A 144,179-nucleotide genomic window follows, 5' to 3' on the forward strand; every position below is an offset into this window, starting at 1 on the left:
GAAACAACCCTGTATGTAGAAAACCAAAGGAAGACACAAGGAGCCATAGATATAAGCATCACCAACAGAATACAAGAGATAGAAAAGAGACTCTCAGGAGCAGAAAATTCTGTAGAAATCATCGACACAACTGTCAAAGATAATGGAAAATGGAAAATGATACTGGCCCAAAACACACAGGAAATCCAGGACACAAAGAGAAGATCAAACCTAAGGATAATAGGTATAGAAGAGAGTGAAGATTCCCAGCTCAAAGGAACAGTAAATATCTTCAACAAAATCATAGAAGAAAACTTCCCTAACCTAAAGAAAGAGATGCTCATAAACATACAAGAAGCCTACAGAACTCCAAATAGATTGGACCAGAAAAGAAACTCCTCCCGTCACATAATAGTCAAAACAACAAATGCACAAAACAAAGAAAGAATATTAAAAGCAGTAAGGGAAAGGGTCAAGTAACATATAAAGGCAGACCTATCAGAATTACACCAGATTTCTTACCAGAGACTATGAAAGTCAGAAGATCCTGGGCAGATGACATACATACCCTAAGAGAACACAAATGCCAGCCCAGGTAATTGTATCCTACAAAACTCTCAATTAACATAGATGGATAAACCAATATATTCCATGGCAAAACCAAATTTACACAATATCTTTCTACAAATCCAGCCCTACAAATGTAATAAAGGGAAAGCCCAACACAGGGAGGCAAGCTAGACCCTAGAAAAAGCAAGAACCTAATCAATTTGCAACAAAACAAAGAGAAGACAAGCACAAAAATAATCTCACATCCAACCACAAATATAACCTGAATCAACAATCACTATTCCTTAATATCTTTCAACATCAATTGACTCAATTCCCCAATAAAAAGGCACAGATTAACAAACTGGATACACAATGAGGACCCAACATTTTGCTGCCTACAGGAAACACACCTCAGAGACATAGACAGACACTACCTCAGAGTAGAAGGCTGGAAAACAGCTTTCCAGGTAAATGGTCTGGAAAAGCAAGTTGGAGTAGCCATTTTAATATCGAATAAAATCGATTTTCAACAAAAATCATCAAAAAGATAAGAATGGACACTACACATTCATCAAAGGAAAAATCCACCAAGATGAACGCTCAAACCTAAATATCTATGCTCCCAATACAAGGGCACCTACATACATAAAAGAAACCTTACTAAAGCTCAAAGCACACATTGCAACTCACACAATAGTAGTAGGAGATTTCAACACCCCAGTCTCATCAATGGACATATCATGGGAACAGAAATCAAACAAAGACAGACAAACTAAGAGAAGTCATGAACCAAATGGTTTTAAGAGATATTTATAGAACATTCTATCCTAAAACAAAAGGATATACCTTCTTCTCATCACCTCATGGTACTTTCTCCAAAATTCACCATATAATCGGTCATAAAGCAGGCCGCAACAGATAAAGAAAGATAGAAATAATCCCATGAGTCCTATCAGACCACCATGGGCTAAAGCTGGTCTTCAATAACAGTAAGGAAAGAATGACCACATATACAAGGAAGTTGAACAATGCTCTTCTCAATGATAACCAGGTCAAGGAAGAAACAAAGAAAGAAACTAAAGACTTCTTAGAATTTAATGAAAATGAAGGTACAACATACTCAAACTTATGAGACACAATGAAAGTTGTACTAAGAGGAAAACTCATAGCTCTGAGTGCCTGCAGAAAGAACCAGGAGAGAGCATATATCAGCAGCCTGACAGCACACCTAAAAGCTCTAGAACAAAAAGAAGCAAACACACCCAGGAGAAGTAGAAGGCAGGAAATAATCAAACTCAGAGCTGAAATCAACCAAGTAGAAACAAAAAGGACCATACAAAGAATCAACAGAACCAAAAGCTGGTTCTTTGAGAAAATCAAAAAGATAGAGAAACCCCTAGCTAGCCTATCCAGAGGACACAGAGAGTGTGTCCAAATTAACAAAATCAGAAATGAAAAGGGAGACATACAACAGAGCCAGAGGAAATTCAAAAAATCATCAGATCCTACTACAAAAGCCTATCTTCAAGAAGACTTGAAAATCTGAAGGAAATGGACAATTTCCTAGACAGATACCAAGTACATAAGTTAAATCAGGAACAAATAAACCATTTAAATAACCCCATAACTCCTAAAGAAATAGAAGCAGTCATTAAAAGTCTTCCAATCAAAAAGGGCCCAGGTCCAGATGGGTTCATTGCAGAATTCTATCAGACCTTCATAGAAGACATCATACCAATACTATCAAAACTATTCCACGAAATCGAAACAGATGGAGAGCTACCGAATTCCTTCTATGAAGCCAGCATTATTCTTATACCTAAACCAAACAAAGACCCAACAAAGAAAGAGAACTTCACACCAATTTCCCTTATGAATATCGACGCAAAGATACTTAATAAAATTCTTGCAAACGAAATCCTAGAGCACATCAAAACAACCATCCATCAGAATCAAGTAGGCTTCATTCCAGGGATGCAGGGATGGTTTAATACATGGAAAAGAACCAACATAATCCACTACATAAACAAATTGAAAGATAAAAAACACATGATCATTTCATTAGATGCTGAGAAAGCATTTGGCAAAATTCCATACTCCTTCATGATAAAAGTCCTGGAAAGAATAGGAATTCAAGGCCCATACATAAACATAGTAAAAGCCATAGACAGCAAACCAGTAGCTAATTTTAACATAAATGGAGAGAAACTTGACGCAATCCCACTAAAATTAGGGACTAGACAAGGCTGCCCACTCTCTCCCTACTTATTCTCGAAGTCCAAGCCAGAGCAATCAGACAACAAAAGGATATCAAAGGGATACAGATTGAAAAGGAAGAAGTAAAAATTTCACTATTTCAGACGATATGATTGTATACTTAAGTGATCCCAAAAGTTCCACCAGAGAACTACTAAACCTGATAAACACCTTCAGCAAAGTGGCTGGGTATAAAATTAACTCAAACAAATCAGTAGCCTTCCTCTACACAAAAGAGAAACAAGCAGAGAAAGAAATTAGGGAAATGACACCCTTCATAAAAGATCCAAATAATATAAAACACCTCGGTGTGACTTTAACCAAGCAAGTGAAAGATCTGTATGATAAGAATTTCAAGCCTCTGAAGAAAGAAATTGAAGATCTCAGAAGATAGAAAGATCTCCCATGCTCATGGATTAGCAGAATTAATATAGTAAGAATGGCCATTTTACCAAAAGGGATCTGCAGATTCAATGCAATCCCCATCAAAATTCCAACCTAATTCTTCATAGAGCTAGATAGAAAAATTTGCAAATTCATCTGGAATAACAAAAAACCCAGGATACCTAAAACTATTTTCAGCAATAACAAGACTTCAGGGGAAATCACTATCCCTTAACTCAAGCAGTATTACAGAGCAACAGTGATAAAAACTGTATAGTATTGGTACAGAGACAGATAGACCAGTGGAATAGAATTGAAGACCCAGAAATGAACCCACACACCTATGGTCACTTGATTTTTGACAAAGGAACCAAAACCATCTAATGGATAAAAGATAGCATTTTCAGCAAATGGTGCTAGTTCAGCTGGAGATCAGCATGTAGAAGAATGCAGTTCGATCCATTCTTATCACCCTGTACAAAGCTTACGTCCAAGTGGATGATGGACCTCCACTTCAACCCAGATACACTGAAACTAATAGAAGAAAAAGTAGAGAAGAATCTCGAACACATGGGCACTTAGGAAAATTTCCTGAAAAAAACACCAATGGCTTAAGCTCTAAGATTAAGAATCCACTAATGGGATCTCATAAAACCACAAACCTTCTGTAAGGCAAAGGACACTGTGGTTAGGAAAAATGGCAACCGACAGATTGGAAAAAGATCTTTACCAATCCTACAAACTGATAGAGGGCTTATATCCAAAATATATAAAGAACTCACGATGTTAGACTGCAGGGAGACAAATAACTCTATTAAAAATGGGGTTCAGAGGTAAACAAAGAATTCACAGCTGAGGAATGCCGAATGGCTGAGAAACACCTAAAGAAATGTTCAACATCTTTAGTCATAAGGGAAATGGAAATCAAAACAACCCTGAGATTCCACCTCACTCCAGTGAGAATGGCTAAGATCAAAAATTCAGGTGACAGCAAATGCTGGCAAGGATGTGGAGAAAGAGGAACACTCCTCCATTGTTGGTGGGATTGCAGACTGCTGCAGCCATTCTGGAAATCAGTCTGGAGGTTCCTCAGAAAATTGGACATTGAACTACCTGAGAATCCAGCAATACCTCTCTTGGGCATATACCAAAAGATGCCCCAACGTATAAAAAAAGACACATGCTCCACTATGTTCATAGCAGCCTTATTTATAATAGCCAGACGCTGGAAAGAACCCAGATGCCCTTCAACAGAGGAATGGATACAGAAAATGTGGTAAATCTACACAATGGAATACTACTCAGCTATCAAAACCAATGACTTTATGAAGTTAATAGGCAAATGGATGGAACTGGGAAATATCATCCTGAGTGAGGTAACCCAATCAAAGAAAGACACACATGGTATGCACTCATTGATAAGTGGCTATTAGCCCAAATGCTTGAATTTCCCTAGATGCCTAGAACACATGAAACTCAAGAAGGATGACCAAAATGCAAATGCTTCACTCTTTCCTTAAAAGGGGGAACAAGAACACCCTTGGGAGGGAATAGGGAATCATAGTTCAGAATAGAGACTGAAGGAACACCCATTCACAGCCTGCCCCACATGTGTCCCCTATATATACAGCCACCAAACTTTATAAGATGGATGAAGCAAAGAAGTGCAGGCTGATAGGAACTGGATGTAGATGACTTCTGAGAGAGACAGCCAGAATATGGCAAATACATAGGCGAATGCCAACAGCAAACCATTCAACTAAGAATGCGACCTCGTTGAAGGAATCAGAGGAAGGACTGAAAGAGCTTGAAGGGGCTTGATACCCCACATGAACAACAATGCCAACCAACCAGAGCTTCCAGGGAAGCCACTACCCAAAGAGTATACATAGTTTGACCTCGGGCTCCAACTGCATAGGTAGCAATGAATAGCTTAGTAAGAGCACCAGTGGATGGAGAAGCCCTTTGTCCTGCCAAGGCTAAACCCCCAGTGAATGTGTTTGTTGGGGGGAGCGTGGTAATCGGGGAAGGATGGGGAGGGGAACACCCATATAAGAGGGGAGACGGAGGCGTTAGGGGGATATTAGCCCGGAAACTGGGAAAGGGAATAACATTTGAAATGTTAATAAGAAATACCCAAGTTAATAAAGATAGAGGGAAAAAATCAACTGAAAATGTTTCTTTAATTTGTTACCATTTTGTTCCTACAAATTCGAATTCAGATTTTCACACAACCAAACAAACAGAATCTATGAGATGTGTCAATGGGTTCTATTTGTGTTTGCTATAATTTTGTCTGATGACCATTGCTTTCATTCATATGCTTTTGTTGTAAGAAACTAATAGGTTATTCAGTATACCAAGTTTGCTCTAAATTTTCAAACAGCATATAACTTTCTCTACCTCAGTTCTATAGTTATGTCACTGAATGAAGTACATATCTATAGTGCGAACTATAAATTGTAATCAATTTTTCAAACTCTTAAAAGTTCAATAGGAAGATGTATAAACACTGTAAGACCAAAGAATACATAGAATGCAGTATTTCTTGAAAACATTATCTTGAATTAATTGGAAGCAAAGAAGAGCATTTTGTCTTTTAAATTTTTTTAGATGGAAATGTAAAAATGAAGTTCGCACCTTCTATTATTTCTTTAAATGAGAAGAAAATGTTACAACTGTACCATTCCTTTTAAATGTCACCAGTATAAACTACTTCATTTACTTAGGGTCAGTATCGAATTATAATCTCTGCTTTCATGCCTCAGAGCTCAGAAAATGCTTCACCGTGATGTCAATACAGGTTAATTGTGTGCTTATTTGGTGACACTCTTAAAGTATTTGATATTCAAAGGTTAGGAGCATTTTACTTTTCAAAATATCTCTCCTGGAAGTCCATCATATTTTTAATTAGGTTAGACTTGCTATATTTTAAAAGTATATTAACAATTTTTATTCAACTGTTTGTAAACACTTATAATAACAGTTATAATCTCTCATTTTTTTTAAGTATACCATTACTATTTGTGTTCCTATGATACTTCTAGTTATGGTGGTTTTTCTTAGTTTTAGTTTCAGAAAACTTGAAACGTGCTTGACTCTATTTCACTGGTTTCCATGACAATGATATAATTTTCCCTTCTGTCTTCTTAAATGTGATTTAAAACAGACAGACAGCATTTTGTGTAGTAGATATACTTAGTGTTATATAATTACAAATTCTGCATTCATGCATTCAATCTATAGCAGATTAAATATTTTTAGAACATTTCTGTACAGGTATAAACTATTTTCTTGGAGTCATTTCCTAAAGAACAGTATGGGCGCTATTTACACAGAAATCACATGGCATTTGCATAGGACAACCATTTAGAGATAGCTTTACTTCTGGATACAAAAGAATTAAATAGCTTCAGGCATATATTGTACCGAACAGTAGGACTGGATATTTCTGGAATCAATCCCTTCAAAATAATGAAGGACTTCTAATATTAAAACTACAAATAATAATAAGAAAGTTATTGGAAATTATAAGGCTAATTACCCAAGTTAATCTGATCAGGAAAGTCTGAACTTTAGGCTGAGGTCCAATAGACTATGTCTAATATTAATTTTATATATAAAGAAAATATCAAGAAATTTGAATATGTATAAGGGAGCTATGGACATACCTCACTGCACACAGACATGATCTTGCCTGTGAACATGGCCTATAAGCACATAAGAATACAATAGAAGATATCAAGGAGGAATTTTAAACATGGAAAACAAGTTCTTCAAATAGGAGGAGCTGATAAGAGAGAACAGAAACAAATGCTGCTTTAGGGTTGTAACAGGGATGACATTTTGGAAGGACAGCTTGCTTTGTTATTTTCCACTTACCAAGTATATTAATTAGAATTAGTATACTGTGATGAAACAGCATTTTGAAGGAAAGATTTATTTGTCTTAAATATCCTGAGGAACAGTCCATTGAGGAAAACCAAGGCAAGAACTCAAACAGGCAAGGACTCTGGAATGCAGGCCCATGGAGGATCAGTGTTCACTCGCTTGCTCCCCATTGCTTGCTCTACCTGCTTTCTTATGAAACATAGGAACAGCCCAAGGATCACAAGCCACAATGTGTTGGGAATTTTTCATCATTCACTGTGCAAGAAAATGCCACCCGGCCTTGTGTAAGCCCCATCTGATATAATTATTTTCTTGATTGAGGTTCCCTCCTCTCCAATGACTCTAGCTTCTGTCCAGTTGGTATAAAATGAGCCAGCAAATAGAGAGATTTTATTTCTGTCTCTGGCATTGGTTCTCCCTAAGGACTAACATGGCAACCATTCTCAGTAATGGACTGTAGTGCATCACATCCCCATTGGCAGTTGATGCTGAAGAAGAAGACATATTTGCAGAAATACAAAGGAAGGATCACTTTGTGGGATATTTACAGACATTTAATGCATGCTTAAGTTGCTAGATAGTCCCAAGTCTATTGAGTCAGGACTGAAACAATATAAAAATGGAAACATCACAGCTCACCTGATCTCTGCAGAGCATGTACCGCTATGCTCATCTAGCTTGGTTCTTCAGCCCATGATTACCATAGAAGGAACACAATACCCATTGAAGTGTTGAAACTCTACCTAAAACCGCCTAAATCCTCATTAGTATTCTGCAGTTTGAAACAGACATTACTATAATGTGGGTATTCTCTGAGTGCTTCCAACAAGGCCTCAAACTTAGAATTTAATGTTCCTTGGAAAATATTAAGAGGGTGGAAACAATTGGCTATAGTGTTCTGAATTGGGAATTTGTGAAGTGGGTAGGAGTATATAAGATATAAAGCTAATTGAACTCCACTGACCTCCTAAAAGAGGGAGAAATACTAGAAAACAGAAGAAACACACACACACTTGCACATACAGACACACACACATGCATGCACACACACACACACACACACACACACACACACACACACACACACATGAGCTCTCAGTCTCTCCACCCACAATGCTTTTCACCACCTCAGAGCTTTGCAAAATGAAGATCATCAGCAGACACATCCCCTCAGTCTTACGCTTCTTGCATAACAAGCAAAAAGAAACACCTTTTCAAACGTTAGTCATTTATTCTCTGCTTCTGATTTTAGCAATAGAAAGAAAACCCCACTTCCAGTGCTAATTCCTGTAAATTTATTGGCTTTGATAAAGCTCTAAAGTTATTTGAGGAAGTAAAAAATAAAATTAGGTTTAGAAATAAGAAATCATCTTTTTGGTAAATACTTGATCAAATAACTCAGCCTTAAATACCTAAAATATTGCAGATGTTAAAATCAATTAATATCTTTAGAGTCAACCATTTTCATTTCTAATAATATGCATATGTCATACTCAGTAAGTTGCCTTCTGTAATATTTTCACTTAATTTATATTCTAAACAGTTGATAATTTGGTTGCTATTATTAATAGTGAATCATGAATCTAGTGAATGTAGCACATAATTTAAACGTAACTAATGTAAACTTGATGTGATTTATCTTCCTTTCATCACTCTATCTTATTTATTATTTACAGCAGTTATACAGGTAGTTATTACTTTAAACAACATATCTTAGGTATTTTCCTAATTTTTTACACAGAGGTATTTTTAAGATTATTTGATAAAGGTTCAGTTCTGCTCCCAGTTCACTGTCTTAACTAAAAAAAAAAAAATGAGATGATTTGCTTAGAATTATCAAAGCTTGCTTGTCAACTTGCTGAATAAGCTAGCAGAAATATTACCAGAAACTATTCACGCTGCTTGTTTGTTTGCTTTATCAATGTGTTGTTCTGCATCTCAGAACAGCTTTGAACTCTTCACCTCTCCAGCCTGTACCACTATAACACTAGAATCATAAGTGGGCAATACTACAGTTCCTTGAGTTATTCAGTCATACATCATGAAAGTCTAAATTGAATAAGCCAGTAGTACTAAGCAGTTTTCTAGAATATAGGTTTTTAAAACACTTGAATAATGTATTGGGATGTATCATTTTAAATAAAACTAATTTTAAAATGTATTAAACTCTACCTCTTTGTAACAAAATAGTTTGTATTAAAATGTTTTATATCAAAATAATGCCATTGTACAAATATTTTTCATGGGTTCTTCCTCATTTTGCTATGGCAACATTAATAATGTATACATCCTATTAGCTTTTTATTTTATTAAATTAAAAGAAAAACAGTCAGATTATTTTCACAGTTCTTAGGCAATTACATTGGTTCTTTATACATATTTGCCCTATTATTTTAGGCAAGATGTTTATATTTAGGGAGGTATAAATAAGAGTAAAATATTTGAAAAGACTACATGAAAAACTACACATATACACCCCAAAACCTTAATTAGATGAGACCTACCTGAACAGGGGAACAGATAATTCTCTTACCAGAAGCCTTTAAGAAACATACAAAAATCTCATTTTAAGTTCTGGTCAGAGGATAGAGCACACCAAAACAGCACATGCTTTTGCTGTTGCTCTCAGTTGCCTACTGGAACTTTATGGTTTAACATTGCTAAAGAAGTTATACCCATTAGTCAGAGAGACACATAGAAATCTAATTGGTTCTGGAAAGAAGCACCATCCCTGATGGCTAGCTTTCACAGGGCCCTACGGCTGCTGAAGGAGAAGGAAACAACATTAATAGTAACCTTTATATGAACCTGAAAACAACAATAATGGCTTGCTTATATGTGAAGTACTGGCATAATAGTTATGGAGCAAATCAATAATTTTTTACTTGGAATCATTAAGAATATTAAATAGAAGTGAACTCACACCTAGAACTCTGAAGATCAGAAGCTCAAGGCAAGGAAGGTCATAGATCCGACATATTATTTTACTAAAGAGACAGTATCAATCTGCCTTCTAAGTATTTATCTTGTGTACCTCATCAGGGCAGTATATACGTTCAGACTCATAAATATGTATTCTTATAACCAGAGAAAATTGCAATGCATATCCCTCATAGGAAGTTTCTTCACACAATGTGTGGTACCTAATACCAGCTCACAGCTGGCCAATGTACAGAAAAGATGAATAAGGAGCCCTAGCATAATGACAAGTCTGCCTCAAATCCTTTCCCTATGAAATCTTGGGAAATAAATCAAAAGAAAATGAAGAAACATTGTAAGAGAGAGAGGCAAGGATGATTTGCTAAATAAAAACATCTTCTGAACCTGTCAGTCACTGCCATGAAATCACAGAAGCAGTGGTTGTGGGTACAATATTGCTACAAGATCAACACAGTCAACATTTCAGTGTGAAAAGCAATGAGAGTCCGGGACCCCACACACAGGTAGAGGCTGCTGTCAGTAGTTCATGGCCAATTATGGCAGAAGAGACGGTAGTCAACGGTACACTGCCTTTGCTTTCAGTAGACGACTTCCAGAACCTCTGAACATAGGAAAATTAGAGACTTAAGAAAGTAATCTGGAGGGGTTGGGGATTTGGCTCGGTGGTAGAGCGCTTGAAAGCGCAAGGCCCTGGGTTCGGTCCCCAGCTCAAAAAAAAAAAAAAAAAAAAAAAAAAGTAATCTGAGAGGGGGGGAGCTGGAAGAGTAATAATATGGGGTATGGGGGATGTATAATAGATATGATCTAAGGACATAGTCATGCAGGTAATTATCGAAGACTTCTTTTTTAAAAAGAAGTATATAATCAAGTTAATGGAACCTTAACGAATGTTCTTTCCAAAAAGTGATTCACAGAAACTTTAACATTTAAATATGTTTATCCTAATAACTCTTTCACATACTGCATAATATTTGTTACACAGAAAAGTTTTGGTTTCTTGAGAAGGCTGGCGAGAGTTTCTGAAGATGAATATATCAGATTACTCCAAAGATCAAAGATTCTAAAAACCATCACAATCTGTTTGATAGAACCTTGGAGTGATCCCATTAACATACATATTCCTCAGCAATGCCTATCTACTAAACTCAGATTAAATACTTCTGGCCAACAGAAGTATTTGTTCAGAAATTGGTTGCCCTTGGTGATTCATGCATGCCATATTCACTGAAAATATTTAAAAGTCATTGACTCCTTTGAGAAGAGTATAAATCCTCAAATATATATTAAGAAGTTTCATTTTCATCAGGCAGAAAATTCTACTGAAACATTGTATTTTCTAGATAAGTACATGTATTTTTCATAGTTGACTACCAGGAAAGGCTATTTCATCAAGTATTCTATTTTTTTTAATGTTGATAATGATATTAGAATTTAGGCAGATAAAAGCAAATTACCAGAGCACATATCTGCTTTAAGAACTATTTAATTTGGTAGCAAGGCAGAGCATAAGTAACTCCATAAGAATAATAGCATGGATACATTTAAATATAGATAATTATAAATATGTACATAGAATAAAGATGTTGGAGAACTCAAGAATTTAAACTGATTAGAATTGATTTCCATGTATTAAGCAGCTGTTTTGAGTGGCAATGTTATTGGGATTAGGAGTTAGTATTGTCTATCTGAAATCAGCAAGGGTTAAAATATTTCTTATAAAAATTATTGTTACAGATCTCTGTTTCCTGAGTTCACAGAAACAATTTTATGTTGGGAGTTATCTTGCCAGAGTCTGAACGATATCAAAAATACATGAGGAGCTTTATGCTGAGTGACACGACACATCAGGACCTATTAGTGGCTTTCAGAGTGATTTAGGATTAGGAAGGGTATTGTAAGACAAGAAGTTATACAAGTAGTCATTAGTCAAACATAGCTCTAGTGTGATGGAAATCAGACAGCAGGAAGCACTGGACATTTTAACTACATTTATAAATGGAAACCAAAATATTGATAGGGAATAAACTGGCATAAATCATTGCAGAAGAATATTTCATAACACTGTAAGTAGTTTCCTCTGAAGACATGCTGCAGGAAATTGTATTTGCCACATATTTCAATTCATTTTATCTCATAATAGAAATCATTCTCTTATACATGTTTGGCTTCCTTTTTGAAACTGCCATATTCAGTTTAAGAAGCTCAACAACTCACTTAAGAGCACCATCCTCCTAAAATGAGTTCTTCATACTTCTTGGAGACATAAAATCCTTTAGTCAAACACTAGGATTATTTAGATTAATGAAATGGGGCTAATATACTTCTAAGAATCCTGGACCTCAATAGTCAAGATATATCCAAGTTGTCCAATATGTAAATATTTATTTGAGAATTATAGTTTTAATTATAGAAAAAGGTTAGAGTGATAGTCAAATGATACAGGATTACATGACAGGTAATGTTTTATTAGATAAAACATTGCGATAAAACATGCTGTTACCACTTTCTGCCTGGGCTTGCCTTATAAATATCTAAGCCTATGGTTTTCAGCTTGCAAGTTCTCAAAAATATATGGTCACAATGTAAATGTTACATGCTCTGTTTCTTTACTCACCCACTTAGACAAACTTTTGAGACATAAATCCCAAGACATGTCTTGGTTTTGGACAAGCTTGGTTATGCCCAGCTTTCCCTTGGGCATATGAAAGGCTCTTTCAGTGCCTGTAATCTCAGTCAACACCATATCAGGAAAACATTCTTACTGTAACAACCCATAATGCTTTTAAATTTGGAAACAGATTCTTGATTAGGCAGGACATACACTAAAATTGAAATGTTATATAGAAGATTATCATGATTCTTGCAAGAAAATAACAGGCAAATTTTTGAAGTGTTCCATATTTTTATTGGTATCTATCTACAAAATTCAGTTTTATAGAAGGCACTGGAAGGGAAATTTCAATATAATAGGTTGTTAACCATACACAAGAAAACACAGGAAATAAATAATTCCAAACCAACAAACCAAAAGAGGGAAACACACACACACACACACACACACACACACACACACACACACACACACACCATTAAAATATAACATTAAGACTCAATAAACACTGCTCATTGATAAATTTCAACATTATGATTTCATTTCCCCAATTAAAAACATAAATGGGGAAGCCCTTGGTCCTCCAAGGTTGGACACCCAGTGCAGGGAAATATGGGGAGGCAGTAAGGGGGACACCCGTATGGGGGAGGAGAGGGGGTAGGATGGAGCTTATGGACAGGAAACTGGGAAGGGGAAAAACATTTGAAATGTATGTAAAGAAATATATCTAATAAAAAAATTTAAAAAAACACAAGTTTAGTTGCTGTAGAAAAAAACATAAACAGAATTAACTGGATGGATGGAGTTGAAAACAAGACATGTTTTTGCAGCAACGAAGAAAAAACACTTTAACATCAAGGATAAACATTATCTCAGGTTAACAGGAAAGAAAAAGGTATTCCAAGAAAATGGAAATAAGAACCAAGCTACTGTAGCCTATTTAAGCACTGACAAAATAGACTTCAGACTAAAATTAATCAGAAAAGTTAAGGAAGGATTCTGCATACTCACTGATAGAAAATCCACAAAGAGAATATTTCAGTTCTTTACTTCCCTGGACCAAACAGAGGCACAACCAAGTTTAAAAAAGGAAACTACATCCTGAGTCAGATATTAACTGTAACACACTAATAGTGGGAGACTTTGACTTTTTACATGCACACACACACACACACACACACACACACACACACACACACACACACACACACACACACACACACAAGATGGGTTAATTGCAAAATTCTACCAGATTTTCAATGAAGAGTTAGTGTCAATGAGTCGAAAATCATTCCACAAAAATAGAAGCTGTATTTACCTAAGTTCTCAGTTCTTCTTCTGAAGCTACAGTTACCTTGATAGATAAAGCAAAAAAAAAAAAAAAAAAAATTACAGACCAACTTTCCTGGTAAACATAGATGCAAACATTCTTGCAAACAGAATCAAAGAACACTCCAAACTGATCATTCATTATGATGAGGTAGGCTTCATCCCACAAATACAAGAGTCATTCAAAATACATAACCCAGCATGCAAACAAATAAAATGACAAAAAGGCACGGTCATCTTATTAGATGCAGAAAAGTCCCTTCTCAAAATCTAACACCCCTCTGACCAAAGTCCTAGAGAAATTAGGAATGCAATGGACATAACAAAGAGAGTTTACAGCAAACCCATAGCCAAACTCTATTTAAGTAGAGCGTCATTCCATTAAAATTAGGAATAAGACAATACTGTCCATTTCTCTATGCCTCTTCAGTATACTGCTTGGAGTCATAACTAGAATAAGATCACTGAGGGAGATCCAGGGAATGTATAAAGGAAAGGGTAGAAGTCAAAGTATCATTATTTGCAGATGATATGATAGTATACGTAAGTGACCCAAAAATTCCACCCAGGAACTGCTAAGGATGATTAAACACCTTCAGCAGTGTATCTGGACACAAAATTATCTCTCAAAAATCAGTTGTCCCCCCAAAATACTAATGGACTGAGAAAGAAAAATTAAGGAACAGCATCCTTCATAATAGTCTCAAATTATATAAAATATATTGGTGGTTCCTAACCAAACAAGTGAAAGACTTATATGATTAAAACTTTAGGACATTAAGAAATAAAATTGAAGATATCAAAAGAAGGATCGCCCGTGCTCATGAGCCTGTAGTATTAATATAGTAAAATTGTCATCCTACCAAAACCAATCTACAGATTCAATGTAATCCCTAACAAAGTTCCAACACAATTATTCTAAACCTGTAGTAAAACAATTTTCAGTTTCATTACCAACATACACACACACAAAAACACACACACACACACACACACACAAACACAAACACATAAGCACACAAGCACATACAAAATAACAGCTAAAATAATCTTGAGTAATCAAATAACTGAGGTATTTATTTCAAGTGGTACTACAAAGCAATAGTAATAAAAACAGCGTGGTACTGGTACAAAACAGATATGTTGTTCAATGGAATAGAAGTGAAAGTCAGATGGATATCACACACCTATCAAAACCTGATTCATTTGTTTTGTTTTATCTCATATTATTATTTGGATACCTGTTTGTTTTCTAAGGAAAGACAAAATGAGTACGGATCTGGATTGGAAGAAAGAGGGAAGAAATTCAGAGTAATTAAGAAAAGGGAAACATACTCAGAACAGATTGCATAAAAGTATTCTCAATAAAAGAAAAATAGAAAATGTATTATTAGAAAAATATATTGAGCAGCCCAAATTACATAGAACACACACACACACACACACACACACACACCACACCACACACACACCACACCACACACATTTCTTCATTCTGAGTACTGTTTCCTTTTGTTCATCCCAAGATTATTCTCTTTTGCTAAGTCTCTAATCATTTTGCTGTGTGACTTTCATTATCTCCAAATACAATGCACAGGAATAGCTCTTGTGTAAATGTAACTTTTATTGACATAAATAATTGTAGTATCAGAGGCTTATTGCTTAATAAGCTCATCCCTTCTACTTCCTTTTGAACCTTGGTTGGCTGATACAACTAGTTGTTCTGGCTCAAAACAAAGCAAAACAAACAAAAAATTTCTCTAAGCTGACTGAGTCAAACTTGGCTTCTGACTGAATTGCTCTGCTTGGACTCAAACTAACTGTCACAATCTGTACTAAACTTCTCACTACTTCTCATTCTCTGGTTCATTTTGTCATTACCTCTGTGTAGCATATTACCCTCTGCAACTTTTCTCTACCCAGTAAAACTGCCTCTGTTGACCTGCATTGTTCTTCACGAACTCAAGAACAGACTCTACTCCCCTGCACTGTACTCACTGCACTGACTGATCTGAACTCACCTGACTGAACTAAACTGACTCCTGAGTGCTGAGATTAATGATGTGTACCAGCACATCAGGAAACTCTTCTGTACTGGAATTTGCTCTGTTCCAGGCTGGCCTTGAACTCAGTGATCTGCTTGCCCTGTTCTCCTGAGACTAAAGGCATGTTTGTATTCCAACCAGAGTAATCATTTTACTAGATTAAAATTCCTCCACATTCTTGAGATTCAAATTTCCTTCAATGGGAGAATACTCCACCATCATAAATGCTTACTAGTTTGAATAATATTACCAGGTAATTTTGCAATTCTTAAAGAAATCTCAATTTGAGATATTCATTACATCTGTAAAAGTCTCTTCATTCTGAATAGAAAAAGAAACTAGAGGTAAGAAAACTATTAGGAAGGAATTATAATATATCAGCAGAGATACACAATTATATTAGTATGAGTAGTGAAGAGCTATCATTTGATTTTGGATTTGCAAGAACTTTTTGATGGGAAGAAGACAAGAACAATTATCAACAAATATTTGGTCTCTGACATGCTGCACAATATTCAGCCAAGACCCTCAAGAGTGAGTGAATTCTAGAAACAAATCATGTTGTGTCAATTAGTTAAATAAGAAATGAGGTCACACTATGTAGACATGGCTGCTCTCAAACTCCTCCGCACAAGCTATCCCTCCACCAGTACATAGACATTAACTGAAACATTATAAATATATAAGTTCATCTCTCTAGAAAAAATTAATTTTGGAGCTATTAAAATCTCAATAATTGTATAGAGAGTATAGTATTTGAATTACTTCTATGTTGTAAGGTGGGATTTAAATTGGGAGTTTGTTTTGAAAGGATTTTAGTTCTGTTTAGTTTTGATAAAATAAAAATAAATATACATATGAACTGTAATGATCTATGAATTGATTCAGTCTCTCCAATATTACAAACAAAGATAATAATCTTACAATGGAAAACTACTAAGATAAAACTGAAGGGGGAAAATATTTCAAACTTAATTGAATGAAGTATTTCACGGGAGAGTAGATATAAAATGCTTTCCATAAAAGGACTAAATATGTTTCTGAGAAAAATGACTATTCAGTAGGACAATATAAAGAGGATTGAATTACTAGACAAGAGTGATTTTTAGTGTGAACCAAATGGATGCACAATAGAATATGATGTCAGGGGGTTCAAATTGACCGCAGACTTTTCTGTAAATAGACCTGAGAAAATAAATGAATACAATAACTTAGTAAAGAAGTTTGATTTGTTTATGGGGTTTGTTCATAAATCAGTAATAAGATGACTACCATCATATAAAACAATGTACAAAATCCATGCCAATACCCCATTGGGGACATTTAAGTTTACAAATTCACCTTATGACAACTGAAATTGCAATCCTTATACACTAGAGAATTTAGAAAAGGTGTGAAATTGAAGGAAATGCAACTGTAACACCCTTAGAATTTGTGTCCTTTAGTAAACAATGAGTTTTATCCTATGGAATGGAGTGATGGCCTTAGGTATTTCAGTTGGTGTACAGGAAGCAAGGGAATAATACAGGATAGTATCTTGGTTTAAATGTCCGTTCTCATAGATTTTTTTCATCAGTGATATACAAAAAGAAAAGTACTATAAAGGTTTTTTTTCAGTACTAGGAAAGGAAAAATGTAGGCACCTTACCTAAGTACTAAGAAGAGGTTGTACACACTTGAAAACAGAAAAAGCAATATGAAAAAGTGAGTATCTGCTTATGTAAATGCATCAGGCTGTGGAATTATGCTGATGTCTATTTTCCAGTTAACAGTTGTCTAGTAACTTAAGTGTATGTTTCTGTTACTTTTCATGTATGTTTATTGTGGAGCAAGTTGAGGTTTGAATTTAACATGTTATAAAGTTTCACAAGAAGCAAGAGGCAAAACGACGGACATTGCGAGAATTTCTTTTCTTTTTTCTTATTCTTTTCTTTGTTTCTTTCTCTATTTTTCTTTCCTTTTTTGTTCTTTCTTTTTTATTCTTCCTTCCATCTTCCTTCCTTCCTTTCTATTTTCAGGACAGGGTTTCACTGTGTAACTCTGCTGTCCTGAAGCTCACTCCACAGACCAGGCTGGCATTGAACTAAGAGATCTGCCTGTCCTTGTCTCCTAAGTGCTAGCATTAAAGGCTATGCCACCATAACCTGGCATGTGGGTTTCTTAAGAAACAAATGCAATAAGAATACAAATGAGAACTAAGAACATTGAGAGGTTTTCTGTATTGCTAAAAGTACATTCTAGAACATGGTGACAGGAAGGAGTGACTGAAGTGAGTTTGAGATAACATAATAAAAACTAAAAAAATAATAATAATAAAAACTAATGCTCTTCGAAAGATCAGAGACCAAGAATTTCCTGAGATTATTTGAAATCCACTGAAGTCATTTAGAAACTCTTCCAGAAGTACAGGATACTAAGTACATCAGGGATGTGCTATACCTCAATTTAGGTACATTTTTAACTCAACAAGGAAGACTATCAGTTAGTGTTGTCTAAATACATGGCTTCAGAAAAGTGTAGAATTAGGTTAAAACAATAACTAATGATCTGACATGAAATGAGGGCAAAATGAGTAGGCCTCATTACCTTGAACCTTAGAAGGTTATCCCAAAACTTGAAAATAACACAATCTTTGAATGGATTAGAATGAAGCAGTAAACCAGAGTTCTAGGTTTCCGTAAAATAATAGAACTTTGGGGGAAACTTTATAAACTTTTGTTTTTAATACCCGAGGAAGTAAAAACAGTCAATGAGCTCAAGTTTCAGGAAAGAAAATAGTTTTGAGGTTATAGTGTGAGATATTTTGATATTTACGGTACTCTCGGGGAATAGACTCTAGAGATAGAACTGACCTGTGCATGAAAGCATGTCTGTTTTTAATGATTGAATTGCTGCTGAAAGAGACATGGCAGGATAATCCCAAGGCTGGAAGAGATCGGGACTATACTGTTACTGTGGCTGATTATTAAAAATTGCAGAAGAACAGTGATGCTGAAAAATTCCAAATATTCTCCAATTATAATCTTTCATATTTATTCTCCATCTATGTGTGTGACTGTCACTCATCTTTCATCCACCAAAACTATAATTTAAACGTAAAAGTGAAGGTGTCTTGAATAAGGCTGTCAGAAAGAATGAACTTGTACCTTTTTGTCAAACATTCCAAATAATTATATTAAAAACACTAAAATCCTTGAAAGTGTACTCAAAAAGCACATTTCTAAGTTTAGAAAAAAATAATTCATCTATTCTTTATGAAACAGTTTCTTCCATGTTGAAGCATTCCATACTGATTAAGACTTACAAAGTCAACAGCACACAAGTCCAGAAGTTCCTGAAATTACAAGATTCACAAGGTCCACTCCCTAAACTTAAAGAACAGTAACAACTATTAAGGAGAAGATACAGTTTAGCTCTTCCAGCTGCCTATATATTAGGAAGAAAATTCTAGGATTTCATAGTTTCAGGGTTGACTTTTCAGTGATGAAGCTTCCTTAGTCATTCCTACTCTATAACACCAACAAACTCCCTGCTTCCCCAGGCTAGTCTGTAGCAGTGTCTTGTTTCTACTCTTTAATAAATCTGATTGTCCTGGAACTGACTTTGTAGACCAAGCTGCTCTCAAACTCACAGATATGCCTCTCTAGCCCATGCCACCAGGCTAGGGAGAGATTGGATCAGGGGGTGGGGGGAGAAATGATGGGACAAGATGTATTGTATGAGAGGATAAATAAAAATTTAAAAAAGAAAAGAAATTCCAGTTCATAAGCAAAACTTCAAGTGACATAAAGAAGCTACATTTGTGAGACACAAACATCAATGAAAATGCTAACCAGATATGAATTGCCTTTAGAAAATGCTAACACTTCACTTGGGCCCTCTAGCTTGTTGACCTTTTTGAGATCTGTGGACTGACCGTATCTTGAGTATTCTGTACTTTTTTTCTTTCTTTCGTTTTTTTAGGGAGAGAGGGGCAGTGGAGGGAAAGGGGATCAGGGTGGGGGGAGAGGGGAACATGATCTTATGATCTTGTATTGGGTGGCGGTAAAGGACTGAAGCCCTAAGGGCCAGCAGAAAGAATGGAAACAGGCAACCTTGGTAAGAAAGAGGTTGGGAGGACCCTCCAGAATGTACCAGAAACATGGGAAGTGAGAGACTCTCAGGACTCAAATGAGAGACCCTAGATGAAATGCCCTACAGTGCGGAGAGGGAATTTATTGAACCCACCTCCAGCAGAAAGACAGGCCATCAGGTGAAGGACAGAGTTGTTAACCTATAGCCAAAGCTCTGACCCATAATTCTTCATGTCTGAAAGAAATGCAGGGATATAAATGGAGAAGAGCCTGAGGAAGAAGATCCACGGACAGGCCCAAAGTAGGATCCTGCTCAAGGGGAGGCCTCAAGATCTGACACAATTATTGAGGCTATGGAGTGCTCACAAAAAGGGACCTAACATGACTGTCCTCTAAAAGACCCAAAATGCAGCTGAAAGAGTCAGATGTAGATATGTACACCGAGTAATGAACAGAAGAGGCTGAAGTAGGGAAAAGCTGAAGGAAGCTAGGAGGAGGGGAACCCTGTAGGAGGACCAGCAGTCTCAATTAACCTGGACCTCTGAGATCTTAGACACCAGGCAGCATACACCAGCTGAGATGAGGCCCCCAACACATAGACAGCAGAGGACTCCCTGGTCTGGGTTCAGTCAGAGAAGAAGCATCTAACCCTCAAGAGACTGACTGGAAGTCCGAGGACATTTAGAGCTCTAGTGAGGCAGGGGACCGGGGAGGGGGGCATCCTCGTGGGAACGGGGTGTTCAGGGAGGAGGTAGGGGATGTGGAACAGTCGGAGGGTGGACCGAGAGGGGAATAAAACCTGGAGTGTAAAATAAGTTAATAATAAAAAAGAAAATGATAAGACAACACACATGGTAACTACCACCCATGGTTTATACTTGTATTTGGTTGTTTGAATAGAACCAGCACTCTGTAGAGCTACAGAGGATGAAACATTCTGCCTTACATAACACATAGGCCATCAGCAGTACACAGACTGAAAAATTGTATCAGTTTAGTGACAATAATTAAAACCTAGAAAAGTAAGGAATGTAAGCCATCTCCCTAGATTTAAAATCCATACCACTATTTAAAAAACACCTCAAGACAGAGAACATCTAAGATTGCACGCTTGAATAATAAAAATCCAGAAGAAAACGCAAGGGTATTTCTAACAGTACAAGGGAGAATGTTGCTTGTTTGGGAGAATAGAGACAGTGACTTGGAGACTGGGATTCAGAGATGGCAGGCTCGGGATTCTATTTTTGATACTGCAGAATATTTAATGGAGTTGGGAGACAGTGTGTATGTATAAGCATACAGATATTTATATATAAGCATCATAGGAGCAAAAATATAAAAATTTTAAGCACCTATCATAGACATTCATAGTCATTTTATTAAAAGTATTTTCAGTGTTTTTTGTAATAGAGTATGGTACCACTTCTGAATAAACATGCAGCCTTTAGAAGTAACTACTTCAAAGGCTTAGTGATATTTAAATGTGTGTAGTTGGAAGTTTATTTAGACATTCACATGCGTATATGGTAATATATGCACGTATAATGTATATATTTCCATGACCAATTACATAGTTGAGAAAATACAATTATGTTAGTTTGTAAGGTTAGGAAATTTTATACAGAAAGGCTTAAGAAAATATGTTATTTATAAAGGAAATGTGTGCCAGAGTATATTTCCAGGGTATATTTTTTTCTATATCTGAAATGAGAACTGTATAACTAAAGAACGTTTCCAAGAATAAGATTAGAAAATCTATGAGGTCTAGACATTTTGAGCAACCGTGGTTAAGAGAGTGGAACCACCTAACAGAGAAGACACTTGATTGACAGCCTTGAGGATGACTCAACTTGTGAAGAGAAGAATAACAATAGTGCTTCAAGCAACTTTCTATTTCTGCTTGGATTATTTGAGAAACTCAGGCAAAATTCAAGCCGCTGCTTTGACTGTGCACATCACTTCAGCAGTAGCAGAAGGCTATGCTGGGAAAATGAAGCACACTGATTTTAATAAGTGACAAGAACGCAGGGTATGTAGAAAGCTCTGGTGACGGGCACTGCTTTGCAGATGCCCTCATGACGATTCTCTATCACGAAAGCACAAAAATGTGAGATAATCAATTTTAACATTGGAGGGAAAATAGATTCCTAGTCCCCTTAATATTTCTGTGAAATATGCATGTACATAGCTACCAGAATGAGTTGGGAGCATATAGCATTAGACTGTAAATAACTCTCTTATTTCAGGAATTTTGTTATCGCTCAGATTATAACATCAAAGAACAAATGCATTCAACGTCAGAGTATTAAAATATGAAGAGAAGGGACTGTAATCCTTTAAGAGATGTTTGGATAATGTGAAAGAGGAATTTTTTGAATTAAAAAGAGTACAAGCAAGAGAGAGGGAAAGAGGCCTAATAACAAGGAGTTCTTTAATAGAATTGCGATTGGTTTTCCCAGAGCAGCAATCCTGAGGGAAGTAATGAACTGGAAAAATTCTGGGTTAAAATTGGCCTCTCCATGAACCTGAGTTTTCCGATTCATCCAGGAGAAATGCAAAGATATGGAAGTAGATTATACTCTTGACTCTAGCCCTAATATGTTTGGACCTAAATGGCAAACAAATTGTTGTTTATCTCTGGCAGTTGCTCCATTTTCTTCAGAATCCAGCTCGTAACTTCTATGGCTTCTGCTTCACACCACTTTCCTCTCCTATAACACTGACTTATTTTTTCAATTGAAAACAGATTATTTTCTCATACCATATACGCTGATTATAGTTTTTTCTTTTCTCCACTACTCCTGGTTTCTCCCCACCTACCCTTGCTTCCAGACCCACATTCTTTCTTTTTAATTAGAAAAGAGCAGACTTCTAAGAGATAGCAACCAAACATGACAAGCTAAGACATGAGATGAAGCCAGGCCGTTCATTTTGACATTGGACATGGGAACCCAAGAGGAGGAAGAGTCCCAGGAGCAGGGACAAGAGGCAGAAACCCATTCATTCTCACAGTGAGGTGTCCGATAAAAAACCAAAACCACTAACCTAATAGCTACAATATAAATGTATGGAGTGAACCTGGTGTAGTCCGTGTAGGGTCCGTGCTTGTGGATTCCATTTCTGTGAGTGGATGTGCACCCTGCTTAGTTGGTTCCGAGGGCCTTGTTCTCCTGTTCTCTTCCGTCCCCTCTGGCTCTTAACCCTCTTTCAGCCGCCTCTTCTGTGGGATTTCTTGAGCTCTGTGGGAAGGGTTTGATGGAGATCTCCCGTTCAGATTCTCTCTCCACATGAGGTCTGGCAATGGGTCCCTGCATCTGGTCCCATCTGCTGCCAGAGGAAGCCTCTCAGATGGTGACTGGATAAGGCACTGATCTATCAGTAGAACAAAATATCATCAAGAATCATTTTTTTAAAACAAACTTTCCCCTTTAAAATTATTGCATTGTCTTCATACATCTGTGTGTTTTTCTATCCACAAGAGTCACAAATGCTGATCTATTTAAATGCTGATGCTTTACATATAAGTATCATAGGAACAAAAATATAAAAATTATTGCATTTAAATATGGTTTCTTCATTGTAGATGGAATATCTTGGATGTCCCTCTATTGAGTATCACTCTCTCTCTCTATTTTTATGCCAAAGTATAAATTTTATAAGCTATCTTTAATTATCTGGTCATTTAATTTCTCCATCATACAGCACAGATATTTCAATAGATAAACACTGATTTGTCCAGAATTCCTCCAGTTGGTTTCTTTGAGTTCATCTTAAACACTTCTCTGAATGTTAGGTAATAAAACCCCAAAGTCATGCTAATGAGATAACAGGTGACAAAATATAAAGAGAAAGTTGTATATGATGCTGTTGTAACTATAGCCTTCTTAAAAGCAGTATTCTTTGATCAATATATTCTATATAGAAATCCTTCTTAGGCTATTGTGTCATAAGAAATGCTATTATAAAAGAGTAACATGCCTTTATCAACATAAGATAATAGTGTGGTATGCTATTACTGTGGTTTCTGAAGCATCTTACTGAAGACATACAGTAGCAGAAGAAAGCATGGTTTGCTCTGTTTACTTGAGTTAATATTCTCCATGTATTTTTATCATTACATTGCCCTTTTAAAAAGTGCATATTACTTGTTTTCAGGGAACAATGATTCTGAGGTTTATTATAAACAATATTTTAAAAATTTAAAGTAAAACTTTAAAGTAAAATAAAGGTGAACCATTTCATGCTCAGAAAGTATTATTTTGGGGCTCTGAATGTATCCACTTATGTATTACGTTTACTATATCTTATATGTCTATTGGACATGCACATGTGTGTACGTGGGTGTGTGTTTATGAGGGGCAGGACTAACAGACTAACTCTACTTACGAACGAACAATGTTTGTATTGCTAGTATTATATCGTTTGCTCAGGCCAGCTGGTTCAGAATTACTTTCAAACCTCATAGATCTTTAAGTGGAAGGAGCTTCCAGTTTCCTTCTATCTGTTGTGAGGTTGAGAAAACATAGCACTCATAATATATAGTGCTTTGTAAACTGAGAAGCACATTTGAATGAAGAAATTAGAACAGGAAAGAGTATATATTGCTTTTTTTGGCTTTTCCTAAACCTCTGCCATGAGTCCTTAGACCTAGACATCTCTTACTGACTAGAATGAACAGTCTCCTTTCTGTACAGCAGCGGTAGAACAGGATCCAGCACAATCCTCATCTCATCCTAGTAAAAAATGTTGCTGCAAGAGGCCATTCCTGGTTTGTTTGTTTTTCCCCCTACTGGGAAAATTCCCCATCAAAACTAAACACCACTGAGAAAAGTTATGTTTCCTACAGGTAATCGGGACACATTTTCAGTATTCTAAATTTAAATGGTGCTTAGTAGGATGAGAAAATTCCACTGATCATTCTCTGGTTATGTATATAAAACTAGCTGAACATAAAACTAAACTCTTTCTTCAAGTTGTAACAGGTTTTCATAATAAAGGAAAACTGAAAGTTTTTTTTTAATTGAAATCGGATACATTGTTTATCCAGCTTGTGTATAATTTAGTGTTTATGGAAGACATCAAAAGACATCGAAATGATGTTTCGGTGGGGTGGATTTGAGAGCTAAAAAGAATATTGCTTCTAAATAGTTATGACAAAAGCTTAAGTTGAATCCATAGTTATTTAAGCTCCTCAGAGAGGCAGAACACTCTCTCTCTCTCTCTCTCTCTCTCTCTCTCTCTCTCTCTCTCATAGCTAATTTTAACAAAGAACGAGTGCAGGGTTACTTTTAACCTTGACAGAATAACAATAGCAGAAAGAATTTGCATTAGATATATGAAAAAAATCAGCCGAGCATACAACATAGTTTTAAAGATCAAGTGTGAGTCGATAAGAAAATTTATCATCCCCGGGTCTCCGATTCACGGGAACATGTACTTGTGTGCTGATTCTATCCTGCAGACGCTCACTTAGTAGTCATGAGAATAATGGCTGTAGGAAGGAAAGTTAGGAGACACCACTGCTCAGTCCCAACATTAGCCACATCTTAAATGCTCAAAGGGAAGTTAAGGTTTCCAGCTGCGCTTGCTATTCCAGAGGTAAGAAGGCATCCTATAGAGCAAATGTGGTTTTTAGAATAGTAATAATAATTATTATTAATTATTGCTATTCTAACAAACTGTGCTGTGGGAATACTCTAAGAGGAATCAATAACAAAAGGAATCCAGCTCTAACATGGTAATATTGTGGGGAATGATGGAGCAGCATTGTAGAAGCTAATGACACACAAAAGACTGTAATAAGGCATAAACTGACAGCCTAGGGAACATGGAATCTTCCTTGTAAATTCACAACTTACTCTGAGTTAAGAACAAGACATTGTAAAGAGTCTTGTTCATTTATTTATTTGTTTGTTTTATTAATTCACTTCATATTCTACTCACTGCCCTCTCCCAGCCACCCCTTTCCACAATCTTTCCCCACCCTCCTTCCCCTTCCCCTTCTCCTCTGAGCAAGTTGGGGCTCTCTGGGTATCCTCACACCCTGGCACTAGTCTCTGCAAGGCTAGGTGCTTTCTCTCCCACTGAGGCCAGACAGCCCAGCTAGAAGATTGTACCCCATGGACAAGTAACAGCTTTTGTGATAATCCCTGTTCCAGTTGTTTGGGACTCACATGAAGACCAAGTTGCATATCTGCTACATATGTGCATGTGTATGTTCTGTGGTTGGTGGTTCAGACTCTGAGAGTCCCAAGTTAGTTGACTCTGTTGGTCTTCCTGTGGAGTTCCTATCTCCTTCAATCAGTCCTCAATCCTTCTTCCTCTTCTTCTGTAGGAGACCCCAAGCTCCATCCAGTGTTTGGCTGTGGGTCAGGTCATTGTGAGTCAGCTGCTGGGGGGAACCTCTCAGAGGATAACATGCTCCTGACTGCCAAAGTCTTTGAACTCGGCTTATTTTTTAGACTTAAAAATCACACAGAGAGAATGCCAGACACAAATATCTTCCTTGGTTAAGCATTTACAAAGCATTTAAGGAAGTGATTAAAAAAAACTGTCATGCAACACCTTTGAATAACAAGCTAAGAAAGAAGCGCTCCCCAACCTGCTTCTGTGTAGCTGGTATAAAACTGATCTAAAGCTTAGATGAAAATATTACCATATAACAAAATGTCAGCTATATTGCTGATAAATATAAAATATTATCAAAACCAATCCAGCAATACATAAAAAGGTAGTACATCATGGCCTAGTTAGTTTTATACGAGATTATAAAGTTAGCACAGCACATTGGTATAAACTGCTCTACATTTTTTAAGAAATCATGACAGTAGATGCAGAAAACATCTTTTGACAAACCTTAATACTGATTCATGAAAGAAACTAAATTAGGAATCTATAAAACCCTATAGCCCATGTTTTCTCTAGTGATATTTAATAAACAACCCTGCACCTCAACTCTGGGGACTAGGAAGGCATCCTTTCAACACTTGGTTCAAGCTTTGCACTGGCACCCCAAAAACAGGATAGCATTGACTAGCCATGCATGACAGTGTTGACCTTCACCACAAGAGTTTAACAAGCAAGAATTTCTAAGTTAACGTTATGTCACATGGATGAATCGAACTGTACAACATTCTCCCCTTCATGGAGTCCACGGCAATGACAAGTGAACCAGCTCTTAGTTCCTCCCTTGACCGCAGGATCACCAAGTATTTGCAAAGGACATTGTAGTAAAATGGGAATGAAAACAACATAAAAATGACAGGTTAGAGCTTCATAATCTCAGCTCAATTTGCAGTTTCTAAAATAGTACAAGATGAGAATTCAGAAATAATCCTTTCTATGTAAAAAAATATTAGAATACACAACAGAATTTTGATGATTCTAATGGTTTTGTTAATATAAATTATCTCAAATAAAGTAGGCGGTTATATAGAAATACATGACTGAGAATTACATCTATTTACTAGACAATAGCATAACGATTCCTACTGATGCTTTAATGGGATATAAATGGAGAGAGAGAGAGAGAGTACTTTAACAGCACTGATTCTCATTCAAAAGCAGAAAAAGAAAACATATACAAGAAACTGCCAATAAACTCCAATTGCAGTGCCTTTAAATAAAGTTTTCAGTATAATCTGAGATACAAAAGTTCTTGCTAATGAAATGTAAAAGTGAAAACTTCTTAGTATTATAGATGAGCTTTCTAATCTGATTAGGGTCATTCATTTATTGTCCCCTGAGCAATTAGCTATTGAGAGCAAACTATCCCCAGTACTGTAAGCATTTCATAGTGAAAACTAGAAATACAACAGTACACACACCATGGCTTGTTTCTAACCTCTGCCTAAATCTAAAGAAGACAACTGAAAATTAATTACACTTACACCTTATACTGACTTACAGATGTATGAACAGATGTTGCAGGGCACACAGCATAGAGTTATGTCTTCACTTGAAAAGACACTCGAAGATGTGACCTTTCTCACTAGCTCGCTTTCGTGTGAGACATGCTCAGAGAAAAATAGCAGTTTGCTATATGCACTGTGAGACAAACATTCCAGGTGTACAGAAAGACATCACTGTTTTGGGAATGATGTATAGCTCACTTGGGAAGAACACGGAGCATTGAAATTGTATGCTTTACATTCTAGAAAGCTAGTAAAAGAATAAATAGTAGGACAGACATGAAACTTGAGAGCAAAGGTGATGAAAAAGAACAAAAGGCTTTAAAGCAGTAAGTGGTTTTCACCCTTCCTATTGCTGTGTTCATTTAATACAGTTCCTCATGTTGTGATGACCCACCACCCCACCAACCATAAAATTATTTTCATTGTTACTTCAGGACCTTAATTTTGCTACTGTTATGAATGAAAATTTCTGTGTTTTGCTATGGTCTTTTTAACTCCTCTGAATCATTCGATCCTCAATGAGTTATTCCCCACTACTTGTTGAAAACTCCTACCTTAGAGCTTAGGTTAAAGTTAGAGTTACTCTCCAGTGCATACACAGAGGCGGATCTGTTTGTTTGTTTAAACCAGAGTGTTGCAGGACATGTTTTATTGTTGGGAAGCTTCATTTGTGTGTGCAAGCTTGTGTTATAGATTTGACTTGAGAGACCTTGTGTGTGGGTCCCCGGTCAAGCAGCTGAAGAGCTATTTCGAGGGAGAGAAGATGACCTGGACGGTACAGAGATATCAGTTTCATCTCAAAAGCATTCATATACAGTCATTATGCAGGAGACTGGTGACGATTCTAAAAACCTCTGAGCTGCACTTTATTTGTAGAGCTCGCAATCTGAGAAGACAATGGATCAATGTCATAAAAGTCTGCCTAACGCTTATCTCCTTGCAAGAGTCATTATAAATCGTCTGTGTGTGTGGAGGAGAGGACAGTAAAGGCTCTCATTCAAGACCTCCATGTTGCCCCTCCAGCCAGATGGTCAGCCACATTTCTCACGCTTCCCTTTTCCTGTGGATGTTTGCACTCTGATATTTCTTATCAATTTATTCTTAACTTTGAGATTTATACACATGTATACAATAATAATGTCTATTCCTCATCATCCACAGACACCAAATCAACCATGTTTTTCCAGTGCAACCCTCTTCATTCTTCTTCTTTTAACCAAGTACAATAAATACTCAGCATATACATATGAGTGTGGCCCAGCCATTATAGCATGGGAAACATAACAGTGCCTATACCTTCAATAAAAATAATTATACTTCCTCCAAAAAATCAACCATGTCCAGAGGTTTTCAGTTTAGGATAGGACCTGGAGATCATCTGCTCCATCTCTGGTGAATAGCTGACTCCTGTGTAGGAAAGACAGTTCCTGTGAGTTCTTGAGTCCAGTAGCCATGTCATATCTAGAATAGAGCATTTCACAGCATTCCTTTTTATCCTCTGGCTCCTAGTGCTTTTTGCCTCTTCTCTTGTGGCATTCTCTGAGCCTTCATAATGGGAGCTTTATTACAAATATCTTATTTGGGGTCGAGCCTACGGTCTCCCTTTCTCAGCATTTTGAATATTTATGAATCTATACATTGCAACTTCCTTCTGGAAAAGAAGCATCCCTGAAGAAAGGTTGAGGCTGACTTAGGTCTATGTATGGAAAAGCAAAAATATTTAGAAGGCAATTTGACAGAATGACTATTTAGCAATATAAAAATAACAGGTTCTACCCTAGGGCCTATGACTTCTACAGTCATTTGTCAGTACTGAAGTAACAGGCATGAAATTCCATCCTGTGGGTCAGGCCTCAAATTCAGCCAGAAGCTACTACAGGGATAGCTGTTGTAATACTGACATGATTGTTTTGGGATGGTGTTGATTTTCAAGATACTTCATTCAGAGGGTTGCTTAAAGAAATCTGTATAGCATCTACAATCTTCCAATAATATTTCTGTCTTTCTCCTTAAGATTTCTCCTTTTACTTTTCCCTATTACATCCAAATACTCATCCTTTGTTGCAAGAGTCATTAAAACTCTGTGTTTGCTTTCAGTGTTTGCCTCCAAATGACTTAATGGAATGCTAGTAGAAATACTGGAATTGCTTCATTGTATGCTGAATAACCTTTAGAGATAAAACTTCTTAACAAGGTCAGCCTTCCCTCACATCCTCTTTTGGTTAGATAAAGCAGAAAGTGACATAGTAAGGAGTTTATAATTTTTCTTAGTAAGAATTATAATATACTTCTGCAAAAACAAAAGGAATCATGTATGAATTTGAGTGGGGACCTGATACATGCTCTAATGATTTTAATAACATGGAAAAGGAAATGAAATCTAACTTCCAAATAAATTCTAGTACTAGATGGTTTAATTTGCTATTTTCTATATTCTTTTCAAACAGTACATATGAATTATATTATGAAGTCATTTATTTTTTTGAAAAAACTAATATTTGCCAAAATAATGTTTGTAAAGGGACAATCATATTTGAAAACAAGCAAACCAAACAAAATTGAACAAACAGAAAATAATCTGATTTATATTTGCATGTCTAGGACAAAATACTATATTCAAAATTTTAAATAGTCCCTCCTCTGTTCCTTTTAAATACAAGTGAATTTCTAACTTGTCTTGGACTGTGGACTACTATTTTCCAAAGGATCGCTTTTAAGACAAGAAAATCTGTTTATCTGCTTCGAGGATGTGATTCCTAGGGGTATGTACAGCCCTCAAGGTGTAGGTGTGAAGGCTGTGGGAGAAAAAGGCACATTCTCCCACCAGGGTTTGATGACAGGCTGCTGAAACCTCCTGCCAGAGAGAATTGGTCGTTTTGTGCAGGCTGGAGTCAACCCTTAGCCTCTGCATACACATCAGCTCAGTGAGGAGTGGAGAAGAGCTTGCTTATCCATGTCTTAGTGTCTCACTACTGAATGCATTCTCAACCATGGAAGATGCTATTCACGCAATCCCAATAGTTGCAGTGCTGACAATGTCTGATTCATGGAATAATCTCGTATCTTCCCAATCTCAGTGTTAGCATAATAGAGCTACTTTGAAAGCAAAATAAAATCTACATATTCTTCATGATAGAGGGGAAAAAGGAAGGTTCTAATGAAATCTTACTTTGACTAGCAGTCCTCTATCAATTTTGTGATGTAGACAAGGCCATTAGTCTTGCCTCAGAGAAGTTCAGCTTGTACAGGTACACAAGCAAGAGAACCAGGAAACAAAGGCATTTATGGCCTGAATTCAATCCCTGGGACCCATGAAGAAAAGGACAGAGTTCATTCCTAAGAACTGCCTCTGACGTTTGCATTCCCCATGGCATAAGTTATCTCAGTGCATTAGACACGAGCTCACAACAATAAAAAATTTCTCAGATTTATTTTATGTTATATGCTTGAGTGTTTTGGCTCTTTGTGTATATGCACACCACATAGGTTCCTGATACCCACAGAGGTGAGAATCGGGTGGCAGATCCTCTGAAACTGGAGTTACAGAAAGTTATGGCCTCCAAATCCCTGCTAGAACAATGGATGTTTTTATCCTCTAAGCCAACTCTCCAAACCAAAAAAACAAACAAACCCCAGTTTGCTGTCTCTTTAAGAGCATATACCTTGAAAGTGTGACAATGAACTAAAAGTAGTAATCTAATAATTATTAGTTGTGTGTACAAAGCCACCATGCACGCGTACAACCAGTCTTGCTTCCTTTTCCCATTGATGTGATAAAAATACCACGACAAAAGCAACCCAAGAGAGAAACAAACTATGAGGTTCACGGATTCGAATCACATCCCACGACTGTAGGGGAGCGCACCGTGGAGAGAATGTGAAGCAGTAAATCCACATTACACCTACAGAGACAAAGGAATTGATGCGTGCTTGCTAGCGTCCAGCTTATTCTGCGCATGTGTACAGTCCAGGATCCAGGTGAGGAAATTGTCCCTCCCACAAAGAAGAGCACAGGACCTGAGCTCTTCATGCAGTCACCATGTCAGGGAGCGCACAAGCAACTCTAACTCCACTTTCAAGGGACCTGCTACCCAGTCTGCACTCCACAGAGCATCATTTACAAGCACATTAGCCCACCACACACGTACATACATATAACACTAACCTAAAACCTACGAATAAATGTTTAAAAAATAACTATGTAGTATATGATTGCTAAGAACTTTAAAAATGAACACATGATTTTAAAGTAGGGAATCCCACTTACTTCACTTATACATGCTATAATTTTTATACTTGTATAATTTTTCAGCATCAATTAACCTTAATCGTCCAGTAGGTTTTGCTCCTAGGCTTTGAATTGGCAGTCACTTTTAACCATCAAACAGCCATGGGATGCAATCGGACATAAAATGTCTTCTTTCCTATTTGCCTGCTTTTACCCTTCTGTGATAAGAAATGCTGTGTCTTAGAAGGAATAAGGTCTACTTAAGGCAACCAACAGAAAGCCCATCCCACTCAGATGCATAAGTGATCTTTTTCTTGGCCAGGTCTATACCACTTTTTTCTGCTCTTATGTCTTTATATCAGTAAGATTGCTTGAGACATTGAAGATGTGGTTTGGTCCAATCTGAAGAAAACACCAGAAATGTGCTGAGTGCATGACAGGAGATACACACATGTCTGCTTGTGTATAGCAAATAAGTACAGTATTCTACTAACTCAATCTCTTTTTGTTCATGAAGACCAGCTAGGGAACGTTTATCCCATTCTCAGTCCATGCTAGATTCACGTTGTATTTCTTTGGTCCATAATGATATGAGGTTTCTTAACACAAAACAACAAAAATAGTTCTCATCTTACATCACAATTGTAAAGCCAACTTACAATGCTGAATATTCAAATTAAAAAGCTTTGTAGCACACGAGAGAGAAATAGCATGAAAATGAATATATGAGTGGCAGCCTTACTTTTTTTTTTGATAAAGGTTTTTCTATTAAAAACATAGAACAAGAGGTTTGAGCAATGGCCTTTGTATTGGCTGAGGAGCACAATAGCCTGTCACAGGCAAACATACAAGTAACCTTAACCTACTCCTACAAATAAATATTTTAAAAAATAGCTATGTAGTACATAGTTGCTTAGAACTTTAAAAATGAACACATGATTAAAAACCAGGAAAGCCCTCTTACTCACTCATGCATGCTATAATATGTAGACTCCCTTGGGAGAGATGGGAGATGGTAAGGCTGAGAAGTCTTTCTTGTACCCAGATGACTTGATATCTAAGCCACAGCCTTTTGCTATTGCTAACAGAGACATTAGAATCCTACAGGTCTCATAATGTAAAGAAATGGCTGCCAAGACCTGATGTGCAACTCTGTTTCAGGAAACAAAAAGTGTTGCTTATTCAGAGTCCCTAGGGATTTTATGAAGTTGCAGATTGACTCAGTAGACTTAGGATGGATACTGTTACCCTTCAGTAATAAGAGACTCCAGGGAAAAGCCAGTGAGTCTGGTTAGTGGACTCTCTCTCTCCTGTGCCCACTAATTTAACTAGTTCATTACTGCACGTGCTGCAGTAAAGGGGATATTACCAGGGTTTGCCTGGAAGGACACTGTCTCCACAGTATCCTTACTAGCATTGGCTGGGGCTGGAGTTAAGTACAAGTGAACCAATTATACTGCCAATTTTGGCACAGCATTTGTGAAACTGAAACTGTGGTAGTTAGACCTGTGTTAATATCAGGACATTAAGAGCTGTCACATAAGGTCTTTAATAAAATATACAATTATTCTTTCACAAAACAAGAATCTCTACTGTATTTTAAGTAACCAATAAGACTGCTGGTATATTGATAGATTTTAAAACTTTAGGTAGTGGCTTTTCATTTGAATAGATAATATTAATACTAAGGATATGTTAATACACATGCCTTCTAAAGTTGTGGGGTTACATTTTTCCTTTTAATTCTTTTACTGAGCAAGCTAAATAGATGTACTAATAACAGTAAAGAGAACAGTAACATTATTAGTATGATCAAAACTTTATAAATTTGGAGCGTGATTAAAACTGTTCACATCCTATAAATAAAAGATTTTAATTTTATTGTCTTCCAGGAAATCAATACATTGTGAATTATAAATTATTGTTTTAATTGATTTTAAAACTTAAAATAATTAGACCATTTAGGCTGCTTATTTAATTTTTGCAATTTAAAAGATTGGTATAATTGTTATATAAGTCTGTGTTTTTCCTATTTTCCAATTTTGATTACTGAAAGTGGATAAGGGCTCCCTCTACTGGTTAAACTATGTTGGTGATGAGAATGTGAAAAATTTAGATGAGTCAAATGAAAAAGATTGAAAATGTAATTTTTTAAAATTTGCACTGATCTGATAACAAAAGAATTGGTTATGTAATGCTAAGTTGATCCAGCGATTTATGTGAAATTAATTGCTTCCTCGGGTATATATGTTAGCAATTAACTAGAGCAATAAACTGGTAAGATAGTAAAGACTGATAATTAAAAGCATTTATTCAGTCACAATGTTGTGTATCCTTCTGTAATTATGAGTTCTTCATAAGCTAAATTGTCCATAGACTATAGCTTTTCTTTTCCTGAAATTACACTGTTGTCTACATGAGCTTTGACTCTGTAAAGCTTATACTGGTTCTTGTGTTTTATGTTTCATACATTTTCCAGATGAAAAAAAATTGCAAATCCAATTCTTCAGTTATGCTCGTTGACTTTTTAAAATTTACATCGTTGAATTATTTTTCTTTTATATTCAAGTTTCCCATATCCAGTGTCCTATTACAGCACAAACCCTGTTGAAGACGTAAAATGCACTATGGAGTTTAAAAACTACTACACTGCCTTCCTTTCCTTATTTATTCTTTGCGCCTTTACTTATACTTTTCTCTCTTGAAAGATTCAGGGGGCTGGAGAGCTGGTTCAGCTGTTTAGAGTGCGTACTGGTCTTCTGGAGGTCCTGAGTTGAATTCCCAGCAACCAAATGGTGGCTCACAACCATCTGTAATGGGATCTGATGCCCTCTTCTTATGTACTTGAAGACAGCAACAGTGCACTCACATACATGAGTAAATCTTTTAAAAAATGAAAGATTTAATTTTACAGTAAATTAGTATCCACTTTCAGTATTTGAGAAATCAACGTCTTGGTAAGTCCTAAGCTTTTTTTTTTTTTTTTCCAAGTTCTTCTACGTCAGAAAGGAAAACTTTCGATGGAGTCTTTGCTCCTCTTACCATTATTGCTCTGGAGTCTGTTTTCTGAAAGTCCAATCGGATCTCACTCGTCTACACCATCTCAACCATGTCTTAAAAGGTTAATATGACCACCGTTTGCTAACCTGATGGTCTTCACCATCTTCCATAAATGATATTTCTTACTCAAACTCAGATTGGAAATTCTGTCATCTTTGTGGGACTAGTAAGTTTCTTTTTGAGCTATATTAATATTCAATCTATTTTTTCCTATTTTCAATTCACCAACAACTAAACTCCCCAAGAGTAACAAGTAATTACAATTTAATAAGTAATACAAATTAAAGGATTCCACAAACAAGACTTTCCAGACTTTTAGATTCAGGGTTTTCCTATTTGCCTCCAGCCATTTAAAGTGATTACAGGTGAAAATGTCATTTTGAAAACCAAATGATCTGAGTAGTTCAAATGACCATATTATTTTTACTACAAAATATGTTGGAAAAAGTTATAAAACTATAAAGTTGTAAATTCAAATCTCTTTATAATAAAGATACGATGTTAGCAATACCCTTTAATACTTTAGTAGGATGTGAAAATTATATTCCAATCTACATATTATAAACTTATCGATAATTAGTCTTTCAGCTTACATAAAAGTAAAAATAAAATATCACTGTAGGTGTTTCTCAAAGCTAAAAGGAGAGCATTATGAAAATGAAGTATGAATTGGTCTGCTGAATTAGGATGTTGGGAACACGTGGCTATAAAGACAAAAATGGTAAATAATCTTCATGTTTACTAAGCCACTTCTGATGGAAGAGCTGGTTCAATACCAGAAATGCCTTTAGAGATATCTCAGAGAATGGCTTCCTGTCTCTACAGTATTTGTCAGAATTGTATATTTCCCTTCAGTATACATTAATTTAATACCAAAATGTATCTTTAGATTATACTGACAGATAACTTCCTTGATAGAATTTTACATTATAAAATTACTTGAAACCTTTAACGGTTAGTGAGTCAATTCTATATTATTTCAAAAAAGAAGGCTCCTTGCTTGCTTTGAAAAGCTTTAATACTTATTGTGTAGTAAACTAATGTAGGTATGAGATATATGAATTTGGAGCGAACTTTTACGTTCTTGGAAAAGATGTCTTTACAACTTTATGTGCTAGTGCTAACTATCATTGAAAAAAGAAGAATTTATTCACATTAATTCTCATAGTTTTTATATGACATATTTAAAATATAATTTCTTATTCTAGTTTTCTTTTCCAGGATGTTATTAGTGTGTTAATGTTAATGAATGACAATATTGAGCAGTTTTTAAGGTACAAAAATACTAGAAAATTAGTAAAATCATTAAAAATATGCACTTTTAGTTAATTCACTTTATAAACTATCTGTATATTTCCAAATATATCTAAAACATTGCATTATAAATGGACACAATTCTAAGCAATTGCTTATTGTTCACGATCAAGACATACAATGAAATAAATGTGCAAAGTTGGCTCTTGAAACAAGGCGTCAGACATTGATTATTAATTGTGTAGAACTTCAGGATTGTTAGATATTCATAGAATTGTTTTAATTAAAAATGAACACTCAGGATGATATTTTTTAGTTCCATCCATTTGACTAAGAATTTCATGAAGTCATTGTTTTAAATAGCTGAGTAGCACTCCATTGTGTAAAGGTGCCACATTTTCTGTATGTAGAAGGTCCTAGGTAGGTGCTATAATATTAGCTTCATTGAATAGATAACATCCTTAGGTAGGTGTTATTAAGCATGATTTCTTGAGCATAAATAGGTACTCTAAATTTTCTGGTACATTTTCACTCATACTCCATAGGACTGAGAAATTTCTCATTAATTACAACAAATAAGAAAAAGATGTTTTTCTCATTAACTACATTTTTATTTTTCTTTTATGGTGTTCGAGTGCTTTGCCTGTTCATATGTGTATATATGATGCTGGCAGATGTCAGAATAAAGTGTCATATCCCATGGCATTACAGATGCTTATGAGCTGTTATCTGAGTGCTGGAAACTGAAACTGGGTTCCCTGAAAAAGAAGCAAGTGTCATCAATCTAGTCATACAACAAAGTTTTATATGCAAAGAGATCAGTGACAGATAAAGTAAATAATAAAAATGTTCCAACTGACCTGAACCCTTGGGATCTCTCAGACACTGAGCCACCAACCAGGCAGCATACACCAGCTGGAATGAGGTCCCCAACACAATTACAGCAGAGGACAGCTGGGTCTGGGTTCAGTCAGAGAAGTTACACCCAACCCTCAAGAGACTGGAGGCTCCAAGGAGTGGGAAGGTCTGGTCGGATGGGAGTTGGGAGGGTGTGGACATCCTCATAGAAACGTGGGGAATAGGTATGGGATATGGAAAATAGAGGGTAGACCAGGAGTGGGATAAAATTTGGATTATAAAAACAGATTAAATGAAATTTTAAAAAAGTCAATAAGATGTGTTTTTACAAGACACAATTGAACATTGTCATTAGATAATGTAGAAATCACAAGAAATAGATAAAGCAAGGCCAAGAGAGAAGTCAATAGGCATTGCAAGGACCAATTTCATTCTGTAATCATGCTGTAAGTTAAGGTGCTCAAACCCTCTCTTATTAATTTTCTCCATGATTATTCCTTGTTGATTGTCCTGCTAATGGATAAAGTTATCTTGCAAGAAAACAGCTGACGTGACCTGCAATGACATTAGAACAAGATGTTCTTATTTTAGTCTCCAAATTCATGTTTAGTTTTAGATCAACATGTGTTTCACTATTGAGTTTAGACCTCTAAATAATAATAACCTTTTACAGTGACAAAGAGTGTATTTAAACATCAGTCCATCAGACCGAGGGAAAATGCATGCAGGCTTTTATAAAGAAGCCTGTGGGTTGTCATGTGGCGTTATGTTGTTGTTATGGTTACAACTCATAAAGATAAATATATAATTAATTAAAATACGGGAATAGAAAACTGATAAATGATCAAGAATCTGAAGGCTGAGTGGGGAAGTAGCCTTAGGGAACTAGAACCACAGTCTAATGTTTGCTGCCCCAGACTCGTACATTTAAACTTTTGCTAGAGAATTAGACATTCAAGAATTCAGATTGCCTCATCCCAAAAATGATAGACTAGAGCAACTGAGGAAACAAGTAGTTATGATTTCTTTCATTACCTGAGAACCAAATTCATTCCTGAGAGCAAAAAATGCAACTTTAAAAGTAGAGGTCTTATCAGTGAATTCCGTTAATGTTTTATATCCTATACCTGTAATTAAGGCATTCTCGCAAAGCACATGCACAAGGAAGTTGAGTTTTAAAAGATGTTCTTCTTGTTCATCTTTAGGACTCAGTCAAATAAAGAAAAAAAAGTACAGCATTTACTTAGAGACAGTTCAAACTATAGCAAGATAGATTAGAATTGTTTCTTTCTAAAAGATACATTATTTTTTGGGGGAATTGTAAAATGCCTTTATTATTTTGTTACAAGTGATTATCACATTTACAGTTGTGCCTCAAGGTACTGCATATAAAACTTAAATTTAGTATAAATATCTAGATTGTTTTAAAAATGAAACCCTCTTAGTTTAAAATTTCTGCAAAACTTCTGCTGTGTTTCCTTTACATGTAGTTGCAAAACTGACATATGTAGAAATCAAAATATCTTAAGAAACATGATAGTTTTAACTAGTGTGTTTTCCCAAGTGTTTACTTCTCATGACTGATCACTTGTGAAATTCAGAAATTATAATACATCATATGTTTTAAGTGATGAAACTTATATAACACCATGACATGAAGTTTGTATTCCACTACTGTGGATATTAATATTGGCAGTATTAAATATTAATCAAAAACTAATTGTAAAAATGAGCAATATAAATTTTTTTTACATAATAGACTAAATTCCTATTAAGAGGAATAGTGAAATTCTCAAGATTAAACAAGAAAATACACTTGTCTTATGCATTGCTTATTTTTGAATGATTGATCTTGCTCCCATTACTAATATTCTGCTTTCTGGATATCACTTGCCTTGCATGAGCAGAGCCCTGGGTGATCATCAAAGCCATAGCAGTTTTAAATTGAGGAAAATGTTTCATAGAGTGGATTTTTTTTTTCATTTTTTAGCCCATTTCCTCATGAAACCTGATTTCACTCCCTCGCTGCTCCCCAGAAATTAATTCCACGTGATTGGAAACTCATCAGTGCTTTGCATTAGCTATGGCACACATGAGAATGTTAACCACGGAAACACGTGTTACCTGTTGAAATTTAAATGTCTGGTCCTTTTTAATAGGGAAATGAACAGTGAATTTGGAGGAATCACATTTTGGAATTCTTTTTTTTTTTTTTTTTGAGGTTTCAGTATTTTATTCAAGTTTTATTTTAAGTGATATTAATTAGAGCATTTGAAGGGGAAGAGCTACTTCCACACAAAATGGAAGACTCTACAATGTACCCATTAAACTGCTAAAAATAGTGGTGTGACTACAAGAGGAGTCAGTTGAGATCCCTAGTGTTGTCAGGGTGTGACTACAAGCACCCACCCAGCTCTGAGCCGGAGAACCCAGAAGCTATTTCATACTCTGGTGCAATGGCAAAAAAAAGGAATTAAAAAAATTAGAAGAAAGAATGAAAACTGCACCACAACACAAGGAAGAATTAAGTTCTGAATGACTGGCTCCATCATGCCCACCCTCTCCACCCTAAAATGGCACAAAAGAAATAGCTAACCACACCCTAAAGACTACTTTTGGTGTAAAACAGGTAACTGATGGGCTAGGATGGGAACAGGGCATGATGGGAACAGGGCGCGACCATCTGTCTAAAAAAAAAAAAAAACCGTCCCTTTCCATGTAGATGTGTACATGCTTCCGAGCAGACAGGATCAGGACACCAGGGTTCAATGTTCAGGAAGTCACAATTTCATGTGTGGACTGGATGCAGATTTACAAAGGGTCCACACGTTCCCAGCTTCCACTTGCAGCCTGGCATCTCTAGAGGAACTCCTCCCCAACGCACGCCTACAGCTAAAAAGGACCCTTCCTGGAATGGGGTTTCGGCTGTACCTCTGAAATGGTAAACACCTTAAAGACGAGTCATCCTTAGCCTGGAGGTCTAACGTGGTATTGATCAACTCTCGCATGCCCAACCCAACATAGAACATTAAAAGGTACACTGAATTCTGAAGGTAGCTATGTTGCAAAATAGTTTAAAATTAACGATTGTACAATATTCATTTATGCTTGAAATTCCAGTCCTAAACCAAGCTTGTGGCCGCCCACATTGACGTTCTTGCCATCCAGCAGGGCTGACAGCATCTGAGTGTACCCTAAGCCAATTAGACTGGAGTTGTTCACTTTGACAGAAAAGCAGGCATCAGGGTCGACCTGATACTTGGCTGCTATTCCAAAGCGAGTGTTACTGTTTCCTGCGGTCCAGGCGAGATTGATAGCAGTCTCCAACTTCTTGTTCACCTTCTGGTAAATGGAGCCACCAAACTCCGTCCCATCATTCACATTAGTATGAAGCTGGAATTCGTCCGTCTTGTAGCCAACTGCAAAGTTGCTCTGGGTCACTCGGAACTTCGAGGTCTCAAAATTCATCTGGTAGCCAGTCAGCCAACCCTCATAGCCAAGCACCAGAGCACCCCGGATTGAGGGCCCAGCGATGTCAAAGTCCACATCACAGCCCAGGTTGATATGCTCCCTCTTGTACCCTGTCTTGATTTTAGCATTTTTTTCCCAGTAAAGATCACTCTAGTTATATAGGAAACTAAAGTGATCCATTGATCCTGAAGGTCAAGAAAACAAAACAGTGCCATGTCTATAGCGCCACCATAAGCTATGGCTGAAGGGAAATTTTTATGTTTATTAATTCAACTGAGTAGGTGATTTTATAAGACATCCACATCTAAAATATGGAAATTTTTAAAATGTTTATATTAGTCATTCTTTTCCTATTGAGGCAAAATACCTGTCAGAGTCAGCTTATAGTGGAAGAAGATAACTTGGGCTTATGGTTTAAATGGCTCGTCCTGTTTATACACTGCAGAAGATATGGGAGCCTGTACTTGTGGGCTTTCTTACGGTGTGAACCAGAGGTGAGCTAGCCCAGAGAGAAAGGGACCGTATCTCTCAACGGCCTGCTTCTAGTTGATGCATCATCCAGAGATGTCCTATCTCCTAACATTCTCCACATTCACAAAGCAGTGTGTCTAGCTGGGACCAATTTTTCAGACCTCTGTACCTGTGTGGGGCGGGGGATGTTAGGCTCCAACCACAAAGGAATTGGTCTTTGTCTATACATGGTTTTTGCCAGTTTTACATGTTTTAAGTATTGTTTTCTAACACGATCAGTTTTGCTTTATAAAATCTTCAGTAATTGTTTTTAAAACTTCATAAGGTTTGGACTGAACTGAGTTCAGAGTCCCTTAAATATTTAATGGTGAAGGAAAACTATTATCTATTTCATTTATAAGTATGGAAGAAAAGATGTATGCAATTTACAGAGAAAAAAAGAATTGGCAAAAAAAAAAATAAAGTCCAGCAACTCTAGAAAGAATAATGATATAGATTTAATTATCCTATAAATAAAAAGGATACATCTTTGGTAAGAAGTTCTTTTAAATGAGAAACCATTTGGCATTTATGAGAAATAATTTATGAGGAGAATTAGCCTTTAATGATGAATAGCATTAATATTTGCCTTGAACTGCTATTTTAGCTAACCATGTCAAAACAAATATTTTTATTAATTTATTTATGGCCTTGATTTTTGTGAGACATTTGTTAAAGCTTGAGAAAAAAAGACTTTGAAGATCACTGTTAGACTGAGCAATGGCTGGATAATGATACAGTACACACAAAATATCCACTGTGGATGAACCATTTGGAAAACCATTGTGATAAAATTTGCTTCAAAGGATACAACAACGTTTTACAGACAGCCAAATTTTTCAGACATATATATCTGTATATGTATATATACATATACATATATGTGTGTGTATGTGTGTGTGTGTGTGTGTGTGTGCGCGCACGTGCACGCGTGTGTGTGTGTAGCATTGATGTTCAACAGTTTTCTTGTACAGTAAGTGTTTGTTTCTCTGGAAACACTCTCCAACAATATTTAAAGTAATTTAATAGACTGAAAATACTTTGTTTATTTTAGCAATGGGAGCTGTTAATGCAGTGGAGTGGTAAAATATTAGGTATGTTGGACTTTCAGTACTCTCTGACCTTTTAGGAGAAATTTCAGTACCTGGAGAAGCTTCTGAAACTATTGACGGCAGCACACTGGAAAGCTTATTCCAGATGATTAAAAATCCATCCTTACACTTCTGTTGATTTAGAACATCTTCTGGTACCAAAATGCATACTAGCCACTGTTTGCTAAAACTGATATAGGTAGAACTGATTTATGAATATCAGTATAAAATGTATATGTATACTTACATATATACACATATACATATATGTAAACACCGATAATATATACATTGATTTATTAAATATTAGCATATCATATATAATTTATTTCTAATATTTTTATCTAATATCGAATGATTGCATATATTATGTATACATATATGTGTGTATGTATGTATGTATGTATGTTTGTGCATATATGTCAGGCTATGTTACTGCTGTTCCAACAATGGCTGCTTCAATGGACTGCAAAAGGCCAGATGTGTCTGCTAGTCTTCAGTATTTTCCAGAAGTGCAAACAAGTAAGCTTTAGCCACTGAAGTAATGGACTTGAACAGACAGATGAGAAGGAGGAGAGAGAGAGAGAGAGAGAGAGAGAGAGAGAGATTGAGAGAGAGAGAGAGAGAGAGAGAGATATTGATTTTCTTCAGTATCCTTTATGTAGGCTGCCATAAGAAGGTGTGACCAAGAATAAAAATAGATCTCCCCTCAAAATATCCAGATTATAAATGATGTTTCCCTGTTCAAATGATTTAATTATGAGAAAATCCTTCACAGGTGTACCCAGCTGCTTGTGCTTTATTTAGTTCCCAATGTAGTCAAGTTGGCAACCAAGAAGAGCACCACAGATAGATACTATGTTCAACCTTGCTTTTTCATATTAGAAAATAAGATCTTCAAACAAACTGCCTTTTTGAAGAGGAAGGCAGGGTCTTAAAAATACAGTATAAATAATTCTACAACAAGTTAGGTAGTAAGCAAGAGAAAGAGTTCTAGAAACCTACACATTACTTAGAATCACAGAATAAGTTTGTGAACTTAGAGGCCATTTCTTTTTTTTACTGCATATTTTATTAATTTTCAGTTTCCCCTCCACAAACCTTCCCTATTGAATCCACCTTCCCCCTGTTTCTGTGAGGGTGCTCCCCCACCCACCGACACACTCCTGTCCCCCATGCCCTGATATGTCTCTACACTGGGGCATCAAGCTTTCATAGGGCTAAGGGCCTATTCTCCCATTGATGCCCAACAAGGCCATCCTGTGCTACATATGCAACTGGAGCCATGGGTCCCTCCATGTGTACTCTTGGGTTGGTGGTTTAGTCCCTGGGAGCTCTGGGTGGGTCTGGTTGGTTGGTTTTGTTGTTCTTCCTAAGGGTTGGAAACCCCTTCAGTTCCTTCAGTGCTTTCTCTAAATCCTCAGTCCCTGTTCTCAGTTCAATGATTGGCTGCAAGCATCCGCCTCTGTATTTGTCAGGCTCTGGCAGAGCCTCTCAGGAGACATCCATATCAGGCCCTTGTCAGCAAGCACTTCTTGGCATCCACAACAATGTCTGGTTTTGGTGTCTGTATGGAATGGATCCCCAGGTGGGGCAGTCTCTGGATGGCCTTTCCTTCAGTCTCTGCTCCAAACTTTGTCTCCTTATTTCCTCCCTTGAGCACTTTGTTTCCCCTTTTAAGAAGGATTGAAGCATCCACACTTTGGTCCTGCTTCTTCTTTAGCTTCATGTGGTCTGTAGATTGTATCTTGGGTATTCCAAGCTTTTAGGATAATATCTACTTATCAATGAGTACATATCATGTGTTTTCTTTTGTGACTGGGTTACCTTACTCAGGATGATATTTTCTAGTTCCATCAGTTTGCCTACAAATATCATGAAGTCGTTGTTTTTAATAGCCAAGTAGTAAACCATTGTGCAAATGTACCACACTTTCTGTATCCATTCCTCTGTTGAAGAACATCTGGGTTCTTTCCAGCTTCTGGCTATTATAAATATAAGGCTGCTATGAACAAAATGGAGCATGTGTCCTTGTTATAAGTTGGAGCATCTTTTAAGCTGGGTCCTCAGGTAGCACTATGTCCAATTTTCTGAGGAACTGCTAGAATGATTTCCAGAGTGGTTTTACCAGTCTGCAATCCCACCAACAATGGAGGAATGTTCCTATTTCTCCACATCCTCACCAGCATCTGCTGTCACCTGAGTTTCTTATCTTAGCCATTCTGACTGGTGTGAGGTGGAATCTCAGGGTTGTTTTGATTTGCATATCCCTTATGGCTAAAGATGTTGAACATTTCTTTAGGTGTTTCTCAGCCATTCGGCATTCCTCAGTTGAGAATTCTTTGTTTAGCTCTTTATCCCATTTTAATAGTGTTATATGATTCTCTGGAGTCTAACTTCTTGAGTCCTTTGTATATATTGGATATTAGCCCTCTATTGGAAGTAGCATTGGTAAAGACCTTTTCCCAATCTGTTGGTTGCTGTTTTGTCCTTATTGACAGTGTCTTTTGCCTTACAAAAGCTTTTCAATTTTATTAGGTCCCATTTGCTGTTTTTTGGTCTTAGAGCATAAGCTGCTGGTGTTCTATTCAGGAAAGTTTCCCCTGTGCCCAAATGTTCAAGACTCTTCCCCACTTTCTCTTCTATTAGTTTCAGTGTATCTGGTTTGATGTGGAGTTCCTTGATCCACTTGGACTTGAGCTTTGTACAAGGAGAAAACAATAGTTCGATTTACATTCTTTTCACATTATTCACAATCCATTCCCATGATTAATGATGATGTTCTATGTATTATGAAGACAAAGAATTATTAGAAGAACTTATGTTGGTGTCTGGAATGTATAAACAACATGAAGTTTTATAATTATTTCTTCTGTTTCTGCTCCTTTTCTGTTCTTCACTCATCAAAAATGAGAACTGGACCGAGAAGGTTTTGTAGTAGTTGTATCCTATAACATATATTATGACAGGCTTTTTAGTTTCCTTTACTAAGGAAATACATACTCAGTATCATGATTCAGTATTATGAATACATTTCTGTCTAACAAAGGCCTAGTTTTGCAGTGTTGTAAAACCACAACGTTGATACACCATGAATGATAAGCTTCAAGCTTCCATTATTCATTTGACCATTTCAGTTATCTTAGACCTCACGCACTGCTCAAAGGTAGAATAGATTTCCCAGGCTTTGACATTATCAATAAACTGTATGTTGCTTGAAACATCCCATGGGTATATTGTAATCCTTTATGTTTTAAAATTTGTTTACTTGTTTTGACTTTTTGCCTTAAGCCAGAATGTTATCCAGAGAAATTGTAGTATATGTGGTTTTGTCATGGAACATTAATATGTCAGGAATGGGAATTTTATTTTTATGAAGACCATAGAAAAACCAGTCATATTCAAGAATGAAAATTAAGAGCCATAAAATTAATATGTGCCTTACAAGTTGTATCCTACGAGGCAACAATTTGTTGAAGCATAAAATGAACTTCACTCACTCATATATCAGTTAAAAATATCAGAATCTCGTGCATCAGAAAAGAGGGTGCTTTTGGGTTTTTTATTATTATCATTCTTTTTTGGGCATTGTTTTTTTTTCACACACAGTTGGAGGGAGGACTCATACTAAATGTGCTCCCTTTTCAGTATCACAGAAGCGATGCAGTCTTGATATCATTTAATAAAAATGCAAATGCTAAATCAAATTACATTTGCCTTTCCTCATTTGATCACGAATGTGTGACTTCCCCTAAGTGATGTAAACTCTGCTGTTTTCATTGTTGTGCACTTTACGCCATGCTCCACTCACTGCTACTCTGTCACAAGTGATTTTTATGACATGGTATCTATTTACCAGATATTAAAATCTTAGCTTCTACTGCATGTGAATTCTAAACTTCTTCTTCATAAGAAAAGTTATGAAGGCAGATTTTTACCTGCGTAGCTAGGAGTTACATGTCACCTTCCATTTATGTCACATCAAACTAGGAATGCATAGACTCATTTGTTTATGATGCAAACACATTACATTTGATTTGTTTTCATAACAGCTCTTTATTAGACAGTTTTACTGGTAATAAATAGAAGAGTTGGGATGTGATTACCACCAGAAGAAATGGGGCCAGAGATGTTCTGCCCAGCTGAGGCAGATGTTCAGATGCGTGGAAACACAGCATAGACCTACTGTGCACTAAGAATTAGCTCTTTAATAATAACTTTAAATGAGTAAAACATTTTTAAATTGCAGAAATTTTATATTCACTCTCTTCAATCCCTCCTCTCAAAGGGAATATTCCTATTTAACTACTCTGCAGAAATCTTGCTTCAGTAATTTCATTCAAGGGAAGGTTCTTGCTGCCTTCTATATCTCAAGACAAGTCCATAAGGTGAGGGGCTGCTGTGCACGTAGAAGACGTTCTTTCTGTAACTATTTTCATTAGACTCTGATATAATTTAATTTCCTTAAGTGCTTCTCACCTCTTACTTCTGACTCTCACTATTATATTAGCCCAAATATATATTCAATATATATTTGTTTCTAGACTATGTTATACATATGTACAATGAGACAATTTTTAAAATCAATTAGCATACATGTCAGTCAGTTAAATGAAATTATCTGATACAAGCAACGAGAAATAAGAAAATAATTTTTTCACTAATAAATTTAAATTTCAAGGACTTAACTATTTGGTGACCATTTGATTCCATTGTTATTTAAGTAATTAATTTATGATATTTTATATATTTACATTTCAAATGTCACCCTCTTCCCTCCTCTTCCATCCCCGTCCCCCTGCTTCTATGAGGATGCTCCCATTGCCACCCACCCATTCCTGGCATTCCCCGACACTGGGGAAACGAGCTTTCATAGGATCCACTGATGCCAGACAATGCCATCCTCTGCTACATATGCAGCTGGAGCCATGGGTCCCTCCGTGTGTACTCTTTGGTTGGTGATTTAGTTCCTGGGAACTCTGGGGGTCTGATTGGTTGATATTGTTGTTCTTCCTGTGGGGTTGCAAACTTCTTCAGCTCCTTCAGTCCTTTCTCTAACTCCTCCACTGGGATCCCTGTTCTCAGTTCAATGATTGGCTGTGAGCATCCGCCTCTGTTATTTGTCAGGCTCTGGAAATGTCTCTCAGGAGACATCCATATCAGGCTCCTGTCAGCAAGGATTTCTTGGTACCAGCAATAGTGTCTGGATTTGGTGTCTGCATATGGGATGGATCCCCAGGTAGGACAGACTCTGGATGACCTTTCCGTCAGTCCCTGCTCCACTGTTTGTTCATTATTTATGGTAAAGGTGAACACTATGACAGGAAGGGGGTACCTTAATGAACTATATAGTGAGCAGGAAACTGAGGGGAGGAAGGCACTGCCTGATATTGTTTGTTGACAATTTCATGCATTATGCAAGATGTTTTATTGTTGGTCTCATACGCAGTGTCACACATGTATACAATGAATTCTGGTCAGTATCATCCATGTTTCTCTCTCTCTCTCTCTCTCTCTCTCTCTCTCTCTCTCTCTCTCTCTCTCGTCTGCTCCCCTCCCCTCTCCTTTTGAACTCTCTCTTCTTTCTAGTTCTTGTGCTTCTTTTGTTCCTCTTTTGCAGCCCTCTGACTGTAACTTCAGTCTGTCACCAGGTCTTTCACTTTCTCTGACCATACGCACATGCACACGCAAATATAGCTTGGCCTATGTATTATTGTTTTGTTTTCCATGACTTCGAATTCCAGGATAACGGCAAAATCCCAGCCTTGTACATATAGGGAAAACATCTAAGAATATAATAAAAACCATTCTAGGAGGTGACCATATTACATGAATTAACACAGGTAAAAACCAACCAAACCCAAAACAAAACAAAAAGAAACAAACAACAACAACAACAACAAAAATCCCAATAGAATAAAATCAGACAAGTTCTACAGAGTTTGTCTCATATATGGGACCTTGCTAAAAAAAATAAAAATAAAACCATGAAGCTAGAAAGAGTAGTCATTGGGGGAATTATTGTGGCTAATATGTGCTAAAGACGATGAATGAACACACACACACACACACACACACATATTTCATGGCAATCACTATTTTGTATCACTATTTTGTATATTTTCTGTACACTAATTTTATATGCTGATTTAATGCCTGCTGACAGCATAATAACATTGTATGTACTTACTGCATCAAGATAAGCAATATATATATATATATTTACTATATATATATATATAGTAAGTGGTGAAACCAAGCATGAATATTCAGACTTTGAATTCTCCACAAAACTATCAAACACCATGTGTGTGTTTTGTGAGTCAAAGAAATTTCCCAGTGTGTTGTTTCTTGAGATCTGAAAGAATACGGTGTAGAATTCCTTCTCCAATGTTCCTTCAGGGTAATCTGCACTGAAGCCTCCTCACTCCATACCTTCTTGCATAAAATTCTCAGCCTGAGTCTAGGCGATCATTCAACATTTCTATTAGGCATGGATTACTATTAACTCTGCCGACGTTTTTTCTCCCTTAATTTAGTTCACTACAGATATAAAACTGTTTACTCCTAGGAAGGAAGATTTTGTCTTTGAATTCTATCTCTCCACTGCTCAGTTATGTGGAACAGTTGCCTTGTCTGTTTTTAGTACAGTACAAGGGAAAGGGATTCTTCTGCTAGAATTTTATACAAAAACATCACTTCTTTTACTGAACATTAACATGACCTTCTGTCTTGTACATTCTCCTCTGTATGATTATGCCAGCTTCCATTTCACATACTTTTATTAAAAATAATTTTTCTCTCTCCCCTCTCTGCTTTCTTTTTCTGATTTTTTCTTTTTCCTCCCACCCTCTCTTACTTTTTATTTTTCTCTATTTGACTCAATTTTAAAATCAATATTTACTTAATTTCCAAGTGACCCAGCATAAGCTTCACTTTTACTCTTTCAGGAAGTTAATTTAACCTGTATCTTCTTCAATGGCTCTGGTGGACCACATAGAAACTTGATCTGATAGAATAATGTCACAGTTATGTTTCCCACATTTTGTGTTACCTATGCAAAATGTTGTACAAGTACTTCAAAATCCCACTAAAAATGCCAGTGTTTCTAGAATCGCTGGAAAAATAATGTCTTTCAATGAAATGTAATATTTGATATTTTAATTTTTATTCGTAGATCTCAGACCTTACACATATTCAGTTTTCGCATATTAGGCACTAAAAGACTGACTTGCTAAGTAAGTCCAAACAAATACTGAAGTGATTCGTGTGTCAAATTTTGAGTTATTTCATAACAACGGTGGCGGTTTTATTCTGCCAGTTTGTCCATTGAGAACAGAGAGTGAATGAATGAGTTCTTTGTTCACGAAGACTTTAGTTATCATTTGAAAGCTATTAGAAAGGACTTTTCAAAAACCATAACAGAGAAGCACCATGTCCATTTCCTATCTGCGTGCAATGCAGAAGAAAACAAACCATACATGGGCTCACGTCTTACTATTCGCACTCATTGCCTTCCTTCAATCCCCAAGCAGCCTGTCCAGGTACACACAGTTGTAAATTGCTCTGTAGGGATCAGTTGTAAGATTACCAAATTAAAAAACAAAACAAAGAAAAAACAAAACCAAAACCAAAAATGTTTCAGAAAAGCAGGTTTTCTAGTGAATTTTGAATTATATTTATAAAATTAATGTTATTTTTCTATTTATGTTGATACACTAATAAAGTTTTCTTTCTTTTTTCTTTCTTTTTTTATTATTATTATTAATTTGAGTATTTCTTATATACATTTCGATTGTTATTCCCTTTCCCGGTTTCCGGGCAAACATCCCTCTCCCCCTCCCCCCTTTCCTTATGGGTGTTCCTCTCCAACCCTTCCCCATTGCTTCGGGCCCCCCAACAGTCTAGTTCACTGGGGGTTCAGTCTAGCAGGACCTAGGGGCTTCTTCCACTGGTGTTTTACTAGGATATTTATTGTTACCTATGAGGTCAGAGTCCAGGGTCAGTCCATGTATAGTCATTGGGTAGTGGCTTAGTCCCTGGAAGCTCTGGTTGGTTGGCATTGCTGTACATATGGGGTCTCGAGCTCCTTCAAGCTCTTCCAGTTCTTTCTCTGATTCCTTCAACGGGGGTCCTGTTCTCAGTTCAGTGGTTTCCTGCTGGCATACACGCCTGGCTTGTTGTATTCTGCTGTGTCTCTAGAGCACATGTATTCACATTTTGATCATCCTGCCTGAGTTTCATTTGTCTAGGTGCAGTATCTAGGTATCTATATTTACATAGCTACTTTATCAATGAGAAGCATACCATGTATGTCTTTTCTGTGATTGCTAGCTCACTTGTGATGATATTTTCCCAGTTCCACCATTTGCCTATATTTAATTTACAGTCATTATTTTTGATAGCTGAGTAATATTCATTGTGCAGATACCACATTTTCTCTGTATCCATTCCTCTGTTGAAGGGCATCTGGGTTCTTTCCAGCTTCTGGCTATTATAAATAAGGCTGCTATGAACATAGTGGAGCACGTGTCTTTTTTTATATGTTGGGGCATCTTTTTGGGTATATGCCCAAGAGAGGTATAGCTGGATCCTCAGGCAGTTCAATGTCCAATTTTTCTGAGGAACCTCCAGACTGATTTCCAGAATGGTTGTAGCAGTCTGCAACCCCACCAACAATGGAGGAGTGTTCCCTTTCTCCACATCCTCGCCAGCATTTGCTGTCACCTGAGTTTTTTTGATCTTAGCCATTCTCACTGGTGTGAGGTGAAATCTCAGGGTTGTTTTTGATTTGCATTTCCCTTATGACTAACGATGTTGAACATTTCTTTAGGTGTTTCTCAGCCATTTGGCGTTCCTCAGCTGTGAATTCTTTGTTTAGCTCTGAACCCCATTTTTTAATAGGGTTATTTGTCTCCCTGCTGTCTAACTTCTTGAGTTCTTTGTATATTTTGGATATAAGCCCTCTATCTGTTGTAGGATTGGTAAAGATCTTTTTCCCAATCTGTTGGTTGCCGCTTTTGTCCCTAACCACAGTGTCCTTTGCCTTACAGAAGCTTTGCAGTTTTTATGAGATCCCATTTGTCGATTCTTGATCTTAGAGCATAAGCCATTGGTGTTTTGTTCAGGAAATTTTTTTCCAGTGCCCATGTGTTCCAAATGCTTCCCTAGTTTTTCTTCTATTAGTTTGAGTGTATCTGGTTTGATGTGGAGGTCCTTGATCCACTTGGACTTAAGCTTTGTACAGGGTGATAAGCATGGATCGATCTGCATTCTTCTACATGTTGACCTCCAGTTGAACCAGCACCATTTGCTGAAAATGCTATCTTTTTTTCCATTGGATGGTTTTGGCTCCTTTGTCAAAAATCAAGTGACCATAGGTGTGTGGGTTCATTTCTGGGTCTTCAATTCTGTTCCATTGGTCTATCTGTCTGTCTCTGTACCAATACCATGCAGTTTTTTTATCACTATTGCTCTGTAATACTGCTTGAGTTCTGGGATAGTGATTCCCCCTGAAGTCCTTTTATTGTTGAGGATAGTTTTAGCTATCCTGGGTTTTTTGTTATTCCAGATGAATTTGCAAATTGTTCTGTCTAACTCTTTGAAGAATTGGATTGGTATTTTGATGGGGATTGCATTGAATCTGTAGATCGCTTTTGGTAGAATGGCCATTTTTACTATATTCATCCTGCCAATCCATGAGCATGGGAGATCTTTCCATCTTCTGAGGTCTTCTTCAATTTCTTTCTTCAGTGTCTTGAAGTTCTTATTGTACAGATCTTTTACTTGCTTGGTTAAAGTCACACCGAGGTACTTTATATTATTTGGGTCTATTATGAAGGGTGTCATTTCCCTAATTTCTTTCTCGGCTTGTTTTCTCTTTTGTGTAGAGGAAGGCTACTGATTTATTTGAGTTAATTTTATACCCAGCCACTTTGCTGAAGTTGTTTATCAGCTTTTGTAGTTCTCTGGTGGAACTTTTTGGGATCACTTAAATATACTATCATATCATCTGCAAATAGTGATATTTTTGACTTCTTCTTTTCCGATCTGTATCCCCTTGACCTCCTTTTTGTTGTCTGATTGCTCTGGCTAGAACTTCAAGAACTATATTGAATAAGTAGGGAGAGAGTGGGCAGCCTTGTCTAGTCCCTGATTTTAGTGGGATTGCTTCAAGTTTCTTTCCATTTAGTTTAATGTTAGCAACTGGTTTGCTGTATATGGCTTTTACTATGTTTAGGTATGGGCCTTGAATTCCTATTCTTTCCAGGACTTTTATCATGAAGGGGTGTTGAATTTTGTCAAATGCTTTCTCAGCATCTAATGAAATGATCATGTGGTTTTTGTTCTTTCAGTTTGTTTATATAATGGATCACGTTGATGGTTTTTCTCAGATATTAAACCATCCCTGCATGCCTGGGATGAAGTCTACTTGATCATGGTGGATGATTGTTTTGATGTGCTCTTGGATTCGGTTTGCCAGAATTTTTATTGAGTATTTTTGCATCGATATTCATAAGGGAAATTGGTCTGAAGTTCTCTTTCTTTGTTGGGTCTTTTGTGTGGTTTAGGTATAAGAGTAATTGTGGCTTCATAGAAGGAATTCGGTAGTGCTCCATCTGTTTCAATTTTTGTGGAATAGTTTGGATAATATTGGTATGAGGTCTTCTATGAAGGTCTGATAGAATTCTGCACTAAAACCCGTCTGGACCTGGGCTCTTTTTGGTTGGGAGACCTTTAATGACTTCTTCTATTTCCTTAGGAGTTATGGGGTTGTTTAACTGGTTTATCTGTTCCTGATTTAACTTCGGTACCTGGTATCTGTCTAGGAAATTGTCCATTTCCTGCAGATTTTCAAGTTTTGTTGAATATAGGCTTTTATAGTAAGATCTGATGATTTTTTGAATTTCCTCTGAATCTGTAGTTATGTCTCCCTTTTCATTTCTGATTTTGTTAATTTGGACACACTCTCTGTGTCCTCTCGTTAGTCTGGCTAAGGGTTTATCTATCTTGTTGATTTTCTCAAAGAACCAACTTTTGGTTCTGTTGATTCTTTCTATGGTCCTTTTTTTGTTTCTACTTGGTTGATTTCAGCTCTGAGTTTGATTATTTCCTGCCTTCTACTCCTCCTGGGTGTATTTGCTTCTTTTTTTGTTCCTGAGCTTTTAGGTGTGCTGTCAAGCTGCTGACATATGCTCTTTCCTGTTTCTTTTTGCAGGCACTCAGCGCTATGAGTTTTCCTCTTAGCACAGCTTTCATTGTGTCCCATAAGTTTGGGTATGTTGTACCTTCATTTTCATTAAATTCTAAAAAAATTTTAATTTCTTTCTTTATTTCTTCCTTGACCAGGTTATCATTGAGTAGAGCATTGTTCAATTTCCACGTATATGTGGGCATTCTTCCCTTATTGTTATTGAAGACCAGCTTTAGGCCGTGGTGGTCTGATAGCACGCATGGGATTATTTCTATCTTTCTGTACCTGTTGAGGCCCTGTTTTTGACCAATTATATGGTTAATTTGGGAGAAAGTACCATGAGGAGCTGAGAAGAAGGTATATCCTTTTGCTTTAGGATAGTATGTTCTATAAATATCCGTTAAGTCCATTTGGCTCATGACTTCTCTTAGTCTGTCTACGTCTCTGTTTAATTTCTGTTTCCATGATCTGTCCATTGATGAGAGTGGGGTGTTGAAATCTCCCTATTATTGTGTGAGGTGCAATGTGTGTTTTGAGCTTTAGTAAGGTTTCTTTTACGTATGTAGGTGCCCTTGTATTTGGGGCATAGATATTTAGGATTGAGAGTTCATCTTGGTGGATTTTTTTCCTTTGATGAATATGAAGTGTCCTTCCTTATCTTTTTTTGATGACTTTTTAGTTGAAAATAGATTTTATCTGATATTAGAATGGCTACTCCAGCTTGCTTCTTCTGACCATTTGCTTGGAAAGTTGTTTTTCCAGCCTTTCACTCTGAGGTAGTGTCTGTCTTTGTCTCTGAGGTGTGTTTCCTGTAGGCAGCAGAATGCAGGGTCCTCGCTATGTATCCAGTTTGTTAATCTATGTCTTTTTTTATTGGAGAGTTGAGGCCATTGATGTTGAGAGATATTAAGGAATAGTGATTATTGCTTCCTGTTGTATTCATATTTGGATGTGAGGTTATGTTGTGTGCTTTTCTTCTCTTTGTTTTGTTGCCAAGGCGATTAGTTTCTTGCCTCTTCTTGGGTATAGCTTGCCTCCTTATGTTGGGCTTTTCCATTTATTATCCTTTGTAGTGCTGGATTTGTAGAAAGATATTGTGTAAATTTGGTTTTGTCATGGAATATCTTGGTTTCTCCATCTATGTTGATTGAGAGTTTTGCAGGATACAGTAACCTGGGCTGGCATTTGTGTTCTCTTAGGGTCTGTATGACATCTGTCCAGGATCTTCTGGCTTTCATAGTTTCTGGCAAAAAGTCTGGTGTGATTCTGATAGGTCTGCCTTTATATGTTACTTGACCTTTTTCCCTTACTGCTTTTAATATTCTTTCTTTATTTTGTGCGTTTGGTGTTTTGACTATTATGTGACGGGAGGTGTTTCTTTTTTCTGGTCCAATCTATTTGGAGTTCTGTAGGCTTCTTTGTATGCCTATGGGTATCTCTTTTTTTAGGTTAGGGAAGTTTTCTTCTATGATTTTGTTGAAGATATTTACTGGTCCTTTGAGCTGGGAGTATTCACTCTCTTCTATACCTATTATCCTTAGGTTTGATCTTCTCATTGAGTGCTGGATTACCTGTTTTGGACCAGTAGCTTTTTCGGCTTTACATTATCTTTGACAGTTGAGTCAATGATTTCTATGGAAACTTCTGCTCCTGAGATTCTCTCTTCCATCTCTTGTATTCTGTTGGTGAAGCTTGTATCTACAGCTCCTTGTCTCTTCTTTTTGTTTTCTATATCCAGGGTTGTTTCCCTGTGTTTTTCTTGATTGCTTCTATTTCCATTTTTAATTCCTTCAACTGTTTGATTGTGTTTTTCTGGAATTCTTTCAGGGATTTTTTTGTGTCTCCTCTCTATGGGCTTCTACTTGTTTATTTATGTTTTTCCTGAATTCTTTTCAGGCATTTTTTTAGATTCTCTCTGTAGGCTTCTACTTGTTCTCTAAGGGAGTTCTTCATGTCTTTCTTGAAGTCCTCCAGCATCATGATCAAATATGATTTTGAAACTAGATCTTGCTTTTTCTGGTGTGTTTGGATATTCCATGTTTGTTTTGGTGGGAGAATTGGGCTCCGATGATGCCATGTAGTCTTGGTTTCTGTTGCTTGTGTTCCTGCGCTTGCCTCTCGCCATCAGATTATCTCTAGTGTTACTTTGTTCTGCTAATTCTGACAGTGGCTAGACTGTCCTATAAGCCTGTGTGTCAGGAGTGCTGTAGACCTGTTTTTCTGTTTTCTTTCAGCCAGTTATGGGGACAGAGTGTTCTGTCAAGGCAGGTTTTTCCTCTACAGGTCTTCAGCTGTTCCTGTGGACCTGTGGTCTTGAGTTCAACAGGCAAGTCGCCAGGCAGAAAAGTTGGTTCACTCTTGACCCAGGCTGCCTGTTCGCCAAGGGTGCTGCCCACGGGCTCTTTTCAAGGCGGCAGCAAATTCAGGAAGATTCAAGCCTGCTTCTTCCGGGAGGTTCTGCACTAGGGTTCTAGATATCTTTTGGTGTTTTCCTCTGGGATCAGTATCAGTGCAGTTCTTCTGGTTTCTCAGGCTTGTCCATTTCAGTTGGGTTTAGCTCTCCTCCACGTGGGATTTGGGTGCAGAGAACTGTTTATCCGGTTTATCCCTTCAGGTGCGGTGTCTCAGACGTTGTGGACCTGCTGTGTCTTGGCCCTTCCCACGGGTACCCAGAGGCTACTAACAGTTTCTCCTCCTGGGCCAGGGATGGGCAGGGGTGGGTGCGTTGGTGGTCTCTCCGCCTGTTGCCTCTGGAGTGCCCGCCTGACCAGGCGGGAGAACCTCCTCCAGGGGGCCTGGGAGCAGAGAGCTGCTGAGGGCAGGGATCCGCTGGCCCCGGAGTCTGGCCAAACACCTAATAAAGCTTTTCTAAGCTTAATAAAATTACAGTACACTTAATATTTTTATGAGAAGTTAGTTAGGAATCTTTTTGTAGTGGTAATTTCTTACTTTATCTTTGCAACTAACTAAAGAATACTAATTTTCAAGCACAAAGACAAAACATACTATGCATTATGGCTTGTACCTACCACATAATGTAATAACATTGAAAATATATTATGTTTAAAATGTATAACCTGAGTATAATCACCTTAACCACTTCTGTGCTTTCTCTCCTGAAATCTTGTTGTCATGGTAACCTACTTAAGATCCCACCATCGAAGACTAAGCCACTTGTGAGATCTGTAACAATCATAAGTTTAGATACATTGACTATCGTATCAATGATGACAATCAAACTATGTCAGTTAGTACTTATATGATAAGAATGTCCAAATTTTCTTTCGATCAATATATCTGACTCTCTTGTTAATCAAGTCACCTTTATGACTGTAGAGGGACACTGCATTACTTAAAATTAGTAACAAAGTAGAGATGGTTTGTGTGCACATATCAAGGTCAAGAGCACAATGCTGCTTAAAGCAGTCATACCCAGCTGTTCCAATACACTCATGCTTTCTCTCTGTGTGGAACAGGTAATATGCCTATGCGAAGTAAAATTTGATCATTTCAATTTTCTTACAAGGTACAGATCAAAGTTTAATATAAAAGGTAATACAGATAAATACATGGAACAAATATCGAATGATGCCAACATATTATGATTTTTAAGAACAATAAGTCTAGGAAAATGTACAGATTCTGAGTACTGAGTAATGCGCATATTTTGTCTGATCTTGGGGAAACATATGTGTAGATGTATTGTTTTATTCACCTGATGCAATTGTCATCTCCAAGCCTTACCGCCTCAGTTTACTAAACCAAGAGTAGTACTGGATGCTTTCAGCCTTCATACAATCTAATCTTCTAAATAAACTCACCTCTTCTTTTAGCTTCCTAGAGAAGACCACAAAGTCAAGAGATTGCACATGCTGGCATAATTGTTAGGCAAGAGGACTAGTCTTCACTGCTGGTGGGAGAGAAAACTTATACAACCACTTTGGGAATCAATTTAACAGTTTCTTGGAAATTATTCTGGGAATAGTTCTACCTTCATACCTGGCTCCAGCACTCCTGGGAATATACCCAAACGATGCTTCCCCATGTCACAAAGACACGTGCTCAGCTATGTTCGTAGCAGCTTTATTCATGATATCCAGAAACCGGAAATAACCTAGATGTCCCTCGACTGAAGAATGGATAAAGAAAATGAGGTACATGAGGGAATTCAGCTATTAAAAACGACATCGTGAATTTTTCAGGCAAATGGAGGGAATTTGAGAATATCATCCTGAGTGAGATAATCTAGTCCCAAAAGGACATGCATGGTATGTACTCACTGATAAGTGGATAGAGGATATTAACCACAAAACACAGGATGCCCATGCTACACTCCACAAACCCAAAGAAGCTAAACAAGAAGAAAGGCACAAATAAGGATGATTGAATCTCACTTAAAAGACAAAAAATACTCCTAAGAGGCAGATGGAGTGAGGGAAATGAGGAGAGGGAATTAGGAGGGGAATAGAGGCCTTCAATATCAGGTATAGGGAGGGGCAGGATGACTATGAGAATGAACGGATCTACAACTGACAGGGGAGGCACTGCTCCCTATTCTCCTGAGAGATGGGCACACCCTATTCTCTCAAATCTTTCTCTAAATCCTCACATTTTCTGCCACTCAATTAAACATCACTTTTAAAAATGAATGCTTTCTTCTGAAAACTAGGTTTGCCTTAATTGTTTGGGATTAAAAGTTCGTATAAAGAGTGTATCTGTATTCCACCCAGAGTAATTAAAGTTGTGTGCTAAGGGTTGAGCCGCACCACAACTAGAGACAGTGTTTTTCAGTAAATAACACAACCTTGGGGTTCACAATGTAATCAACTGTCCTGAAACATTTATTCTGTTATTGTTTAAAATACTTAGCTTAAACAGTGACTGATGGGATTGTTAATCCCTTTGTCCTAAGTGTTGGTATAAATATCCTCTTGGAATATCTACTATAACTTGAATATGTCCTGTCATGCAAAGATATTCATGTATTAACTGATTTATATCCAGTGCTGTCACTGGTACAGTTATTATGTAAATGTAGTCATCTCACCAATCAATTAAATAATAAATGAATTCTGGGATAAATGTGATATGAGGCAGTATGAAACATGAAGAAATGTCACTGATGTGTCTTGGTTAGTGTCTGGGAAGAGACCCTATGACCAAGGCAACATATAGAAAAAGTTGTTAACTAGGATTTATGTTATGTCTAGATCATAGGGTCCCCACAGACCACCAGGAATCCAACTCATAATCAAAAGTCTTTAATCAAGTTTGAGCTTGCTCTGAAAACCCCTCCAATGGAGGGGATGGATGTGGAAGAATCTGAGCTCCTGAACCCTTGCCTTTTTAATCACTGTTTTGGAAGGTAAGGGACTTTCCAACTTAGCAGTTACATGATTGGTTAACATTTGAAAATTGCAGTTTGGCTCATTTCTATTGGCTAGTAATAATTTTAGCTTGGTATGGAAAATAGTGATTAACTTAGCCAATATATTAAGACATCTGAAATATTAGGTGGTTTCCTTCTAAGAGACAATTGGCTTTCAGTAAGGGTAGAGTGGCTGTTGCGAGGAATGTCTCAGTTCCTGAAACAAGTTGGGGGTCTTTCCAGTCACTGAGTTCAACCTAAGGGCAAGTTAAATATAAAATGAGTCTGAACATAAAATGGAGTTTGTATCGTTAAGCTGGACCCTTCAGTTTACAGTCAGGAGGTTGGAGTCCATGGAAATTATCATGGGGAGCATGGCAACAAGCAGGTAGGCAAAGCACTAAGCAGTAGCTGGAAGCTTACGTATTGAGACAATAGGCGTGAGGCAGAGAAAGAGCTAACTGGAAATAGTGCAGGATTTTGAAGCTTCAAGCTGACCCCTAGTGGCATGCCTTCTCCAGTGAGACTACATCTCCTAATCCATCCCAAGGAGTTCTATCATCTGGGGACCAAGCAGTCCAATACATGTGCCTAAAGGGATAATGCACATTTCAGCCACTACAGAGGTCTTATGTATCTTTCCTGTGAACACTTTGTCTTAGCTCTTTCTGCTACCAGCTTATCATGAGGTGAGTAACTTTCTTCACCAAATACACTTCCATCATATTACTCTGCCTCACCATGGGTCTGTAGCACTGGATCCAACCGTGAGCTGAAACCACTGAAACTGTGAACCAAATAATTGTTTTATCCTTTGAGTAGATTTCCTCAAATGCTTTCTTAAAGCCATAACTATGCTAACAAACTCTGAGTAGTTTTATGGTAGGCTGTTATATTAGTTGCAAATCATAGTTAACTAAGTTTAGAAATGTTCTTCTGTCAGCCAAAAGTTCAAGAAATGCATGTAGGATCAATTTGGGTATTGCCTAGAACATTAGATTCGTCTTCAACTAAGTTAGAGGCTGGAGTAGTAGTAGAAGTTCAAAGGTAAGTTATGAAATAGATTTACATTTACTCAGGAAAATTATTCAATGAGACAAATCAAATGCAACTTTCAGAATTGAAACATAGTCTTTTTGATTAACCTTTGCTAGACATGGTATTTTTGATGACTAGAAAAGGGTGAATAAAGAAATAGAAATGGGATTACAGTTAGGTTTTGAGAAACCATCAGTCACTTGTGATATAATTTGTATATATATTTTTGTGAAACGACTTTTTCTCTCATTCATAAAATTTACCTTTTTTGATTGGAAAAAGTTTGGTATATTTATGATATATAATATAAATGTGTATATGTGAATATGTATGTGAATATGTATATATATATATATATATAGTCACATATTTCCAACGCTAACTAAAGCTTATTCCTGAAATAGAAGGAGCTACAGTTGTGTTTTTTCCTTATTACCTTTAGGGAAGGGTATTCTTGTCATTACAGTAAAGCACTGAAGGAGAATTACCATCAGTTAGGATACACATAGTATTGAAAATTTGTTCTACCGCTTTTTTAGTATACAATTCACTAGACAGGTTTTATAACTGCATTCACTTAACAAGGCTACTTACTTAGATGTTTTACTAGCCAGGTGCCAAGTCCCTTTTGTTAATCTCTAACTCAATTGCTTGCTGACTTAAATACAATGGCTTTCCCATATGACTAGAGACTGGACATATTTGACATCATACAGAACTGAGAAAAGAAGAACATGACGGATTGGAAAGGTGTAATTCCCTCAGTGAAGCTTGGCCTGCAGCAGTCAGTGGCCTAGATCCATCACATTCCTATTGAAAGGGAAGCGGGTCCTATAAAGATCAGAGCCACGTTTCTCCCCTGGAAAGATTTCAGAGTTTCTGAGAAACTATGAAAACACAATTCTATATAATTTATCTCTATTTAAGGAAAACATTGGAAATAAAGATATCTTCCAAATATAATTTTAGAGTGTAGTAGACATTGGAATTTGTAGATATTTTTAAAAACAAATATTTCAAAAGATAGATTATTGATCACTCTAGGTGTTGTGTTTTGGATCATTAAAAGAGTTTTCAGAAAAGAGTTAGACATAAAACTTGAAAATGAGGCCAGGTTTGCTTGGGTCTGAAATCCATCAGCTACCTGAATTATCTAAAGATGAAATGATTCAACGTCCTGATAATGGCAACTCACAAAGCTCTACTGAGTGTCCCTGTTGTATTGGATAATTGGATAAAATAAGCAAAGTGGCTTATTTTAAGAGATTCTATACCTGTATCTTCCATGTATATCATGGGAAAGAATAAAATTTCTCATTTTTCATAAATGATAAGAAAAACAGAACATTATTTTGAGTAAAACCATTTAACTACAGATGTGATAAGGTAAATTCTACAAGAAATGGTAAAGATATACTCCCTGAGTTAAAGAGTTTATGAAATAATGTTTATGTTCATTAATACTTAGCAATAAATTAAATTAATACGGAGATGCTGCTATATTTAGATATGTCAACAATGTATGCTAATAGTTTAGAAATTTTCTTAAGGAAACATTCAACATCATACAATTGCATATTTTAATCTTCCTACCATTTTATTGCTTATTAGCAGCATTCCTGGGACTGTTTTAAAAAATAATGTTCAATAATTGGATATAAAACTGACAATTATTTCTATTCTGCTTCATGTTTCATAGACACAAAGAAGTTTGTGGCCTTTCTTTAATCATAGGGTGTTGAAAAGTAGGCAGAATCAAGTACTTATTAAATCAATCAATGACTTGTATTTGAATATAAGTTCTACTGGTTTCTAGCTCAAAGTGACTTTGGAAATGTTTGCTTTTTGAGTGTCAAGTTGTTTTTCAAGGAGTCTACAAATCAGCAGAAGCATGTACTTACTCCATTGAACTGCCTAGAAATCAGTGGCTTACATATTAACACATACTTAAATAGTGTCATAAAGATGTTTCTGTTTCAGTAGTCATGTGCACCTCAGTTGGTTTGGCAAATTAAGATGACCTTATACCTCTGTTTTATATATGTAATTGAAAGTTTGTCCACTGCTTGAAGTGTGCCTTATACTTTCTCAAAAGGATGTCCCTCAAATTACTTTTGTACCAGATTAGTTACAAAATTATCGCAGGTCACAGTGAATGTTAATTTACAAATGTAATTAATGAATGATGCCTCTGATCTTAGAGCAAAATAATGTAAGTAGCTGTTTTTACCAGGATGAAATCTATTCTTTTCTTATTATTATTATGATTGGAGTCCCCTTTCATATAGTTAGTGTATAAACCTTAAAATGGGGAAAAGTAGAAATTTCAAGAAAAGAACACACACACACACACACACACACACACACACACACAAAGAGAGAGAGAGAGAGAGAGAGAGAGAGAGAGAGAGAGAGAGAGTTGTAAGTCCATAATGAAATTTAGACGAATGAGAATATTTGAGTAATTTTTGAAGACACATAATACATCACCTAGTCTGCTTTGATATCATAATGTATAGGCTCCCATTCAGGACCAAGTATGGTTTCTGAAAAGAAACAAGAACAAGGAAGAAATATTGGGGAAGTTTAGTACAGTTCAGGGAGTGATTTAACACAAAGAAGAGAAGCATCCTTTTCCTCCTATGGTGGTGGACTTAACTAGAAATTAGTATGTGAGCAGGACGGTCAGGATTTGATCAGAGGAAGCACCCAAAGGGAAAGGGCTTGCCTGACATTTATGCCTTAACTCATTTGTTTTACTAGGTACCTCGTACAATTGAGTAGAAAATAAAATAAATTTTGTGGAGCCAAGGATGAGTGATTTGGCCTAAATTAGGGCATGAAACTAAGTCCAGAGATGTGAAAGGGTAAGGCATAGAAAATCAGCCTAACCCAGACAACCGTGAAGGGGGCTGAGTGTACAAGCCAATGAAACAGTTCTATCACAGCTCAAATTAAAAGAGCCAGGGAAGTGAAAGTCAGTCAGAGAAGTAAGTATTGTACTTGAAATCCTGTAATCTTGAGCAAATGGTTGGACAGTGCATGTTTAATTTTTTTCACATTTATAAAAAGTGCTTACAGAAAATGAATAATTTCTGTACTCATGGTCTCATGACTCCACATCTGGAATTTCTTTAAAGCATAACTTTTATAATCTTGCTCTTTGCTGTCAGTGTGTGGACAAACCCTGGCTGGCAGGAAAGAGGCAAAAGCACTGCATTTCCATTTTCATGTCTCCAATCTATTGATATGGCAGAGACGCCACCAGGTTTTATCAATGTGACAAGATAGGCAAGATGTGACAAGATAGGCAAGATGAGATGGTTTGACATCTATAAAATTGTGGTACAGTTCCAGCCTCATGAGATTGATTTTTAAACTCTAGACTATAGAAAGCTCACACCACATAACACTGCTTATTTTTATTATCTTTTTTGACTCTTCTGACAAGGACTGACACTACCTAGGTCTTGGGTGAAAAACGATTCTTCTACCTAATTTCCCTTAGAAGCTGCTTAGCACAATCATAAACAAGTCCCCAATACAGAGAACATCAGAATTATGTAAATACGTTGCCTCATGACTCCAGAGCAAGCGATGAGACTCTGCATAAAGCCATACGTTCTGTCTGATGCTGTTCAGAAAAACCTTTTGTTCTTTGAATTTCTCAGATTTTCTTGGTGTATTGGGAATTCCTTGGCCTGGGGATGCGTCTCTCAATAAACATGTATTTTCACACCGTTTCCGTTCTTATTGTTCCTTTGTTTAAATTTCTAGTTTTTTATATTAGAAGCTATATTTGTTGTTAGTCTACCTATTAACCACTCTTTAACCTGATTGCCTTTTTCAAAACTGTATTTCCAAATAAAGTCCCACATTGGGCGTGAGAAGCAAGTCTTTGGGAAGAAGGTACAAGTAATCTCTCAAAAACCTGCTACACGGATGTGGAAAATGACATTAATGTGTACATACTTGTACTGCCAAATTTTGTGTGTCAACTTGAGTTATCACAGAAAAGGAGCCTCAGTTGTGGAACCGCCTTCATGAGACCCAGCTATAAGGCATCTTCTCAACTAGTGGTCAAGGTGGGAAGACCCAGCCCATGGTGAGTGGTGCTGTCCCTGGTCTGGTAGTCTTGGGTTCTATAAGAGAGCAAGCTGAGCAAGCCAGGGAAAGCAAGCCAGTAAGAAACATCCCTTCATGACCTCTGCATCAGCTCCTGCTTTCTGACCTGCTTGAGTTCCAGTCCTGACCTCCTTTGGTGATGAAACAGCAATGTGGAAGTGTAAGCTGAATAAACCCTTTCCTCCCCAACTTGCTTCTTGGTCATGATGTTTGTGCAGGAATAGAAACCCTGACTAAGACAGTACTATTTTGTATATCAGCAAGCATCTTTGAGTCAGATTCTTCTGCAAGATTTCAATATGGTGATATTGATTCTATTAAAGAACTCCTCCAGAAATTACACAGTAATGGTCATAAGTGTTAAAGTTACTGAATTCCCCTTGATTTGTCTAGAAACAACTAGTGTCATTGTCAATATGAGGTGCCATCAACCCCAGTCTGTAGAAACGTTGAAGTGAAGACATGGAAAAATAAAGGATGAATTAAATTGAGAAAGATTTTTGTCAAGGGAATATTTGCAAGATGCTGTACAGCTCCCTAGGTGGCTGCTCAGACAGTTTCCCCTTTGCTGATATCATTTTGCCACCTTTACTCGGAAAGTAAGTCTGGCCTCACTTTTCAAGTTATTATGAAGATAATTTGTGTTATATTACACAAAATGGTTCTAATATTAAAAGATTAATCCCCTTTGCCTCTAAACATATGATTAACCATAAATTATCATACTAGACCAGATCACATCTTTCAAAAGCCTATTAAAAAATAAATTAACCTTTTCTCACCGGCTTGAACTCCCTTGTTAATATGAAAATCGGGAGTAATTCAGAACTCTTAGCTTCTGTAGTCTTCGCCCTACTCCTTTGTGTTGTTTAAGTTAAGTTGTGACTGGAGAGTGAGTCACACCAGCTTAATTAATTTAGTAAAGCAGCAATTAAAAACATTGTCTTTGGGAAATTTCATCTGAAGTGTCTTGAATTTCAGAAGGTGTTTTCTTATTATCCATTCCTCCACACAGATGATTTGTGTCACATTGCGGCAAGGGGGCACTTGCTTCTTGAGTAATAAAATATATGGGTTTTGTTACAAGTTAATTTATATATTTTCAGTTTTAAAGAATGAATGCTTTATAGTTGTTCTTGTAAATACATACCACAAATCAAAAATCATTGCAAAAATTTCTTGTTTGAAAATGTGCTGGGATTCTTTAGTCATTGACTTACGCATGTTTTTCTTATAGTAGACCAATTCATACAAACAATACAAGATTATAGGAGATTCTCCTTTCATCTTTTATACCGTAATAATTTGGAGTGAAGGTTATAACATAGGGTATTTTAAAATTATCATGGTAAGAGGTATGATGGTATATGTTTATATTTCTAGTTCTTAGAAATAAAGATGGGTTCCCTTGGTCAAAGACAACCAAGACTAAATGGAGAATTCAAGGTTATCCTGGGCTGTGTAGAAATACACTGTAGATTGATATGAATAGTACGTGTTGTACGACTAATGTGATCAATAGATTTTTGTACTATACTTGTGCCTGTTGCTATTAAGATAAAACAACCATATATTTATCCCCTCATAGGATCTGTATGCCTTGTGACAGTATATTCAGTGAGTCTACAATATACAGAAGAAGGAAAGAGTGAGCAGAGAATTGGTTGCTTTAAGATATTGGTTAGCGTATGTTTCATATAATGGACCAATAGCAAATACCTTGAGATTTTTGGACCACAGAGTCCTGACAGTGGTTGCCATCACAACTGCTTACTTCTGCAGTGTGACCTGGCACATAGCCATTGACCAGCTGAAATGAGCTGACCAGCAGTACTTGGCTGGAAGCCTGTTATAAAGCACCCTCATGTATAGACCAAGTATGGTGTAGACAAAGTATGCCACTGCTTTTCAACTCAGTGTCCAACAAGCAAAACAGTAATCATGTTAATCGTTGAGCTCCTCATCCTAATGAGATCAGACTGACGAATTCAGACATTCCTTTAAACTTGACACATCTATCTATGTTCACAGAGAGAAATTAGAAATAGTTAAAGACTAGTTCTAGAGTTGGGTAGCTTATTCATCAATATTATCTTCTTTAAAATATCTCAAATAGAAAGCAGATAAGGACTTTTCTCTCTATGCGTGAGTGCTATCTATATTAAATGAGAAAATTCTAAGCATTAATGACACTGACAATTTCAAATTAGAGACCTTTAGAAGACTCCAAGCTTAGCATGGACAAGCAATGTACTTGATTTTAAGCAATACAGAAAATAACTAATTAACAGCACCCTTCTAACTGTCTAATTATTTCATCCATATACTGTGTTTTAGGAAAGAGAAAATTACAATGCCACGTAGAAAGATGAGCGTAAGAAGGGTACTTCTCAAGCTTGCCCATGGGAATTTGAGTGCTTTAGACATAAATACTGGTTGAAGACCACAGGAATATAGACATGCCTGCTGCAAAAATAATATGGCTTTCATAAAGCATTTTTACAAAGGGTCACAGCATCACTGGAGAAACTCTCTTTGTCCTAACACCTCATTACCCAGCAATGCAGAATAAATAGGCCATTCCTCTCTATTTGCTTGTCTCTAATCGTAGGTAACTATATGTTGCCTAAGGCAGTTCTTGAACAACAAACTTCGTTGCTTGAATAATTTTCCATTCTCATTACCCCTGGTTCACAATTTCTTCTTCTACTTAATGTGATATGTTGGATCTGGATTTTCACCCAAAGTTTTCCATGACAAAGGCTTTGTTCCCAGCTTCTGGGACTATTGTGACTGTGGAAGGTAGTGGCTAGGTAGAGGAAATGAGTCACTGATGATATACCCTTAATGGGCACATTGAACTGAAAACATTCTCTCCCATTCACCATCATCTGATATTGCTACCTTGGGAGGAACAACTTGATTCCCATTCTCTTTCCTCTGTGATGTTCTGCCATTTCACATGTACACAGCAAAATGATGAAACAATAAGCCTTTCTCCTGTAAGTTGCACTTTTCAGATATTTTATCACAACAATGAAAAATAAACACACTTAATTAGTTCTTAAATATAGCTAATATACTATCTTTTACATCAAACCAGAATCAATCACCTATTTCTGTTTTACTATCAAATACACAAGCAATGGAAGTGATTCCACTGCACTGTGAATTGAAATCATAAAATTTCTCCTGGTTTTTATGTGTGTATATTTACTTTTATGCACGTGTTTGTGACAGTATCTACCTGAGGGTATACCACCTGTGTGCCAGTGCCCAAGACTCACAAAGAGAATGCAGGATCTCCTAGACCTGGAGTTATGGGCTTTTATGTACCACCCAGTATGGGCATTGAGGATGCATTGGATCCAAATCTCTTATTGTCCTCTGCCAAAACCAAAAAATCAAAACAAAAAACAAAACCAAGAGCTCCGAATTGTTGATTCTTGTCTGCAGTCACATGCAAAAGGTTTATTGGCTGTTATAGACCCTTTTTACTTCTACTTGAACCCTGTCTTTAATAAAGGCCACACTCATATTTAGGTAATAAAAATTCTACATATTTTAGTGTAACTTAAAGATTTGGACATGCCCTTTGGAAAGTTTTTTCCAGGCATATTCTCACTCAAAGAATCTTTTCTACCATGGACAGGGGTTTATTGTCCCGGTAAATTTCCCATAGACAATACCAGGCCTTATAAAGTAGAACATATTCTATCCAACTATCAAGGGAACATGGACCTAAAAACAGAGGTAGCGAAAGGTCATTCAATTGATAAAAATATTGATATTACTGTCTATTCATGAACATATACATTTATTTACAAATATGTTCACTTATTAATCTGATAAAATACCTTTGAAAGAAGTATATAGTAAGTGTGTTATATTTTGATATACATAAATAAAATCATATTTACAGGCCTAGAAATTTTAATAATTTAAATTTAAAAATCAGTGGGATAGGATGCACCTAGTCTTGCAGTGACTTGATGGGCCAAGTGCAGTGATAATCAGTGACTCCTTCCTCTTCTCAAAGGCGAAGAAGAGGGAGAAATAGGAGCAGGATATATGTAAAGGGGAGGCTGGGAGGATCTGAAGAAGAAAGAAAGGAAGCAAGGAAGGAAGGAAAGAAGGAAGGGAAAGAAAAGAAAAGGAAGTATAGAGAGAACAAAATGCAAAAGTATTATAAATTTATTTTCTTCCAGCAGCACCTAACTTTGAAACATGTGTGTGATTCTGAGATTGTTTCTTAACCCATTTTGAAGCTTTTGGCTGCTAATCTTTCTGTAAGTCTGCTAGGTCGACCAAGACTCTGCCTAATCATAAATGAAGATTGCCAAAGGCAAAATGAGATTTACATGCTTGATCTTGAAGAAAAAGGGCAAGGAGACAGAGAAAAATATTGTCTGTTACAAAAAAAGAAATTATTTCCACTGGGGTGCATCCATTAAGAAAGGTATTTTTATACCCTCTATTAAAATTGTTCATCGTCAATGCTCATTGGGATCATATCACATAGAAATAGTAAAGCTTAAGGCAAAAGGTGAAAAGTTTCCATAACATTAAAAAGGCACTGAGAAATTTTCAAAGGAAATAGGGGATGTTTCTCTAATAAGAACATTAATAACTTGCAAGTGTGTTGTCACATTTAGGGCAACAATTTATACTGCATTTCCCCAAGTATCTGCATAGATGCATTAATTTAAGGAAAACATGCAGAAGAAACAAAATTGAAGAAAAATTCTTCTCGAAAATGTTTTCAGCTCAAACTCATTGACTGCTGTCAATGAAATGGCTGATCAAGGAAAGGTATTCAGTGCCAAACTTGCCCGCCTGAGTTGACTCTCTAGTACCACAAGATGGAAAAAACAGCACTCAAAAGTTTTCCTCTGACCTCTAAATACATGTGGCAGCATTCATTCACAAATACAATAAATAAATAAACAAACAATAATGTAATAATAAAGTAATAAAGTTATTTAAAAAACACCTCATTAAACTGCTCCTGACAGTGTCAAAGTTTTCGTGTTCATTCCTACAGCTGATCGTACTCAAACACAGCTTATTGAATTATTTAGTCTTTCATTTGTTGTTTTGTAATTCTTAATAGTTTATTCAATACCTATCATGTCAATTTTATATAATTAAAAACGTACTTATAAACATTTAAGACAATATCATGTTTTGTCACATTTACTATACCATAAAATGAGTTAAATAATTCTAACAATAAAAGCTGTATCAATGGCTTAACAGATCATTGCTGAGTAAGACAACTTCTACTTCTTTTATTCTTAAAACAAAATTATTTTTATCCTTTGCCATTTTTAGGTATTTTAAGCATTTCATTGATATACATATACATATATATATATACATATACATATACATACATACATACATATATATATATATATATATATAGAGAGAGAGAGAGAGAGAGAGAGAGAGAGAACTTTGGTTACAATGGCCACAAACCCAATTCTACACTGAATAAGTAGAAGCAATGTATATTGAATATACACTTGTCACAAGAGGAACATGCATGTGTGCTAAGAGTGGAACTGAAATTCAGCTCTGCCGCTTCCTTTCCATTTGCAGATAAGCCCCACAATCCTTTATGTTCCAACCTTTTCCTCTGTAAAGTTCAAAGGATTATATCATAGAACTCATAGAAGTAAACATGATCAAGAAGTCATTTAGCTTTTTAAAGTACTGGAAAGGAATAAAGCATATAAATTTCCATTGGTTAATTCCCATTTATTTAATAAGTATAGAAGTGTTTCTAAATATTATGTTAGGTTTTTGTTAGTAAAGTATTTAACTCAGTTGACTTTACAGAGAGAGGACAGGTTTGTATCAGGGCATTTGTATTTCACTCCTTGATTTTTGGAGATTAGAAGCCTCTCGAGAGAACATAGGTAACATGTTACCTAAAATAATAAAGTACATGGGGGACGATAAAGGAAAAAATGAATATTGTCCTTTACACTAGTGCCCTGTGATCTAAGCATGTCCACTCTACTAGTGTCAATTAATCTAAACATGTAAGGGTATATAAAGCCCATATATGGGTTAAGAAAAATATCATCACTAGTAAAATACTTCATTATCATAAAATCATTCTTTGTACTTCTGACAATTGGCAAAGGGGCCTTCGAACATTTTGATATATTAAACAGTTAGGATACCAATTACAAAAGTATATGACTTTGGGAAATCTTTGGAGTAGACCTGGGTCACCAATTCCTTAGTCTTAGATAAATGTTGAAAGTAGATAAGTGTGCTTATTCTCCTCTTATGTTCTGGGAAACAGCATCCAAACATAATTACCTGTGATCTCTAGAGAAATGGATGCATACATATTGAGATTTATTTTGGGGAAGTTTCTCACATGACTGTATAAACTGAAACTTAAAGACTCTGTGCTCAGCTCTCTGTAATTTAGAGACACAGGGAAGCCCATGGTCTAATCTGAAATACTAGGACAGGGAAGGCAGCAGTGCGGAATCCATTGTGATGTAAAACCTTGCAACCTAATGTACTAGGCCAGATAACCAGTGTAACAATTAGCAAATGTATAGAAAACAATGAAAATCTCTACACTTATTTATTTATTCATTGGCTCTCAGTTCTGTTACATGATATGAATGTACATCGAATTGAGACATGTCATCTAATTTCATCAGTAGTAATTCAAATGGTGATCTCTTTCAGAGATATCTTGACACACACACAAAACTCTAACATAATTTCTGCCTAGATATTTAAGCATTATTTAGCCAAGTGAAAATGACACATAAAATTCAACATAACAATAGATTAATGGAGTGCTGTCATTATCTCAAGGTCTTCTTTAGGTATTTGGAACCAGCTTACCAATTAGACCATAACTTTTGGAAATTCACCAAGGGACTTGTGAAGGAAAAAAGGAATAAAAGGATCCTTCTGTACTATCAGGGTTATGAATTTCCTCATTCTCTGTTTTGTCCTGTTTTTAAAATGCCCTCAGCGAATAAAGGAAATCAATCACTTCCAAGTGCCATAGGATTAACCCCCTTCAGACCTTCTTCACCCTTTTGGGATAAAGAAAAGCCCTGGACTTGGCGATGAGCAGTGCTTGATCCTCATGCTTATACCTTTTTCTGCTGGATACATTCTATGCCTTTTCTCTCACATAAATTACAGCAACATTTTCACTACTACTGCTATCTTTTTTTCCAAACTATTGCTCGGAAGACAAAGGACGTGGACATCTTGTGAAGAACACCCAGGAGCCGTCTATAGCCAAAGTAGCTTATAATAGTATAAAGGGTATTTTCCCCCTTCCAAAACAGTTTGTTGGATGCATGAACTTTATAAATTAAAAAGGAGAACACCTATGTTTATTCTTAAAAAAAATTTATCAAAAGTATTTTGATCTCCTTATTTTCAGTCTTCTCTTCACTCCGTCCCATACCCACTTCTAATCCACCTCCCTCATGCCCCAATATTGATTTCTGTCTTTTTTGATGGAAATTGCAGTTAATTTATGTTGTCTTTGTACACACGAGTTTGAGACTACCTACTGGAGGAGAGTTGATCTATGAGGAATGACATCCTTTAAAAGGACACAAATTGCTTCTCGCTCTCCCAGAAACTGTCAATTGTCCATAGCTCCTCAGTTATGGTTAAAGACACCTGCATCCACTTCCACTCCATCCTGGAATATTGACTGACTTGATTTTGTGTATGTCTTTACAGACAGCCACAGTTCCACTGAGTTCATAAATGCAGCTATCTTATCATTTCCCAGGACACTGGTTTGCATTGGACTCCATGGCATTTGTCCCTTACAATGTTTCATCCTCTCTTCTAGAATGACTGTACAGTCATTGATTGGTTGTGATATAGATGTCCCATTTGCGACTTACCTCTCTAATGTCCTTTGTTCCCTGCATTTGTCCAGTTATATTATCTTCTACATTAACCACCATTCATTGCACGCTAAAACAAAGTAAGCAAAAACATTCTGATGAAAAGATTAGACCCTTTAATACAGGAAAAGGATGAATTATGTGTCTTCCTTAAAGAATAATGTTGCTTTTACTCTAATTAATCATCAGGAGTAATTGGAGATGCTGCACAAACCTTTACAGACCTTGCCTCCAGAATTCAACATGAGCTATGCGAATCATGGAACTATTTTTCTAAAGCTGGGCATTGGTTACATTCTTTGCTTCCTTGGCAAGCCCTTCCTTCAAAATAATTGTCCTAGCTCTGCTATATGGACCTTACCTATTTAGCCTCTTAATTTTTTTATCATCTTACCGGAAAGTCATTAGATTCCAAATGGTATTTGAATGGGCATCAAACTAATCCAGAAAAAACTTAAAAGTCTGGTGTCTTTACAAAGTCAACCATGGAGAGAGTTAAGTAATCTTCAATACCTAGGAACTATAGCTCCTTGCCAATTGCTATCATTTGCTGAAGACAAGGTCTCTTACCCCTCACTTTTTCATTAAGAAAAAGGACCCTCATCAGCCAAAAGGAAGTGAGACAGGAACATATAGTTAGACAGATCAAATTCTGAGCCATTAAGAGACTTAACTCTTAGACCTCGCAACCATAAAATGGGTGACTATCTTGGCCCAACCCTAGGATATTCCCTTTAGCTAACAAAGAATATCATTTGGGACAGCAAAATTGGGTCATCCCTTCCTAAATTCCTCCCTTTCCCTTTTGATAGGCACAAGCCCTGAACCTGGAGATGAGAAGATCCTGAACTACATGCTTGCTTAGAGCTTCTCCCACCCTGTAAAATAGTTTCTAGGCTTTTATTCTCACTTTAGAGCTACATGTTTACCTTTACTACACTGTATCTTTACCTACTTGTAGTTCCAGAAATGAAGAACCTGGACATGTCATCACCAGAAACCCCTGAGTACCAACTCTGATAAGATAGCTATTTAAAATGTCTACTAAGTATGGATCTGACAACCTAATGGTATGTGACTTAAGTATTTGGGCATAGTACAATTTTCATAATTCTAGTCATTCACATGTTTAGGGTCAAAAGAAGGATAGAGGCAAGATCAACTCCCTAAAACAATAGCTAGTATACAAACAGGCAATATACATATAAAGTATAATAAAAAGAAAACTTTCTGTCATTTTTCACATTTATTTATGGTTCTCCCAACCCTGTAAGAGAAGACAATCTGGACATGAATATACAGGAGGAAGATGATAAGACGATACTGGGAGGAAGACAAATTCCAATTCTTTAGAATTACTGTTTTGATTTTCATCTTCTGCCGACCAGCTCTGTGAAAAATGACATATCTGCTATTGAAGCCAGATTATCAGCAGTAACTCCTAGGAATAGGCTTAACACAATAACATACATGATGTCCATAGCAGCTGGACTTGACCAGTTTCTATGTACTGTTCTCCTCATTATGAAAGATCCATGACTGTGTCCCATGCACTTTGCTCACATCTCCACCCATTACGGTATCTTTGCTCCCTTCTTGCTACTGCTTTGCTTGCTACATCCGACTTCTTACCTACGATGTCATACAGGTATATTTTTAAATCTAGATCCCACATACATTGGCAAATATGTGACATTTGTCTTACTGAATGTGGCTTATTTCATGTAATGATACTCAATTCATTTTCCTGAAAATAATAATTTTATGGCTGATATTAGGTTCTATATATTATATATAATATGCATACACATACATGCATATACACAAAAGACATATGTACACACTATGTTCATTTTACTCTTTGATCCATTGATCTATGCTGACAGTGTCTCAATGAACTATGGAAATATGACTTAAGTAGGCTGATTTAAATTTCCCCAGGCAAATAATCAAGAGTATTATAGCGAGATCACATGAAAGTCTTGTTTTTACTTCAGAACTTTGGCTGAAGAGAAGTAAACTGAAGAAGTATGCTTTAATCCCAACTCAAGGGAAATCATTTCTTAACAGTGCATTGGAAAAACATCAAGTCTACAGACATTTTACAAAACTCGAGAATGTGTGGCAATTGTAAGGAGACTTGATTGATATTTTCACAGAGGCTCAAAATAAACCACTGTCATCTTTGAGTGAATATAAACACACCTGAGTGTGTGATCCCTGGTTGCCAATATCAGAGGCTCCACACTTCAAAAATGCAGGATGAAGACTGAGAACTGAATTCAGTGACACACACCACAGTCATTAAAGAAACTGAAAAGCAGATAACACCAATAAAGCACTAGTGGTTTGAATACAGGACTGCAAAGAACTCAGATCAAAGCATGGGCATTCCACATACTCATTATTCACAGAAACTGACATAAAAAGTCACCTCAAGTACTGAATTAGTGCAATTAGTGTACAATGAACTATTTGTTCCTGGAAAAAATTAAGTTCCTTACTAATTTCTGGCTATGTCATATTGCCAAGTATATTCTGGAGACACCATACATACATACATACACATACATGCATACATACATACATACACATACATGCACACACATGCATACATACATACACATGTATACATACACACATACATACATGCATATACATTCATACATACATACATGCATACATACACATACATACACATACATACATGCATACATGCATATACATTCATACATACATACACACATACATACATATACACACATGTAGGTGGAATTTAAGATACTCTATTAGTTATTAATATAATTCAGCCAGCTCCCCTCAAAATTAAAGAAGAATGCTATGGATTTTTAAAATCAGCTCTAGCACAATTTCAGGGGGTTACCTCTAATCTATATTTCTTTTCTCTAGACCGCCTCCCAGCTGCCTTACCTTTCCGTTTGAATCCTGTTCCAGCAGTCTGTCCTGAGGGTGGAGGGGCATTTCACTAAGGCACGTGCTCCTGGCCCATCGTGCCTAATGGAGGGCTACTGTTGCTCTGTCTTCCTCCTACCTCCATGCTCCTACTCCTCATGGTCCCTACCTGCAACCTCTAGTCCAGTATTTCAAACTCCACCTTTCTCTCTACTCTCCCCAATAAGTGGCTGTAGCCATTTTTATTTAACCAAAAATTTTAAATTTAGGAGCAAGTTTAACTCAACAAAGGGATGATGAATGTGGGAATTTGCTTGTCTTAGGGCAACCGGATTTTGTGGGTACAGAATTTATCATTTGAATACATATCATTTGAATACATATCAGCACAAGACCAACTTCCAACACACACACACATGCACACATACACACATCTGCCTGTGTGATGAAGCTACATAAAAAAATAAGTTAGAGTTTGGCGAGTTTTGGTGTTAGTAGATATATATCCTTGATGTATAGGATATTTCACAACCATGGGGACATACTCCTGTGTTCAAATTCTCTCCAGACCTTACTCTTTATCTTTGTATCTGTCTGTTCATCTTAATCACTCTTTATATATTTCGCATTCAGTGGTCTAGCAAATATAAGTGTTGCCACAGAAATCTGTAAGAAACTTCATAAAACCAATCAGACCAAAGGACAGGATTGGGGGCATTTCCGGTTTATAAACTCTAGGCTCAGTTTTGCTATCAGCATCTGAACTGAGAGGCAGTCGTAGGAAACTTACCATAAGGGTGGAACTTCCTACTGGCTAGCTCTAAATACTGTGTTAGCCTTGTGTTAAATTATGGGCCACACAGGCTATGGTCACTGTAAATGGATCAGTGTTTGGAGTAGTAGTAATTCATACATCTGGTACAAGGAGTATTGTGCTGTATTATAGACTGTATATTAGACTAGAGGAAAAGCAGCTTGTTTTTTTGTTGTTTTCCTACTATATACTGAATAAAGTTAAATGCTGATGGATAGTTTTATGTGGCTCATATATAAAACTAAGTGAGTGCTTAATTATTTAGAAAGATTACATGTTAATTCACTATGAAAATTTTAATTGCCAAGTAGACCAGAAAACTGTAGAAATTAATTAGCTAACACATTTTTTTCTGATTTGGAAGCCAAATTAATACGAGATGAATTTTAAGCCAGTAAATATTCATGAAACAAAATAACGGATTCCATTTTCTTTGTTTTGTTTATGTGCTCAATCCCCCCCCAAGTATATAACAGATGTTCAGCAAGCACTTTTTCATTATTCTTAGTTTATAGTCCAATGATTAAATGCATTGAACTCTTAAGAAAGTGAGTATTATGAAGTCAATTGATTTAACAATTATTAAAAAAACCATAGTTTTTTGAGTAAACTTTGAAAGATGAGTTGAATACCAAGAGATACAAGCTTCCATTTTAAAATGAAGTTACAGATAAATGTCTTGGACATGCAATAGTTGACACGTGACCTAGTAACTTTTCATGAATTTTCTGCTGTGATGATGTAAAAATTTTATACATTTTGTTATAGAGCATAGAATTAAACATTTCAGAAGTTAAGCGAAGATGTGAAAGTCTCCTTTAGGAAATTCGAGAGATTGGATCAAGGGCTTCGTACATGCTAGAAAAATCCTGGTACTCTGTTGTATTGCCAGCTTTGAGACACCAGAAATTTCTCAGATCGATACAATGGTTCAAGAAATGGCCCTTCTTTATCCCATAGGCCATTTTACTGTTACATGTTTGTAGGTGGACTCTTAGTTTTCAATGAATATCACTGTAGTAAAAAAAGAGTGAAAAAGTTGGATTTTTTTTTTTTTTTTTTGGATTTCAGATTTTACAATGGAAAAGCAGGAGAAAGTTGACAAGAGGGATTGATATATAAAAGCCCTGAAAGACTGACTTCAAAATCTTAAACACCCACAGAAAAAAGCTCTGCAGGACCATCTGTAGTCACACAGCCTGGAAAAGCAAGAGCAGAGGCAGAAGGACGACTGGGGTTTGTTGGACAGCGGGCTAGCTATGAAACAGTTTCAGATTCTGTGAGAGACACTGCCTCAAGGAAATAAGATGGGGTGTGATAAAGGACAATTTATATGTGCATACATACAAACAACACACACACACAAACACACAAAAACACAAGAAGTAAAGTACAATATAAAAGTAAAAAGCTGTATACGGCGTATTCTCCATCATTTGGAGTTAACTTTGCAGTGTGGTAAGATCCTGAAATGATGCTCTGTGCCACAGTTTGTTTTCTTTTGCATTCTTTTTCGTTATCCTTAGAGTTTATCCTATGCAGTCACTTTCTCATCTTAATTCATCAATACCACTTTTGGAAGAATTTGCAAGAACAAATTCACAATGACAGTTTAAATTATGATTCATTTTTAGATCAAATTTTATTTTTGAATGAAATAACATATGTGCGTGAGTTGAAAATCAATGTGTTTGGAAACAGTGTGTTTAAAAGTCAGGTTTGGTTGATCCCACATATTAGAAATGTACTTGTAGTTTATATACATATACATATATATAAATTTTATATATTATATATTTGATATTATTTATATTATGTTGTATATATTTGAGAGATAGATGCTTCATATCTTTCAAATATTTATAAAGACTATATGTTCTTTTTGATATATATCAAATATGTATAACATCTTTTATAGCATATATATTATTTTGACATATATACATATATGTATAGTTTCCAAAAGAATATTTAAATATGATTTAATTTTCATTAATTCACTTTACAAAAATTCATTTATTATTGGCATGGATTACTGTGGATTTCAAACCTTTTGTTTTAGTCTAACTCTCATAGAGTTGGTAGCTTATGATTCCATAGATCTCAACCCCTTCGAAACATCTCATCTGGCTGTGAAGTTGAAATTCAACAAATTTTAGTAGCATAAATCTGGAGAAGGATTGACATGATGGGCATCATGTATGAAGAAAAAGAAATACTTTAATTTACTTTGCACCAAGAGAGATGATTTTTCAATGTTAATTTTTTTCTGATTTGAAACATATATACATAAAGAAAATTCCCATCATTTTAATCTATAAATTAATATAAAACACATGTATCCATACTGTTCTTTTCTCATGATCATAATTTCCAAATTCAAAAGGCTCTCCCTCCCACCAGTGTGTCAAAGCCATAGGGAAGGAAATTAGAGAGAACCTATCTTAACCTCATGCTCAGCTTGAAAATTTTTTCTTGAAATCACTCAACGAAATAGTCATTGTTGGGACTGAAGTCATGGCTCAGCATTAAAGAGCACCAACTACTTTTGCTGAGAACACAAGTCTGAGTTTCAGCACCCTATTAGGAGGAGGCCACCAACTACATTTTACTCCTTCTAATGGGCATCCACCCGGGGCACCTCCATTCCTGTGCACGGATGCCTAACTGATAAAAATTCAGTGTCTTCTGACAATGTCCTGAGATGCAAACTCACTAATTTGAATATACATTTTCATTTTGTCCATATTTCTTTAAAATTATATTTATTCTTTCAACAAATTCGTGTGGAGTACAGTATGAAGACAAAATAAGTAATGGTCACCATGCATTTGCTTAAATGCTTAATAACCTGTCTCCAGGAAGGACAATGCACTAACAGCCATGAATTCTCACTTAATCCCAGGGAGAGGACTGAGCTACTTGAAGTAATACTGATCACTATTGTCCCTGCCATAGATTGTAAATATATAGGCAAGGAAATAGCTGTTTAGGTGACTTTCTAGACAATACCGTTATAAATACTCATGAATCTGCAATTCATCCTTAATACTGGGGGTAGAGTGATCCAACTGTGACAAAAGTGAAATGATTTTTGCCTTTAGTAATTTAACTTAGCCATAAACCCTTGCTTTCCCCAGTTGTATGGTTAGTATATTGATTATGATTATTCGGATATAATTGTCTCAGGCAGTCAATCACACATTGTGCTTCTTCCTTCCAGTGTGACCTTCACAATATTACTGATTTACTTTTCTGGATTTCAGTTTAACTCATTATAAATACAAGAGTGAGTCAAGACCATAGACCTTTTCGATCAGATCATATAGTCTGTGAGAAAAGAAGCAGCTAGAACATACTTAAGAAGATAAATTTGAATTATGATCAAATTTTAAAAGTCTCAAAAATTAGTCCTCCCATCATATATTTTAAAATTAGTTTTTAAAATTTTAATAATCTCCGAATTCATTTAATTTGGTTGTAAACTATTTAATTTGTGATATGATTACCCGTTAGGTCAAGACTTTGTTATTTACATTATAATCCAAAACAATGAAGGTTTTGTTTAACACTTAAACTTTTCATATCAGAAAATGACTGATTTTCAAAAGTTAAGTGAAACAAAACAGTAACACTTGTTTCTATAAGGTGTGAAATCGATTCTAGGGTAATATATACATTGAACACATTTTAATGAACACATACCACTTAATTCCCAAAATAGGCATATTTTTCTAAAGTATGTGATACACGTTTAAAGATATATATAATGTCTCATTAATAAATATGTTCAACATATTCTCATAAATAATTTTATAAATATCTTCATATCTAAATTTTTACCTTTTAGTAATACAGATGTCTTTAATGTTAATCTAGGTTACTAGCATTATAATTCTTCTTTTGTTGTTGCCATAGTAACTCCTTTGTACTGCCTCTTACCTGTCATTTACCCTTCCCTTTCTAAGATTATGAGAGCGTGAGTAATTTCTGTCTGCTCTGTGTTCTATTATCATGCTGCAGCCTGGAGATCAGCATAAGGCAGGTGACGTATAAGACCTTATTCGGCTTCGAGATACAATAAAGCAAAAGATTTCGGGAATAAAAAACTGAAAATTTCATCTAAATATTGAAATAAATAAATTTACTTGACTCTAGCCATATTTTAGAAATGTGTGCTATTGTTTTCTTTCCCTTTTCCCTTTTTAAGGCTCGACTCCGTTTTGTTTTTAATTTTTCTAACTTGTACTCTAAGAAGTAGCAAGAGCTAAAAACACAACGAGGAATACATATTTTCACAAATTCTTACTGGATTTTAAGGCAGGTTTGAGAAGCAAAGATATCATGAGAGCCCTGGTGCTGGCGTGCGCTGCATTCAACAAGGTATAGGCTGCTTTCGGTTCTGGGTCTCCCACAGTGGACAGTGGTCATGCACTTCCGGGAGAATCTTACACATGCTGCCATAGACCCAAGAAGCTGGCTCACATCTATGGGAATGAGAAGCCACTACAGTCTCACTGTGTTCAGGACATAATGGAGTCCTTTAATTACCCATGTACACAACTTCCTTAGCTGCTAGGAGACCCCACTCAAGTGTTCAATGAAGGAGACCCTCTTGATTCAAAGACTCAGGATATGCGGATTTGAATATCCACCACATCCTGCCCCCCTGGTACCACTCTAGGCCTCTGTTGCCTGCAGATGGCCTGGCAAACACTCTCCTTGTTTTAAAGGAGATTAGCAGGTGTTAAAGACCACTGGCTCCTAGTCAAGGATTTTCCCTCATATAATCCAAAAGTATGAATGAACATGGAAAAGTAAAGTTACAGAGAGGAAATGAGTAGCTGTTTGAAACATTTTATGTATGTTTCATACCATCCTATCAGTATGGACTTTCGAGGTTTAAAATATTTTATGTGTCCCCTTGCGTAAAGGGGAGGCTTCCTGTAATCTGGCCATCTGACTTTACTTGCTATCCATTTCTGCCCTTGAACTGAGCTATTGTCTACTGGAATAGGCTACCATTCACATAAATATGAATTAGCAATGGATAATCAGTGTAATTATCCTTTGAGGATGTCAAAATTAAATGCCTGAGTATGATAACTGAGAAAAAAAATCAGTTACTCTAAACAGATTTCTTTGGAAGTGTGTGGGGGTGGCTAATCGCAATATATGGTATCTAAAGATGATGAGTATATATGATGAAAATTTCTATGCATACCAAAACAAGTTCAAAGTGTCTGTACCTGGAATTTCATTTCTGCTTATTTACTTGTAAAATATTAGGATAATTTTCTCAATTTTTACATACATTGATACATAATAAAAGTGTTTCTCATTAAAATAATAACTTTTGCCCTGACCTGACAGGAAGAAAAATATTTCCTGAATATGGTGAACATTCATATGAGTTAAAGTTGTAACCTAAGTAAATGGGAAGAGGAATTTGGGGAGAGGGATCCTGTCCCCACTGTGGGGTCAATAACCTCGTATAGGATTCTTTTTACCATCCTAAGGCCTAGTTTCATTTTACACCATAATTTTGTCTTCAGACCATCATAAAACTAAATGTGTCTTTTACAACTCTGAGTGCTCTTTCTGTCATAATTTTAGCCTTAATCCTAATATATTTTTAAAACAATTCTTTTTCTCTAGTGAAACTTGTGTCTTTGCTAGTTGATGCAGACTCCGTGGACATACTCATGAGAGTAAGTGCTTGTGGCAATGTTTATGAAACAAGTGTTAATGTTTCATTCTAAAATGAACAATTTAAAATAAAACCAAGCACACTTTTCCTAACTGGTTTTCCATGTTTGATTCCAAGATCATATTTAAGGAAGTTTAAGAGAATCAGTTTTGTTACTCCTTTGTCCATTACATAATCTCATCAAAGGTTGTCCTGTCAGGGTTAGTGCTTCCCAGATAATGTCACGAGAATGTCTTGAAATTTTTGTGGTTGAATTTTTTGTGTGTGTGTGGTTTCCACAAAACTTTCAAAATGCATGTGCAATAAGAATTTTGAAATCATGTGTGAGACCATAAATTATTCCTTAAAGAAAATTTTAAGTTATCTTAATAATTACATTTTAAGTGTTCAGCATGGATCATACATTTTGTGTTTGTCATCACAAGCATGTATGGATGTTTTAAGGAAATACCATGTATCATTTTTCTACTGTCAATAAACAAGGATCAATAATTTTTAATATGTTCTAGATCTCAGGTACTACACAATATGGATGATCATTTCTTTTACCTTAATGGTTATCTTAATAAACATTTCAGATTTGTTCTTATTTTCATTTTTCAAAATGAAACCAATATTCAAAGTGAAGCCAATTATACATACTTGGCTACTTAATGAGGGTCAAATGGAATTTAATAACTATAATGCTTTCCTTTTTTAAAAATGTGATTTTTACCATTACAAATCTTTTGAATCTTTTGAATCTCGATCTGATCTGGAGTCTATAGTAATATTTTCTATGTGAGTAATTAAGTCCTATCTGTTATGTGAGGTGTTAACTCACTTCAGAACGAATGTGTTGGTTCAACAAAACACAGTGTCAGTTTGTAGTGTAGGAAGGGATCTTTAGATGTTGTGTCCTGCAAGTTAACTAAGATTTTCCATGTTTTTACTGAATCTGCTGCTTTTGAAATGTTCATTTTTCCTGATATTGCATTAAAATAATATGCGTGATATAAGAAAAAATTATTTAGAATCATACTGATTTCTTTTTTTAATTTTTACTTCTCTCATAAATTACATCCTGACAAAAGTGACCTCTCCCTCCTCTCCTTCCCGCTGCTCCCCTTCTCCCCTCCCTGCCACAGATCCTCTCCTCCTCTGTTTTTAGAAAAGAGAAGGCCTCCCAGGGAAAACATTCAAACATGGCTTACCAAGCTACAAGAAGACAAGGCACACACTGACTTATAAAGTATCATGCATAGGACTGATAGAATAGCTTAATAGCTTACTTACAGCTGATAAAGGCCGTTGTCTCCGCCTAAAGATGTGAGTGTGATCTTCGGAAGGTACGTGGTATGAGGAGAAAATTGACTTCTATCTCCAATGTGGGTTAGGGAATATAAAATTAAATAAACAAATGCAATGCTTAAAAAATACAATAGTTATATGTTGTCACAAAAATACATACAATGTTAACTTCTAAATGCACTTGAAACAAAGTTGTCAACATGACTAGCCACTTTTTTTACATAGTGTGTGTTTGTAATCATATGGTGTTCAATTAGTCATCTCTGGTGGCATAGAATCTCAGGTTGCACCATTCGTTTCTTAAGTGCAATATTAACTACCTGCTGAAAACATTAACTAAGGTAATGTATTTTAAATATTTAAAATTTTTAAGGGAATAATTATTTTATTCAAAACAATATGGTTAAAATACTTGATGTTTTGACAAAAGATATTATATTCCTATGGGCAGTTCAATCACTACTTGAAAATCTGAACGTGACAGTTTTCATCTGAGGGGCATCTGGATTCTTTCCAGTTTTCAACAATTATAAATAAATCTGCTATAAACATTGGTATGCAAGTTTTGTTTTGTTTTTTTAGAGTTCTATCTTTTTTATATTTTTATTAGATATATTTCTTTATTTACATTTCCAACGTTATTCTCCTTCCCAGTTTCCTGTCCATAAGCCCCCATTCTCTCCCCTCCCCTCCCCTCCCCCATATGGGTATTCTCCCTATACAGCCCCCTTATTGCCTCCCATATTCCCCTGCACTGGGGGTCCAACCTTGACAGGACCAAGGGCTTCCCCTTCCCCTGGTGCCCCAACATGGCTATTCTCAAGCAAATGCTTTAGTATTTAGGATGAAGAGTCACTTTCCATGCATTGAAAAATATCTGTTAGCAGTTAACATTATTAGTTAAAATCATTTTACATACAGAACCTCATGTTCTAGAATTTCTGCCTGAGTTCCCTTCCTGGCTTTGTCATTCATTTGTCATTTGTTTTTGGAAAGTTATCATTGTTGAAATAGAAAATCAGAAAAATGTGACTAGAATATATTATGTAAAATATTTATTTTCATTAAAAGATAATTAGAGATTAAAACACTTACCGTTTTGATCATTATTTCTTCTGTTTCCTGGATAGGGAAAATTAGAAGGAAAGGTAATAAATGTAATTGGTATTAGTTCCCATTTCAGAGAGCTTATTTGAAATTCTATCAAAGTATTTTAGCAAAGATTGTAAAAAGTGTGGTTATGTGAATAGGCATACATAAGAAGCAAAGTAAAACCTTGATGGATACACCATATACAGGAGTTACGCATCATTATCCTGCTGCCTAAATTTCTACTCTCTAATAACTTTAAGTTGAATCTTCTAATCCTTAGCATCAAAAAGGAGCCCAAAGTATCAGACATAGGATTTTAGATGTACAGAATGGAGCAATGTATAGCATTCCAGTTCAGGGGTAAAAGAGTACCACATAAATACAGACCTTTCGAAACTTTAAATACTATATATGCCCCAGACCCACGGTAGAATGCCCAGGGCTCAGCTGCTATATGTAAATGAGGCCTGGATGAGCGATGTGGGTTAGCAGGGTCAGGTTTCTGAAAGCTATACCAGCCCGTGGTTTTGGTTGCCTTTTCTGCTTCCTTTCTAGAACACGTGTGTAAACCACGGCCACGTGTTCCACAGACCGCTGGTTCGGGTCTGCCATGCTTTCCCTGTTATAACACATTGCAGCTTTGAAGCCATGGGCTGAAATAAAGCATTCCTCCTTGAGGAACTGTCTATCGGGTGTTTTATAACAATAACAAGAAAAATAAATAGATGTTCCTGCTAAGAGAGGAAATTCGTGAAGGAAAGGTATGTATTTGAGATTCTCAAAACAAAGTAATAGAATCAAAGAGAGAGTGGTAGTTTCTAGAGAACCAGGGCTCCTATTCCAAAATTTAATGGTAATTGTAGTGGATTGAACAGTTTTGACCCCGACAGACTCATGTGTTTGAATGCTTGACCAACAGGGAATTACTCTGTTAGGTGTGCCTGTGTTGGAAGAGGTGTGCCTTGTTGGAAGAACTGTGTGTCCGTTGGGTGGGATTTGAGGCACTATGCTCAAGCTCCATCCTCCTACTGGCTGCCTGCAGAAGTCAATCTGCTCCCAGTTGCCTTTGGATCAAGATGTAGCACTCCTAGCTCCTCCAGCGTCATGTCTGCCTGCAAGCTGTCATGCTTTCCTGTCATGATGACAATAAACTGAGCCTCTGAAACTGCAAGCCAGCAGCAATTAAGTGTTTTAGCTTCTAAGAGTTGCTGTAGTCTTGGTGTCTCTTCAAAGTAATAGAACTCTGGACTAAGTCAGCAAGAAATTAATGAGAGCACCATCACCTGGAATGTTATATTTATCTCAGGATATGTAGGACCTGGGTTTCCATACACTATCTAATCTATCTATCTTCCCAACAAGTCTATTAAATCAGCATTTAATCACCCTATAGCCAAAATTTATACAACGAATGAATGGAAAATGTATGTTTCAATTGCAAACTTTAGGATTACAGAATCGTCTAGGAACACTTGTGTTAATAAAGAGTGTTGATGAGATGAGCCATTGGATGTACCTATGTTCAATATTACCTAATAATCAATGGAAAGCTTTGGAAGCTTAGTAGTATAGATTAGTTAACAAGAACAGCATTTTCCCCTAAGTCTATTTAGTGTGCAGTTATAAGAGATTACTACAGATAGAGTTGGTAGACAGCAGACATGAATCCCTTTGAAGTTCTAGGCATAAAACATCTAAAATGGATTTCGGAGTTCTATGTCAAGGCTCCAGAAGAAAAGCATTTCTTTCTAGAAACTCCAGAAAAGAATCAATTTCCTCTCAAGTTCTCTCTTCTACACTCCAATTAGAGGTTTCCTGTACTCTTTCAGTAAGCATACCCTCTCTGTTTAAAGACAGCAGTGATTGGATGATCTGTTCTCAACTACATTAGCTTTTCATTGTTTTCTTCAAAAATAGAAAATGTTGATGCCTTTGATCTTAAAAGTCCAGGGTCACCTCCCAACTTGCACAATGATTCACTTGTGGCCTTGGTTCTGTCTGCTTTTAGATTTAACATGCCCCTTTCACAGACTGCAGGATTGATATTACCTTGAAACTAATAATCTGATACAAAAACAACAAAAATGCAGCCCCGCCCCCCAGATAGCAGATATCAGGAATAGTCATCATGAACCTGAGATGCAGGGTCAAGGTTCAGCACTGGGAATCCTGCACCGGAAGCCAGTCTTTGGGTCAAGCGTTCCATGTATGATGCAAACTTGCCTGGGGAAGAATTCGTGGAATGGTAGCTAAGGGGTAGAGCATTTACCGAGCATATGTGACACTCTGGGTTTCACCATCTGCAGAGTTTGAGAAACAACTGTGCTTTTTGCCTTCTAAGTTCATCTTGATTCGACTAGATGCACAATGTAGCTTATTTAAAATCTGTGATCAGGATATGCTGCCTGTATGTTAATGCTTATATGGATAAATGTGTCCTGAAACACTTTCAATAAGTAGTAATTACTTCATAAATGTCAGTTTTCCTCACACAACTCTCTGCACAGAAATTATTAACGATCTCTTGATTGCTCATCTAAGTTTTCTCTATACTGACTTATTTCTGTATGTCATACTGAACGGGATGGCTATTGACTGTTATAATTCATCTTGTTACTACAATTAAATTATCTCGTTTTTAAGTACATATAACACATTGTTACATAAATGAGACTTCTGTTCTTGCTGAGTTCTTTTTCAAAGATGTTTACTATTATTTCATGCTCCAGTACTATTTTGCTGACTGAAGCATTTTAGTTTAGTTCCCCAATAACCTAAAACTTACCCAAGTTGGTACTTTATATGTCAGTGTGTCATTTTCATTTACTTAGAGGATTTTTTTCTGCTTGTACTTTGCCTTTCTCTTCCCTCATCTTACCATTTCTTCCTGGCTTTTGTCATTGGATTGCCACATGGTACTGCAAGCTCTTATTCTATAAGATGCATTATTCTCTGAGAATCCTGCTAACTCCTCATTTGGAATGACTGGGAAGTAAACTGCTGTATCTCGTGTTAATTTTTAACTGGGGATCCTGTACCATACGCAGGAGTCAACTGTTGCTCCTAGGAAAGCATGAGCAGGGCCAAGCCTTTCGTCTCTCATCAGCGACTCATTTCTCCTATGGATGTGACAGACTGCAAATGTCTCCATTGTGCCCCTGGCCTCGAGGCAAAGCTTTATAGGTTACTTCTCGATGAGGCAGCTCCTTGGTGGCTAAGACCTGGTGGCCAATTGACAATCTGAAGATGAATGCCATGCTTCTGGCTAGATCTCACAATGCTCATCACTCCAGGCCCATCTGGTGGGACTACTTTCTAATATCAGCTTTGTTATTTGTTTGATAGGTATGTATTTCTATTTATTTTCAATGAAAATTATACTTAAATGCTGCTTTAAAATTTTTGTGACTGATTGGCTGTTTCTACAAGTTCATAATAAGAAAATTTATAGCAAGCATAATGACTCTTGTTGCTAAACTATTTTAAACTACAGAAATTTTGGTTGAATTACTTTATGGGCTATCTCCAGTAAGTTAAATGTTTCCATTAATTAAATGGAAGCTTTATTCATAAACTACTAACAATTTTGAAGAATAGTTAATATGACTCATACAAGAAAGCAGTTTCTTATCATTATGAAATGTAATACATTAACCCTATTTTCATTTATGTGGAGGAGTATACAGTAATCTTGCCTTTAACAATAGCCTTTTCTCAGAAAATGTAAAATTTGCTTTGATGCTCTGTGATAACCAATGAAACTCAATGTAAGTTAGAAGTTAGTAACAAACATTAATGAAGTTGGTACAAAAGCTAACACCACTTAGTTGATACATACATTAAACCACTATATCACAAAGAGATTGAAAAATCACACAAAGGGAAGGAAAATCTACTATTCCTATTCTTAGTATAAAAACTTATAAGAACCAAACATCGGGGCATGTTTCTATAATCATAGCACTTAGTAGGTTGAGGCTGAAGAGTGCAGAGTTTAAGGAGAGCCTATGCTATGTGGCAGCACCTAAGCAAGCCTACACGGAGACCATGTCACAAACAAAGAGGTATAAATCTGTCCATAATCATATATCTACTCGTAGGCCTGAAATAAATGCAGTGAAATAAACTTACGCCTGAATTCATTTTGAGATTTAGAAGTATTTGCAATATTATATTTGTTATTAAGACAGTTGGAAATGTCTGCTTAATGGTTTCACAGTAAAGTTTATCTTCATTTGTTTTCATATACTGTTACCTGTGCACTAAAATTATGCTCCATGTGGAATGCATATTAAGCTGGGCTTGTTGGCAAAGGTCTGCAATTCCAGTTCCTCTGGACCCTGCAACAGGGAAACCACACGCACCAGGCTACACTTGCCAACATAGTGACACCTAGTCCCAAAATAAAAACTGCAAAAATAATTGCTGGGTATCTGGCTCAGTTCCTACAGGGCGTGAGGCCCCAGTCTCAATTACCAGTAGAAAAAGGTCAGCAAAACAGAATACAATATAACAACCTCATGTGCTCATATAATTAAACTAAGTTTCACATAGCCAAATTATCAGATTATATCACTCAAGTATATACTGATAGTTATCGGTAAAATCTATTTTTAAAATAAGCATGCTCCCTTTATTTCTTTCACAAATTTCCCACAAGTTTAGGTGAGATTAAAGGCTTCAGCAAAACACTCAGAAAGCTAATTGGAAGACTATAAAGTAAAGTAAATCCACCATTCTTATTAAGTTGGAGGTAATCAAATCTCTTCAACTAAAGAAAAGATTCAAGTTGAAGTAGAAGGATCTTTAAATGATCTCAACACCACAATGCCCTCAGGACCCAAGGACAAAGACTGGATCTAGGTAAACAGTGTGAGAAATTAGAAGACTTCTTACCACAGACAAAAACTTTCTATATTCTGTTGCTAGGAAAATGATGAAGCAGAACTCAATGGCATTGTCTTTCTCAATCTGGAGAAAAATAAGAATTATACTAGGCAGCCAAACAATGACTGGGAAAGTATATACATAAAACTGATGTGGCTGTTTGGAATTCTCAGTACAAGCCAAAACTTGTAAGTGTGAAATATGAAATATCACAAGAGTATTTTATATATTTACTTAAATAGAAACACAAATAAAAAGTGCTGTTAGTTTTAGATTAGGTAATCTAATAATTTTGAAGATTACTTTAGATCACTTTCATTTATTGCATGTATTTACTTTTAGGTTTTGGGAGGAAATGTATATTACATGTAATGAATGCATTTCCAATGAATGACCTTTTGTGTATTTCTTGAGAGTCATTTTTACAACTATATTGGAATAATTAAAAAATTATTATAAAGTTATCATAAAGATAAAAATGTTATGGTATATGTGTCATTGTTTTGCAAACTGAATTCCATAGAAGTAGTAGTCTTTAAAATTGCCTCCATGATCAGAAACTGAGGGAATGGTCAGCCAATTATGTGCCCAAATTGAGACCCATCCCATGGACGACACCAGTCCCTAACACTATTAATGATACTCTGTTATGCTTATAAATACTGTCCTCGGAGAGGCTCGACCCAGCAGCTGACTCAGACAGATACAGACACCCACAGCCAAACAGTGGGTGGAGCTTGTGGACTCTTATGGAAGAATAGGAGGAAGGATTGCAGGCCCGGAAATGGATAGGAACTCCACAGGAAGACCATCAGAGTCAACTCACCTGAACCCTTGTGGCTCTCAGACTCTGAACCAGCATCCAAAGAACATACACGGCTGGACCTAGGCCTCATTGCACATGTGCATCTTGGACTTCATGTGGGTCCAAAACAACTGGAATGGGGACTACCCCAAAAACTGTTGACTATCCCAAAATCTGTTGCCTGTAAACAGAATATGCTCATCTAGCAGGGCCTCAGTCAGGAGAGAAAGCATCTAGTCTTGCAGAGACTTGAAATGCCAAGGTGTGTGGGAGGGATTTTCAGGGAGGATCAACTCGCTCAGAGTAGGAGAGGGAGGTTGGGGGGAGGACTGTAGGAGGGAGCAATGAGTGGAATATAAAGTGAATAAATAAAAAAAATAAAATTGTAAAAATGAAAATATGAGCATCTTTTAGATACAAATGTACATTTAAATTAGGATGACTCATTTTTAATGTTTCAAAACATTAAACATTTTTCTCTCAATGTCTGTCTGTCTTTTTCTTTCTCTCTCCAACATATGCATGCACTCATACACACACAGACTAAACAGGCACACTTAATCTTGAGTTTAAAGTTCATCACCCACACAGCAGCTGCCAAGTCAGCATGGATTTTCACACTACACAGAATTACTTAATTATAGATTTTTGAAAACATTGCACATTGTAACTACTCATTAAAATCCATAATTTGTCTTTGCTACACTATAAGTAGTTTTATATGTAGTGTAAAGCCTAGTTATCTATAAAGTCCAGCATCTAAAAATCCACTGAAAAATAAAATTAAGTAACCTGTCTTCATCCTCATGTCTAGAATCTCAGGAGATGTGTGCATTTTAATGTAAAATTAAACTAAGGATATATAGGTAGCCATGCAGAGAAAGTACAGTTGATTTAAGTACATCATATCCATGTATGGAGATACCATAATGAATCCTCTTTGTATACCTTACATATGCCAATAAAGTTTAAATATATGAAATAAAAATTGCCTACATGAACATAAACTAGTATTGCTTTCTCGCAGTCAACTTGTGCATTTCTTTTTGGTATGCATTTATCTTTCAAATTAATTTAGATCTTACATGTTTCCTAAAAATGATAAAAAGCATATTAGGAAACACTTGTCTTCTAATCCATATTACTAGTTATTTGTTTTACTTTTTCCTAAGATCTATTTTCTCTTCTAACCATTTTATAGCGATAGCAGAAACAGGTCATTTCTTATGTTTGCTTTCATGTGTATATTTGTTTCTGAGATTGGTCTGTACTTTTCTACAATTCAAGTTGGAGATTCTTATTTTAATTTATTTTATTACTCATATTCATGGCCATTAAAAATAAATACTTTATATAAGTTGATGAATGAGTTTGTATCGTGAATTATAAATGAATGACAAGCCCTTACTCAAATGAGTCACATATTCTAATGAAGGAGGTGAGGAGGAATACCTTTATTGTATATGGTGTGACATATAGAATAGTGAGATCATATGAAGCATACATTTCACTCAAACTGTGGTGGTACACTGGGAAGTGCACAAAGGGCAGATCTTCATCAAAAGCAAAGGAGATTGTTGAGCAGATAATTGAATATATGTCGAGTTTTGTTAAGTAACAAAGTAGAAGAGATTGACACAGGGGTAACAGTCGTCAGAAAGCATGAGATCCAGAGAAGATTCCAAGAAAGACTGTGAATGACATGAGAAAGGGGAGAGGATTGGACGCCTGAAAAGAATGAGATTCAAAATGGAGGATCAGGGAGTTGTTCAAAGTACGATATGAGAATCGTATGTACTTCTCAGTCTTCATAATGCTGTGACTCTATAATACCATTCTTCATGATGTATTGGCCACAATCATAAAATTACTTTGTTGTTATTTCATAACTGAAGTTTTGCTATTGTTGTGATTGCAATGTAATTATATGATACTCAGGATATGTTGAGAATCCTGTTAGAATCGAAAGTGACTTAAATAATGGAGTATCGTGTTTTTAACTTTAGCTGCTGTGGTTTAAATGAGAAACTTTCCCCCACAGTTCATATATTTGAACATTTGACCCTCAGTCAATGACTCTCTGGTGACGCTATAGAACCTTTAAGAACATGTGACGCCCAGTTGATGACTCTTTGGTGATATTATAGAATCTTTAAGGAAAACACTTCACCCTCCACCCTCCAGTTGATGGCAATCTGGTGATGTTATGGAATATTTAGGAAATGGACCCTTGCTGTGGAAATTGCATCCTTGTGTACTAGTGAACCTTGAAAGTTGCGAGTCTTGTCCCATTTCCATTTAGCTAGCTCTCGGCTTGTTGACAAGCCAGCATCCTGCCACAGCAGCCTGGTGTCATGTCTTTTCAAGTTTATGGACAATCCTACTCAACCTACTTGCTAACTAATCTCTTATATATGTCACTCTTGGTCATGGTGTTTTCTCAAGCAACAAATAGTAACTAACACAACCACAAAATAAAGATATGGGCTAAATGTAATAAAACAAACAGACGGATCAGCCTTGCACTAATCTAATAAAGAATGCTGGCATCATAGAAAAGGAAAGGCTCTGTTTGTGCATCTGAATTATTGGTAGTGCCATTCAAATCCAGTGAATATAAGAATAAGAATATATTTATAGCATATGTTCTATATTAAATCATGTTTTGCTTGATAGTTACAAGACTCTAAGGAGAAAATGACTTAAGCAAGACAGACACTTGTTTATCTTAGGAGTGTAATTATATTTTTTTTCTTTTTTCTTCATTGAAAGATTTTTTTTATACAACATATTCTGGTCACAGTTTGTTTTCCCTAAACTCCTCTCAGAATCCTTTCACCTCCCCACTCACCCAACTCCACACTTCTTCTTTTTTCTCTCTCTTTAGAAAAAAATAGGCAAAAGAAAGAATAAGAAAGATGAAAAGAAACGCAAGAAACACACACTTAGGACACACACAGGTACATGGACACATGTACACATGTGCACACATGCCATAAGAACAAAATTGGAAACAAAATATACTCAAAAAAGACCATTAAGACAAAAATGCCAAGCAAAGCAATACGAGACAATAAGTCTACAAAAATGTCATTGAGTTTGTTTTATATTAGCTGTAAAATTCTGCCACATGGTCCTAGTGTGTTAAATATACCCAGTGTTACTACACTGCAGAAAACTAATTTTCTTCCACAAGCAGGTGTAGATTGCAGATAGTTTCTTGGTTAGGAATGGGAACTCATGTTCCTGTTCCCATATCAGTGCTGGGATTCCATTTGGCTTGAGCCTGTGCAATTATATATCCAAGAACATTCTGCCTTCCTTCTCATTTGAATGGCTTAGCTCCCAGATGTATAACTTAACGTTCCTACATCAACATCATATCTTGCTTCAATAGTTGTATTTCAATGAGCAAGAACAATGGCAGCAAAGAAATAGAGGAAATATTGCCTTTGTTGCCTAGGAGGCTTTATCAGCACTCAGAGGAAACTGAAAGCTAAGTACAATTCTAGATTTATTTTCTAAACTAGTTAACACTAATAATAAGATCACACTTACCTATAAAAGTATATGTAACTTAGTATTGCAAAATAAAAGACAATTGGCTATATACTGCAATTCACCAGTTGAGAGGACTTGACATATAAAAATTCAGCACAACTATTTTTTTGAGTCTTCAGACTTAAAAGTCAAGAAGTCAGAAAAGAGAAACAGGATGAAGATAACATATGTTGTGATTAAAGAGACATTAAATAAAGAGATTTTGAAAGTACTAGGTAGAGAGTTTTGATAAAGCCAGAGACATATGTATTGACCAGTGTCATAAAGTTTCTCTTCACTTCCTGAGCTCTGGGTTCTATTAGACCATTCAGCTTAAATATTTTTTTTCAAAAAACCTGTCCAATGTCTTAAAGGTTTCTTTTGAAGAACTTTCACTTCTTCCAGTGTTCTTTAATTACATTTTCTTTTGTAGCATGCATATTGTAATAGTACTAAAACGATAAATTTTAAATGTATTTCGCCTTTTTTTGAAACTTCTCTTAAAAAAATAAGTAACATTTGTGTAACCTACATCTAGTTAGATCCCTCATCTCCATTTAAATTTTAATAAGGCAATTTAAATCTTGCACAACAACATTTACATTTGTCTCAGGACTATGCAGCATTATTCTCCAAGTCTTTGGACCCTAAACAACTTTTCATCTTTTTTTTTTGTGCTTCAAATAATTTTAATAGTTTCTTAGATAGAAATTGTTACATTATGTGAAAATGTTGAAATTATGAGGAAAATGTAACTCAGCTTTATGTGTTGAATAGAAAGCAAGTAATAAAAGAGGGAACTAGGTGGGTGAGGGGAGGAGGGAAAGCAGGGATGGGGATCAGGTGTGGGTAATGGGGAAGGAGAAAGTACAAACAGAAATTGGTGAAAGGGGCATCTTTGGGACAAGCAGGAGACCTGGGACAGGGGAGTTTCATGAGTGTCTATGGGGTGACCTTAGCTGAGACTCCTAGCAGCTGGGGTTATGGAGATAGAAGTGACCACTTCCTGTAACCAGTCAGGACTTCAAGTGGAGTCCCACCCACAAAAAACAAAATTTGTCCTTCCTATAAGATGGGAAGTGATAAAGAGGGAGCACAGATTGAGGAAATGGCCATTCAACAACTGACCCACCTTGAGACCCATTCCACGGAAAAGAGCCATCCCCTGACATTATGAATGATACTCTGGTGTGCTTGAAGTCATGACCCTAGCACAACTCTTGTCTGCTGATTGGCCTCATCCAGCAGCTGATGGAAACAGAGGCAGAGACACACATCCAAACATTAGACAGAGCTTGTAGATGGAGTCCTGAAGAATGGAAGGATGCAGGATAGGATTGAGGAAGGCAGAAGAGGGAGGGACAGATTTGGGGGAGCTGAAGAAGTCAGCACACTATGGAATCAACTAACATAAGCCCACCTGGGCTCACAGAGACAGAGCCCCCAACCAAAGAGCATGCAGGGCTGGATCTAGGCCCCTAAACATTTGAAGTAGATGTGCAGGTTGGTCTTCATGTGCGTACCTTAACAATGTATCTGGGGCTGTATCTGACTCTGCTGCCTGCCTTTGGATCTCTGTTATCTAGCTGATCTGCCCTGTGTCTCCTCAGTGGGAGAGGATGCTGAGACTTGATCTTGGTGTACGTGGCATATCCGTGGGGAGTCTCCCCCTTCTCTGAGGAGAAGAGCAGGGTGTAGTGGGGGTGAAGGGCTTGTGATGTTGGGACTGGGAGGAGAGGGGAGAAATGGGGTTCCAGTCAAGATGTAACGTGAATAATGACTATATTTCTCATCTTATTAGAATTTGTAAAAGTATTCTTCTTTTATAGTTTTTTAAAATAAATCTTCTATGTGCAAATAAAATTTAAGATACTGCTGAGTGATTTGTAATTTGAATAAGAATATTATTATGGTTTGTATTTTATTGTCTGATTATATTATATATGAGAAAAAGTCATATCACTTGAAATATAGCTAGTCCCTATAAAATATTAATTATATAAGGCACAAAGGAAAATAATAAGTCCTCTATAAATGGAAAAATAAAGATAGTGTCAGGCAAATTTCATTATTAATTCCTCATGCCTGGCAACATCCGTTACTCATGTGGAATGCCTATTAACTGTAGCAGGTGTTCTGCATAAGTATCTAAGGGGAGATACCAGTCCACTGAGTGCAAGAATAGCTGATAAGCTGAAGTGGAACTACTCGTCGTATTAAAAGAGATTAATTAGAAATTTCATAAGAAGCCTCTAAAGTCCGAAAGATGGTTTTCTTTTCCCATAGTTCAAACAAGATCACATGTACACTTAGCACTTGCCTAGCTGGAATCACTAACTTGTAGGAAGTAATATAGTTCTTTTACTATTTGACCATAAAGTTCTCTGGAACTAATCTCAGATGGGATTTACTCAATGTTTTGGAGATCAAGCTTCCCCTGTTTCAGTGATACATGCTCTTATGTCTCATCCTACTCTGTAGTCTGATGTTTCGTTTGGCTGCTTAGCATCTTTAATGTGCAAAGTTATCACTGGGGTGGGGCAGAGGTTTTAATCATATGCACCCCCTGTTTCACCTAGAAAGACACTAACTAAATTTGCTAAAGTTGGGTCTGTGAAAGAACAAGCATTGGAGAAGAGAGCATTTTAGGTGAACGAAGCCACTAGACCAGCCACTCCTCTTGTGGTGTCATCAAGCCCATTTCCTTAGTAATTTCTTAAAACACTTTTCATAAACTTGATCTATTTTGTTCTTCTGTTGTTGAGACTTAAAATATACATGGCTGCCAAAATATAAGAAATTCTTTCATGGGATTGTGAGGGTAATAAAATGATAAATAATAGTTATGCATAGTGACCTCTAAATGCTGAAAAACAGATGAAGAGATAAAATAATGAATGGATAGCTCTATCTTGAGGCTGTTCTTAAGAAATGTTAGAGATACAGAAAATCTCTTCTGCGGTTGTGGATATTGGGTCCATAAACATGTACAGAAACACAAACCCATGGCTTTATCTTCCCTTGTATGAATAGGTCACTCATTTTAAGGCAATGTTGGCCATCTGCTATTTAATGTTTGTTCACTATGCTTTTATCTCAAGATGTAAGAATGGTTACTTTTACGTTTGAGCTTCATATAACAACTCTGTTAAGGTCCTGGTGTTTCACTTTGTTGTTAGAATTCCCCCAAAACAATTGTGGCCTACTTTTCTCTGGCCATTTTGATGAGAGCCATGTCTCTGGAGCTCCTGTGTTTTAGTGCTAACTTATTTTCAGTTGAAGAGAAAGAAGGATCAGGCTTCACTGCTAATGATTAAGAAAAAAAAAAACAACTATGATTATTTTGCATTTTTAAAATGTGCATACAAATCTTTTAATCTCTGCCTATACCCATCAGAACAATTCCCTTCCAATGTAATTATATTCAAAACGCAAGCGAGATAATAAGTATCTCGGAATTTAACTTGATAAATATTCATTTGCCTTATAGGGAAAAGCAAAGAACATTCTCATATAATTAGCTGCATATTTTTAAACCACACTTTTATTGAGTTTTTCTAGGTATATTTTATGTATGCAAATCTGCTAATTTATAAGGTAAGAGAGGTGAGGGGGACGGGAAGAGGGAGGAAGGAGAAATATTCATTCCCAACCTGCCCTTGTTTCTGGGGAATAAGTTTCTTAATTATAAGAGAGCAATCTCTTCTCCCAGCTCAGTGTCTTTGTTTTATTGAACCTAAGCTGGTCAGAGCTTTTAATTTTAAACCTAGACTTACCTTTCTTAGTTGCCATAAAAATCCTTGCCTTCAACACAAATATAGCTATGCTGAGAAATAAAGAAAATGGTGCGAGGGAATTGCTCCACCAGTGGGGCGTGGTTGGCCCAGGGAAGTACAGTTTTAGTACAGCGTTGAGATCCTCAGTCAGAACAGACAAACATTCGTCTGCAGATGGGGTGAGTCATGTACACATCCTTAGGCCTAGCACAGGGCCACTAAACAGCAGGTGCTTTTTGGTTTTTTCCCCCTTTAACTGAAGCATACGATAGCACCAGCATTTTAAATATGGCAAAAATTTACAGCCTGCACCTGTGTTACCCTTTAGTATATAGCACACCCGTGATGTTCTTTTGACCTTTAACAATGAAGGTTGTTAAGAACTCCCATAGGAAGAACAACAATATCAACCAACCAGACCCACCAGAGCTCCCAGGGACTAAATAACCAACCAAAGAGTAACCACTGAGGGCTTATGGCTCCAGCTGCATATGTAGCAGAGGACGGCCTTGTTGGACATCAATGGGAGGAGAGACCCTTGGTCCAATGAAGGCTCAATGCCCTGGTGTTGGGGAATGCCAGGTGTGAAGGCGAGAGGGGGTGGGGGTGGGGAGCACCCTCATAGAAGTGGTAGAGGGGAGAAGGGAGGGGATAGGGGATTATCCTGGAAAAAGGATAACATTTGAAATGTAAATTTTAAAAAATCCAAAAAAAAAAGAACACACTCTACACATTCCCGTTCTAAATTCAATACTTTGCAATATCTGTGCTTAGCTGAGACTGCTGCTCTGATGTTTCCCATGAGAGAACTGCTTTTACAAAAATCACATCTACAATTAATCAATTTCTGATGAAATTATGCACAAGTAGTTTTGCGAGGAGGAAACAGTTCATTTTCTTTGTGATCTCTGTATCCCCACTGCCTTCCATGAACTCTGTAATTGCCCTGATTCAGCAATTCTTTTATCACTCGTCAGTCCTCAGGTGTGACTTACTCCCACTTATCATGTGCCTCATGACATTCCCTCCACCAGCAAAATCTGATCAGAGATATCACCAGACAAATCAAAAGACGTGATGCACAATGGTATTATGATTCTATTTATGCTCAAATAGTATTTTAAGAACTGAATTGGCTGAGAAAAATGAAATGTCAGACTTGATTCATGAATATATAGTTAGTTTTAGTACAAAAAAAAACCCATAATTAAAAGACCGTAGATTATAAGCAAGAGTATTTAACAAAGCCAATTTTGTTGTTGTTTTGGTTTAGTTTTTGTTGTTTTGTTTTTTTTTTGTTTTGTTTTTGTTTTGGGGTTTTTTTGGGGGGTTTTTTGGTTTGTTTGATTTTTTGGTGTTTGTTTGTTTGTTTGTTTGTTTCTTTGCTTGTTTGCTGGTTCCAATAAAACTTTATTAGCAGAAGCAAATGGGAAGGCTTATGATCTATGGCCTGGAGGCTGCTGACTTCGACTTCTTGGGTCTGTGAAGTATGTTCCAAATTAATTTTTCCTGAAACATGATAATCTCAGAAGGTCATTTTTCCTGGAAGACAATGCCAGTTTTGAGAAATAATCTAATATTGATTTCTTTATTTTCTTTCCTCCTCTTGTCATTGTTTTGAGGCAGTCTTGTATTCAAGGCTTGCCTGGAGCTCACTTTGCAGCTAAGAATGCTTTTTGTTTGGACAGTTTTGTTTCCAGGTCTCAGTATTCACTAGAAAATCTTAAGGTCTTCCATCTGCCATGGACAGAAAACAAATAACAGAAAGCTAGATCCAACTGACTTCTGAGAAGGTGTGTGTTGTTGGAGTATGGATCTGTCACATTTTGAGTTTACTTTTAAAGATAGTTTTCTTTTACCTTTATTGGAAAAGTCCTTGCATGGTTCGCAACTTCGTGGGAAAATAAAACAAACAAATAAAAACCAAACCAAACCAAAACAAAACAAAGCAAATTTTACTCAAAGTCTTTTCTTCCACCTCACCTGAAGACTTCATGTTCTAACTTCAAGACTTTCTGCTCTTTCTCCCTCTCCTTTTTGCCACGAGCAGAGAGAGAGGTGAGTGGAGACACTCAAGCCTCCGTGCCTTGGACAGACCTATGGGACACTAATGAGCCTGCGCAAGACCTACCATACCTGGAAGAATCCGATAAACAGAAATGTTTGCAAAGCACAAGATCCAGGCGAATTAATGGTGAAAATCAGCAAAGTATGATCCTTTAGGGTCAGAGAGAACACAGTAGAAGGGTGAAACTTCCTTGCTGCCCTTCTATCTCCTTGGCATTTTCGCACAGTCTACATGAGTGCCATCTCTTTGCTGCAGTATAAACATGGCTCCCCGGTGGTTCAGCACTACAGGGGCAATGTAGTGCTTTTTCATTCTCTGCGAATCACCCAGGTTCCCTCACAGAGGCTCAGCGATGGTTTGAGAAGAGGTTTATTATCACTGCTTAAGCTAAAAGTTGCTGTTTTCAAATGTTTTGCCTGAAAAACAGAAGCTGAATGTCAAAGTACAATTGTAGTAGGCTTTACTTTTTGAAGATTTAAATCTTAAATGTATGTCTATTTCTAACATGGATGGACTTTTTAAGTATTAGCTTTTAAACACTTTTAGTATTCATTTCCAAGACAGTTTACAAGCTGAAAAGCACAGAGAATGAAATGACAATTTCTACTAACCTGTAATTAGCATTCACGGGTTTTATTGGTATTTTTCTTAATTTAAGTAAGAACGTTAAAACTTCTGTATCATATAGGTCTAGAAAAGTGTAAAAGTTTTGAAAACTATTAGATAGGGCATTAATTATAACAGTATTGGGAGGATTTCTTAATAAGTCATTTTTACCTAGAAGTCAGTCTACTAGCACTGATAATTGTCTCTTGTCTCTGCAGTTTTGTGAGCTATTTTATGCAAAGATAAAATGTTCATATCCTTTCTTGTGCTCATGATAAGGCTATGCAAGACTATATTAAGTAATCCTTATATCACTGTGCTAATACCAAACTGAAGCAGCTTTTAATCAGTTCACTCCTGCATTCGCCAGCAATTTTTACTGTCTCTCCACTCCCCCTCTGAAAAGGCATTACTCTCTGTGTGGAAAGGTGAATTCTTTAACCATATGAGAGGCCCCTGATCAGTATACTTTACTCTTGTAAGAGGACATTTGTGTGTTTATAGAGAACTTAGTAATCAAATGAAACCTAAGTCAGTAGCCCTTGGGCTGCAAATAGGAGCGGCCCTTGTGTGAGCCTTACGTATGCAAGCAGAGCCCGTTTGATTTATATTATAATTTTTTAATGCATATAATAGATATTAATGAGCATTGTCAGGAACTTACAATCAGCATCCCTGGGAGATATTTTAAAAGATGTGGCCATAGCAATTCGCCCAGCTATGGTCATCAGTCTCAACACATAGCACATCCCTTACTATCCCACAAAATTTTACCAATAGCTGACCTCACTTCCTGGAACACCCTTCTGGAAAGGGGTAAAGTACCCTCATTTCCTCTAGGTCTCTATCCAACTGCAATCTTCTCTTGAAGACCTTTCCAACACCCTGTGGCTCCCTTTGCTATGTCACGCCTTATCACCTGTCCATATTTTTCTAAATCAAGCATATCTGCTGACCTGCTCTACACTAAATTCATCTATAATGATAAAGTCTTCTCAACTCTATGTTGATCGGTGCTTTATACTCAAATTAAGAAAGCTATTTCAAAAAAATATAATGAGCACAGTAACAGTGTCATTGTGCACGGATCAGTCATTGTCTTTGTGTATATGCCTATATGTGGTACTCCGGATTGAACTTGGCCCTCATTCCTGCTGGAAGCACGTCTTCAACTAAACTCCATCCCGGCATAATTTTTACTTTATTCTGAGACACAACTAAACATATTGCTCAAGGATGGCCTGGGCCTTGCTATATAATCCAGACTGACCATAAACTCCTAATTTTCCTGTCTAGTAAATTGGATATGATGCTTTTTAAGAGGTCAAATGGATAAATGTATCACAAAAAGTGCTTAATCTAGAAGACCCCTGCTGTGGCTGAATGTATGTCCCAACAATTAAGAATACTTGTTGTTTTCACAGCGGACCCATGCTGTGTTTCTAGCACCTGTGTCTGTCACGAACTAAAAATGTCTCCAGCTCCGGGGACACAGTACACTATTCTGTTCTCCTGTAGCCCCATAGATGTGGCATGCAGTCATATGCAGATTTAATTGAACTTTTAAATTTCCTTTTTTTTCCACAGTAAAATTGAGATTAACCAAAGATTCAAGGATATTTATCATATGACTTTCTTGTAAAGTATGTCAAATTTCAGAAAGTTCACCACATTCTTTTAAGTTGGCACATAAAAATCACACACATATGTCTGTTCAGTAAAAGTAACTTTAATGTAAATTTTCAGTATTTATTGAATTTATTTATTGCACTTTCACCTTTAATTATGCATTACCAGTTTCTCAAAAGAAAAAAAGCAGTATCTCCTTCTCACTAAAGCTCTAAAAGATGTACCCATAGTAATTTGCCTAGCGATGGTCATCTGTCAGTCTCAACACATCCCTTACTATCCCACAAAATTTTACCAGTAGAGAACTTCACTTCCTGGAACACAGTTCTGGAAGGGCACAAATAACCCTCATGTCCTCATGTCTGCTAACCCAGGAATTTAATCACATTATCAAATGAATTTAAAAAGGACAATGCCAACAACTATTAAGAAGAAAGTTTAACCTTAACAGAATAGTATGGCAAGTTAGCTCCTGCGTAGTGCTTCATATTTAAACCTTCTTCAGTTCTTACTCATGACTTTTAACATTCTTATTCCATAATTTAATAAGTTGATGTTAAGAGAAAGTATGTAAGTTCTCTTAAAATTGCCAAATTCACAAGAGGAAAATTGATAGTTAAATTCATGCTAACTTACTGAGAGCTAATTAACTGGTTAATACACACTAATTCATTCCAGGTGTCCATCCTCCCTAGGATACCGATGTTACATAGAGAAGTGAGAATTCGGAGAAAAGGGTCCTTCATTCTCCAAAGTTTAGAGATGATCTGACTTAGGTCCGAGTTTCTTCTCTTCATAGTAACGCTGAAGGGAGAATAAGCTTTCTATCACAGATACAGCTTTGCGACTTGGCTGAGAGTCAAGAAAAAACAGACTTCCTTAATTGTGTCTTGCAAAAATCTCTAAACTTACCCCACAGGAATTTCCCCATTGTGTTGGGATGTGGCACAGATGCTATCAAAATGTCAGCATGATGCCCAGTCCCAGCCCTCTGGTCCCTGTAAAATGTTTGTAGGTGTGAGGACACTATCTGATGAGCAGGGACCTTGTTCCTTTCCACAAGGGGTATTTCCAGATATCACAATTTCACTTTTAACCTGCAGAGGAAAAAGCAATCTGCATCCGTGACCCAAATGCAATCTTGCCATTCATCATGCTAGATTTGTATTGACTTCTTCAAGTGAAAATTGCATACTTTAGGGAACGTTATTTTTAGAATCATGTATTATGAATGCGCTACTGACCTCAGGTAGATGTTCAAAGCCTTTGTGAATTAGTAATAGTCCATGAAGTTAATGCATCTCTGGGCAGAAGTAAATAATTCATGCTTTATTTTAATGATTCTCATTGTAACATGAATATTCATACTGTATATGATGAGAAAAAAAGAATCCGTTTGAGTTGCCTAAACTCCTGGGAAGTGCACATATGATTAGTCTTAGAAAGAGGAACTAAAACATTAATCCCTTGATTATTTAAAAGAATTATATAGGTTTAAATTTAAATGAAATCATCAGTCCTGTAACTCATCTATGTATCCATCTATCTGTTGGTAGATGGTGGCTTGTTCCATAAAAGTTATCACCCACCATTTCCAACAAAATAAAAAACATCACAGAGTTATTTTTAAATTTAGCTACAAACTTAAAATTATTGTATGTAAAAGAAACCCATAGAATTATATGAGAATGAACTGTACAAAAGGCAATTTATAATATGGGAAATTATTTGCATATGCTTGGATGCAGACTCACAAAATGTAAATGATTACACAAACACAAAGCCCGGATCTCACTGTTCACCATGAAAAATTGAGCCTATTAACCAAAATTGATCATAAATTCATTAAAAATTTTAGTTGTCTTTGAATTATATCTATATAATTGAGGGTTTTGTTTGTTTGTTTGTTTTTGTAGGGCACACTGTTGAAACACAAAGAACATTTATGAAATAAATATCCAATTTAGTAGTGGGGTCTTATATTCTATAGTTCTTTCTTTGTAGATTCTAAGTTTGCTCCTCCCTTTTTGAACAATAACAAAAACAACCACAACAAAAAAAACCCAAGCCAAGAACAACAATGACCCCCCTAAAACCAAAAAAGCAACTTACTGTTTCTCTCTACCTAGCCTCTACCAAGTGGTTGGATGGGTGGTCTTACACACAATATTTAAATAACATGATAGCCTACTAGCTTCATAAAACCTCCTTTTCAAAATTCAACCGCTATAATATACTTTCATCCAGAAACTCATGAGATCTTTATTCCACCTTGATTCTTAGTTATTTGAAAGCTCATTTCCACTGTTGTTTCCTTTATTCATCTAAAAAAAAAAAACCAAGAACTTTTAAAAATAGGAATTATTGTGATGCTAATTTGGCTTCCTGATGGTTATTACTGGCATGTCATGAATTATAGAAACATTTGCATGATCTAAATAAATGTTAACTAAAATGGAAATGAATGGCTTTATTTAAGCTAGGCAAGCCTCAAAAAAAAGTAAACAAAACATGGTTGTTGTGAATTTTACTCTCTTAAAGGTATTATGAGAAGGGTATAATTTCCTTTTGTCTAATAATAGAATCTGGCAAAATTAATTCATTCTGCAGAGTAAGGGATATTTTTAATTTTCTAAAAGTGAAACAGATAGATTACCAGGCAGAGCACTGTGTGACCCTCTGTTTAGAGCATCAGAATAGAGTATTCATGTTAAGAAGCAGCCGTCTAAGACTAATCTCAACATCCACACATCAGAGCACAGAGTCCGTGCACTTTCACGTTTCGCGTTGACACTCACTCCAGAGACATTTCTGGAAACATAAAATCAGCACAGATGAAAGGGAAGCTGGAGAACCAAGCATGGCTTCCTCTTCCTTCCCCTTCTAGTCCACTGGAAGTCTGTGCTTTGAGAAAATTTCCTTCCTATCATACATACAATGCTTTGTTTTATTTCGTTTAAATACAATTCATCATACAATATATAATAAAAATAACATTCTAAGATTTTTTTTTACTGGAGTATTTTGTAAAGCCAGGTGTTTACACATGCTTAATTGGAAGCACGTGTCTCCTTGGGCATCAGGTCAGATACTTTCATTCAGAAACTCATGATATCTTCATTCCACCTTGATACTTAGTTATTTGAAAGCTCATTTCCTTTGTTCATCGTAAGTTCTCCTAGTATATTTCTAAGTGTTTACTCCTCCCTGACAATATGCGAAGAAAAATGACAGTTGAGTCGAAGTTCTTTAGAAAAAATTTTGCAGATTCAGAACTCTTTGAATAAAGGGCATGCATTGAATAAAAATGGTGAACAGATTCATTGATTATTCAAGATTAAATAAACCAGGCAGAAAGCAGAACAAACATGGCAGTGACATATTGACCATTCAGTGTGTCTGCATCAAGACACCTTGACGCTTCACTGAAAAAAATGTGTTTTCTACATATGTGAAAGCATCCACTATATGACTTGTAAGGATATATTTCACCAGGGAAAACAATTGAGAAGTAAGAAGCACTTTTAAAAATTATATGTACTCTTTAAATTTTTCTGGTAACATTTCATTCAGGATTGAGACCTGTCATGTTTGAGGACTAGAAATGCTACATATTTGGATGTTTATCTCCCCAAATTCTACTCCTGAAATAATCTTTTCTCCACTGAGTAATTTGGGTACTTTGTTTTCTGAAAAATAAATCATGTTTTATAAATGGTTCAGAGTTTGACCAAGAATGATGAGAAAGTCCCCATTTTTCCGTCAAGGAAGCTTTATTTCATTTCAAATTTTTTCACCCTGGCCACTGACCTGAAGTTTGGGAAAATGGTGTGTTTTTATTTTATTCTTTTGCATTTGACATTCTTGAAAGAAATAAATCTGATTGAGAGCTTAAGATGAGAAAAAGAAATAAAACGCATCTAAACCCAGCATCTAGGTATGTGGATATGGTCTTGTTCATGTTGTCCTCCTGCAGCTTATGAAAAGCAGAAATTTGGTTGTGTGTGAATAACTGTAGTAGCTTCTAATTGGAATATTTACAGTAGGACCCATATAATCAAGTATTTAAGCATTAGATGACCTTCAAGCAGGACAACAGAGAAAAATCAGGTCAATGTCCTTTATGGCTATAGTTTATCACAAGTCAATTTTGCAAAAGTGACTTTTCTTTTGAGACAAGGGCTTTCTATTATACTCCAGGCTTATCTCTTTGCCGATCTTCCTGACCCAAGTTAGAACTGCTGGGATTTGCAAGTAAGTACCACAATATCCACTGTGTACTTTTTCTGACTTATTTTGAGAAAAATATTATATGCTTACTCACACAGATCATTTCTGTGAAACAATACATGTAGGGGAACTATTAATTTATAGTTACCAAGAAATCATTGCTCTCTTAGGGAAAAGTTATATTGAACTAGATTCTACTTGCTATTATAGAGTAAAGGTTTCTAAATTAAATTTCTCCATTGATTTATCTTCTGGGCTTAAAGTGAAACAATGTCATTGACAAAGTCAAGTTCCATAGTGTTGGAGAATTCTCCTAAATGTGTAAATCCCTGTGACAAGACTGGATGTTCACATGTGGATCATTTGTAACAAATATTCATTATATGGTTGATTTTATAAACACAAATTATATTAAGAAAAAGAAAACAATGACAAAGTACTTGCTCAAATTGACAAATACCTCTTTCTGCCTTTGGCACATTGATTTGACATGGATTGGTTCGTATGTATACAAGTATGTGTTGCCATTGGACATTACTCATTTCCTTTAGTTCATAAAGGTCATCTAGTCTATGCCTCTTTTCACCTCATAAACAAGCACTTCCTCAACTCTGTGATTTTATCTTTAAACATTAGATTAATATATATTTCTAAATTGATTTTCAAAAATCACCTGCATAAATGTTGTCATTCTTTTCTTGTTGTTTGCCACTATTAAAGATTCTGAATGCATCATGGGTATGGTAGACGTTGTTATTGGCCCTACTTCTGTCTTTATTTATTCAATTCTTGAAGGTCGGTTAGGTACCCTCCTGAAGACTCAGCTCTAAATCTACTTTGCTCTAAAGACTGATCATCATTTCTTCAAATACTATCAAATACCTTAAAATTTTTTCTGCTAGCAAACATTCCAAAACCTTGATCATATGTTAAAACATAGCCCCATTAATCCTATTATATAATATCTCATTATGTGACTTTAATCTATCACACATTCTGATTGCTAAATATTTATTGAATAAATGGCAATATTATTACTTTAAGCATAAAATATAAGTAGAAAACAAAATATATCTAATGTTTTAATGTGAAACAAAATGTCTTATAAAACTATCATGAATGATTGCTCTCAGATGAACAAGTTACAGGTTGTTCATCTGCTGAAGTATGCAACCGAATATAATAAGTATAATAAAAGCCCCACTCTTGTTGTCTGTTATGTCAATCCTATTGCTTACAAACACTGAGAAGCTGAGACCTATTTAACTCTTCTAAATAAAATTCCCAGTCTGTTCTCTGTGACAATTTTTATACCAAAGGTATTACTGTCTTCATAGCAATATGGAAGAAAATCTATGATTTTAATTTTCCACCTCAAGTTATAGTCAAAGAAGTTGTTCGCAGATTTATAGCTTATATGTGAGGAAATAAAATACTCAACTAATCATGCAGAGGTATTTAATGTCAAGTATTTCTTGTGTGATTTATGTTTTAATTGTTTAAAACATATAAATGCAAACAGGGCACATGTATAAACACAGACAGACACAGACAGACAGACAGACACACGCATAGGGTGAAGGTAGAGGAAAGGAAAAGAGAGAAGAGGGAAGGAGAAGAGATTAAGCACCTTATCTGAATTCCAGTTTCAGTCAAATGGATTGAGCCATATTAAATATTCAGCTCAGAGGAATAATGAATGCAACATTAGTTGCTGTTACCATCTCTCCCTCAATACAGACTCAACAAAGTTGCTTGATGCCACAATGGTAAATTGCTGGCTTGCTGGGTATTGCAGATTATAAATGGTCACATGGTGGGCATGGTTCAATATTATTACTTTATTACAAACATGACTTGTTTACTCCATACATGCACTATGAGAAGGGTGAGTCATGAGCCTCCTCCTGTTATATTGGCAATTCCTCGATAGCCCAAGATGCTATTCTTCATGAAATAGTCTCTCCTATAGGCTAATGAAATGTATCTAACCACAGAAAACAAGCAAGTTTTACACAGGACCAAATTATTATATAAAACTATTCATGAAGAGATTCTTGACAAGAGCCTTAAAATGATCAGCCAATAGGCTGTGTTCACTCTAAGAAAACTGTTCATATTTTTATCAAATTCCAAATTTATTACACTCATCATTCAACATGAATAGAAACGTATGATTCTGTCAGTCAGCATGATGATATTTATTCACTGAAAACAGATGAGGTTTTTCAATTTCAGTGAGTGAATTCTTCATTGTAAATGTTTTCCTCTGTATTTACTATCCTTGAAAGTCTTCTTTTGAGTAAGTTATGTAAATATCACTTCAAATATATTATAAAAATTATATTAATTTTTCATGATAGTTAATTAAGAGATGATGTATATATAGTCATATGTAGGTAGAAAGTTAAAATCTACATGTGATGCTGTATTGCTCCATTACTATAAATTTGCTTACATATGTTTACATAATGTTGAATAATATTATAAAAGGCCAAACCCTTTTGAGTGTAGTAAATTTTGAAGACAGAGAGAAGCAAAGAAAATAGTTTTTAAAAAGTTTGGATACTATAAAATGTGTTCCATTGAGATTTCCTAAGCTGACAATCATTCTATATTGCAATTTATTATATTATGCCTGATGTGCTACAAAGTTTTTAGACCTAGAATTACAAGACACATTCCACCATTGAATTATAAAATATTCAACAATTAGTGCTATGGCAAAGAATCAATATCATGAACAAATACTGGAATTTATTGTGCACCAGATAATTTGAGGTCCTGGTAAGAAAACCTTTTGTATTTGCACAAATTTTTTCTCCTATGTATTTGTGTCAGTGTGTAAAGTATATGCATAAATGTGCACATGTGTGAGGGTTTATGTCTACTCTTACGTATGTATGTATGTCCAGAGCCAACATTGGATGTCTTTTTCGATCATAGTCTACCTTATTTTTGAGGCACGATCTGACACAGACTCTGGAGCTCACTGTTAGATCAACCACCAATTTCCTGAGATGTCCCTGTCTCCACTTCATGGAAGCTAGGCTCTCAGGCTCAAGCCACCTTACTCTATTCTGTGTGTGTGTGTGTGATGGGGGGACGTGGTGGGTATGAACTCATCCCCTCGTGCTTACACAGTAATCAGTTTCCCATACAGTCCTGTCTGAAATGCCAACATTTGTCATTTTAACAAGAAATTTACATCAAAATTCAAATAGGTTCATGGATACAGATTTTGAAAAGAGATAACTAAATCCAGATTATAGGATAAAACTGAATTTACTAAAAATACTAGTAGTGTTGCATAAATTCAATACCTTTTTAGATAAAAGTTTTTTGACTGGATGGCTAGAAGTCAGCATTTCATAGTTGTATGGTAATTTAGATTAGTTTTAATTTTATGTTTATATATTCAATAAGGAAAAGTGTATAAATTTTTTACAAAAAAATCCAAGTATTTTTTGAAACTCATTACTAATATTTAACATGTCGTCATTGTTCTTGTACAGAATAGTGACTATGTATTAACAGAATATTTTTCAAACCATGCATGAGACTTTGGATTCAATGTAATTGTTTTAAAATATGCTAGTTTAAAGATAAAACACATGTTGAACCAACTTGACCCTAAGTTTGCTTAACAATTATATTTGATATATAAAAGTTATACTTCATTTTAGAGCATATTAGAACTAAAAACCAAGATGCAAATGGTAGTAATTCATAAAGTCTATAAACCTGTTGTAGTTTAATCAAATATTTTATTCTATTTTCAAAAGCATTTTAGTTTTTGTCTTCAATTAGAAAGACAATATACTTTTCCCTGAATGAGTTTCAGAATAATCTTAGGCAAAATTTTTAAAAATTCATTATTATCATCAATATTATCAGATTAAAAACATTCATTCTCGGCCAATCTGTCCAGGGAAGCAGATAGGATATCTACAGATATTCACCTATTCCTCTGTTCCTCCAAACCCATAACCTTTTGAGCTAAGGTTCACATGCTTAGTGCTATCCACAGTGCTGTAGCAGACTATTCACTATGACCTTTTCCTATTTTCTAACCAATTTCCAGAGAACTAAGAAGATCTTGGTGGAACATCCTCCTTTCCTTATTCCAGTAAACCTTCTGAACCTACACTCTAGCCCATCTCCATTCCTTAATTTCAGCTACCTATACCTAGAAACACATTTAACCTGAATCCTCCACTGACCACACCAGGAAGGATCCAGAATTCACTACCAGACAACATACAGCCATTACAGAAGCAGACAGGGAAAAGAAACAGGGAAAAAAAAACATACCCAACCAGAAAAAGCAAACCAGGTATTGGCAACTAGAATTTCAATTGTCCAAAACTTGAAGACTAGACACCCACCAGCAGATAAGCACAATCAATAGCAATCAGGACAATATGTCACCACTAATACCCAGGAAAGCTACTACAGTGAGCCCTGAGAAATGCAACGTCGCTGAAGCACAGGACAAGAACCTTAACATAGCATTTATGGAAAATATAGCCCAGGAACTGTGGACAAAACTTAATACTACTGTTCTCCTAAGAGGACACAGCAATAAAAAGACTCCTAATCACATTCTGCTATATTCATTCATAGATCCGTGTCTTGCTTGGTCATCATCAGAAAGCTTCTTCCTGCAGCAGAATGGAACAAACACACAGACCCATAGCCAGACACTATTCCAAGAATGCGACACCTTGGAATACTCATTCCTAAATAGGAAGTCTCAATTGAAAATCTCCCTCAAGTCTCAGGAAACACTGTAGAAGAGGTGATAAAAAGTGTATAAAATCCAGAAAGGATGTTGGACACCAAGAAAATAAGGACCTCTAAATTAACAGTAAACAATGCACAGACTGTAAACTCACAGACTGAGGTAACAATACGCAGTCTTAGTTTCCAGCACATAGGGTCTCAGAGCTGAAAGGAGACACATTTCCCCATCATTCAGCCTGAAGCTATTCCAATTGATAACAACTTAAAAATGGGAATTTAGTTTGTTCAGTGAGATTCTCACCAGGTAAACCACTCTTGAGGGCAGACTGTATGCCCAGCAGTAGATGGGTGAGATAAAATCAACGCAGTTGCTTCTTCCAATGTTCCTTGACTCATATGTCATCAGAGGGCTTTTTCTTTATCACAGTTCTTTAGTGTTTATTAATATATGTATATATATATATATAAGGTTGGATTTTATATAATATATTATATTCTGTGTATATATATGTATGTATGTATATATATATAATAAAATACAAAGAGCAAGTTTTTCAGAAGTTTATTATTGTCTTAGATTTCTAAGGCTGTGATAAAACACTATGGAGAGGAAAGCAAGTTGTGGGGGGAAGCATAGATTTGACTAATAACAACACTAGTCAGGACCATTATTGACTCCAGTTTTTTTTGTTTGTTTGTTTTGTTTTGTTGTTTTTGAGGACTTCTTGGATGTCAACATCAGTGGACCTCTGTGTCTATAGCTGTTTCTTGTGCTGCTTCCGGTCTCTTTCCTTTCTCTTTGTTTCTTTTGTCTCATCTAGTGCGTTAATTTTGATTTATCTTGTTTTTTATTTTATTTTACTCATTATTATGCCTTAGAAAGATGTTCGTGGGCAAAGGACCCAGCTATGCCTCTCCTGGGCATATACCCAAGAGATGCTCCAACATACAACAAAGACACATGCTCTACTATGTTCATAGCAGCCTTATTTATAGTAGCCAGAAGCTGGAAAGAACCCAGATGCCTTTCAACAGAGGAATGGACACAGAAAATGTGGTACATCTACACAATGGAATATTACTCAGCTATCAAAAACAATGACTTTATGAAATTCGTAGGCAAATGGATTGAACTACAAAATATCATCTTAAGTGAGGTGACCCAATCACAGAAAAACACACATGGTATGCACCCACTGATGAGTGGATATTAGCTCAAAAGCTCAATCTACCCAGGATGCAATCCACAGACCACAAGAAGCTCAAGAAGGATGACCAAAATGTGAATGTTCCCACTCTGTAAAAGGGGAACAAAAAATATCCATAGGACAGGAAATAGAGGCAAAGTTTAGAGCAGAGACTGAAGGAATGGCCCTTCAGAGCCTGCCCCACATACAACCCATATATATACAGCCACCAAAACTTGATAAGATTGATGCAGCTAAAAAGTGCATGCTGAAAGGGACCAGATATAGATCTCTCCTGAGAGACACATCCAGAGCATGTCAAATACAGAGGTGAACGCTAGCAGCAAACCACTGAACTGAGAACAGGACCCCCTTTGGGGGACTTAGAGGAAGGACTGAAAGAGCTGAAGTGGCTTGCAACCCCATAAGAACAACAATGCCAACCAACCAGAGCTTCCACGGACTAAACCACTACCCAAAGACTATACAAGGAATGATCCAACAACATATTGAGCAGAAAATAGCTTGGGGCCCCAGTGGAAGGGTAAGCCCTTGGTCCTTCTAAGGTTGGATTCCCAGTGCAGGGGAATGTCAGGGGTTGGATGGGGTGGGGGGGGTCAACCATATGGAGGAGGGGAGGGGATGGGGGCTCATGGACAGGAAACCGGGAAAGGGAATAACATTTGAAATGTAAATAAAGAAATATATCTAATACTTTTTTTTAAAAAAAAAGATGTTTGTTTCCTAATGAGACACAGAAATAGGGTGGATCTATCTGGAAAGGAGATATGACATAAAAATGGGAGGAGTAGAGGGGGGAAATTGTAATAAGGGATATATAAGAAAAGCATCTATTTTCAAAGAAAAGGAAATATTGTTCTGCAATTACCAGATACCTCAGATGATTGCTGTTGGGTGTGTAAGCGATGCATTTATTTCTCTTTGTATTTAGTCCATGTACTTTTAGAAGCTGTATTTTGGAACCTCAGTAAAATTGAGGCAAATTAGATTTGTTTATAAGAAGCACAGAATGCCTTAATAGCTCAACACTGCTGTTTCTTTGAAACTCGAATAAAAGAAAGAACATCCTTAAAGTCATCACAGACACAATGATCATGTGGAGCAGAAAGGGATTGCCAAAGTTCCTGTCACATTGTTCTTATTCTTTAGAGAAAAGAGATGTAAAACTCAGCATCCAATAGATTCTTACTAGATTTGTGCCTGGAAGGGGAAGCTGAGGGAAGAGTGTTTAATTCATTAAGCTACCTTTGTGAGGCTAGAAAGGAAACTGATTGTGGCTTATTACCCATTTCCTATAAACATTCAAGAGTTCAGCTTACTGAAAGCAATTGATATCAGTTGGATCCATGGCACTGTAGAATAACTAATGTGTGTCACTGGAGCTTTTAATTCTCATTATGCAGTTTAATCATTAAGGGTTATTTGATATAATTCTTATTGATGAGTATCTTTAAAGCTTGGCTGCCTCAAGAATTTGTGTATTGAATTGTTTTACACTACCTTAGGCCAATTTAGCTATCTGCTTTGATATTCACACAAAAATAAAACTTTGCAGCCCCTTCATACGACCACTTTCCTTGTGATTCCTTTGTGATAACTGACCATGTTTCATTAAAATAAAGTGTAATTAGTAATTTCTGCAGACTAACTTGTGAGTGAAGCATGAAGTCTTTAGTTTTGGTGTTATGTAAGATTTAATCAGAATTGCATTTGTCTGCGGTTTTCCTGTTTGACTGCCATATAGTAAAATGTATTTTACAAAGAGCCGGTTTTCATAATTGACATACTTTATGGCCAATCTTGCCTCCCTGCTTTGGAATAAGAACTTTGACTTTGGCAAAAGAGTCTTAGAGGTAACATCTGTATGATAGCAGGTAAACCTCATATTATAGGAACACCTTGATTATAGCAATAATCAATGTGAAAAGAGAAGAGCCAGTCAGAATTAACTTCTTCTAACTCATTTCCTCCCTTGAATTTCATCTTTTTGCTTCTTTTTTTTCACACTGATAGGTTTTCCTGCCTCCCTCAGGCTACCAGAATGATTCTGTTGGGTTTTTTTTGTATGTACTTTAAATTTATTCATTTATACAACAAATGACAAAGCAAAGCTATTCTCATTTTCTTTATGCTTCATTTTTCTAGTTTTATTCTTTTTTCCAATCTTTATTAAATTGGGTGTTTCTTATTTACATTTCAAATGTTATTCCCTTTCCCGGTTTCCGGGCCAACATCCCCCTAACCCTCCCCCTCCAATTCTATATGGGTGTTCCCCTCCCCATTCTCCCCCCATTACCTCCCTTCCCCCAAGAATCCCATTCACTGGGGGGTCCAGCCTTGGCAGGACCAAGGGCTTCCCCTTCCACTGGTGCTCTTACTAGACTATTCATTGCTACCTATGCAGTTGGAACCCAGGGTCAGTCCATGTATAGTCTTTGGGTAGTGGCTTGGTCCCTGGAAGCTCTGGTTGCTTGGCATTGTTGTTCATATAGGGTCTCAAGCCCCTTAAAGCTCTTTCAGTTCTTTTTCTGATTCCTTCAACTGGGGTCCCATTCTCAGTTCAGTGGTTTGCTGCTGGCATTCGCCTATGTATTTGCTGTATTCTGGGTGTGTCTCTCAGGAGAGATGTACATCTGGTTCCTGTCGGCCTGCACTTCTTTGCTTCATCCATCTTATCTAATTGGGTAGCTGTATATGTATGGGCCACATGTGGGGCAGGCTATGAATGGGTGTTCCTTCTGCCTCTGTTCTAAACTTTGCCTCCCTATCCCCTCCCAAGGGTATTCTTGTTCACCTTTTAATGAAGGAGTGAAGCATCTGCATTTTGGTCATCCTTCTTGAGTTTTATGTATTGTGTGCATCTAAGAGTAACTCGAGTATTTGGGCTAATATTCATTTATCAGTGAGTGCATACCATGTGTGGTTTTCTGTGATTGGGTTACCTTACTCAGGATGATATTTTCCAGAGTATCTGGTTTTGATGTGGAGGTCTTGATCCATGGATTAAGCTTTATACAGGGTGATAAGCATGGATCAATCTGCATTCTTCTACATGTTGACCTGCAGTTGAACCAGCACCATTTGCTGAAAATGTTATCTTTTTTCCATTGGATGGTTTTGGCTCCTTTGTCAAAAATCAAATGACCAGAGGTGTGTGGGTTCATTTTTGGGTCTTCAATTCTATTCTATTGGTATATCTGTCTGTCTCTGTACAAATACCATGCTGTTTTTATCACTATTGCCCTGTAATACTGCTTGAGTTCAGGGATAGTTCCTGAACTGAATAGATTCCCCCTGAAGTCCTTTTATTGTTGAGGATAGTTTTAGCTATCCTGGGTTTTTTGTTATTCCAGATGAATTTGCAAATTGTTCTGTCTCACTCTTTGAAGAATTGATTGGTATTTTGATGGGGATTGTATTGAATCTGTAGATGGCTTTTGGTAAAATACTATATTAATCCTGCCAATCCATGAGCATGGGAGATCTTTCCAACTTTTGAGGTCTTCTTCAATTTCTTTCTTCAGAGGCTTGAAGTTCTTATTGTACAGATCTTTTACTTGCTTGGCTAAAGTCACACCGAGGTACTTTATATTATTTGGTTCTATTATGAAGGGTGCTGTTTCACTAATTTCTTTCTCGGCTTGTTTCTCTTTTGTGTAGAGGAAGGCTACTGATTTATTTGAGTTAATTTTATACCCAGCCACTTTGCTGAAGTTGTTTATTAGCTTTAGTAGTTCTCTGGTGGAACTTTTGGGATCACTTAACTACACTATCATATCATCTGCAAATAGTCATATTTTGACTACTTCTTTTCCAATCTGTATCCCCTTGATCTCCTTTTGTTGTCTGATTGCTCTGGCTAGAACTTCAAGAACTATATTGAATAAGTAGGGAGAGAGTGGTCAGCCTTGTCTAGTCCCTGATTTTGTGGGATTGCTTCAAGTTTCTCTCCATTTAGTTAAATGTTACCAACTGGTTTGCTGTCTATGACTTTTATTATGTTTATGTATGGGCCTTGAATTCCTATTCTTTCCAGGACTTTTATCATGAAGGGGTGTTGAATTTTGTCAAATGCTTTCTCAGCATCCCATGAAATGATCATGTGGTTTTGTTCTTTCAGTTTGTTTATATAATGGATGACGTTGATGTTTTTCTGTATATTAAACCATCCCTGCATGCCTGGGATAAAGCCTACTTGATCATGGTGGATGATTGTTTTGATGTGCTCTTGGATTCAGTTTGCCAGAATTTTATTGAGTATTTTTGCGTCGATATTCATAAGGGAAATTGGTCTGAAGTTCTCTTTCTTTGTTGGGTGTTTGTGTGGTTTAGGTATAAGAGTAATTGTGGCTTCATTGAAGGAATTCAGTAGTGCTCCATCTGTTTCAATTTTGTGGAATAGTTTGGATAATATTGGTATGAGGTCTTCTATGAATGTCTGATAGAATTCTGCACTAAACCTGTCTGGACCTGGGCTCTTTTTGGTTGGCAGACCTTTAATGACTGCTTCTATTTCCTTAGGAGTTATGGGGTTGTTTAACTGGTTTATCTGTTCCTGATTTAACTTTAGTACCTGGTATCTGTCTAGGAAATTTTCCATTTCCTGCAGATTTTCAAGTTTTGTTGAATATAGGCTTTTATAGTAAGATCTGATGATTTTTTGAATTTCCTCTGAATCTGTAGTTATGTCTCCCTTTTCATTTCTGATTTTGTTAATTTGGACAAACTCTCTGTGTCCTCTCGTTAGTCTGGCTAAGGGTTTATCTATCTTGATTTTCTCAAAGAACCAAAGTTTGGTTCTGTTGATTCTTTCTATGGTCCTTTTGGACCATAGAAATACTTTGTTATTTCAGCTCTGAGTTTGATTATTTCCTGCCTTCTACTCCTCTTGGGTGTATTTGCTTCTTTTTGTTCTAGAGCTTTTAGGTATGCTATCAAGCTGATGACACATGCTATCTCCTGTTTCTTTCTGTAGGCACTCAGAGCTGTGAGTTTTCCTCTTAGCACAGCTTTCATTGTGTCCCATAAGTTTGGGTATGTTGTACCTTCATTTTCATTAGGTTCTAAGAAGTCTGTAATATCTTTCTTTATTTCTTACTTGACCAGGTTTTCGTTAAGTAGACCATTGTTCAAATTCCATGTATATGTTGGCGTTCTTCCCTTAATGTTATTGAAGAACAGCTTTAGGCCCTGTTGGTCTGATAGGACGCATCCGATTATTTCTATCTTTCTGAATCTATTGAGGCCTGTTTTTTGACCAATTATATGGTCAATTTTGGAGAAAGTACCATGAGGTGATGAGAAGAATGTATATCCTTCTGCTTTAGGGTAGAATGTTCTATAAATATCTGTTAAGTCCATTTAGTTCATGACTTTTCTTAGTCTGTCTACGTCTCTGTTTAATTTCTGTTTCCATGACCTGTCCATTGATGAGAGTGGGGTGTTGAAATCTCCTACTATTATTGTGTGAGGTGCAATGTGTGTTTTGAGCTTTAGTAAGGTTTCTTTTATGTATGTAGGTGCCCTTGTATTTGGAGCATAGATATTTAGGATTGAGAGTTCATCTTGGTGGATTTTTCCTTTCATGAATATGAAGTGTCCTTCTTTATCTTTTTTGATGACTTTTAGTTGATAATTGATTTTATTCGATATTAGAATGGCTACTCCAGCTTGCTTCTTCTGACTATTTGCTTGGAAAGTTGTTTTCCAGCCTTTCACTCTGAGGTAGTGTCTGTCTTTGTCTCTGAGGTGTGTTTCCTGTAGGCAGCAGAATGCAGGGTTCTCATTGTATATCCAGTTTGTTAATCTATGTCTTTTTGTTGGGGGTTGGACCATTGATGTTGAGAGATATTAAGGAATAGTGATTGTTGCTTCTGTTATATTTGTTGTTTGGATGTGAGGTTATGTTTTGTGCTTTTCTTCTCTTTGTTTTTGTTGCCAAGACAATTAGTTTCTTGCTTTTTCTAGGGTGTAGCTTGCATCCTTATGTTGTGCTTTACTATTTATTATCCTTTGTAGGGCTGGATTTGTAGAAAGATATTGTGTAAATTTGGTTTTGTCATGGAATATCTTGGTTTCTCCATCTATGTTAATTGAGAGTTTTGCAGGATATAGTAACCTGTGCTGATATTTCTGTTCCCTTAGGGTCTGTATGACATCTGTCCAGGATCTTCTGGCTTTCATAGTCTCTGGTGAGAATTCTGGTTTGATTCTGATGGGTCAGCCTTTATATATTGTTATGCCCTATTTTCCTTACTGCTTTTTAAAATTCTTTCTTTTTTGTGCATTTGGTGTTTGCTATTATGTAAACTGGGAGGTTTCTTTTCTGTCCAGTCTTTGGAGATCTATGGGCTTCTGTGTATGGTTATGGGCATCTCTTTCTTTAGGTTAGGGAAGTTTTCTTCTATGATTTTGTTGAAGATATTCACTCATCCTTTTAGCCTGGAGTTTTCACCCTCTTCTCTACCTATTATCCTTAGGTTTGATCTTCTAATACCTGGATTTCCTGTATGTTTTGAACCAGTAGCTTTTTCTGCTTTACATTATCTTTGACAGTTGTGTCAATGATTTCTATGGAATCTTCTGCTCCTGAGCTTCTCTCTTCTATCTCTTGTATTCTGATGGTGATGCTTGTATCTATGGCCCCTTGTCTCCTCCTTTGTTTTTTTTTATCAGGGTTGTTTCTCTGTGTTCTTTCTTCATTGCTTCTATTTCCATTTTTAATTCCTTCATCTCTTTGATTGTTTTTTCCTGGAATTCTTTCAGGGATTTTTTTGATTCCTCTCTATAGGCTTCTACTTTATTTTTTATTTTTTCCTCAATTTTTTCTCTAAAGGGAGTTCTTTCATGTTTTCTTGAAGTCCTCCCCAACATTGATCAAATATATGATTTGAAACTAGATCTTCCCTTTTCTTGTGTTTTGGATATTCAGTGTTTGCTTTGGTGGAGAATTGGGCTCGATGATGTATGTAGTCTTGTTTTCTGTTCCTTGGTTTCCTGTGCAAATTCTTGCCATCAGATTATCTCTGATGCCCCTTCTACTATTTCTGACAGTGGCTACAGACTGTCCTTGCCTGTGTGTCAGGTTTGCTATAGACCTGTTTTCTTGTTTTCTTTCAGCCAGTAATGGGAACAGATTGTTCTTTTTCCATGTTTTTTGCCTGTCTACGTCTTCAGCTGTTTTGGGCCTGTGTCCTAAGTTTTTTTTTTTTTTTTTTATTTGAGGCTCAAATTTAAGATTTTTTTTTTTTATTTATTTTTTTTTTTTTTATTAACGAGTATTTCTTATGTACATTTGAGTGTTATTCCTTTCCCGGTTTCGGGCAAACATCCTTCCTCCCCCCTTCCTTATGGGTGTTCCCCTCCCACCCTCCCCCATTGCCGCCCTCCCCGACAGTCTAGTTCACTGGGGGTTCAATCTTCAGGACCCAGGGCTTCCCCCTTCCACTGGTGCTCTTACTAGGATATTCATTTACCCTATGAGGTCAGAGTCAGGGTCAGTCCATGTATAGTCTTTAGGTAGTGCTTGGTCCCTGGGCTCTGGTTGCTTGGCATTGTTGTACATATGGGGTCTCAAGCCCCTTCAAGCTCTTCAGTTCATTCTCTGATTCCTTCCAGGGGTCCCGTTCTCAGTTCAATGGTTTGCTGCTGGCATTAGCCTCTGTATTTGCTGTATTCTGGCTGTGTCTCTCAGGGCGATCTACATCGGCTCCTGGGTCTGCACTTCTTTGCTTCATCCATCTTGTCTAATTGGGTGGCTGTATATGTATGGGCCACATGTGGGGCAGGCTCTGAATGGGTGTTCCTTCAGTCTCTGTTTTAATCTTTGCCTCTCTCTTCCCTGCCAAGGGTATTCTTGTTCCCCTTTTAAAGAAGGGTGAAGCCTTCACATTTTGATCATCCGTCTTGAGTTTCATTTGTTCTAGGCATTCTAGGGTAATTCAAGCATTTGGGCTAATAGCCACTTATCAATGAGTGCATACCATGTATGTCTTTCTGTGATTGGGTTAGCTCACTCAGGATGATATTTTCCAGTTCAACCATTTGCCTCTAAATTTCATAAAACTCGTTGTTTTTGATAGCTGAGTAATATTCCATTGTGTAGATGTACCACATTTTTCTGTATCCATTCCTCTGTTGAAGGGCATCTGGGTTTCTTTCCAGCTTCTGGCTATTATAAATAAGGCTGCGATGAACATAGTGGAGCACGTGTCTTTTTATATGTTGGGGCATCTTTTGGGTATATGCCCAGAGAGGTATAGCTGGATCCTCAGGCAGTTCAATGTCAATTTTCTGAGAAACCTCCAGACTGATTTCCAGAATGGTTGTACCAGTCTGCAACCCCACCAACAATGGAGGTGTTCCTCTTTCTCCACATCCTCGCCAGCATTTGCTGTCACCTGAGTTTTTGATCTTAGCCATTCTCACTGGTGTGGTGAAATCTCAGGGTTGTTTTTTGATTGCATTTCCCTGATGACTAAAAGATGTTGAACATTTCTTTAGGTGTTTCTCAACCATTAGGCATTCCTCAGCTGTGAATTCTTTGTTGGCTCTGAACCCCATTTTTTAATAGGGTTATTTGTCTCCCTCTTGGTCTAACTTTTTGAGTTCTTCGTATATTTTGGATATAAGGCCTCTATCTGTTGTAGGATTGGTAAAGATCTTTTCCCAATCTGTTGGTTGCCGTTTTGTCCTAACCACAGTATCCTTTGCCTTACAGAAGCTTTGCAGTTTTATGAGATCCCATTTGTCGATTCTTGATCTTAGAGCATAAGCCATTGGTGTTTTGTTCAGGAAATTTTTTCCAGTACCCATGTGTTCCAGATGCTTCCCTAGTTTTTCTTCTATTAGTTTGAGTGTGTCTGGTTTGATGTGGAGGTCCTTGATCCACTTGGACTTAAGCTTTGTACAGGGTGATAAGCATGGATCGATCTGCATTCTTCTACATGTTGACCTCCAGTTGAACCAGCACCATTTGCTGAAAATGCTATCTTTTTTCCATTGGATGGTTTGGGCTCCTTTGTCAAAAATCAAGTGACCATAGGTGTGTGGGTTCATTTTCTGGGTCTTCAATTCTATTCCATTGGTCTATCTGTCTGTCTCTGTACCAATACCATGCAGTTTTATCACTATTGCTCTGTAATACTGCTTGAGTTCAGGGATAGTGATTCCCCTGAAGTCCTTTTATTGTTGAGGATAGTTTTAGCTATCCTGGGTTTTTGTTATTCAGATGAATTTGCAAATTGTTCTGTCTAACTCTTTGAAGAATTGGATTGGTATTTTGATGGGGATTGCATTGAATCTGTAGATTGCTTTTGGTAAAATGGCCATTTTACTATATTAATCCTGCCAATCCATGAGCATGGGAGATCTTTCCATCTTCTGAGGTCTTCTTCAATTTCTTTCTTCAAGTCTTGAAGTTCTTGTTGTACAAATCTTTTACTTGCTTGGTTAAAGTCACACAGGGTACTTTATATTATTTGGGTCTATTATGAAGGGTGTCGTTTCCCTAATTTCTTTCTCGACTTGTTTTCTCTTTTGTGTAGAGGAAGGCTACTGATTTATTTGAGTTAATTTTATACCCAACCACTTTGCTGAAGTTGTTTATCAGCTTTAGTAGTTCTCTAGTGGAACTTTTGGGATCACTTAAATATACTATCATATCATCTGCAAATAGTGATATTTTGACTTCTTCTTTTCGATCTGTATCCTTGACCTCCTTTTGTTGTCTGATTGCTCTGGCTAGAACTTCAAGAACTATATTGAATAAGTAGGGAGAGAGTGGGCAGCCTTGTCTAGTCCCTGATTTTAGTGGGATTGCTTCAAGTTTCTCTCCATTTAGTTTAATGTTAGCCACTGGTTTGCTGTATATGGCTTTTACTATGTTTAGGTATGGGCCTTGGATTCCTATTCTTTCCAGGACTTTTATCATGAAGGGGTGTTGAATTTTGTCAAATGCTTTCTCAGCATCTAATGAAAGGATCATGTGGTTTTGTTCTTTCAGTTTGTTTATATAATGGATCACGTTGATGGTTTTCCGTATATTAAACCATCCCGGCATGCCTGGGATGAAGCCTACTTGATCATGGTGGATGATTGTTTTGATGTGCTCTTGGATTCGGTTTGCCAGAATTTTGTTGAGTATTTTTTCGTCGATGTTTATAAGGGAAATTGGTCTGAAGTTCTCTTTCTTTGTTGGGTCTTTGTGTGGTTTAGGTATAAGAGTAATTGTGGCTTCATAGAAGGAGTTTCGGTAGTGCTCCATCTGTTTCAATTTTGTGGAATAGTTTGAATAATATTGGTACGAGGTCTTCTATGAAGGTCTGATAGAATTCTGCACTAAACCCGTCTGGACCTGGGCTCTTTTTGGTTGGGAATACTTTAATGACTGCTTCTATTTCCTTAGGAGTTATGGGGTTGTTTAACTGGTTTATCTGTTCTGATTTAACTTGGTACCTGGTATCTGTCTAGGAAATTGTCCATTTCCTGCAGATTTTCAAGTTTTGTTGAATATAGGCTTTTATAGTAAGATCTGATGATTTTTTTGAATTTCCTCTGAATCTGTAGTTATGTCTCCTTTTCATTTCTGATTTTTTTGTTAATTTGGACACGCTCTCTGGGTCCTCTCGTTAGTCTGGCTAAGGGTTTATCTATCTTGTTGATTTTCTCAAAGAACCAACTTTTGGTTCTGTTGATTCTTTCTATGGTCCTTTTTGTTTCTACTTGGTTGATTTCAGCTCTGAGTTTGATTATTTCCTGCCTTCTACTCCTCCTGTGTGTATTTGCTTCTTTATGTTCTAGAGCTTTTAGGTGTGCTGTCAAGCTGCTGACATATGCTCTTTCCTGTTTCTTTCTGCAGGCACTCAGCGCTATGAGTTTTCCTCTTAGCACAGCTTTCATAATTTCTTTCTTTATTTCTTCCTTGACCAGGTTATCATTGAGTAGAGCATTGTTCAATTTCCACGTATATGTGGGCATTCTTCCCTTATTGTTATTGAAGACCAGCTTTAGGCCGTGGTGGTCCGATACTTACGCATGGGATTATTTCTATCTTTCTGTACCTGTTGAGGCCCGTTTTTGACCAATTATATGGTCAATTTTGGAGAAAGTACCATGAGAGCTGAGAAGAAGGTATATCCTTTTGCATTAGGGTAGAACGTTCTATAAATATCCGTTAAGTCCATTTGGCTCATGACTTCTCTTAGTCTGTCTACGTCTCTGTTTAATTTCTGTTTCCATGATCTGTCCATTGATGAGAGTGGGGTGTTGAAGTCTCCTACTATTATTGTGTGAGGTGCAATATGTGTTTTGAGCTTTAGTAAGGTTTCTTTTACGTATGTAGGTGCCCTTGTATTTGGGGCATAGATATTTAGGATTGAGAGTTCATCTTGGTGGATTTTTCCTTTGATAAATATAAAGTGTCCTTCCTTATCTTTTTGATGACTTTTAGTTGAAAATTGACTTTTATTTGATATTAGAATGGCTACTCAGCTTGCTTCTTCCGACCATTTGCCTGGAAAGTTGTTTTCCAGCCTTTCACTCTGAGGTAGTGTCTGTCTTTTTCTCTGAGGTGTGTTTCCTGTAGGCAGCAGAATGCAGGGTCCTCGTTGCGTATCCAGTTTGTTAATCTATGTCTTTTTATTGGGGAGTTGAGGTCATTGATGTTGAGAGATATTAAGGAATAGTGATTATTGCTTCCTGTTATATTCATATTTGGATGTGAGGTTGTGTTTCTGTGCTTTTCTTCTCTTTGTTTTGTTGCCAAGACGATTAGTTTCTTGCCTCTTCTTGGGTATAGCTTGCCTCCTTATGTTGGGCTTTACCATTTATTTTCCTTTGTAGTGCTGGATTTGTAGAAAGATATTTTGTAAATTTGGTTTTGTCATGGAATATCTTGGTTTCTCCATCTATGTTAATTGAGAGTTTTGCAGGATACAGTAGCCTGGGCTGGCATTTGTGTTCTCTTAGGGTCTGTATGACATCAGTCCAGGATCTTCTGGCCTTCATAGTTTCTGGGGAGAAGTCTGGTGTGATTCTGATTGGTCTGCCTTTATATGTTACTTGACCTTTTTCCCTTACTGCTTTTAATATTCTTTCTTTATTTTGTGCTTTTGGTGTTTTGACTATTATGTGACAGGAGGTGTTTCTTTTCTGGTCCAATCTATTTGGAGTTCTGTAGGCTTCTTGTATGCCTATGGGTATCTCTTTTTTTAGGTTAGGGAAGTTTTCTTCTATGATTTTGTTGAAGATATGTACTGGTCCTTTGAGCTGGGAGTCTTCACTCTCTTCTATACCTATTATCCTTAGGTTTGATCTTCTCATTGAGTCCTGGATTTCCTGTATGTTTTGGACCAGTAGCTTTTTCCGCTTTACATTATCTTTGACAGTTGAGTCAATGATTTCTATGGAATCTTCTGCTCCTGAGATTCTCTCTTCCATCTCTTGTATTCTGTTGGTAAAGCTTGTGTCTACAGCTCCTTGTCTCTTCTTTTGGTTTTCTATATCCAGGTTGTTTCCTGTGTTCTTTCTTGATTGCTTCTATTTCCATTTTAATTCCTTCCACTGTTTGATTGTGTTTTCCTGGAATTCTTTCAGGGATTTTGTGTCTCCTCTCTGTGGGCTTCTACTTGTTTTATTTATTTTTCCTGGAATTCTTTCAGGCATTTTTCGATTCCTCTCTGTAGGCTTCTACTTGTTCTCTAAGGTAGTTCATCATGTCTTTCTTGAAGTTCTTTGAATGATTTTGAATCTAGATCTTGCTTTTCTGGTGTGTTTGGATATTCCATGTTTGTTTTGATGGGAGAATTGGGCTCCGATGGTGCCATGTAGTCTTGGTTTCTGTTGCTTGGGTTCCTGCGCTTGCCTCTCGCCATCAAATTATCTCTAGTGTTACTTTGTTCTGCTATTTCTGACAGTGGCTAAACTGTCCTATAGGCCTGTGTGTCAGGAGTGCTGTAGACCTGTTTTCCTCTCTTTCAGTCAGTTATGGGGACAGAGTGTTCTGCTTTCGGGCCTGTAGTTTTTCCTTTCTACAGGTTTTCAGCTGTTCTTGTGGACCTGTGCCTTGAGTTCACCAGGCAGGTCACTTGCAGCAGATAAGTTAGTCTTACCTGTGGTCCCGAGGCTCAAGTTCGCTGCAGGGGTTCTGCCCACCGGCTCTCCGCGGTGGCAGCAACCAGGAAGATCTGTGCCGCCTCTTCCGGGGGCCTCCGTGCACCAGGGTTCCAGATGGCCTCCGGTGTTTTCCTCTGGAATCAGTAATGTGTGCAGAGAGCAGTCTCTTCTGGTTTTGCAGGCGTGTCTGCCTCTCTGAAGGTTTAGCTCTCCCTCCCACGGGATTTGGGTGCAGAGAACTGTTTATCCGGTCTGTTTCCTTCAGGTTCCGGCGGTGTCTCAGGCAGGGCTCCTGCTGCTCCTGGGCCCTCCCTTGTGGGGGGTTTCTTATGAGCTCTCCACTAGGGCAGCAACCAGGAGGACCTGCGCCAACTTTTCCAGGAGCCCCCGTGCACCAGTGTCCTAGATGGCCTTTGGTGTTTTTCTCTGGAGTCAGAAATGTGGGCAGAGTGTAGTCTCTTCTGGCTTCCCAGGTGTGTCTGCCTCTGTGAAGTTTTAGCTCTCCCTCCAACGGGATTTCCCTTCAGGTTCCTGAGGTGTCTGGGGTGCAGGGGACCGGTAGCTCCAGTGCTCCTATCTTCCGGTTCCCAGAGGCCATATACAGTTTCCTCTTGGGCCAAGGATGTGGGCAGGGGTGGGCAGTATTGGTGGTCTCTCCCACTCTGCAGTCTCAGGAGTGCCCACCTGTCTGGGCGGTGAGCTCTCTCTCCCACAGGGTTTGGGAGTAGTGAGCTGCAGGTGGGGATCAGCGAGGTTGGGAATACAGCTAAAAACCTGAAGTGTCCGGTCCTAGAGGAATTTTGCCTCTATGTGTCCTGAGACCAGCAGTCAGGTCACTTGGAACAGAAAAGTTGGTCTTACCTTCAGTCCTGTGGCTCAAGTTTGCTCGTGGGTGTTGCTTTTGAGCTCTCTGCAAGGGCAGCAACCAGGAGGACCTGCGCCGCCTTTTCCAGGAGCCCCTGTGCACCAGGGTCCCAGATGGCATTTGGTGTTTTCCTCTGGATTAAGAAATGTGGGCAGAGTGTAGTCTCTTCTGGCTTCCCAGGCATGTCTGCCTCTCTGAAGGTTTAGCTCTCCCTCCCACAGGATTTGGGTGCAGAGAACTATTGATCTGGTCCCTTCAGGTTCTGGCAGTGTCTAGTGCAGGAGAATCTTAATGGAAGAAGCAGAGTGTCCCTGCCCCAGGTGGGTTTCGATGGGCAAATATAATTGACAGTGGCCAATGACTGGGCAGGGAGACAGAGAAGGGTCTTTCAGATTCATGAGATCAAGAAGAAAGTAAGAAAGAGAATCACCAATCCAAGAAACCAGAAAGATCATGCTGAAAATTACTAGAAGAGAGCATACTGAATATGTAAAAGTTGGAACAGAGTGACCCAAACTCCTAGAGGTGACTAGGTTTGGGGCTACAAGGATGATATATATATGTTTTACTAAGTAATGATTCATGAATATAGGAGGGCAGAGAGTATATTAGCTACTGAGCTGGTTAAGACATATTGAATATAGCCTCTGTGTGTGTGTGTCTTGGATTTAAGAATCCAGAACTTTGGGTAGGAAGCTAAGAACTCACACTGCTAGTGTGATTAGAGCACATTAATTGCCTACAGCAACACCCACTTTTCTGTCTTCCTCTTAGTTGCTGCTAGGTCCTTTAACGCCAGACTAACCATAAAGATCTGCAAATTTATCATTCTCTTCTCAAGGACTATCAAATTTCAATGTATTTTAACGTGAAATATCTTAGTCCAAATCTGTCCAGATAAAACAGCAAAATAAAATAAATTAAAAAAACAGACTCTAAACATTTTCTTATGTTTGAGATTTGGCTTTCATTAATAAAAAACACTAATATTTATTCTTTAATATTTATCTTCACTGATCTCTATTCACAATATCAAGAAATGAAACAGCTTAATTCTTATAAACAGATTATTAGATGATGAAAAGGTAGCATATGTAACAATGGAATTTTATTCAGCCAGAGATAAAGTTAAAATTTTTAGAAAAAAAATTAATGGATCTCAGGATTCTTGTATTAGTCAAAGTGAATCAATATTTGAAAGTTAAATTTCATGAGTTCTTTTTTAAATGTGGAGCTACCTCAAAATGTATATATAAATGTATATATGTAGGTATAAATGTATTTGAAGACTGACTACCCAGAAAAGAAGACAGAAGTGCCTATTGACGAAGGAAGAGCAAAAGAACAAGTGAAGTAAAGACAGAAAAGGGACTGAGGGCAAGGGAATGGACATGGTAGAGTGAAGCAGGGCAATAAAGAGGAAAGGGACAAGGGCAATCTGCTAAATCTGTTTTATTAGAAAGTGCCTTAATGATATCCAATATTTTGTAGTTGAATTTTAAAAGTACCAAAACAAAGTCCTCATATCTCATGTACAAATATTCAACAAACCTTTCCCAGAGCTGTTCTCAGAATGACTAATGATTATCAGACCATCAGACCTGCATTTAAAGAGAAAATTGTGAGTGACCTGACCCAAGTAGGCTGTGGTACATTTACAGTCTGAGGATGCACAGGAACTAGGGTGCAGGGTCTTTAGCTGCAGTGAGGAACGAGGAGACTGAGAGAACACTCATTCATCGAAATAGCAGTGCCAGGTTTTATAGCTTGAGTCACTTGCGAGGGAAGAAGAAATGGATGAGGGAGGAAGTGGTGCAGTGTGGGCAGGGAACTTCCAAGCATATCAGTCACATTAGTGGATGGCTGGCCATATGATTTATGAGAAACATATTGAATTGGATTTATCATGGCCTGCCTTTGTCCTTATTGGGTTCAGTAGGCCTAAGCCTGATTTGGGTAGGAAGCAAGCCACTACTGCCATGCTTTTTGAGAGATAGCTGAGGTTTAAGTGTGACCCTTGTCTGGTCTTGGAACCCACATTTTTCCTTTTTATTTTATAATAGGGCCTTGTCTCATGTACATCCACATAGTCTGTGGGTATATTTTGATATTGGACCAGAACTTGGTTGGTGGTGACATTGGCTGCAAGAAATTGCTGGCATTTTTTGCCCTCTGTCAGATTAATAAAAACAACATATATTTTTGCATTCATGGACAGATGAGGTCATTCATTTTCACTGAACTGAATTTTTTAGACTTGTATAAAATAGGACATATAAAAATAATAGTGTTGATTTTTTGAAACATTTTAAAAATTTATTTTAAAGCAATCAATTTTATTTTATTTTACCTATGCGAGTGTTTTGCTTACATGCTTTTTGTATAGCATGTGTGATCCTGGTCAGAAGAGGGGGTCAGATTTCCTGGAACTGGAGTTTTCCATGGTTGTGAGCCAGCATGTATATGCTGAGAATTAAATCCAGGTTTTATGTAAGAGCATTATGTACTCTTAACTACTGAACCACTTCTATGGCCTCAGTCCTTACTTTTAAACCATAATGTTCAATAAGCAGAGGATTCATTATTTAATTTAATTTCCCCCTCCCATACTTTTTTTCTGTCAGGTATAATAATTTTCTTACATACATAATCATAATGAATGTCTGTACATACACAGACTTTGCTTTATATTTTTAAAATCTCTTCTCTGGTAAAAAAAAGCTTTTGGTGCAGAAATACTTGTATGAAAAGTAGAAACTCTGATTATTCAACTGTTTTTCATCAAAAATAAATTATCAAACTATAAAATATCTTATTTAGAGCTTTTTCTTTCTTTTATGAAATAAAAAATCAAACAAACTATGATCTGCTGTCCTAGCATATTGAAGGTCTGATGAAATATCTGTTAGTATTGTGTGAATCTCCCATGAGTTACAGCATCTTATCTGTATTGCACTGTAAATGTGTCCTTGGTTGACTCTAACATTAGAGATGTGAACTTTGAGCTGGCAGTACTTTTCCAAAGGCCCATCTTGAAAACATGCCAGCAAGGAAAATTATTTGCTGCAGGCCATTTCTTTAGGGATAATATTTGAATAACAAGTAAATACCCAGGAGAAGTAATTTATCCTTCCAAATACAAATATCTTTTTGAATAACAGCCATGACAGGGACAAGTGCAAAGGAAAATTCTATGTGTATTTTTATTTAATAATAACACCTTTAACACACACAGACACAAACACACACACACAGAGACACACACACACACACACACAGACACACACACACACACACACACACACACACACACACACACACACACACACACACACACACTCGTTTTTCTTAACCGAACATATTTTACTGTTCTTTGCTTTCCTGGCTTCTTTCTACTTATTAACAATGGGTGCATTATGTAAGATATGCTTTTGTTTTCTCATTCTTTGTTCTTTTCAAGTGTTTTTACCAGAACTATGTTCTACCTAGTAAAAAGAAAATTAACTAATGTCATGTTTAAAAATGAATAAATAAGCAATCCTATCATCCAAATGCAATTTATTCTTAAAACTCTGATAAATATACATAATACAAAATTTGTTATTTTACCCATTTAAAGTATATCACATAACAGTGTTAAGTATACTGCCATTGTCAAAAAATTCTATTTAGAATGCCTTACAGCTTACAGAATTAAAGCTCTGTGCCCATTAAACAAGCATCCAGCTTCATTTTATCCTCGGTAACCACTATCTACTTTCTGTTCCTGTGAATTTCACTAATATAAGTACTTGGCAAGAGTTAATTCAGTCGGTATTTGTGCTTTTATGGTTGGTTTATTCTAATTAACATAATGTCATTAAATGTCATCCATTTAGTACCTTGTAGCAGATCAAGTCACTCTCTGTTATACTTTACTTCCTTTAAAAATTCTACATTTTACAATTGTCATGTAAAGGTCTTAGTTTCTCTGTTAGATTTACCCTGCGAAGAATTTTTCTCATGTGGAAAAAATTTATATGATCAGCACCATTTTTTCCTGAGTTCAAAAATAATTTAGGAATATAGTTTGCTTTGTGTGTATATATATACACATTTGTTCCTTCCTCTTCAATGTTCTCTTTTCCTCCATTTATATTTCGTTGGTATTGAGGGTTTTTTTTATTTTTTGTTTTGTTTTGGGTAACTGACTGGCATTTATTTACCTGTAGATTTAATACTTCATTTTCAAAAATGATTTATTAGCAGAAATTGTGGATAAGACACTTAGAATATTAGGGATATTTTAAATCTTGAACTCCTGTTTGTCACTAAGAGTAGGTTCTTATAGGGGAAGTGGATTCATCAAATAATTTTGTTAAACAACTCAAAAAGTCCAGTTGTGGCAAAGGCTAAAGATAAATTCACATTAAGTCTAGCATGACAGTAATGTTAAGTCCAGGGTAATAAAAATTATGAAAAACAATGCTTAGGAAAAAAGAGAGACTTTAGACTGTGCTTAAAGAAAAGTTATTGAGTTGATGAGAGACATTAGAAGAAGAAGAAATACATAGGCAATGAACTGAGGTGAAGTTGAATTTGGTCAGTCACATTTGTAGTTCATCAGCAATAAGATACAGAGTTACAGGAACAATTACTCTTGTAAAATTTGATTTTTGACAGATATCTTTACTCGGTCTTCCCAAAACTCATATTTTTATTTGCACAGAAATGAAGTTTACAGATGCAGTAACTATCTAATTTTGTCCATAAATGTCATAAATTGTGGATACTGTTGGTTAAGAATTATGAACATGACTCCCACTAACATAGTAACCACATGGTATGTTGCTCTTCTATGCAAGTTCAAAGAGCTAGAACAGAAATTTCTTAAGCTTAAAAATGGAGTTACATGAAGTTGTTATCTTATAATTACTGTCAGTTCATTTTTATATCTATAGTAAATGGTGCAAGATATACAATTTGTATCAAAATCACTCTTCAGTTCAGTAAGTGGATGTATTTTCAGTACTGTGCATTACAAAAAGAGTTCCATTTTCATTTTGATGCTACTTTTTGGATCGCTCCTGAAGAGAACATGGGGAGTCCATATCACAGGAAAGAAACATCTTTTCAATTTGCTATGTTAATGCTCACTGTTTAATTAAGAGTGCAGCTCATGCAGTGTCAAAATAGGTTTCTAGTCTCGGTCAGAATAGAAAAATATAGAAGGTTGTCACATGAAAAAAAAATAGTGACTAACAGCACACATGCATTATTTGAGAGGATATGCACAGGGTGTGCAGTAGCCAGGCACTAAGATGAATTGCAACCTTGCTTTTCAGATGGGCATGCTCATCAATGCCAGCCAACATCTTTCTACTTGATAGTACCAGAGATAGTAAGATCACCCATTTTTTTTTTCATTTTTTTTTCTTTTTCGGAGCTGGGGACCGAACCCAAGGCCTTGAGCTTCCTAGGCAAGTGCTCTACCACTGAGCTAAATCCCCAACCCCAAGATCACCCATTTTAAGTAGGTTTGTTTTTCTTATGAGTTTTGTTGTCTCACCTGGCTATTCCCATCTCTTTTTATTCATCAAAAGATGTCTTTCCACCCACTAGAGCAAAGATTGCATCTCTGTTTGACCAGGAGAGTGGAATTTCTGATTGGTCCAGATAATCATGGGTACCCCAATATCCTCTGCTTTTTGTGGTATAATATGTACAGAGAGAGACCCACCATATAAAAAGAGAATTAGATTAACATTATGGAGAAACAAATTTTTTTTCTATCGAGGCAGAAAGCGACAAAATCTGGACAATTAATGCCTATTTCTGGGAGTGGGGAGAAAGCCATAAAACTCTCTCATACTTTTATCATTTATCCTGTTCTAACCCACTGCCTCAAAATTTGTGACTTTATGGTTTTAAATTTTTTAAAACTCAGAATTGTCACGGTGTACACGTTAAAGGCATTTTCAGTTTTTTTTTTTTATTATTAACTTGAATATTTCTTATATACATTTGAGTGTTATTCCCTTCCGGTTTCGGGCAAACATCCCCCCCCTCCCTTCCTTATGGGTGTTCCCCTCCCCACCCTCCCCCATTGCCGCCCTCCCCAACAGTCTAGTTCACTGGGGTTCAGTATTAGCAGGACCCAGGGCTTCCCCTTCCACTGGTGCTCTTACTAGGATATTCATTGCTACCTATGAGGTCAGAGTCCAGGGTCAGTCCATGAATAGTCTTTAGGTAGTGGCTTAGTCCCTGGAAGCTCTGGTGGCTTGGCATTGTTGTACATATAGGGTCTCGAGCCCCTTCAAGCTCTTCCAGTTCTTTCTCTGATTCCTTCAACGGGGGTCCTATTCTCAGTTCAGAGGTTTGCTGCTGACATTCGCCTCTGTATTTGCTGTATTCTGGCTGTGTCTCTCAGGAGCGATCTACACTTCTGCACTTCTTTGCTTCATCCATCTTGTCTAATTGGGTGGCTGTATATATATGGGCCACATGTGGGGCAGGCTCTGAATGGATGTTCCTTCAGTCTCTGTTTTAATCTTTGCCTCTCTCTTCCCTGCCAAGGGTATTCTTGTTCCCCTTTTAAAGAAGGAGTGAAGCATTCACATTTTGATCATCCGTCTTGAGTTTCATTTGTTCTAGGCATCTAGGGTAATTCAGGCATTTGGGCTAATAGCCACTTATCAATGAGTGCATACCATGTATGTCTTTCTGTGATTGGGTTACCTCACTCAGGATGATATTTTCCAGTTCCAACCATTTGCCTACAAATTTCATAAAAGTCGTTGTTTTGATAGCTGAGTAATATTCCATTGTGTAGATATACCACATTTTCTGTATCCATTCCTCTGTTGAAGGGCATCTGGGTTCTTTCCAGCTTCTGGCTATTGTAAATAAGGCTGCGATGAACATAGTGGAGCACGTGTCTTTTTTATATGTTGGGGCATCTTTTGGGTATATGCCCAAGAGAGGGATAGCTGGATCCTCAGGCAGTTTAATGTCCAATTTTCTGAGGAACCTCCAGACTGATTTCCAGAATGGTTGTACCAGTCTGCAATCCCACCAACAATGGAGGAGTGTTCCTCTTTCTCCACATCCTCGCCAGCATTTGCTGTCACCTGAGTTTTTGATCTTAGCCATTCTCACTGGTGTGAGGTGAAATCTCAGGGTTGTTTTGATTTGCATTTCCCTGATGACTAAAGATGTTGAACATTTCTTTAGGTGTTTCTCAGCCATTCGGCATTCCTCAGCTGTGAATTCTTTGTTTAGCTCTGAACCCCATTTTTTAATAGGGTTATTTGTCTCCCTTGGTCTAACTTTTTGAGTTCTTTGTATATTTTGGATATAAGGCCTCTATCTGTTGTAGGATTGGTAAAGATCTTTTCCCAATCTGTTGGTTGCCGTTTTGTCCTAACCACAGTGTCCTTTGCCTTACAGAAGCTTTGCAGTTTTATGAGATCCCATTTATGGATTCTTGATCTTAGAGCATAAGCCATTGGTGTTTTGTTCAGGAAATTTTTCCAGTGCCCATGTGTTCCAGATGCTTCCCTAGTTTTTCTTCTATTAGTTTGAGTGTGTCTGGTTTGATGTGGAGGTCCTTGATCCACTTGGACTTAAGCTTTGTACAGGGTGATAAGCATGGATCGATCTGCATTCTTCTACATGTTGACCTCCAGTTGAACCAGCACCATTTGCTGAAAATGCTATCTTTTTTCCATTGGATGGATTTGGCTCCTTTGTCAAAAATCAAGTGACCATAGGTGTGTGGGTTCATTTCTGGGTCTTCAATTCTGTTCCATTGGTCTATCTGTCTGTCTCTGTACCAATACCATGCAGTTTTATCACTATTGCTCTGTAATACTGCTTGAGTTCAGGGATAGTGATTCCCCTGAAGTCCTTTTATTGTTGAGGATAGTTTTAGCTATCCTGGGTTTTTTGTTATTCAGATGAATTTGCAAATTGTTCTGTCTAACTCTTTGAAGAATTGGATTGGTATTTTGATGGGGATTGCATTGAATCTGTAGATCGCTTTTGGTAAAATGGCCATTTTTACTATATTAATCCTGCCAATCCATGAGCATGGGAGATCTTTCCACCTTCTGAGGTCTTCTTCAATTTCTTTCTTCAGTGTCTTGAAGTTCTTATTGTACAGATCTTTTACTTGCTTGGTTAAAGTCACACGAGGTATTTTATATTATTTGGGTCTATTATGAAGGGTGTCGTTTCCCTAATTTCTTTCTCGGCTTGTTTCTCTTTTGTGTAGAGGAAGGCTACTGATTTATTTGAGTTAATTTTATACCCAGCCACTTTGCTGAAGTTGTTTATCAGCTTTAGTAGTTCTCTGGTGGAACTTTTGGCATCACTTAAATATACTATCATATCATCTGCAAATAGTGATATTTTGACTTCTTCTTTTCGATCTGTATTCCTTGATCTCCTTTTGTTGTCTGATTGCTCTGGCTAGAACTTCAAGAACTATATTGAATAAGTAGGGAGAGAGTGGGCAGCCTTGTCTAGTCCCTGATTTTAGTGGGATTGCTTCAAGTTTCTCTCCATTTAGTTTAATGTTAGCAACTGGTTTGCTGTATATGGCTTTACTATCTATGTTTAGGTATGGGCCTTGTATTCCTGTTCTTTCCAGGACTTTTATCATGAAGGGGTGTTGAATTTTGTCAAATGCTTTCTCAGCATCTAATGAAATGATCTTGTGGTTTTGTTCTTTCAGTTTGTTTATATAATGGATCACGTTGATGGTTTTCCGTATATTAAACCATCCCTGCATGCCTGGGATGAAGCCTACTTGATCATGGTGGATGATTGTTTTGATGTGCTCTTGGATTCGGTTTGCCAGAATTTTGTTGAGTATTTTTGCGTCGATATTCATAAGGGAAATTGGTCTGAAGTTCTCTTTCTTTGTTGGGTCTTTGTGTGGTTTAGGTATAAGAGTAATTGTGGCTTCATAGAAGGAATTCGGTAGTGCTCCATCTGTTTCAATTTTGTGGAATAGTTTGGATAATATTGGTACGAGGTCTTCTATGAAGGTCTGATAGAATTCTGCACTAAACCCGTCTGGACCTGGGCTCTTTTTGGTTGGGAGACCTTTAATGACTGCTTCTATTTCCTTAGGAGTTATGGGGTTGTTTAACTGGTTTATCTGTTCCTGATTTAACTTCGGTACCTGGTATCTGTCTAGGAAATTGTCCATTTCCTGTAGATTTTCAAGTTTTGTTGAATATAGGCTTTTATAGTAAGATCTGATGATTTTTTGACTTTCCTCTGAATCTGTAGTTATGTCTCCCTTTTCATTTCTGATTTTGTTAATTTGGACACACTCTCTGTGTCCTCTCGTTAGTCTGGCTAGGGGTTTATCTATCTTGTTGATTTTCTCAAAGAACCAACTTTTGGTTCTGTTGATTCTTTCTATGGTCCTTTTTGTTTCTACTTGGTTGATTTTAGCTCTGAGTTTGATTATTTCCTGCCTTCTACTCCTCATGGGTGTATTTGCTTCTTTTTGTTCTAGAGCTTTTAGGTGTGCTGTCAAGCTGCTGACATATGCTCTTTCCTGTTTCTTTCTGCAGGCACTCAGCGCTATGAGTTTTCCTCTTAGCACAGCTTTCATTGTGTCCCATAAGTTTGGGTATGTTGTACCTTCATTTTCATTAAATTCTAAAAAGTTTTTAATTTCTTTCTTTTTTTCTTCCTTGACCAGGTTATCATTGAGTAGAGCATTGTACAGTTTCCACGTATATGTGGGCATTCTTCCCTTATTGTTATTGAAGACCAGCTTTAGGCCGTGGTGGTCCGATAGCACGCATGGGATTATTTCTATCTTTCTGTATCTGTTGAGGCCTGTTTTTTGACCAATTATATGGTCAATTTTGGAGAAAGTACCATGAGGAGCTGAGAAGAAGGTATATCCTTTTGCTTTTAGGGTAGAACGTTCTATAAATATCCGTTAAGTCCATTTGGCTCATGACTTCTCTTAGTCTGTCTCGTCTCTGTTTAATTTCTGTTTCCATGATCTGTCCATTGATGAGGTGGGGTGTTGAAATCTCCTACTATTATTGTGTGAGGTGCAATGTGTGTTTTGAGCTTTAGTAAGGTTTCTTTTACGTATGTAGGTGCCCTTGTATTTGGGGCATAGATATTTAGGATTGAGAGTTCATCTTGGTGGATTTTTCCTTTGATGAATATAAAGTGTCCTTCCTTATCTTTTTTGATGACTTTTTAGTTGGAAATTGATTTTATTTGATATTAGAATGGCTACTCCAGCTTGCTTCTTCAGACCATTTGCTTGGAAAGTTGTTTCCCAGCCTTTCACCCTGAGGTAGTGTCTGTCTTTGTCTCTGAGGTGTGTTTCCTGTAGGCAGCAGAATGCAGGGTCCTCGTTGCGTATCCAGTTTGTTAATCTATGTCTTTTTATTGGGGAGTTGAGGCCATTGATGTTGAGAGATATTAAGGAATAGTGATTATTGCTTCCTGTTATATTCATATTTGGATGTGAGGTTGTGTTTCTGTGCTTTTCTTCTCTTTGTTTTGTTGCCAAGACGATTAGTTTCTTGCCTCTTCTTGGGTATAGCTTGCCTCCTTATGTTGGGCTTTACCATTTATTTTCCTTTGTAGTGCTGGATTTGTAGAAAGATATTGTGTAAATTTGGTTTTGTCATGGAATATCTTGGTTTCTCCATCTATGTTAATTGAGAGTTTTGCAGGATACAGTAGCCTGGGCTGGCATTTGTGTTCTCTTAGGGTCTGTATGACATCAGTCCAGGATCTTCTGGCCTTCATAGTTTCTGGGGAGAAGTCTGGTGTGATTCTGATTGGTCTGCCTTTATATGTTACTTGACCTTTTTCCCTTACTGCTTTTAATATTCTTTCTTTATTTTGTGCGTTTGGTGTTTTGACTATTATGTGACGGGAGGTGTTTCTTTTCTGGTCCAATCTATTTGGAGTTCTGTAGGCTTCTTGTATGCCTATGGGTATCTCTTTTTTTAGGTTAGGGAAGTTTTCTTCTATGATTTTGTTGAAGATATTTACTGGTCCTTTGAGCTGGGAGTCTTCACTCTCTTCTATACCTATTATCCTTAGGTTTGATCTTCTCATTGAGTCCTGGATTTCCTGTATGTTTTGGACCAGTAGCTTTTCCGCTTTACATTATCTTTGACAGTTGAGTCAATGATTTCTATGGAATCTTCTGCTCCTGAGATTCTCTCTTCCATCTCTTGTATTCTGTTGGTGAAGCTTGTATCTACAGCTCCTTGTCTCTTCTTTTGGTTTTCTATATCCAGGGTTATTTCCATGTGTTCTTTCTTGATTGCTTCTATTTCCATTTTTAATTCCTTCAACTGTTTGATTGTGTTTTCCTGGAATTCTTTCAGGGATTTTTGCGATTCCTCTCTGTAGGCTTCTACTTGTTTATTAATGTTTTCCTGTGTTTCTCTAAGGGAGTTCTTCACGTCTTTCTTGAAGTCCTCCAGCATCATGATCAAATATGATTTTGAAACTAGATCTTGCTTTTCTGGTGTGTTTGGATATTCCATGCTTGTTTTGGTGGGAGAATTGGGCTCCGATGATGCCATGTAGTCTTGGTTTCTGTTGCTTGTGTTCCTGCGCTTGCCTCTCGCCATCAGATTATCTCTAGTGTTACTTTGTTCTGCTAATTCTGACAGTGGCTAGACTGTCCTATAAGCCTGTGTGTCAGGAGTGCTGTAGACCTGTTTTACTGTTTTCTTTCAGCCAGTTATGGGGACAGAGTGTTCTGCTTTCGTGTGTGTAGTTTTGTCCCTCTACAGGTCTTCAGCTGTTCCTGTGGGCCTGTGTCTTGAGTTCACCAGGCAGGTCACTTGCAGCAGCAAAGTTGGTCTTACCTGTGGTCCCGAGGCTCAAGTTCACTCGAGGGGTGCTGCCCACGGGCTCTCTGCGGTGGCAGCGACCGGGAAGATCTGCGCCGCCTCTTCCGGGAGCCTCCGTGCACCAGGGTTCCAGATGGCCTCCGGTGTTTTCCTCTGGAATCAGCAATGTGTGTAGAGAGCAGTCTCTTCTGGTTTCGCAGGCGTGTCTGCCTCTCTGAAGGTTTAGATCTCCCTCCCACGGGATTTGGGTGCAGAGAACTGTTTATCCGGTCTGTTTCCTTCAGGTTCCGGCGGTGTCTCAGGCAGGGCTCCTGCCTCACCTGGGCCCTCTCCCACGGGAGCCCAGAGGCCTTATACAGTTTCCTCTTGGGCCAGGGATGTGGGCAGGGGTGGGCAGTGTTGGTGGTCTCTTCTACTCTGCAGCCTCAGGAGTGCCCACCTGACCAGGCGGTAAGGTATCTCTCCCACGGGTTCTGGGAGCAGAGAGCTGCTGCGGGCCGGGATCCGCGGGTGTGGGACTTCCGGTAAACACAGGACGTGCCTGGTCCTAGAGGGATTCTGCCTCTGTTGTCCCGATTCCACCCGGCAAGTCACTTGCAGCAGATAAGTTAGTCTTACCTGTGGTCCCGAGGCAATAAACCATTTCAAGCTACTTTTGAGCAAGATAGAATGAAAGCAAGACATATATGCATACATTTCAAAATACTTTTTCTTGATGAGACAGGTGTTGCACATTTTCTCCCTTCCTTAGGTAATAAAGAAATTTTCAGTTTATTTCTTTAAAATATTCTTATATTTTTTGTGCAGAAAACTTAAATTACATTAACTTTAATTGCAGCATAAACATGAAGCCTGTACTGTTAAGCAATTTATCTTTATTTTCAATTTAATTAACTGTTCATTAAATTTGTCGAGTATAAAAAACTATTTTAATTATGCACAAATCTATGCTAAAAATGAATTGCATCAGAGGACAGGGACTGATTTTCACTACAGCTCAAGTGTCCATATTCTTCGTAAAAAGGCCACAAAGAACTGTCATACAGAAACTTTCTATTTCTATAAATTTGTAAGCATGCTTTTAGTGTTGATTTCTTTTACAGCTACATTTTTTTTCTCTTTTGAGAACATGTGCTTGCTTTGAGAAGTTGTTGCTTCTCTGATCTCTCTTAGGCATTGAGTATACTAGTCACAAATTTGTTGCCTTTTGTTATGTTTCATCTAGATATGACCCATTGCAATGAGAATATATTACCTGGAAAGAAATCCCATGTAATATATTTTCATTAAAACCATTGAGGACAAAGGACAGTATTTTTGCTCTGTAAAGACATATTGTAGATGAGCTGTTAAGGAGAAGAATGTGTGTGTAAGAAGTTTAACGGGCACATATGGTGAGCTGCCTCTAGTGCACATCCACATTGCCTGATTCAGTCACTCAGGGAAACTCTTAAAAGTAATCAGAGGCATTCATTTTCATTTTTTCCTCACTGCACTGATACCTACTGCTAATCTCACTACCTTCATTGTACATATTGGGCCAGTGAAACTATGGAGTCTCCCCAAGCTTAGAGAGCTGTTGTGCAGCAGGTGGGCTGTGAACATAAGATACACACTTAGAACAGAATCTTACTTTTTCCACAGTACAGCTTCACGACAAAGATACGATTCTTTCAAAAATAAATAACATCGAGAGAACTGTATGAAACCTAATAAAAGTAAATAGTTAACATATTCTCCTTACTCCTCAGAAATCATTTCTTAGTGTTGGAAAGTAGCTACAGTGTAATTGCCTATAGTTTTGCAATGGCTTGCAGGCCACATTTCCATAGACAAGAGGCAGCAGTTTCTCCCTGCTTCTTCTGTGTTATAGAGACTGACAGCTGTAAGCTTTCAAGGAAAATGTTCTCTTTTAATCTGACTCACACAATACGCAATTATCTGCATGAAAATAAGTAGTATTAAATGTGGCAGGCACAACTGAAAAAGCTCGCTGTGCAGTCTCAATTTAACATTTAATTTTCTTATTAGCTACAGAAATGTGGGCTTATTTTCCACAGATGTAAGCAATATGTATCATTAGTCCACACCTCAGGGCTCTGCAAAAGACTTTTGGCCACCATTAACTGTGTCCATGCTAGTCTGAAATTGGATTATAGATTATGAAGAGGGTGAGTGCTTTAGGCATTTTAAAGATGTTAGCTTTTATTTTGGAGAAAAAAAATAAAGCTTTAGAAAGCCAACATGGCCTTTTTTAAAAATGAAAACAAAATTAAAAAAACCAAATAGACAAAAACAATCCTTATTAATTCATGAACAGGAATCATGTAGACAGTAAGAGCTTCTGTGAATGTGAATAAGATTGATTTGGATAGTGACATTTATAGTAAATTAGTAAGATCTACAATTTATTTGCAATAGTTGAACAATGAATGAACAGTTAAATTTCAGTCATTTGAAACACAGTGTCTTTTCAGAAAACAATTGGCATCAAGACTGTTTTTTAGGCTTGAAATATGTGCTCCTAAGACTGTGTCTAACTATTTTCTTTTTTAGATGAAGAATGGATTCAAACCACAGCTGATATGTAGACAAAAAAGTCCTGTCTGTCCAATTCCCAGAATGACAGAAAATAGGACAAAAAAAACTCTCCTGGAGTTTCATCTGAGTTTGAAGTGACCTTACAGCAGAACCCTCAGCTATGAACATTATATGATCTCTCTCTTTTTATTGTTTTTATCTATTATTTCATCAACCCTTGCCTTCTGCAGGAAGTCAATATTCCAAAATTGCATAGGGGGAAAATTCCTGACTGTGGTAGGTTGATCTGAAATCAATAGAGAACCTAGTGTTGTGTCCCTTGATTATGAACAGAGTTCTGTGCCTGGATCTAAATGGATTCCTAAAGTCACCACTGTGTGTGGGTAAGTCAATGGTAAAAAGTACTTTCTCTTTAATATTTTCCATTTTAATTTGTCTGATCCCTGTAAATAGCTCTTTTGAGGTAAGGATATGATGAGATTTTATATCTCTGATGAAGGGCAGCCTGCTGGCTCTAGGAGCAGAGAGGTATTGGTTCAGCTAAAGTGAACAAGGGGAAACCATTGCAAAATATTTGAAAGTTTATGGCTACAAAATACTTCAAATCTCATTCAAGTATATAGACATCACACCATTTTACTGTTTTGTTTTCTCTATTTTACATATATCTAAAACACTTTGTCAAATTAAGCTAGCTAGTTACACATAACCATTAAAAATGGGTATATGCAAAAGAGAGGTATAGCTGGGTCCTCAGGTAGTGGAATGTCCAATTTTCTGAGGAACCTCCAGAGTGGTTTTACCAGTTTGCAATCCCACCAACAGTGGAGGAGTCTTCCTCCTTCTCCACATCCTTGCTAGCATCTGCTGTCACCTGACTTTTTTATCTTAGCCAATCTTATTTGTATGAGGTGGAATCTCAGGGTTGTTTTGATTTGCATTTCCCTGATAACTAAGGATGTTGACCATTTCTTTAGGTGCCTTTTGACCATTCGATAATCCTTAGCTGAGAATGTTTTTAGCTCTCTACCCATTTTTAATAGGTTATTTGGCTCTCTGGAGTTTAACTTCTTCAGTTTTTTGTGTATTTTGGATATTAGCCCTCTATCAGATGTAGGATCGGTAAAGACTTTTTCCCAATCTGTTGGTTGCTGTTTTGTCCTAATGACAGTGTCTTAATACAGAAGCCTTGCAGTTTTATGAGTACAACAAAGACATGTGCTCCACTATGTTCATAGCAGCCTTATTTATAATAACCAGAAGCTGAAAAGAATCCAGATACCCTTAAACAGTGAAATGGATTAAAAAAGGTGGTACATCTGCACAATGGAGTACTACCCAGCTATCAAAAACAATGACTGCAGGAAATTCATAGGCAAATGCAATGAACTAGAAAATATCATCCTGGGTGAGGTAACCCAATCACAGAAAAAAACATTTAGTATGCACTCATTGATAAGTGGATATTAGCCTAGAAGCTTGAATTACCCAAGATGCAATCCACAGATCACAGGAAACTCAAGAAGAAGAATGACCAAAATGTGAACGCTCCCACTCCTTCTTAAAAGGGGAAAAAAAATATATCCATAGGTGGGTATATGGAGGCAAAGTTTAGAGTAGTGATTGAAGGAACTGCCATTCAGAGCCTGCCTCACATGTGGCATATATATACAGCCACCAAAACTAGATAAGATTGATGAAGGTAGAAAATGCATGCTGAAAGGCTGTAGATCTCTCCTGAGAGGCACAACCACAGCATGTCCAATACAGAGGTCAATGCTAGCAGCAAACTACTATACTGAGAACAGAACCCCCTTGAGGGGAATTAGAGGAAGGATTGAAAGAGTTGCAACCCCATAAGAACAACAATGCCAACCAATCAGAGCTTCCAGGGACTAAACTACTACTGAAAGACTGTATATGGACTGACCCAGGGCTCCAACTGCATATGTAGCAGAGAATAGCCTTGTTGGGGCACCAGTGGAAGGGGAAGCCCTTGGTCCTGCCAAGCCTGGACCCACAGTGAAGGGTATTATGGGAGGGGTAGTAATGGGGATTGATGGGGGGAATACCTGTATGTATGGAGGAGGGGGGAGGGAATGGGGGCTTATTGACAGGAAACCAGGAAAGGGAGTAAGATTTGAAATGTAAGTAAAGAAATATATCTAATTAAAAAAAAAAACTAGGGGAGCATGGAATAAAATCTTTTAATCCAGAAATTTAAAAATCCTGACAAATTACAATTATTGAAAGCCTTGCCTATATGATGTTGTTTCTTTTAGTTCTAATATCTTTTTAATCACTTGTAAAAAGAAAACTATAACAGTAAAAGATTTCTTGACTTTAATATTTACAAAAACCAACAGCAAACTTTCTCAGACACTTTTTCTAGATCACATAGAAGTCTACCAGCTAGTAGTAGTTCATTAACAAGGTAGCAGCAAGTTTCATTAGGAAACAGGAAGAGAGAGAGAGAGAGAGAGAGAGAGAGAGAGAGAGAGAGAGAGAGAGAGAGAGGCAGGAAGAAACACTTTAAAGTCAAGTCATCTCTGACAACTATATGAACTGTGAAAAGAAATGTATTACAGCTAGAAATATGAGTGACTTTGAATAACATATTACAGGAACATGCTTGCCTGATTAGAAGTACCACAATAGATTAGGTTATTGAGATTCTGGGGCAACAACTTGGGTGTACACAAGGCTCAGCATCATTCAATTAGGCATGACTGTATCAGTAGTAATGTTCAGTTAAGCACATGCCAGTTCTTTCCATAAGATTATAATTATAAGCATGTACTACCACACTTGTCTTTTCTAGTTGAGGGCTAGATAAACAGGTATTGTGTATAAGCATTTACCATCTTCCCAGTCTTCTGGCAAACATTTTGTTTGACCTTCTTAACTATGGAGAGAATTAAATTATACCTTAACTGCAACAGCAAGGTACTTAAACACTAGGAAGATCTGTTTTATATACATAAATATGTAAATTAAATCACAGGGAAGGTTACATGATTGACTGTAGAGCGGCAGGCAGGCTGGATAGTGGCAGAATCAGTTAAAACAAAAAGTAAAGAATTCTGCATTTTTCTGTGTCTTCAGTGAAACTATAGCAAAATATTAAATTCTGATGGGAGAAGAGACAGATAGTTGGAAGTGTAAGGGAAGAGGAACAGCACTGAAATTAGATTTTAGGAAGTTGGTGGACACAGGTGGAAGAGGAGATTTAGAGTTCTGGAAGATCTACAATCAACCTAAAGACATGAATGGAGAAAATGCCTTAAATTCATTTTTCAGTGAAGAACACCAGAAACTAGCTTCACCATCTAGACCTAAGCTATCATGAGTATAACTGAACAATCTTTTTTATATAATGCTATTCTTATTGGAATACTGAATTTCTTACATATTTTCATTATCATTGCTTGCACACAATGTAACTGAAGAAATCCTTATTTACCTCAGAGTTCTTTTTATTTTTATTGGATATATTTTTATTTATACTTCAAATGTTATTCCATTTACCAGTTTCCCATCAATAAACCCTCTATTTAATACCACCTTCCCACTATTCTATGAGTGTGTTCTTCCTCCCCAACCACCCACCGTTTCCTGCCTTCCTGCCTTGATATTCCCCGACACTGGGGAGTCCAGCCTTGATAGGAATAAGGGCTTCTCCTCCCACTGGTAGCCAACAAGACCGTCCTCTTCTACATATTCAGCTGGAGCCATGGGTCTGTCCATGTATATTCTTTGGGTAGTGGTTTAGTTCCTGGGAGTTCTGCTTGGTTGGTATTGTTGTTCTTATGGGGTTGCAAGCCCTTTCAGCTCCTTCAATCCTTTCTCTATCTCCTCCAGGGGAGACCCTGTTCCCAGTTCAATGGTTGGCTGTGAGCATCCGCCTCTGTATTTGCCATGCTCTGGCACAGCCTCTCAGGAGAAAGCTATATAAGGCTCTTGTCAGTATGCACTTTTTGGCACCAGCAGTATTGTCTGTGTTTGGTGGCTTCAGGTATATGGGGGGCTTTGAATGGCCATTTCTTCTGTCTCTGCTCCAAACTTTATCTCCCTATCTCCTATAAATATTTTTGTTCCCCCTTTTAAGAAGGACTGAAGCATGATGCATCACATTTTCTCTATCCATTACTCTGTTGAAGGGTATCTGGGTTATTTCCAGCTTCTAGCTATCACAAATAAGACTGGTATCATAAATATGAACATAGTGGAGCTTGTGTCCCTGTTATATGTTGGAGAATCATTTGAGCATATGACCAGGAAGACTATAGCTGGGTCTTCAGGTGGTACTATATCAGTTTTCTGAGGAACATTCAGACTGATTTCCAGAGTGATTGTACCAGCTTGCAATCCCACCAACAGTGGAGGTGTGTACCTCTTTATCCACACCCTTGCC

The 144,179-nt window shown here is 36.9% G+C and overlaps 1 protein-coding gene and 1 non-coding gene across 2 annotated transcripts; one reads left to right on the plus strand and one right to left on the minus strand.

The window, feature by feature from the left end:
- The first annotated feature begins 12,802 nt into the window (after positions 1 to 12,802).
- Positions 12,803 to 12,907, plus strand: LOC116899782. The gene has a single exon (XR_004387792.1). It is a non-coding gene; the product is annotated as a U6 spliceosomal RNA (small nuclear RNA).
- Positions 12,908 to 40,436: 27,529 nt separating this feature from the next.
- LOC116898392 (voltage-dependent anion-selective channel protein 1-like) lies at positions 40,437 to 99,296 on the minus strand. The gene is made up of 4 exons (XM_032899686.1): positions 99,209 to 99,296; positions 96,917 to 97,084; positions 94,664 to 94,866; positions 40,437 to 40,994 (listed from the first exon to the last, which is right to left on the minus strand). Exons 1-4 carry the CDS (start codon positions 99,294 to 99,296, stop codon positions 40,476 to 40,478), a joined length of 978 nt encoding a protein of 325 aa, XP_032755577.1. The 3' UTR covers positions 40,437 to 40,475.
- Positions 99,297 to 144,179: the final 44,883 nt, after the last annotated feature.

This window comes from Rattus rattus, chromosome 4 (genome assembly GCF_011064425.1).
Source record: "Rattus rattus isolate New Zealand chromosome 4, Rrattus_CSIRO_v1, whole genome shotgun sequence".
Lineage (NCBI taxonomy): Eukaryota > Metazoa > Chordata > Mammalia > Rodentia > Muridae > Rattus > Rattus rattus.

Excerpts from the sequence above, each read along its gene's own strand:
- LOC116898392 (XM_032899686.1), bottom strand. The coding sequence starts at position 99,296 with ATGAAAAAGCACTACATTGCCCCTGTAGTGCTGAACCACCGGGGAGCC. Across the intron at positions 94,867-96,916 it reads TTTTATGGCAACTAAGAAAG|TCCCAACATCACAAGCCCTT; the intron begins GTAAGTCTAGGT and ends CTCTCCTCCCAG. Across the intron at positions 40,995-94,663 it reads GCCCCAGATACATTGTTAAG|AGTGATCTTTACTGGGAAAA; the intron begins GTACGCACATGA and ends CTATATAACTAG.